This window comes from Rhinolophus ferrumequinum, chromosome 15 (genome assembly GCF_004115265.2).
Source record: "Rhinolophus ferrumequinum isolate MPI-CBG mRhiFer1 chromosome 15, mRhiFer1_v1.p, whole genome shotgun sequence".
NCBI classification, from domain to species: domain Eukaryota; kingdom Metazoa; phylum Chordata; class Mammalia; order Chiroptera; family Rhinolophidae; genus Rhinolophus; species Rhinolophus ferrumequinum.
Window position 1 is genome coordinate 48,782,159 of NC_046298.1, and position 133,634 is coordinate 48,915,792.

General features: G+C 40.7%; 4 protein-coding genes and 1 pseudogene across 4 annotated transcripts; 3 read left to right on the forward strand and 2 right to left on the reverse strand.

Moving 5' to 3' along the window:
* Positions 1-2,534: 2,534 nt before the first annotated feature.
* NLRP9 (NLR family pyrin domain containing 9) lies at positions 2,535-21,210 on the forward strand. The gene is made up of 9 exons (XM_033129458.1): positions 2,535-2,814; positions 5,362-6,922; positions 8,526-8,687; positions 12,603-12,770; positions 14,798-14,968; positions 17,429-17,599; positions 19,122-19,292; positions 19,771-19,941; positions 21,078-21,210. The coding sequence occupies exons 1-9, from the start codon at positions 2,535-2,537 to the stop codon at positions 21,208-21,210; spliced, it is 2,988 nt and encodes a 995-aa protein (XP_032985349.1).
* A 28,012-nt stretch (positions 21,211-49,222) lies between these two features.
* Positions 49,223-69,919, forward strand: NLRP4 (NLR family pyrin domain containing 4). Its single transcript, XM_033129297.1, has 9 exons — positions 49,223-49,502; positions 54,944-56,513; positions 57,464-57,625; positions 59,231-59,398; positions 60,400-60,567; positions 61,531-61,701; positions 65,739-65,909; positions 66,756-66,926; positions 69,829-69,919. The coding sequence occupies exons 1-9, from the start codon at positions 49,223-49,225 to the stop codon at positions 69,917-69,919; spliced, it is 2,952 nt and encodes a 983-aa protein (XP_032985188.1).
* Positions 69,920-77,742: 7,823 nt separating this feature from the next.
* NLRP13 (NLR family pyrin domain containing 13) lies at positions 77,743-110,155 on the reverse strand. Its single transcript, XM_033129298.1, has 11 exons — positions 109,855-110,155; positions 105,956-106,024; positions 99,678-101,265; positions 97,649-97,816; positions 94,321-94,488; positions 93,709-93,879; positions 92,224-92,394; positions 88,938-89,108; positions 85,658-85,828; positions 79,460-79,630; positions 77,743-78,055 (listed from the first exon to the last, which is right to left on the reverse strand). The coding sequence occupies exons 1-11, from the start codon at positions 110,153-110,155 to the stop codon at positions 77,932-77,934; spliced, it is 3,273 nt and encodes a 1,090-aa protein (XP_032985189.1). The 3' UTR covers positions 77,743-77,931.
* On the reverse strand, positions 81,547-83,041 carry LOC117034306 (RNA-binding motif protein, X chromosome-like; annotated as a pseudogene).
* Positions 94,816-95,906, forward strand: LOC117034307 (L-lactate dehydrogenase A chain-like). The gene has a single exon (XM_033127070.1). The coding sequence runs from the start codon at positions 94,885-94,887 to the stop codon at positions 95,881-95,883; it is 999 nt and encodes a 332-aa protein (XP_032982961.1). The 5' UTR covers positions 94,816-94,884; the 3' UTR covers positions 95,884-95,906.
* Positions 110,156-133,634: the final 23,479 nt, after the last annotated feature.

Sequence of the window (133,634 nt, forward strand, 5' to 3'; positions counted from 1 at the left end):
TCTATCTTTCTGGGATGAAAACTTTTAAGATCTACTCTCTTAGCACCTTAGTGAAGTGTTTTATAGTATGAATTTTATTATAGAATTTCTGGGGTTTTCTAGGTATACGCTTATGTCATCTGCAAAGTAAGATCATTTTACTTATTTTCCAAACTTTGTGCCTCCAACTGGGGTCTTGTCTAGTGGCTTCCTAACTTCACCGGTACACAAGGTCGACTAGTCCTAGAGGCAGTGATCATCCTTGCCATCTCACCTTGTTCTGCATCTTAGCAGAAATGCCCCTACTGTGTTCCCACCTTTTTGAATAATTTTTTGAACATTTTGAGTATATTCTCTTCTTATTCAGAGATGATCTCTGGATGGTAAGCCATGAATATCTTCATGTCTGAAATGGGTTACTTTTCTCTTGTGCTTGAATGGTGATATCACTTGGTATAGGAGCCTACGTCAATAACTGTTTGAATTGTTTGCAGACTTTTTCTTTGTACTGTTGACTTACTTTCAGTGTTGTCAGTAAGGATCCTCACAAATGGATTCTTCTCCTCTTGTCGTCAAAAAATGATTCTCAGTGCATTGTCTGGGAATGTGTGTTGCAGTTATTTAACGTAACAATATTGAATCACTTGACTATCACCCCTTCTGGTCAGTAAACATCATACATTTTTGGGAGTCTGGACCTGCACTGTCTAAAATGTGTCACATGTGGCAATTAGCACTTGGAATATATTCAGTGAGATGGAGGAACTGAATTTTTAATTTTAATTAATGCAAATTTTAATTTTAAAATTGATAATTCAGTTTTCAGGAGGCTTATATATATGTATGAAATACCTTGGGTATGAGAATTTCCTTTTCCCACTTGTATATTTTATGAAATTTAAATAGAGATCAAGTATTTCCAATGAAAATTTAGCATCTGAATTGAGATCGTCTTTAAGTATAAAATGCACAGTGAATTTTGAGGACAGTATTAAAAAAAACCAGGCAAAATATTTCATCGAATTAAGAAATATTGCTTACATGTTAACTTGATATTTTAGATATACTGGATTAAATAATATATTATTAGAGTTAGTTTCCACTGTTTGTGTAAATTCTTTAATATGGCTACTCAAAAGTTTAAAATTACGAACATGGGTCACATTTCATTGCAATTGTATAATACCCATAGAGACTGTAGACTTTTCTTCTTTATCTTTGAAATTATGGAAGTTAAATAAGATGTGATCTTTTATCTTTTAAATACCTTAACTCTTTTCTCCTGAAGATGCAGACAGAAAGCTTTCTTCAATGAATTATTTCTTTCCCTCTGTTCTTTTTTTTTAAACTTTAATGAGATGGATGTTGGAATTTCTGGAGCTATGAACACTACCTAAACTTTTCATCCTTTCTGCTTGTACTGCATGCTGACCTGCCATGCTGTTCGAGATGTACTCCCTTAATCCATCATGGAGATGGCAACTCAGAGCGCCTTCTTTCTGTCTAGAACCATAGACTATAAGCTGGAGTGCCCTTGGGTGACTCATTTTGAAATTTGGAACTTATTTTTCCAGTCACAGCTCTCTGTTTTCTACGTTTCAGCGATTCATCAAAACATTCGTGCACCAAAGATATATCTTTAGGTTTGATTCTTCTTTTAAAATTACATTTATTGGGATGACATTGGTTAATAAGATTATGTAAATTTCAAGTGTACAATTCTACAATACATCATCTGTATATTCCACTGTGTGCTCACCTCATAACGTATAGTCTCCTTCTTTCACCATTTATTTGACCCCCTCCTTTACCCTCTTTGTCCTGCCATACCCTTCCCTCTGGATCCCTCTTCTGGGTATCTACCCAAAACATTTGAAAACACTTATTTGTAAAGATATATGTACCCTATATTTATTGTAGCATTATTTGCAATAGCTAAGACATGCAAACAACCTAAGTGTCCTTTGACCGATGATTGGATAAAGAAGATTGGTACATATATATGAAGGTGTTTGATTCTTAAGTCTTCATCACTCAGTCAATCTAGATCAGAAACTGTTCTCCTTCAAGGAATGTTCAGTAAACATGGTCTTTTTGGACTTTAGACAAAAGCACCCATAATGTCAGAAGGTCAATATCCAATTTTTCTCAGAATTGTCTCCAGAGATACAGTGGAAGACACAAGGGCAGAACTATCCTAACTACCCACCCCCTTGGTCTCACTGATAAACCCCAAAGCTTTATTATGGTTTTAGTGGTTATAACTCTCCATGACATTTGGCTCAGCATAAATGACATTTTTAGTTGCTAGCACTGAATTCACATGCATGGTTGTGGTTGTGGAACGCTGAGGAAGGATTAAGTGACTTCCACAAATGAAGCTGGCCAGATATGTTTCAAGCAAGAAACTGGGCGACACCAGTAACCTGAAGCCACTTTTAACTGCTGCGATTTAACACTGTAATAACATCATTCTTCCCCAGGATTCACCTGTTTCTTGTTTTTGAAGAGTTTTTTCGCCCTGGAGAAGTTCGAGCTCACAATCCTGGGACAAGATGGCAGAATTTTTTTTTTCAGACTTTGGCTTGTTTTGCTACCTGAAGGAGCTCAGAAAAGAAGAGTTCTGGAAATTTAAAGAGCTCCTCAAGCAAGAACCTCTGAAATTCGAACTCAAGCCAATCCCATGGCCTGAGCTAAAGAAAGCATCAAGAGAAGATCTAGCAAAGTTGCTGGACAAGCATTACCCAGGAAAACAGGCATGGGAGGTGACACTGAGTCTGTTTCTACAGATCAATCGGAGTGACCTCTGGACCAAGGCTCGGGAAGAAATCAGCAGTAAGTATGGGATGCAGGAGCAGGGCCCATGGGGGAAAGTGGGTCTACTGGGAGCTTGTAATAATGAAGGTGATATTGTTATTGAATTAATGACCACCCTCCATCTGTTGAGAATGTGTTATAGGTCAACGGGAGCCTTGGAGGTGGTAGAAGAATTGCAAGTCAACTCTGCTCATATGTGGGCCAGTGATGGACTGTGGGTGGGTAGTGTCCTGACACAGACTGTCATCTAAGTGGTGTCCCCATTTTTCTGTCCCAAGATGAGTCCATGTTATTACAGGAGATGCCCTGGGACTTAGTGTCTGCATTATCAGGTCTGCTGAGATAGAATTCCATTGTGGTAGTTGTCCGTCCTGCTGACCAGAACTGCTCAAGGACTAGGCAGAGCCCTAACATTAGGAAATAATTATATACGGTTTATATCCCCAATATGCAGTAAGCACATTTTATGCATAATATCTTTTTGTTCTCACCATGACTCTGAGGTTTGCAAGTGGGAAGCCCGAACAGTGTCCCCTCATGTTGGATGACTTTTCCAAAAGGGACAGATCTGACTCCAAACCAGTTATTTTTGGCTCATTGAGGATTCACACCTTCCTCTGGAAGGATACTCCTTTCTTTCTCCTCAGAAAGTAAGATGAGTTAAGTTGTAAGTCCTGGAAAACAAAGAGACAAAATGTCAGAGAAGTCATTTTTTAAAATTACACCTTTAAGACAGTAATTGAGAGCTGCCAGGGTGCTTTGCCCCATTTTACATGTTATTGTGCATTGATTTTATCTATCTGTGGCAATAGGCTTTTCTATTCTGATAAGTAAACAGAGATTCAGATGGATTATAAGTCTCAGTGCAAAAGCAGTTCAACCAAGGTCTGTCTCCTGGTGGATGGATGCCTAGCCCGTGGTCAGGACTGTGATTCATCAGGCAGTTCCTAAGCAGCAAGCCACCATTGGGTCCGTTTACCACACTCCCCTCAACGGGTCTGTAAGACTATAATAAGCCCAAATGGATTTAGAACAGTTATTGCTCACTGCACAATAGGAAACTTGACATGTATGTCTACATCAATTCCTTGTCCTTGAGTCCCTTGGTGGCACTAAGGAGGTGGGCTCAGGTGGACACTGTGTCACGGTAGGTCTGTGTCATAGGTGAGGAACCCAAAGATCTGATCTTAGGTAGTGACTGCTGACAACTCTGCCCCTCCTCCCTTCCAGAGAGAGAGAGAGAGAAATCTTTAAATTGCTCCTGTTTTTATAAACAAATCTTTTTGTGCCCCAGAGCGCAAAAGACTGTCTCTCTATCTCAAAGCTGTTTGCTAGTCATATGTCCTTGAACAGAGCTACGAATGTCCTTTGCTCAGAAGTCATGCAGAAATACGTTGCCTGCCACAGCAGGCATCTCTTCAATGCAGGGTATGGTCCTTGTATACTTGTGGTTTTGTTTACCTCCCCTAATGTGTTGCCTTAAACATGGAAGGTACGTAGTCAGGGCAGGTTGAAAGAATAATGGTTCAAGGGTGCATTTCTCCAATTAACTGCAGTAACATGGCACGATAGAAATCACCTAGACCTTACGGTTTCAGGTCAGACAGATACAGGACAGACTCCTGGCCCTAATATTTATCCATTAGTTCAGATGAGGCCTGTAACTCTCTCAATAGTTTTTTTGTAAAGTGGGGGTAGAATGAACTCAATGGGTTTTTGAGGAGATGGAAGATACAGAAACAGTAGCAACATAGCAACACCCTCAGCCCCGATTCCTGGCAGACCAGGAATGGTAGCACCTATGGATTCTTTACATGGGAGAGACCACCCCACCCCCACGTGTGTAATGTAATTTCTAAGTATCTACACTTTGTGTAGCTAACTCTGAGATAGGTTTCTGGTTTGGGTCAGGTGCTTCCATGGATAGGATCCCAGATAGATTCCAGTCCTAGTGAAACTAAGTTAATTAGCCTGGTCATCCATAGATATACATTAGTCTTTGCCCATGTGTTCCAGTAAATCTGTAGGGTCATTCTGAGTATGAAAGAACGAGTGTATGTTTTTTTTTAAATTAAATGTATTGGGTAACATTGGTTAATAATATATAGATTTCAGGTGTATAACTTTATAATCCAACATCTGTGAATTCCACTGTGTGCTCACCTCCCAAAGTCTGGTTTCCTTCTGTCACCATGTATTTGACCCCTTTACCCTCTTCATCCTCACCCACCCTCTTCCCATCTAGAAACTACCACCCCGTTGTCTGTGTCTATGAGTTTGTTTGTTTGTATGTTTGTTTGTTTTATTCATTTTTTGCTCTGTTTTATATCCCACATATGAGTGAAATCATATGGTTTTGTTCTTTTCCATCTGACTTATTTTACTTAGCATAATACTTTCAAGATCCCATCCATTTTGTCACAAATGGCAATATCTCATCATTATTAATGGCTGTGCAGTATTCCAGTATATATATGTACTAATCTTTATCCACTTACTCCTTGTTTTGGCTATTGTGAATTAGCGCATTTTTAATTGTCTTGTGTTCAGTCCTAGCTAACTCAGATGAGCTTAACCCATATAAAAATCACATAAAGAAAAAATTTCGTCTCATATGGGAGAAGGAAACCTGCCTTCAAGTGTCTGACGATTTCTACACAGAAACCACAAAGAATGAATATGAAGAGCTGACTGCTGCGTACACTGCTGACCAGGCTGGACAGCCCATCCTCACTGTGGTTCTGCTAGGTTCTCAAGGAATTGGCAAAACAACCCTTTTGAGAAAAGTGATGTTGGAGTGGGCAGAGGGAAACTTATGGAAGGAAAGATTCACATTTATCTTCTTCTTCAATGGCTGTGAGATGAACAGTATCACAGAGACGAGCCTAGTGGAGCTCCTCTCCAGGGACTGGCCTGAATCTTCAGAGCCATTTGAAGACATCTTCTCCCAGCCAGAAAGAATCCTGTTCATCATGGATGGCTTCGAGAAGCTGAAATTTGACCTGGACCTTGACACCAACTCGTGCAATGATTGGCGGCAGCGATGTCCAACCCAGGTTATCCTGAGCAGTCTGCTGCGGAAAAAAATGCTTCCAGAGTCTTCTCTGCTGGTCGCACTGGGAGTGACAGGCATGCGGAAGAATTTTTACCTGTTGCATCATCCAAAATACATCACCCTCCCAGGACTCTCTGAACATAATCGGAAGCTGTATTTCTCCCACTTCTTCCGGGAGAAGAATAAAGCCTCCAGAGCCTTCAGTTTTGTGAAAGACAATACATCACTGTTTGTCTTATGCCAATATCCCCTTGCCTGCTGGTTGGTCTGTACATGCATGAAATGGCAGCTGGAGAGAAGAGAAGACCTTAGGATTGCCTGTGAAAGCACCACTTCTCTGTATGTTTCCTTTTTCACCAGTGTATTCAAATCGGGACTTCAGAATTGTCCGCCTAAGCAGAGCAGAGCCTGCCTCCAAAGCTTATGCACCGTGGCTGCAGAGGGCATCTGGACTGACATGTTTGTGTTCTCCCCTGGCGATCTCAGTAGGAACGGGGTGTCAGAGCCCGATGCCTCGATGTGGGAGAGCCTGCCACTTCTCCAAAGGAACGGCGACCGCTTCACCTTTGTCCACAGGTGTGTCCAAGAGTTTTGTGCCGCCATGTGGTACTTGCTCAGACAACCCCAGGACAACCCTAACCCAGCCATCGGAACTGTGTTTCAGCTCGTAACGGCAGTTGTGACTCAAGCCCCAACCTACTTGTTGCAGACCGGGGTCTTCCTGTTTGGGTTTTCAACAGAAAAAACAACCAACCTGCTGGAGACATCCTTTGGTTTTCCACTGTCCAAGGAGATAAGGCAGGAAATAACTAAAAGCCTTCAGAGTTTAAGTCAATATGACCCCCATCAAGTTGTGGTGAATTTTCGTGAATTGTTCAACAGTTTGTTTGAGACCCAGGAGAAAGAATTTATAACACAAGTGATGGATTTCTTTGAAGATGTTAACGTTTATATCAGTAACACAGATGATTTGGTCGTGTCTGCATTCTGCCTCAAACATAGCCAAAATCTGCAGAAGCTTCACCTATGTGTAGAAAATGTGTTTTCAGATGATTGTGGAAGCATCTTAAAGTAAGTCTATCTATCAATACCAACCCCCCCCATCCCCCCCCCACACACCATACCTACAGGTTGCTCCAGTCCCCATTGGGTATTTCATGGATCTTTAAACTTGTATTCTTAAAAAAACATGGCTGTTGTAATCAAATTTGCCAGCGTTGTGACCATGAACATGACTTCTGAAGTTTTGCCATCTGTACAAATAGAGATAAACATTTTACCTACTTCATGAGGCCAAGGGGAGGTTGAAAAGAAGGCAGTTTTTATTGTTGCCATGACTATGCTTCTCCCCCACCATGGCATTTTAGCATATCCTGGTATTTCCACTGGGAAGGGACTATTGGGAGCTTATGCCTGGTTTCTTCTGGATTTTTTTCTCTTTGCTGATTTTAACTTGTATCTTTTTGTCAGGCCTAGGCTACCAGCTCACACTTTATTTTTATTATTAAAATTTATTTTTCAATTATAATTGACATTTAGTATTATATTAGTTTCAGGTGTACAGCACAGTGGTTAGACATTTTTTTATTATTATTTAAAAAAAAATTTTTTTTTAAAGACCACTTGTATTTATTTAAGCGTGTTTTTCCAGGACCCGTCAGCTCCAAGTCAAGTAATTGTCTCAATCTAGCTGTGCAGGGCGTAGCTCATAGTAGCCCATGTGGGGATCGAACCGGCAACCCTGCCGTTAAAAGCACCATTCTCCAACCAACTGAGCCAACCGGCTGCCCCTAGACATTTTTATAATGTATGAAGTGATCCCCCCATAAGGCTAGTATCCACCTGACACCATACATAATCTTTACACTATTATTGACTATATTTCCTGTGCTGTACTTTACATCCCTATGACTGTTTTGTAACTACCAATTTGTACTTCTTAATCCCTTCCCCTTTTTTACCCTGCTCCCCACCCATCAGTACCAGCTCACACTTTAGTTCTCAAATACATTCCACCTTTTACATTCATGTCTTAACATTCTTTTATTCCACTGAGGTATAATTGACATGTAACATTAATTTCAGGTACACAATATAATGATTTGATATTTGTATATATTGCAAAATGATCACCACAATAAGTCTAGTTAAAACTCGTCGCCACACATAGGTACAGAATTTTTTTCATGTCATGAGAACTTTTAAGATCTACTTAGCAACTTTCAAATATACAATATAGGATTGTTATCTATGTGATGCCCTGCTGTACATCACATCCCCAGGAATTATTTATCTTATAACTGTGCGGTCATGATTTTGAATACAGTTCCTCAGCCACTGATGGGTCACCCAGTACCAACCTTTGTTCAGATAACAATCAAGTATTATCACCCTAAAGAGGAGGAAATGGAGGCAGAATAAGATTGAATAGCTTGCCCAGGTCACACAGCTAATAATTGGTTCAAATGAGGCTTGATCCCCTTGCCGTGGCCTCAGGATCTGCTCTCTCAAACATTATGCCATGTTGACTCAGTTTACCTGGCTGCACCTCTCCCTGTTCAGACCTGGGCGTCCATCAGCTTGCACGGGCTCTGGGTATGGTGTTCTGCCTGCTTTGAGAATATCCTGAGTTGACTTTAGCCACTGGAGAATCACGGTGTTTGTTGTCCCATAGTAACAACCAGAAACTCTCCTTCTGGCGGGACCTCTGCTCAGTGTTCACCACCAGCAGGAACATGCAAATTCTGGATTTGGACAACTGTAATTTTGATGAGGCCTCCCAGGCGGTCCTCTGTAGAGCGCTGGCTCAGCCCGTCTGCAGACTCCAAAAGCTCGCGTAAGTTGGATGGCATCCTGTTCTTCAGTAGCAGTTTCATTCTCTTTAGAAAATTAAGTATAGTTGGTACACGGGATATTGGTTATATTTGTGTCAGATATACAAAATAGTCTTTTGACGTTTTTATACCTTAAAACGTGATCACCCCACTAATTCTAGTAGTCATCTGTCGCCGTGCACACTTGTCACAGTATTATTGACGTTATTCCCCTTCACCTTTTCACACATTCCCCCAACCCTTCCCTCTGGTAACCATCCTTCTGTTGTCTGTTTCTATGAGTCTGTTTTTGTTTATTTCCTTTGTTTTTTTTTAATTTTTCATTTATTTATTATTATTATTTTTAACTTCCAGTCAGCTTTAATTATACTTATGCATTTTAAATTCAAACAGGTGGCTAAAAGTAAGACATTCATTCAGAATAATTTGAATACAAGGCTAGTTACCTGAAAAATCATTTCCATTATCAGCACTTAATTTCCTGTGCATTCCTAAAATTGATCTAGGAAGTCATCTGCTGGTCAACACATTGTGACTCTCTAGGGCAGTGTGACATGATTAAATAGAAATGTCTTCAATCTTATGGATACATTAATCTAGATTGATGTTGGTTCAGAATCTATGTGCAAAATTAAAATATAAATTATCCGTCTTGATCTTTCCATGTCCAGAAAATGAAGAGCTTTTCCTGATCACAAATTTTCCATACAACAGACAAATAAATCTTGTAGCGCTAGACAGAAATGCTTACGGCTTAGGCACATCACAGAAAACTGGCCTCTTTCAGTGGGCAGACAGTGACATGAAGCTGCTAATCAGTGACATCCATAGCTTATTATTATTATTTATTTTTATTTATTTTTATTTTTATTTTTTTAAATTTATTGGGGTGACAATTGTTAGTAAAGTTACATAGATTTCAGGTGTAGAGTTCTGTAATACATTATCTATATCTCACATTGTGTGTTCACCACCCGGAGTCAGTTCTCCTTCCATCACCATATGTTTGATCCCCTTTACCGTCATCTCCCACCCCCCACCCCCCTTCCCCTCTGGTAACCACTAAACTATTGTCTGTGTCTATGAGTTTTTGTTTCTTCACTTGTTTGTCTTGTTCTTTTGTTGTTTTCAGTTTTATATATCACAGTTTTATATATCACATTCAGAAATCATATGGTTCTCGACTTATTCTGTCTGACTTATTTTGCTTAGCATAATAATCTCAAGATCCATCCATGTTGTTGCAAATGGCACTATTTTATCTTTTCTTGTGGCAGAATAGTATCCTTACACCAGTTAGAATGGCTATCATCAACAAAACAAATAATAACAAGTATTGGAGAGGCTATGGAGACAAAGGAACCCTTGGTAGGAATGCAGACTGGTGCAGCTGCTATGGAAGGCAGTATGGAGGTTCCTCAAATAATTAAGAATAGAATTACCATATAACCCAGTAATCTCTGTCCTGGGTGTCTTCCTCAAAAATCTGAAAACATTTATCCGTGAAGACATATGTTCTCCAATGTTCATTCCAGCTTTATTTACGGTGGCCAAGACATTTGTTTCCTTCGATAAATGATTGGATAAAGAAGATGTGGTATATACATAGCTTCTTTAGTATTCATCAACCCCAGGATATTGGTAAGATTGTCAGCTTTTAAACCAAGTAATTTCTCAGCAAGTAATTTCCCCATGTTTTGGAATTTTCCTTTGCATCTCAGCATCTTCACGTAACAGCTCCATTACACTGAGAGCCATTGTTCCGTCCATCTGTCAACGACGCAAAAAGCTTGTTTTGTTCTTTAGATTCCACGTGTAAGTGAAACCACATGGCATTTGTCTTTCTGACTTATTTCCCACCAACACTTCCATCGTGGTTTGTCTTCTTTCTATGAGGTTGTCGATCCCCAGATGGGCGATGCCTCTTGATTATATGTTCACCCTGTGCTTGTCTTCCCACCATGTCCTCTGCCGACTCGGCGCACTCTGCCGGCCTGGAGTCTGAGTCCACCGCAGCTGCCTGGCCGGTGTGTCAGAATGTTTTCAGTGAGGAGGTGGCTGGAGGGCTGACCTTGCTGTCCTTCTGATGCCCCCATTTCTCACAGGCATCTCCAGCTATTAAGGGCGTCCCTTGTCTTTCTACGGTAACACTTCTCCCTGTTGGCAGGGCCGGCCTGTCTCATCCCGACTGTGACTGATCCTATCCCTCTATGCTCTAAGTCCCACCTCCTGTTCTCAGCTCCCTCCATCTCTGGGCTGGAAGTGCCTTGGATGTTGCTCAGATATTTAGGGAATTCCTCTGCCAGGAATAGCCACAATGCTTCCAGGCTGTAACGTACCTCTCCAGTCTGTTCTCCTTTGTCTTTTGTTTCGGCCCTATTCCTAATCTCCACTGTGGTGTTTGAACATGGCAGAACATTTACTTGTTATGCTTTCCATCATTTCTCAAAGTTGAGTGGGAGGGTAGAAGTCAGGGTGTGCTCAAGTCTGCTGTCACTATACCAGTAGTCACAGATTCTGTGGCATGTATTTATAAATCATATATAAATAATACAAAATATGTAAATAAAATATAAAAATAATAAAATATAAAAATTAAATATATAAATAGCATATATAAATATATAAAAACTACAAAACTGAAAGCAACAAACAAGACAAACAAATAAAAACTCATAGACACAGGCAACAGTTTAGGGGTTACCAGAGGGTAAGAGGGGTGAGGAGAAGAGGAAAAAAGGGGTCAAATATATGGTAATGGAAGGAGAACTGACTCAGGGTGGTGAACACACAATGCAATATACAGATGATGTATTATAGAAATGTACACTTGAAACCTATATAATTTTACTAACCAATGTCACTGCAATAAATTTAATAAAGATAAAAAATAAATATATAAAAAGTATATATAAACATATATAAGAAGTATACATAAATATATATGATTAAAATTTTGTTTTCTTAATCCCTTCACCTTTTGCACCCAGCCTCCAACCCCACTCTGATCTGGCGACCATCAGTTTGTTCTCTGTATCTATGAGTCTGTTTCTGTCTCGTTTGTTCATTTATTTTGTTCTTTAGATTCCACGTATAAGTGAGATCATATAACATTTGTCTTTCTCTGTCTGACTTATTTCACTCAGCATAATACCCCCTAGGTCCATCCATATTGTCACAAATGGTAAGATTTCCTTTTTCATGGTTGAGTAATATTCCGTTGTATATATGTACCACTTCTTCCTTATCCAATCATCTATCGATGGACACCTAGGTTGCTTCCATATCTTGGCTATTGTAAATAATGCTGCAGTGAACAGAGGGGTGCATGTATCATTCTAAATTAGTGTTTCGGATTTCTTTGGATAAATACCTGGAAGTGGAATTGCTGGGTCATAAGGCAGTTCTATTTTTAACATTTTGCGGAACCTCCATACTGTTTTCCATGGTGGCTGCACCAATTTGAAATCCCACTGACAGTGCACAAGGGTTCCCTTTCCTCCACGTGGATCCTCTTCTTGGGACACAGTCTTGCTTGGAGCACAGTTGTGCACTGTGTGCACAGTTGAATTAATGCTCTGAGGCCTAGGAATGCACAGAGGCATGGACATGGTGTGTCTTCCTCCTGGTGCTGAGAATTCAGTATGGGTGAGTTTGAGTCCCCTCCCTTATAGCGTGGATGGTGATATGTAGAAAAGGAGAGACTAGGAAGAAACAGGAGCGATGCAAGCCATGGAGTCTCTGTGCTTGTCTGGTGTCTGAAGATTCTAGAGAGAAATAATTTATAGGCAAGAGTAACCGGATATGTGCAAACAGTGCTGTGAGCCTCAGCAGGACAGCAGGAAGAATTCGGTAAGGGGTACATTGCTTTGTGCTTAGACTTCATTGCATGGGTTCCAATATCTCATCTTTTGTAGGTATAATTTTGCTTCCAGCCTTGGAAATGGTGTAGACTTCTTTAAGGCTGTTCTTCACAACCCTCACCTGAAATACCTGAACCTACATGGCACCAACCTCTCCCGTGGGGAAGTGGGGCAGCTATGTCAGACACTGAAACACCCCATGTGCAACATAGAGCAGCTGATGTAAGTCTCTGGGTCGTCCCTGATGAAGGATGTATTTTTTTCCAAAGTGGATGCAGCAGTTTGAATATGTCCATTTCCTTTCCTGCATCAGGCTTTGTCTATCATATTTTCCTAACTTCCGTCTCAGTATCTGCATACCTTTTGCTAAGGTGAGGATGGATTCTCACAGCAAGGCATCCTCTCAGAAGGGTTGTCCCATCCTTCCCTTCTCTGTTACTAGCCTGACTCACTTGACTCATTCACTTGGCTCACGGACACCTTACCTGATTCTTCTTGCTTCTCAGCCAATCATGCCAAAACCAGAACTCCAGATGTTTCCCCCTGAAGTTATTCCTAGAAATGTAAAACCAGAAAGCCTATTAATGGCCACAAGTATGATCATCTACTCTGGCCCATGACAACATTGAGTCCAGAGGGGAAGTGATTGGTTTGCCTAAAATCATTTCTTCCTCTTCAAAATCATCTGGATGCCTGTACCCTGGTTGGGTGATTTCTAGACAGGCTTAAGCCATTTTTCATTAGAGAGAACAAAGGGAAGTGACAGAGGTACCAATAAACAAAACCAGCTCATTAAACCCACCAGTACAATGTGTTTTTCTCTCTCCGGGTTCAGCGCCTCATCTTTGCAGTAACGATGGCAAGTATGATTGATGGATTAACATACCCTTGGTCAATTGCACCTGTCAAGACTCATCAGGAGAAGGAGGCAGGTTCCATGCATAAGATTTCTTTGAACATTTAGGCTTGCCATAGATCATATTCATCACTCAAGGCATTCCCATATCATAACAGTTCTTTTCTTCTATTCTAGCTCTCTTTATTCCAGGGGAACTTACAGAATTTTGCCCCATTTCATGTTATGCCATGTACACAGGGCTTTATATGTTTCACATTAGCCTAAGAATTACTGGGTAACAGATCTAGGAAACCAGGAGTCAGTTGTAGACATTTTAAAGCTGGAAACTGCCTATTTGGGGCAGACCCACTGTACTCTTGAGTTCATTTTAGTATTGGGGATGGGAAGTCCTCAAAATCTGGTTCTCTCTAGCCCAGTAGTTCTCAACAGAGGGCAGTTTTATCCCTTCGGAGATGTCAGTGTCTGAAGGTACTTCTGATGGTCACAATTGATGGGGAAGGTGTTATAGGTGTCTAGTGGGGGGAGGCTAGGGGTGCCACTTAACTTCCTGCAGCATCCAGTCCCAAATGTCAATAGTGCAGAGGGTGGGAAACCTGCTCTAGCCCATGAAATGCTCTTTTATGCTGCATTAGGGCTCAGGCTGGGTGTTTCTCAACCTCAGAACCATTGACAAATAATCAGATAACCAGATTGATTGAGCTCCAGATAATCCTTTCCTGTGTGGGGGGGCTGCCCACAACACTGTGGGATGTTGAACAACATCCCTGGCTTCCACCCACTAGATGGCAGTAGCACCCCTCTCCTCCCCTGTGACCACCACAAATGTCTCCAAACACCCATAATCTCCCCTCGAGGTCAACAGTCACCTATATTGAGAACCACTGGCTCAGACTTTTCTCTAACTTCAGTGGAAAGCAATCAAAGATTAATGAGAGTCATGCAATTACATTTGTCGTTTTAAAAAGTCTGGCATGTGGACATCGTATTGGTGGGTGCAAGATTAGGATCTAGGGTATGGTCCATGGCGAATTTTTAAAATTTTCCAATTACGGTTGACATACAATATGATATTAGTTTCAGGTGTACAGCATAGTGGTTAGACATTTATATAACTTATGAAGTGATCACCCTGATACGTCTAATACCCACCTGACACCATCCATAGTTATTACAATATTATTGACTATATTCTCTATGCTGTACTTTACAGCCTGTGACTGTTTTATAACTGGCAATTTGTACTTCTTAATCCCTTCCCCCTTTTCACCCAGCCCCTCCCATCTGGCGACCGTCAATCTGTTCTCAGTATCTATGCATCTGTTTCTGTTTGCCAACTTGGCATTAGCCTTCCAGTGCCCGTGCTCACATCCCTCATGTGTCTCACGTGTAGGTTGGGAAAGTGCGACATCACAGATGAAGCCTGCAAGGAGATTGCCTCTGTCCTGGTCTGCAACCAGAAGTTGAAACTTCTTTCCTTGATAGAAAACCCCGTGATGAATGAAGGCACGATGGTGCTGTGTGATGCCCTGAGGCACCCACACTGTGCCTTGGAGACACTGCTGTAAGTCGGTCTGGGGAAAGCCGTGATCATGGACCCCTCAGTTATCAAGGCAACAGAATGCTCACTGAGGGGGGCTGAGAAGATGGAGTCTGTAGTTAGACCCTAGTCACCTCTCCATGCCTCAGTCACCCAGTCTGTATAATGGAGTGAACACAAATGCTTGCTCCCTAGAGGTGCCATTAGGCTGAATTCAAGAGATGCGAGGCTGGCTCTGAGATGTCTGGCATCGAATGTGGAGCCCGGTAAATCTTGGTTATCATGAAGAAGGATGATGTGTCTGCAGGAATACTGGGTGCTGGGAAGGGCAGAATGAAATCAGGAAGAAACAGAAATTCACTTGACTCCTTTCAGGTTCAGGGCTTCTTCATACGTTCTGGGTTATTACTGGAGCCCTCCTGTGTCTTCATTTCTTTCTGGTCGCTAATGTATAAGGTGATCTGCTTCCTCTGTGGGGGGGCATTTGGCTCCGGCAGCCATAGAGTGGATGGTTGATTTGCCCAGTGAAGCCACATGAGAAATGTAGTGTTAAATCCAGCAAAGTACTGTGGCCTTCAATTGCGGGCAGGTGCAAGAATACCCAAGTCTATGGAAGCAGATCAATTGTCCAGAGCAAAACTTGCTTGTGTCTATGTGCACTCACAGGTGTGTGTGTGTGTGTGTCTGTAGACACATGCATCACACACACATACACAGAGTGACATTTCAAATGGAGCGGGGCGAGAATGCTGACTATTACTGAGCTGACTTCTAAACTGTAAGAGAAATTCAACAGTAAAATAAATTTCAGGAACATTAAATGTTAAAACCAAATGATTTTAAAAAGAAAGAAGAAACTCTGAATTATCATGATTAGCATGAAATATCTTCAAAGGTTCAAAAAAACCAACATTGGAAGATGAAAAGATTTGGCTATTGACAAATACAATTAAAGTGTACTAAATGACTGGTAATTAAAAAGGGCTATATTCATCTAAAGAGTTCTTTTAAAAACACCATTTAACATTTTGTTTTTATTTACTAAAGATACAAGAATGTCACTAGTAATTTTAAAAGCAAAAATGTTCAACAAAATAATACCCTTTCCAACAAGTGTGCAAAATTTTAAAATATACTTCACTGGCCAGAATTCTGCAAAATGGGCTAATTTCTACTATGATTGAAAGTATTTGTTGAGTTTTGTGCAAGGTAAGTTGGCAAATAAATCAAGAAACTGAAATGAAAAGTCTGTTAATAGTAAACTTCAGCCCTTCAAAAATTTTTTGCCACAAGATGGTACAATTTAAAATGGCAGAAGGTAAGAGAATGCATGTGGAGTTTTTCAGGGAGTGTGTAATTGTAGAGTAGCGAGCCATTGGAGATTATAGTATGCACTAACGTTAAAGCACTAACAAAGTTTTGAAATATTGGAAAATGGTTATTTCATTGAAAAAAGTGTGTATTAGGTGCCTATTGTCTGATCTAAAAAATTCGAAGACTAAAAGGGAAGACCTACTACAAGTGAGTAATGTTTGCTTATCAAGGATTTGTGCATTCTTCCTGCCAGAGGTCACATTCTCAGATGTCCCTGAGGGGGTAATGCACAGATAACAGGAGTGAGTGAGGGACGGGGTGGGGGATGACAGTGAGATAGACAGTGCCTGTCCCATCCAAGAGGGAGTTTCTGCTCCCTCTCACCATGTGACCATCTGCTGTGGAATTCCAGGTGTCTGGCTTATCTGTGGTAGCGGGAAAGTGTGGAATTCCATGTGAAATCTCTTGGTTGTTTAATGTTGACAGCTAATTTTTTTTTTAAAGTTAAACATGATGTCAACTAAACCAGCTACATCCCGGGTGTCATATTCATTTGTGAGCTACCAGTATTCTATCTTATACTTCCCCTTATTTTCCAAATTTATATAAGTATTATATATAAGTATAAGTATTCTATCTTATACTTCCCCTTATTTTCCAAATTTCCAAAAGTGAGCATACAAGAACTCATAACCACAAAATTAATTTTTTTCTTTTTTTAAGTTGGGCCTACCTCACAGTGGCCCATGCGGGGATCGAACCGGCAACCTTAGTGTTATTAGCACCACGCTCTAACCAACTGAGCTAACCAGCCACCCCCACAAAATTAATTTTTAAGAAATATTTTGGAAAGAAAAATCATGTTAAGTAGCATGTCATCCAGAACATTTCATTAAATAAATAAGCACACTGTGTCACAGAGAAGGTCATCCAACTGGTGGTGACCTGACTTGGAACTGAATCTGATATTCTATTCCCCACTTTGGGACACTATATTCCACCTTTCTTCTGTATTTCCATAGCTCTTACACATTTTAATTCCCTTATTTCTCTCAAGTGACCTCAGAGTATGAGGAATGACAAAGCTTTTGCATGTGGCTTCATGAAAATATTACCATACAGAGCTTAAGCAGGCTAACAAATTGAGTGTGTGTGTGTCTCGCTCTGCAGACTGACGTACTGTTGCCTCACATCTGTCGCCTGTGACTACATCTCCCAAGCCCTTTTGTGCAACAAACTCCTGTCCCTTCTTGATCTGGGGTCCAATTTCCTGGAAGACAATGGAGTGACGTCTCTCTGTGAGGCATTGAAGCAACCAAGCTGCAACTTACAGCAGTTGTGGTAGGTCTGGCTATGACTTGCTTGAATGTCAGGTTTCTTTCTTGAATATTGGCATCCTGTGAAGGAATTGGGAAGGGGCAAAAGCACGGGTCTGCTGAAAAAAAGCAAGGCTAAATGTTGGCCCTGACTGATACTTCTAGGCATGTCCAGTGGTGCGTTGATGTGTGTGTATGTCTTAATTAAAGGACTTTTCAGGACTTTTGGGACATGCTACTCTGTAGATGGGTCTCTGGCCTCAGGAAGATGGGAAATGGGGTCCTGAGTGCCCTAGACTAGCTGGGTAAACTTGTGAGGGTGCCTCACGTCTCCCCAAGTGCAACATGCAGATAATTATATTCCCACCTCAAAGAATTGAGGCAACGAGCAGGAATAATGCATATACAGAGCTATGATCAATGACTTGTCCATAACAAGCACTCAATAAATGACAGTAGAAGACATAGCATGAGGACCATTCCTTCCTCCTACCAGGCACTGGAAATTCTTCAGGGTAGATGAGATAAATTGGGAAGTTAAACACTTCATTTTATGGAGCGTCATATGCGCACATAGATACACATACACACACAGATGTACGCACACATGTATGAGTATGAGGCTGCAAGTGTGTGTGTCTATGTGTATATGTCATGGTTCTTAATCTCAGCACTATTGATGTTTTGGTCCAGATCATTCTTTGTTGTGGGGCAGGGGCTGTCCTGTGCACTGCAGGGTGTTTAAAAATCCTCCCTGGCCTCTGCCCACAAGATATTGGTAGCACTCTGTCTCCCACTGTGACAACCAAAAATGTCTCCAGGTATTGCCCAGTGTCCCCTGGGAGGGGGATGTACAAAAATCATTCCTGCTTGAGAACCACAGATACACATACACACACCATATACACGCATATATATCATATATATACACATATATATATATGCCTATAAGTGTGTGTCCGTATCCATACATGTAGACACATGTCAGACTTACATACATGTGTATGTATATATTCAGACACACACACGTTAGTGGGTGATAAGTACTGTGGGGAATCATGAGCTTAAATGCATGGGAGTAACTGGGGACACAATATTATGTGAAATATTCAGGGTTGTCCTCGCCAACAGATGACATTTTTGCAGAGATTTGAAGGAAGTGAGGGGTAGCCCGGCTGGTAGTTGGGCCAAGAGCATTCTAACCAGGGAGAACAGTAAGAGCAGACGCCCTGGGGCAGAGACCAGACAGGGCAGGAGAACTGCAAGGAGCCCAGAGTGTTGGGCTGAGAAGGAGGAACTGAGAAGTTGTTGGATCTTCACTGCCATCACCACCATCAGCATCATTACCACCACGACCTTCACCGCCACCATCACCACCATCTCCACCATCTCTACTATCATCGTTATCACACCAGCATCACAACCATCATCATCATTTCAGAAGTACTTGGGCATTTCATCTTTCTTATCAATAGATGAAATAAGCGAAGCCATTCAAGATTAGACCCGTGACTGTATCTATTTGTGTGTGTGTATTTTTTCCTCAGGTTGGTGGGCTGTTACCTCACTCCCATTTGCTGTAAGGACCTCTCTGCTGTTCTTATTAGCAATGAAAAACTAAAGACCCTGAAACTAGGGGACAATGATATACGAGATGCTGGTGTCAAACAATTATGTGAAGCTTTGAAGCATCCTAACTGTAAACTAGAGAATCTTGGGTGAGTGTCCACTAATTATCTTTAAGGGAAGGCTTCCCTGTTTCAAGAATAGGAAGAGATGGAGGATTAATGGGACTAAAGAGAAGCAGGTTTAAAAACAAGTGTGTCTGGAACAATTTGATAAGTAAAATGCTCTCCCGTGAAACCAGGGTTTCTCAGCCTCAGCATTATTGACATTTGGGACTGAATATAGTTCTTTGCTGTGATGGGGAGGGCAGACTGATCTGTGCATTTTAGGATGTTTAATTGCATCTTTGGCCTCTTTCTCCCCATGAGATTCCAGTAGCACTCCCCAGGTGTGTCAGATGTCTACAGATGTTGCCACATGTCCCCCCGGGGACACAATGACCCCAGTTGAGAACTATTGGTCTAGACTGTAAAGTCTCCTGCTCACAGGCATGAAATTGGCCTCTCACAATGGTGTGCCTTCCAGTCCACCCAAAGCTGGAGTGGTTTCTGGCGTGTTTCCCTCTTGCAGGTTGGAAATCTGTCAGCTCACCACTGCCTGTTGTGAGGACCTGGCCTCGGCTCTCACTGTCTGCAAATCACTGAGGGGCCTGAACCTGGACTGGAATAGCTTGGACCATAAGGGGGTGTTGGTGCTGTGTGAAGCCTTGAGCCGCCTGGACTGTGCCCTGCAACTGCTCGGGTAAGTGGATGTTCCTCCTTGGTGGCGAGTGACTGCAAAGTGAGGTTCGTCTACTGTAGGTAGGTCTGCCCAGTCTCAGTATGATTGATATGTGGGCTGCAGAGTTCTCTGCTGTGGGGAGCTGTCCTGTGCATTTCAGGATGTCAAGCAGTGTCCCTGGTCTCCACCTGCACGTTGCATACCTGTAGCACCTCCCTCTAGTCATGACGATCAAAAACGGAAACTTCAAAGTTGCTGAGACAAGATCTTAATTGTCCTCAACAGGAAAAAGAAACTATAATTATGTGACCTGATGGAGGTCATATAGCAAAATACAGGTGTATCAAGTGAACATGGTGTACACCTTAAACTTACACAGAGTTATATCAATCACACCTTAAACTTATATAATGTTATATGTCAATCACATCTCAAAAAACTTTATTTTGCCTATGGGAAATGTTTTCTTTCTATCTTCTTTATTTTTAACTACAGTTGACAGTCAATATTTTATGAGTTTCAGGTGTACAGCATAGTGATTAGACATTTATATAATTTATGAAGTGATCCCCTGATTCGTCTAATACTCACCTGGTACCACACATAGTTAGTACAGTACTATTGACTATATTCCCTATGCTGTACTTTAGGGAATATAGTCATGAGTTAATTAATTTTAAAAAGATGGCTATCACACCCATCCCCTGAACTTAAAAAAGAGTCTCCAGACATTTTTGAATGTCCCCTGAGAGGCAAAACTGTCTCAGGCGAGAACCCCTGCTTTACTAGAAACACCATCTTCTCTTACATTGACCATAAAGATGTAATCCCAGCTCAGAGATGGGAGGGATTCTATAAAGGATTGAGCAGAATCTTGATCCAGAAGTACATTCCTTGAAGAGTAGCAGTTAATTTGTTCTGAACATTATATTTGCGTTTAGAGTGTACATTTGACACCTGTAGATTCCAGACCCCTGGATGACATGCTGAGGAGTAACAAAATGGTTCATATTCCTATTTTTCACATTCCTATTCTATAGGAAAGATCTGTGCTTTCTCTTCAATTTCAATGCAATTCTTCCAGTCATTTCTAGGGAAGAATGAAGAGGAAAGTAAGCATTGGGATGGAGAGGGGCCAAATATGTCTATCTTCCCAGGCTGGACAAATCTGCTTTTGATGAGGAAACCCAGCTTCTGCTGACAGCTGTGGAAGAGAAAAATCCCCACCTGACTATTTTACATCAACCTTGGGACAATGATGAGTACAGGATCAAAGGTGTTCTTATTTGATGAGGGACACCCTGAAGTAATCTTCTCACAAAGGTTTCTCTTTGGTCACAATGGGTGTTTCTCCTCCAGGCACATCCTGTCCTGTAAATTGTCCACCATGGCAGTGGGGACTGTGATTCAATAGCCACTCTTTCACAGTGTTCTAGCAAAACAATGATTGTGGAATGTAGCCCACTGTGTATGTGCTGTCTGTGCCTAAGACCTCTATCCCCATCTCAAAAATTCTCACCCTACCTTGTAATATTTAGAAGAACAAATATATTAAAGGGATAAACACTTTGGAAAGCGTGACTTTATTGTCTTAATGGATGTCTTGGAGTGTTGGAACTTGAGTTTGAAGGAAACACAATTTTCTGACACTTTTGACTTAGAAGTGATGCCAGCATGTTTCTGTAGATTTTATTTTATTTTATTTTTATTTTTTTTATTTTTTAATTTATTGGGGTGACAATTGTTAGTAGAATTACATAGATTTCAGTTATGCAATTCTGAATCACATCATCCATAAATCACACTGTGTGTTCACCACCCAGAGTCAGCTCCCCTTCCATCACCGTACATTTGATCCCCCTCACCCTCATCCCCCACCCCCCAACCCCCTTACGCTCTGGTAACCACCAAATTACGTTCCCCAGATTAATTTTCAAACCCCGTGGCCATCCTGTGGTCACCGACTGCCCTCCAATCCCCTCACCCTCCTCCCCACCCCCACCCCCCCCCCGCCCATCTAGCAACCCTCAGTTTTTCCTCATTGTCTCCCAAACAGTTTCTGATTAGTTCATTCACTTATTCTTTTCTTTAGAATCCGCAAATAAGTGAGATCATATGGAACTTATCTTTCTCTGTCTGACTTATTTCACTTAACATAATGTTCTCTAGATCCATCCATGTTGTTGCAAATGGTAAGATTTCTTTCTTCCTTATGGCTGCATAATACTCCATTGTATAAATGTACCACAGTTTCTTAATCCAGTCATCTACCGATGGGCATTTTGTTTCTGTAGATTTTAGATTTTATTGCTATGACTACAGCTAATATTGACCCAAACTTTCTATTTTCAGTTTGTTCAAATTTAGATTTTTAAAAATTAAATTTATTGATGTAACATCAGTTAATAACATTACATAAATTTCAGATGTACAACATTATAACTTAATATCTGTATACTTTATTGTGTACTCAGCACCCAAAGTCTAGTTTCCTTCCATTACCATATATTTGACCCTCTTTAACAAATTTGCACTCCCTCTACACATCTTACCCTCTGGTAACCACCATTCTGTTGTCTGTATCTATGTCTGTATCTATGAGTTTGGTTTTGTTTATTTTGTCAGTTTGTTACTTTTTTGTTTCCTATTCCACATATGAATGAAATCATGTGGTTTTTGTCCTTTTCCATCTGACCTATTTCACTTAGCATAATACTTTCAAGATCCATTCATGTTGTCACAAATGGCAATATTTTATCTTTTTTATGTCTGAATGTGTGTGTGAATGTGTGTGTGCGTGTGTGTGTGTACATGTACACACCATGTCTTCTTTATTCATTCATCTGGTGTTGGACATTTAGGTTTCCATTTCTTGGCTATTGTAAATAATGCTGCAATGAACATAGGGGCATATATATATATATATATATATATATATATATATATATATATATATATATCTCTTTAAGAATTAGTGTTTTCATTTTTTTTATTATTTTATTTCCCCTAAAATATTTTATTTATTTATTATTATTATTATTTTTTTAATTTATTGGTTTGAGTTAATACCAAGAAGAGGAATTGTTGGATCATTTGGTAGTTCTATTTTAAATTTTTGAGGAAACTCCATGCTGTTTTCCATAGTGGCTGCACCAATTTACAGTTCCACCAACAGTGTACAAGGGTTCCCTTTCTCTGCATCCTTGCTAACACTTGTTAGTTGATTTTTTTGATGATAGACATTCTGACAGATGTCAGGTGGTATCTCATTGTGGTTTTGATCTGCATTTCCCTGATTATTAGTGATGTTGAGCATATTTTTATATATCTGTTGCCCATCTGTATGACCTCTTTGGAGAAATGTCTAGTCAGGTTCTCTGCCCATTTTTTAATTGGATTGTTTTTTGTTTTTGATGTTGAGTTGTATAAGTTTTAAAATATATTTTGGATATTAACCCCTCATTGGATATATCATTTGCAAATGTCTTCTCCCATTCAGTAGGTTGCCTTTTCATCTTGTTGATGGTTTCTTATACTGTGCAAAACTTTTTTAGTTTTATGTAGGTCCACTTGTTTTTTTTTGCTTTTGTTGTTTTCTCCCAAGGAGATGTATCCAAAAAAAAATACTACTAAGGCTGATGTCAAAGTGCTGACTGCCTATGTTTTCTTTTAGGAGTTTTATGGATTCAGGTCTTATATTTAAGCCTTTAATCCATTTTGAGTTTGTTTTTGTATATAGTGTAAGGCAATGGTCTAGTTTTATTATTTTTTTTGCATGTATCTGTCCAGTTTTCCCAACACCATTTATTGAAGAGATTGTCTTTACCCCACTGTATATTCTTGCATCCTTTATATTAATCGACCCTATAGGCATTAGTTTATTTCTGGGCTCTCTCTATTATGTTCCATTAATCTATGTCTGTTTTTGTGCCAGTGTCATGCTGTTTCGAGTACTATAGCTTTTTTATTTTTTTTTGAGAATTTTTATAAGAGTTTATTTGAGCCAAACTATGGTATATGCCTGTAGTTAGATCTCAAATGGTTCCTAGAATAACAGTTTTGCAGCTTCTTGATTACTACAGCTTTGTAGTGTAGTTTGGAATCAGGGACCATGATACGTCCAATTTTATTCTTCTTTCTCAAGATTACTTTAGCTATTTAGGGTTTTCTTGTGGTTCCATATAAATTTCAGGATTATTTGTTCTTTTTCTGTGAAAAATGCTATTGGTATTTTGATAGGGATTGTATTAAATCTGTAGATTGCTTTGGATAGTATGGACATTTCAGTGATATAAATTCTTCCAATCCATGAACACAGTATATTCTTCCATTTATTTGTGTCTTGTGAATTTCTTTCATCAATATCTTATAGCTTTCAGAATATAGATATTTTACCTTCTTGTTTAAATTTCTTCCTAGGTATTTTATTCTTTTTGATGCAATTGTAAATGGGATTGTTTTCTTAATTTCTCTTTATGATAGTTTGTTATTTGTGTATAAAAATGCAACAGACTTCTGAATATTAATTTGTAACCTGCAACACTATTGAATTCATATACTAGTTCTACAAGGCTTTTGTGTGTGTGTGTGTAATCTTTAGGGTTTTCTATATATGGTATTGCCATCTGCAAATAGTGAGATTTTTATTTCTTCCTATCCAATTTGGATACCTTTTATTACTCTTTCTTGTATGATTGCTGTGGCTAGGACTTCCAATTATATTGAGTAAGAGTGGTGAGAGTGAGCATCCTTGTCTTGTTTTCTGATCTTAGAGAAAAAGCTTCCAGCTTTTCACCGTTGAGTATGATGTTAGCTGTGGATTTTAGCTATAGTTACTTTTAATGCTCTGCCCTTAACCTTTGTGTTATAATTAAGTATTTAAAACCCTATTCTGAAATAGAGTTGCAATTTCCTGCTTCTGTCTGTCTGTCACCTTACTCAAAGTTTTGTATACTTTTGTCTTTTTGTTTCAGGTAAAAGAGTTCCTTTAAACATTTCTTGTAATGCAGGTGTTGTGGTGGTAAATTCCCTCAGCTTTTGTCTGGGAAAGCCTTTATTTCTCCTTCATATCTAAAGGATTATTTTGCTGGCTAGAGTATTTTAGCTGGTGGTTGTTTCTTTCAGTATTTTGAATATATCATTCCACTCTTTTGGCCTGTAGAATTTCTACTGAGAAATTTTATGATAATCTGATTGGGTTTCTTTTGTAGGTTGCTATCTTTTTTCACTAGCTGCCATGAGAATTCTTTCTTGATCATTAACTTTTTATATCCTTTTACTTTCAGTCTGTGTGTGTCTTTCAATCTGAAGTGAGTTTCTTGTAGACAGCTTGTGTATGGGTCTTATTTTCTTATTCATTTAGCTACTCTACGTCTTTTTTTTTTTTATAATTTTTTTTCTTTTACTGGAGAATATTGGGGAACAGTGTGTTTTTCCAAGGCCCATCAGCTCCAAGTCAAGTCATTGTCCTATCTAGTTGTGGAGGGGGCAGCTCAGTTCCGAGTCCAGTTGCCGTTTTCAATCTTAGTTGCAGGGGGTGCAGCCCACCATGCCATGTGGGAATTGAACATGCAACCTTGTTGTTAAGAACTCACACTCTAACCAACTGAGCCATCTGGCCGCCCCTCTGGAAGCTCAGCAGCAGCTCGTTGTCTTTAATCTAGTTGTGGAGGGTGCAGCTCACTGGCCCATGTGGGAATTGAACCGGCAACCCTGCTGTTCAGATCTTGCACTCTAACCAACTGAGCCATCCAGCTGCCCCTACCCCATGTCTTTTGATTGGAGCATTTAATACATTTACATTTAGTGATTATTGATAGGTACATAGTTATTGCCATTTTATTATTCATATTTGTGGTTCCCCCCTCTTCTTAAAGAAGTCCCTTTAACATTTATAATACTGGTTTGGTGGTGATGAACTCCTTTAGCTTTTTGTTATCTGGGATATTATTAACTTTGACAGTTTTAATATAATGCGTCTTGGAGAAGGACTTTTTTTTTAATTAAGATTTTTACTGGGGAAGGGGAACAGGACTTTATTGGGGAACAGTGTGTACTTCCAGGACTTTTTCCAAGTCAAGTTGTTGTCCTTTCAGTCTTAGTTGTGGAGGGTGCAGCTCAGCTCCAGGTCCAGTTGCCATTGCTAGTTGCAGGGGGTGCAGCCCACCATCCCTTGCGGGAGTGGAGGAGTTGAACTGGCAACCTTGTGGTTGAGAGCCTGCGCTCCAACCAACTGAGCCATCTGGGAGGCAGCTCAGCTCAAGGTGCCTGTTCAATGTTAGTTGCAGGGGGCGGAGTCCACTATCCCTTGCGGGACTCGAGGAGTTGAACCAGCAACCTTGTGGTTGAGAGCCCACTGGCCCATGTGGGAATCGAACCGGCAGCCTTCGGAGTTAGGAGCACGGAGCTCCAACCGCCTGAGCCACCAGGCCGGCCCAAGAAGGACTTTTGCGTTGAGATAATTAGGTGTTCTGTTAGCTTTTTGTACTCGAATGTCTAGTTACTTCCCTTGGTTTTGGAAGTTCTCATTATTTGTTTGAGTAGGCTCTCTGGTCCCGTCTCCCTGTCTTCTTCTGGAATACCGTTATCCTTATTTTGTTCTTTCTTATGGAGTCAGATAGTTCTCTTAGAGTTATTTATTTATTTATTTATTTATAACTCTTAGTTCTCTCTCTTCTTCCACCGGGGTCATTTCTAGATTTCTATCTTTGAGCTTGCTAATTCCCTCTTCCATCTGGTCTGCTCTACTTCCAATGCTTTCTAATATTTTCTTCATCTCATTTACTGAGTCCTTCAACTCCAGGATTTTTGTTTGGTTCTCTTTTATAGTTTTGAATCACTTTGATAAAGTACCTCTTCTGTTCATTAATTTTATTCCTGAGCTCAGCAAACTACCTTTCTGAGTTTTCTTGTATCTCACTGAGTTTCTTCATAACTACAATCTTGAATTCTCTGTCATTTAAATTACACTCTTCCATGACTTTGAGTTTGGTGTCATTTTCTTTTTCTGTTACCATGTTACCTTGGTTGTTCATGGTACTTGATAGATCGTTCCTCTTCTTACACATTTAAGGTAGTGAATTCTTTTTTTGTTAGTTGCTATTTTGATCTTAATTCAATAGGTTGATAAGTAGAGGATTTTCTTTTGTTTTCTAGTCGATGATGTTATAGCACAAGTTTTTGTTTTCTCTTATCTGCTCTACTTGCTCGTCTGGGGTTATGGTGGGGGAGGTTGTCATTGTGATTATGGAAATTGCTATCTGGGTGACGGGGATGATGTGTGTCCCACTGTGTCCATGTCACCTGAGTCTTGTGACATCACCATGGTGGGGGGATGTGGTAGGTGGGGAGGAGTCAGGTTGGTGAGCTTGCAGCACTGCTCCCTTATTCCTTATGGCCGCCGGCACTGCTGTGGGAGGCCTTATATACATTTCCACTCCTGCTGCTACTCGGTTCTGCCACAATGGGAGTTGGCGGGGGGGCAGGAGCCAGATTTTTGGGCACTGACATTGCTTCTGCCCCTCTTACCCTCCACTGGGCCATCGTGTAGGGTCTGCACCCTGACTCCTCCACTGCTACCACGTTAGGTAGGGCTGCAGTGACCACCGAAATGCATCTGAGGACACTGTCCCTCTTGTTTCCCCAACCTGCCTCCCTATGCATTCCAATACGCCCACCTTCAGATGTATCAATGGGTGGGTCTCTCAGGTGTGTTTATGTGTTGAGTAGAGGAATCTTTGTTGGATTATAGCTGTCTGATTTGTTGTAAATTTAAGGGGATATATAACAGGGTTTCCTTATTCTGCCATAATGCTGATGTCACCCTCCCAAATTTAGATTTGATTAATTTTCTGGTCTATAATGTTTTCTTTGTCATCACTACTAAGCACCATTAACTGAGGGTGTTTTATATTTGACAAGATATCTTCATCCTCTGAACTTAATACTCCACAAACAAAATAAATTTAAAATTCTAATAAATTTTAAAATTCTGCAGTCAAATCTGATATGACATCCACACTCGAATGAAAAATTTCAAATGAGATATCTTTTGCTCTTAAGCTCTTATTATGCTCCATGTTGTTCAGGGATTTCTCTAATTCTCAAACCGTACTAGAGTGATACCATGTTATAGAAATACCGTGTTATATGGGGGTTACCTGTATCACATATTTTGGGGGTGGCTGGTTAGCTCGGTTGGTTGGAGCATGGTGCTAATAACACCAAGGTTGCCAGTTCGATCCCTGCATGGGCCACTGTGAACTGCACCCTCCTTACAAAAAAAAAAAAAAAAAAGATCTAAGTAATAAAAAGTATGGACGCCAAAAAAAAACAACCCCAAAACGTGTATTTAAATATTTTCTATGTGAAGCATGACAAGTCCTACCAATTGTCACTTTTTACTCAGCACTGACTGGTCTAAGCATTCTACATATATTTTCAATATTCCAACAGAGAAGAGTATTCTTCTCTTTTTTTAGGTAGTTGAAGCTGGCAACACAATTTATCACCGTGTTGCATGCCCTGGAGCACCTCAACACAGAATTGTCCCCATCACCAAGGAAGATAGAGTCCATCTTACCCAACTGTCTGAAGTATACTGTGCAAGCCCTCGAGAAGTTGCACAATTCTTTCATCGCCCACTTTATTTCCAAGCAGATGGACTTTTTCAGAGTTTTGCTGCTGCTAAGAACTGAGGTGAGAGACACACAGCAGGTGCTGGCGACCATACACTCTTCTAGCCTGTAGTAAGGACATGCACAGGGGAGATAGGACCCGATCCTTGGGATGATATAATGGACAGAGCACATGGGTATGAACCAGTTTACCAAAGTTCTACACAAAAGAATTTGCCAAGCAACAGAGCAGCATTTCAAACATCACACCATCACATCTGAGAGTTTTCATTTCCCAATCCACTTCCTTTTATACTTATCCCTGTAGCTTTTCCAAATTCCAACAAGAAGCTTCCCCACCCTGCCCTGCCCCCCGCCCCAAGACCTACTAATGGTCTAACTTGCAGTTCAGATGTTTTAAAATGTTATGCAGCAGCTCCATTCTGCATCCCTCATATTATCGCTCCCAAGCTCTAGGCCCCTCAGGTTTGGATTATTAGTCACAGCTGAGGCAATATGTTGACAGACATCACTGGCAAGAAAGCAACCAGATAGCCTGCAAAAGAGAAATAGGAGCTTGAATCATGACCACCTGCCTCAAAAGTTTGATATCACGAAATGGTAAGAGTTCTTGGATCTCTCTCATGATGTCCCTGAAGAAGGGACTCATTATGGGGACAAAAGCGACATTGACGTTTATAGAACACTTATATCAGGCAGCATTTGAAACTCCTAATGCCTATTAACTCACACAGTGGTCACAGGGATCTTATCATCCTGATTTTACTAACAGGGAAATTGAGACCAGAACACTGAGCATTTTTGCCTGAAGAAGCAGATAATATTTCTAATCCATGCTTTTGTAACACTGAATTTGAGCTCCAGAGAGTTAATGTCAGGCAACCTCTTCTGTTTTTTTTCTACTTTTCCATGCTCATGTCAAAAACCAGCATCACTGAGAAGAACTGAATGCATTGTTTTTATAACAAGGAGAACTATACCACATGATCCTTCCTCTCTCTCAAAGGCAAGTCCTTACAGTTGCTCAGAAGCTCCCATGTGATCCGCCGCTTCATTTCACCTCTTCCACATTACCTACTACTGCAGTTCAGCTCACTGTCTCACCACGTTGGCCAACTTACTGTACCCTGGATAAAGCAGACCGTTCCCATGTTCACACCTTGACATTGGCTATTTATTTTGCTTGAAGGCGTCCTCTATTGATCTGTATGACTCAATCCCTTACCGCCTCCAAGTCTTTGCTCAATTTCCCCTTGACAATGAGGATTACCTTGACTGATCATGCTTCAGGTGGCCATACTCCTGATACCATTAGCACTCCTGATACCATATCTTGATTTACTTCAAAAAACAAACAAATGAAAATATTGCATAGCAATTTTTACTGTCTGATGCAGGAGTTGACAACCTTTTCCTATGAAGGGCCAGATAATATTTTATGCTTTATGGGCCACACAATCTGTGTCATGATAACTCAACTTTGCCATGGTAACACAAAAGCAGTCATTGACAACAGTAAGTAAATGGTTGTATTCTAATGTAACTTATTTAGAAATACTCACACTCAGATCTAGGTGCTTTAGAGTTTTGCTGAGCATGAGAGCCCTCCCAATAGAGCTGTGACAAGTTTTAGAGGGACAGCAGGAGAGTAACCTGAGTGGAATCACCCAGAAAAGACACCGAGTCAATAGCACAATTCAGCCATGTGAAGGAGGATCATATGTGACTCCCCATCCAAAACCTACACATCTCTGTGCCTTCTGCTGCCATATCCCCAGATCTCTGTCCACGACTTCCTTCCTGGGAAGATGAATTAAAAGACCGGAAATAGTTGGTCTTGGTTTCCTCATTGTTTGATATATTTTGTTACATTTAATCCTATAATTCTTTATAGTTTTTAAGTTGCATTATCCTAAAGGGGTTACTGTGCTGCTTACAATATAGGAACTATGGAAGATTTTGAAAATAAAGGCAAGGTAAACACAAAGCATTCTTGATGCTCTTTAGTCCTGGATTTGTAGACCCATCCTGTGGTATACACGGGTTAAGTTTTAATTTTTTGGCCAATATCCAGAAGCTTACTCATTTCCAACCTGGATTTCTAGCTTCTATTAAAAAAAACAAAAGCTGGAAAGGACCACCCTGGGTCTTTGTTCCAACCTGGGAAAAAGATAGGCTGGAGCTGGGGCTTGAAAAAGCAGCCTGGAGATCAAAGCCAGCTCTCTCCTTGTTTTTGTACAGCCATGAGCTAAGAATGATTTTTATGCTTTGAAATGATTGGGGAAAAGTCTAAAGAAAAATATTTCATACCTAAGTGTCCTTTGATGGATGACTGGATAAAGAACAGGTGGAATATATGTATATACAATGGAATATCACTCCATAGGATACAATACTGCCATTTGTGACAAGAGTGAATGGATCTTGAGAGTATCATGCTAAGCAAAGTAAATGAGAGAGAAAAAGTTGAGAACCATATGACTTCATTCATCATATGTGGGATATAAAACTGAAAGCAACAAATGAATAAACAAAACAAAAAAACTCATAGACACAGACAACAGTATGGCGGTTACCAAAGGGGAAAGGGAGTGGGCGAAGGACAAAGAGGGTAAAGGGGGTCAAATATGGTGAGAGACAGAGACTAGACTTTGGCTGATGAGCACAGAATGCAACATACAGATGATGTATTATAGAATTGTACACTTGAAACTTACATAATCTTATTAACCAATGTCATTCCAATAAACTTAATAAATGTGTAAAAAGGTATTTCTTACAGTGGTTGTGATCAATAAAGTTAGAAAGCCACTGAACTACCGTGTTTCCCTGAAAATAAGACTTAGCCAGACAATCAGCTCTAATCTGTCTTTTGGAGCAAAAATTAATATAAGACCCAGTATTATATTATATTATACTATATTATATAAGACCCACTCTTAAAATAAAATAAGACCGGGTATTATATTATTATATAGCACTCCTGATACCATATCTTGATTTACTTCAAAAAACAAACAAATGAAAATATTGCATAGCAATTTTTACTGTCTGATGCAGGAGTTGACAACCTTTTCCTATGAAGGGCCAGATAATATTATATTATATTATATTATATTATATTATATTATATTATATTAAGACCTGGTCTTATAGTAAAGTAAGACTGGGTCTTATATTAATTTATGCTCCAAAAGACGCATTATAGCTAATTGTCTGGCTAGGTCTTATTTTTGGGGAAACATGGTAGCTAGCCACTTTGATTTGGTATTTTGATTCTTACAGGGTCTTTTGCATTAAAAAGTGGTTGATGACATGTGAAAATTATGTAAAATTTAAATACTCAAAATTTTATTAGAATACAGCCATACCCATTCCTTTATGTATTATCTATGTCTGTCTTCTTGCTGCAACAGAGTTGACTAGTTACTACAGAGACTGAGACTGTCTATATAGCACATGAGCCGAAAATATTTACTGTCTTCTCCTCTACAGAAAGACATGGCCAACCCCTGGGCCAGTGTTAGCACAACTCTTCCTTTTAAACATGGTGTGTGCTATTCTATTTGCCTTTGGTTTCCACAAACTTTCATTATTCATTCATTTTTATACATACCTGGCCCCAGAATACACTTGTTTTTTCTATCATGTGACTGTAAAGAAATCTAAGTCACTACTGAATTCACTACTGTTACCATTTTTATGCATTGCTTTTGCCTTTTCTATGCATAGCTTTGATCAACCTAGAAAATCAGAATTGGTATATCTTTTAATTACTTTAAATACAGCAATACAGTTTTATAACATGTTATGAAACTATGAACACAAAGCAGCATCATGAATGTGCATTGAAATGAAGGTACAAGCACTTAATGATTCCAAGAAAATTGTCTAATTGCTTACATGTGAGAAAAGTGCAAGCCTTACATCATTCCACATACAAACTCCAGATAAATGAATTCATTGCATTTTTTAAAGGAAATGTGATTGGAACTTAATAAAAACATAGGAATATTTCACAATATTTTGAGAAAAAAATTTACACCTAGAAGCAATAAGCTAAGATAGACTACCAGAAAACCAAGGTTTAAAAAATATTAGCCTTTCAAGGAAGACATACAGATGGCCAATTGATACATCAAAAGATGCTTAATGTCACTAATCATCAGGGAAATGCAAATCAAAACCACAATGAGATATCACCTCACACCTGTTAGAATGGCCCATTATCAATAAATCAACAAACAACAAGGGTTGGCCAGGATGTGGAGAAAAGGGAACCCTTGTGCACTGTTGGTGGGATTGCAGATTGGTGTAGCCACTATAGAAGTATGGGGATTTCTCAAAAAATTAAGAGTAGAGCCACCATATGACCCAGCAATCTCACTTCTGAGTATTCACCTGAAAAATCTGAAAACACTTATTCATAAAGACATATGCACCCCTATGTTCATTGCAGCATTGTTCACGGTGGCCAAGACATGGAAACAACTGAAGTGTCCTTTGATAGGTGATTGGATAAAGAAAATGTGGTACATATATACAATGGAATATTACTCGGCCATAATAAAAGATGAAATACTGACATTTGCAACAACATGGATGGATCCTGAGATCATCATGCTAAGTGAAATAAGTCAGACAGAAAAAGCCAAGAAGCACATGGCGTCACTCATATGTGGGATATAAAACAAAAAGCAACAAATGAACAAACAAAATCAACCAACAAACTAATACACACAGACAACAGTATGGTGGTTATCAGAGGGCAAGGAGGGTAGGGCGGGGAATAGAAAAGGGTAGAGGGTCAAATATGTGGTGAAAGAAAGAGAATAGACTTTGGGTGGTAAGCACACAGTGCAATACACAGATGATGTATTGTAGAAATATACACTTGAAACTTATATAATCTTATTCACCAATGTCACTCCAGTTTAAATTTTTTACTTAAAAAAAATTAGCCTTAATCCAGGAGCTCTATTAATAATTGAGAAAATGCCAACAACCAATTATAGAAGTTGAAGAAATTGTAAATGGCTAAAACATGCATATTCAGACCAGTGCACCTTCTAGTTCAAAGAAAGGCAAATTCAAGTAACCTATTACAAAGCATTGCAACCTGGGACAACCAAGATGGCGCAGTAGGTAAACGCTGTGTTTACCTTCTCTCACAACCACATCAAAAATACAACTAATGTACAAAACAACCATCACTGAGAATCACCTAAAATCAAGCTGAACTGAAGCCTTTCAACTAAGGACGTGCAGAAAAAGCCACCTCCAGACTGGTAGGATGGTCAGAGACGCAGAATGGGCTGGTCCCACACCCATGTGTGACCATTAAAGATCGGGAGGGATATTTTGGCTGTGGGGGTCCCCCCATTCCCAAAAGGAGCAAGAGATACCAGCCCCACCCCAGCCCAGGTTTCCAGTGCTGGGGAGAGGTCCCCATAATTTTTGGTTGTGAAAAACAGTGGAGATTTTGACTGAGTGACAGTGCGGCTGCACCCACAGATGCTCCTCTTAAAGGGACTGCGTGCAGACTTACCCACCAGTGGAATCACTTGCCCTGAGCTCCAGCACTGGGGCACAGGTGGAAAGGCCGCAGGGACAAATGGTGGGGAATTGCGTTGTCTGGCTTGGGACGGTGGCTGGAGAGGTGGCTTTCTTCTGGATGGAGGAACTGGTGGAAGACATTGTTTCTTTGTTGAGCCCTCCCCCTTCCTGGTGCACAAACAAAGGCATCCGGCCATTTCTGAGTCTCTGCCGCTCGTTCTCCTGGCTCTGGCAATTTGAGACCTGGCTCTGCCCAACTTTCGGGCACACCCAAGTTGCTTTCAGTGGCTTTTTCATGCAGACCACTTACCTTGGCTCAAGCTGCACTTTCCTAGGGTCTCTCAAAGGTTCACAGAACCCAGACAAGAAGCATCTGGCTTGAGTATGTCCTGTACCTCTGGCACCAGTGCAGCCGGCCTTGGTTCATGGCTTGGTATCTCAAGGCGCTTCCAAGCACAGCACAGGTGGCAGACATCTGCAGATTTCTTTCTGGCTCCCGCTAGGTGGCCCCCGGTGGGGCACAGGCTGTGGCTGAAGTAGACCTACAACGGATCCCCTCCAAGATAGTCCTGGGGCTGGCGCCCCCAGTGGCCAGCTTCAAAATGAGCTGGAGCATCACCTAGCCATCTCCAAGTATGACAAACTCAAGAGGCGGATTGGGCAGGCACCAGAGTCCTACTGAGGCAGATCCTGCTCTGTAGGGTCAGCCTCTGCACAACAATTCTCACTGTAGTCAAGTCCAGTCCTCACTACCAGTGAGCCCAAAGGTCAGTTCCTCACATTGATGTGCAATTATCAACCAAGGCTCAACTACAAGAGGAGGGCACACACAGCCCACACAAAGGATGCCCCTGGAGTGCATGGCTCAGGTGACCAGAGAGACTGCACCACTGAACCCCTCAGCACACCTACTACATAAGGCCACTCTACTAAGACCAGAAGACATAGTAGCACTACCTAATACACAGAAATAAACACAGGAAGGCAGCCAAAATGGGGAGACAAAGAAACATGTCTCAAATGAAAGAACAGAACAAAGCTCTAGAAAAAGAACTAAGCGAAAAGGAGATAAACAATCTATCAGACGCAGAGTTCCAAACACTGGTTATAAGAATGCTCAATAATCTCATAAAAATGGAGATGGAAACCATAAAAAAGAACCAGTCAGAAATAAAAGATACAATAATGGAAACAAATAATGTATTACAGGGAATCAATAGTAGATTAGATGAAGCAGCAGAGTAGAAGATAAGGTAGCAGAAAACATCCAACCAGAACAGCAAAGAGAAAAAAATCCAAAAAAATGAAGAGAGTTTAAGGGGCCTCTGGGACAACATCAAGCGTGCCAACATTCACATTATAGGGGTACCAGAAGGAGAAGAGACAGAGCAAGGAATTGAAAACCTATTTGAAGAAATAATGGCAGAAAACTCCCCTAACCTGGTGAAGGAAATGGAGATACAAGCCCAGGAAGAACAGAGAGTCCCAAACAAGATGAACCCAAAGAGGCCAATACCAAGACACAACATAATTAAAATGCCAAAGGTTAAAGACAAAGAGAGAATCTTAAAATCAGCAAGAGAAAAGCAGTTAGTTACCTACAAGGGAGCCCCCATAAGACTGGCAGCTGATTTCTCAACAGAAACTTTTCAGGCAAGAAAAGAGTGGCAGGAAATATTCCAAGTGAAGAAAAGCAATGACATACAACCAAGACTGCTCTACCCAGCAAAGCTAGGTACCCAGCAAAGAATTGAAGGACAGGCAAGGAGATTCCCAGACAAGAAAAAGCTGAAGGAGTTCATCACCACCAAACCAGTATTATAAGGACTCTTAGAGGGACTTCTTTAAGATGGGAGGGGGGTTAAGGATCGGGGTGAAAGGGGAAGGGATTAAGAAGTACAAATTGGTTGTTACACAGTAGTCATGGGGATGTAGGTTATAGCATAAGGAATATAGTCAATAATATTGTAATAACTAGATATGGTGCCAGATAGGTACTAGATCTATCAGGGTGATGGATGGGAATGGGGTTGGGGGCAGGTGAAAAAGGTGAAGGCATTAAGAAATACAAATTGGTAGTTAATACAGTATGGGGAATATAATCAACAATGCTGTAAAGATCATGTAAGGTGCCAGATGGACACTGGACTTGTCAGGGGGATCACATCATAGACTGTGTAGATGCCTGACCAATGCGCTGTGCACCTGAAGGTGAAGTAGAATAATATTGAATGTCAACTATAACTAAATATATAGGTGTATATAGTCATGGGATGTGGAGTACAACATAAGGAAGGTAGTCGATGGTATTGTAACAGCTATATAAGACATCAGAGGGGTAGTAGCTTGGGGGGTGGGTTATCACTTTATGAGGGGTTTAAATGTCTAACTATTATGTTGCTTTGTACACCTGAAACTGAAAAAATCAAAACAACAACAACAACAAAACACAAAGGAAAAAAGCATTGCTGTTTGGCCAGATGGGTGTAAGAATGGTGGTGTAAAACAGTGGAATTCCTTTGGGACAGTAAATAGTAGTAAAAGCTTTTAATAAATTTAGACACATTGACTCAGTTTTCCCTCTTTTAAGGACCCATGTAGCAATACCAGTAGGTGTGAAGCTTACATAATCTAGTATTCTGTAAATCGTCCTAAATAACAGTATAATATCAGAAACTGACGACTGAGTTTGAGTAATACTTCTAGAGCATCAACACTGTGTATTATAAACCCACTTAAAGTCACAGTTTTGAAGGACACTTAAGACAGAGCTCATACCACATTTAGGGAAACATTAGTTGTTTAAGAGACTATAAGATCTCTCCAGTTTCTTAGACAGACATATCACCAGGAGGAATAAATCTGTTCATTGATGGCTCTATTTGTGTAGCACAGATAAGTGTTTGCTTCTTTTAAATCTTGGTTTCTAGTGATTTTCAACGAACATTGAAAATCTCAAGTTATTTCCCTCTTTTGCTTCTATTTCACACCATCATCTTTGCTTGAGCTTCGTCCTGGGGGCTCAGACTCATTTTAAGAGTGGAGATGGGGTCCAATGCGGACATATGGAAAAGCCGACACTGAAGCTCTGCAGTGTTCTGACTAAATGAGGGACATGGCTGATTAACTGATGACCAGCCAGCTGGTCACTCGGCACCTTTGACCCAAGCTTCTTGAGCTATGCTACACAAAGGAGTCACCTGGGGAGTTTTTACAAGCCCTCTTAAAGTTGAATGTAAAATTAAGTGCAAAATAGAGACCAGACTTGCAAGGGCCCTGAGAGGATGAAACCATTTGAGCCACATAAGCAGAACTAAATGTAGCTCATTTCAGGAACATAAGTGAACTTAGTTTTTGTAAATATCTCTGATAACCATAAAAGAAATTTAAGCCATCTTCCTTAAAAAAAAAAATGGCATAAGGTGGGGGTAAAGGGGAAGGTGAGGGGATTAGAAAACAATCAGTAACCACAAGATGGCCACGGGGTTTGAAAATTAATCTGGGGAACGTAATTTAGTGGTTACCAGAGGGTAAGGGGTTGGGGGGTGGGAGATGAGGGTAAGGGGGATCAAATATGTGGTGATGGAAGGAGAACTGACTCTGGATGGTGAACACATAATGTAATTTACAGATGATGTGATACAGAATTGCACACCTGAAATCTATGTAATTTTACTAACAATTGTCACCCCAATAAATTTAAAAAATGAATAAATTAATTAAAAAAAGGCATAAGATAATCACTTTTAACCAACTCCCCTGCCATCTGGAACCCCCATTGTAGTAAGCAATCATTGCAAAGGGTGAACCCCTTCCCCATCTTCACTCTATAAGCCACGCCGTATCACCCTGCCGCTGAGCTTCAGATCAGTTTTGAATTTGAAAGCTCCTGGCTTGTGAACTGTTCTTAGTTGCACAATAAACTCTTATTAAATATTATTTTACTAGTCTGTAGTTTAAATTTTGCTGTTTCTGTATTTTTTTTTTTGACAATTCCAACATTCAGAAATACCCACACCTGTTAAACTACAAACTTTGGAAGCTGGGCTCAGCAAAGTTTTTTTTTTTAATTTATTTTTTAATTACAGTTGACATTCAATATTATGTTAGTCTCAGGTGTACAGCATAGTGGTCAGACATTTATATACCTTATGAAGTGATCCCCCTGACTAGTCTGGTACCCACCTGGCACCATACATAGTTATTACAACATTATTGAGTATATGTTCTGTTTTTCATTTTAAGTTTTAATTAAAGTGTCACATACAAAAAACTCAAAGAAAGAAACAAAACAGAAACAGACTGATAGATACAGAGAACAAACTGATAGTCACCAGAAGGGAGGGTGTTGGGGGACAGGGTGAAAAAGGTGAAGGGAGTAAGAAGCACAAATTGGAAGTTACAAAGTAGTCACGTGGATGTGAAGTACAGCATAGAGAATATAGTTGATAATATGGTAATAACTAGGGATAGAGTCAGCTGGGTACTAGATTTATGGGGGGATCACTTCATAAGGTGTATAAATGTCTACTCACTATGCTGTACCTGACCATTTAAAACATCCCATCTTTCTCTAACATTTTACACACCAAATAGAGTGATGGCCGTGGTAAGGCCACAAGGATGAGTTTCTGGTTATGAAACACAGCATGAAAACAAACAAGCAAACAAAACAGAATTGGAGAACTTCAGTAACAATGTAAAGAAAAAGATTTTAGAATAATAATTTAAAAAAAGCCAATTGGCAAGAAAGGGAACTAACCAACGCTGACGCCGAGTGTCCTGGGCCAGTTCCTAAGGCTCACCAGCCAGGAGGGAGAAGCGATAAGCTCCACCCCCTCCAGCGTTCCTCATTGTTCATTGGCTAGGCTGGGATTTTGATGCCCAGGTTCACAGTAGAAGGGAGATGCTGATTCACCTGAGCTTCCGTGCTTCAACTACCTTTCTCCAGCTCAGCCTTCCTTCACGGGTTCTGCTGATTGATCACAAGATGGTCTACACCCAAGATGTGATGTGAGAGCTCTTGGGGCATCTGGCCGAGAACCCTCAAAACAATTGATTTGGGCAGTGCCAGAGGAAAAGAACTTGCTAATAATGTCAATTTCAGATAACTATCTATGTGAAAAGAACTAGCACCGCCTTAGGAAAGAACCTTGAAAAATGAACGTTTCTTAGTGAAGCCATTATTTTTCAGGACAGCATGGACAAGAAGTAACTTAATCTGGTTTGGGCAAAAATTCTGAATAAAAGCAACTTGTGAACAAAATAACTTTCTAAAAGGTTTGAAAATATGAAAAGTAGAAAATAGCAGATAGCTAAAGCTTAATTTTAAGTTATTAACCTTACAAATATGGTCATCTGCTTTCCACTTTGCTTTTTCACAATGCACCAAATAAGCAGAGGAACTGATGTTGACTGATGAACACAAGTGGTGGCCAGAAAAGGAGAAGAAACCATAACACCATTTCTCATATAAGGGCAAGCATATTACCATGTACCTGTGTCATCAAGAAAAGTAGTTATTTCTCTTAGGAAAATTATCAGAGTCCTTTTAGTATTATATTACAAAACAAGATACAAATTACCAAAGGAGTTTCCTTTAATCTTGACTGGTTATATTTGCACAGTAAACATCACTCTTAAAGTAAGTGTTCTTATAATTCATGGCATAGACAGTGAAGGTACACAGGAATTATAGAATATTAGAGCCAAGAGACAAAAAACCCTCATTATAATGATGAAGAAACTAAAGACTAGATAAATGAAATTAGCCATAAACTACTGAGAGGAATACTCTATTCAGCCGACATCAGGACCTCGCAAGGTGCCTTTCAAATATGGGGGACGCCATAAGCATTGTGGAATGGATGAGATCAGAGGTATATTTCACGGGTGATGGATATCGTGGAGGCACCCCCAGGCCCTAAATAAACCTACTGGTCGCCAGTGTGGCTGCCCAATTGGAATCACCTGGGACCTTTAGAGGTGCCTGGTCACTTGCTCACACCTGCAGGCAGGCATTTTGCTTCATAGTCAGTGCCTGGGTATAATTGAAAAATATAATCCCTCATCTTTAACAGATTAAAGAAGGAAAATATGATTATCTTGATATCTTAATAGTTGCAAAAAAAGGTAAATCTAGAAGATGTAACATCTGTTCGTGCTCTTAGTTGTCTTTTTTAAAAATTAGTAAAGAAAAGAATTTCTTTAAAGCAAGTGATTAAAAAAAATACCAAACACTCATAATTAATGGAAAAGTGATGAAAGAATGTCCTATAAGATACAAGACAGCCATGCCCGTAACCAATCCTATCTCAATTTAGTTCTGAAAGTATAGCCAATTCAGTGAATGAGAAAATGAATTTGAACGAAAGAGGCAAAATTATCGTTATTTGTGATAATTTGATATCTCTCTGCAAACTCCCACCCAATCTATAGAAACAGTTAGGATTAATACTGTATTATATACTTGAAAGTTGATAAGAGAGTAGATCTTAAATGATTTCACCACACACAAAAGAAAATGGTAATTGTATGACAATGGTGGAGGTTTTAGCTAATGCTATGGTGGTAATCTCTTTGCAATATATAAATGTATCAAATCATATAAATGTATCAAATGTATCACTATATAAATTTTGAACACCTTCAACTTAAACATTGCTTTATATCAATTATATTTCTATAAAGCTTTAAAAAATGATAAATGTTCTCAAGTTTAAAAAATCAGCTTTGATTTATACAAAATCATAAGAAAATTCATTTGTGTTTCTATAAATAAAGCTACTTTGAAATTTAAAAGGAAGCCATATGCAGTGAAAAGAATGTAAAGTAGCTAGAAATAAATCTAATAAAAGATTGTAAGCCTTATTGCATAAAATATAAATGTTTATTGTCAGTTGTACAGAAATGCAAAGAAATGAAGAATTACACTCAATTCTTGTATAGGAATGATCATTATTATAAAGATGTCAAATAGATCTCTATATTCAGTGAAATACTAATCAAAGACCAATAAAATTTTTTATGTCAAAATATAGCTCTCAAATGTCTGTGGAAGACAGAAGGGGTTAGTATAAAGCAAGATATTCCTGCAGCATGAAGAATGGGGGGCGGGTTGAATTGGACCCACTTTATAAAGATTTAACTAAAAAATTATGGTAATTAAGGCGTATTGCCACATGGATTGACAAAGGAATCAATGGAACAAAAGACAGAGCCCAGATACAAAAGCAATCAAATATGAAAAGTCCATTGATAACACATTGCTGAGTAGTAGGGAAGGTGAACTAATATCATTTATATTCAAATTGAAAAAAAATAGATTTCCCTTCTTACAGAAAAGCAATTGCAAGTGGATGAAGACTTCTGTGTGAGAAGCAAAACCCTGTCATATTTTAAAAAACAATATAAGACTGGTAGGACTTGGGGTAGGGAATGGTTGTTTTAAACAAGACCCCAGCTTTACCCATCACAGGTACCTTGATAAATTTGATTTCATTAAAAGTAAAAACTGTTCAGCAAATGACCTCTATGGAAAAAGAAAATACAAACCACAAAGTGAGATATAGGCATCACATATAACTGACCAGGTCTCAGTATCAAAATACAGAAAGCACTTCTACCTGCAAATAAAAATAGAAAATAACCAATAGAAATATGAGCAAAGCAATAAAAGGTATTTCACAAATGAAGCAACAAATGGCCCATAGACATGAGAACATGGTCAACTTCATTAGTAATCATGCAAAGGCAGAGAGAGGCACGCAATTAAACACTTTCTTTTATCTAGTATTTGGCAAGCAATTAAAACTCTGACATCATCAGGGGTTAGCAGTGATGTGTCAATGTGGGGACATTCATCTGTGCCCGATGGTAATATAATTTGGTAAAAACTTTAGAATAGCATAAGAAGTAGCCTGTGCACCCTCTATGACCCAAAAATTTCACTTCCAGAAAATTCAACAATCAGGCACTTGTGAAGGGGGTAGGTTCAAGAATGATCAAAACAGCTTTGCTCGCCTTAGCAAAAATCGAGAAACAAAAACTCACTGATTGAATGGACAAACTGGGATATATTCATACACTTAAATTCTGTAAGGCAGGGAAAAATCAACGAACTGCAGTGAAAGCGAATTTAACGTTGATAAATCTCAAGAGCATAACGGTAAGTGAAAGAAGCAAGTTTTAGAAGGATCTATTCACTAATTCAAAACCAGATGAATCTAAACACATCTCTTAGGGGAACATCTATCAGTGGGAAAAACAGAAAGTTGAGGGGATAATTAACACAAAATTCACTTCATTTGGCAACTATTGAGGGTGGAAGGGCTGGGCAGGCAGAGCCTGCAAAGGTCCTGTGGCTGAAAAAGGGGTCACATGCTGAACCTGATATGCTCAGGGAAGGCCAGCATGGTGGGCCCTACAAACCCAGAGACCGAAGGTAACCACACGAAAACTAAAAGTGGGTCATGGCGGAGTGGTTGCATCCTGGGCCTGTAGCTTCCTTGACAAAGGTCAATCTTTACTTTAAGTGAGCCTATTATCTTTGCTTCTAAAGAATGTCACAGTAATCTCTTTCTCCAGACCCCGCAGGGCACAACCGCCCACCGGAGTACAGACCACAGGATCCCTCCCTGTTATCTTGTTCCCCAAATACCATCTCTACGTGCGTAAATGTCAATTATTAACTGTCTTGTACTCACCAATGTGAAAGAAGTCTGTGTCTCTCCATTTTGCTTTTTATCCAACCCCAGAGACTTCCCCGCTCTGCTTTCTCCCGCCCCCTTAATCTACCACCAGTAGATACCATGTTACCCTTCTTAGATTCTAATATTTAAAATAAGCTGCAAAACTGCCATTTTCCGGAGCGTTTTCTCAATCTGTTGAGATTTTTGCTTCCTTGCAACTGTCATCAGTTTGGTTCAAATAAACTCATTAAAGTTCTCTGCAGGTTTGGACATTTCTTACGCCAAAAGAGACCAGAGATATTTGTGTTCTAATATCGGGTTATTCCTTAGGTTTTCCATTATGTTATCTACACTCCTTCACATGTCTATTTCACAAACCCTCTTAATAGTCTTTAATTCATAGGATTCTTGTAAAGAGGGAGCAGTGTTATAATTAAACAAGGATAGTTCCTGACACACTAAAGTTTTCAAAGAACTTTAGAGATGATTGTGGTGAGTACAGGGAACCCCAGGGCAGAGTGAAAGCCACGTTCAGCCATCGTGTATTGACCTCACGCCTGAAACACTTGACCCCTGTTCCATATACTCATAACTACATTAGCCAATAGTCACTGGTTTCCTCGCATGTGTGAGATGTGGTGGTGACAGAAAAATGATCACAGTACACTAACATTCCTCCATGAGTTTAGAATGTAAGAAGGAGTCAATCATTTAGATGAATTTCATAATCATTTCGATTAAGAAGAGACTCATCCATACTCCCTAAATTAGCCAGTTTAGAGAGATTGGAAGAGCTTTCACACAGCCAGAAGCTCTGAAAATCCTAAACCAGAATCTCAGTCTGAAATGTCTACCCTGGTAGGACAGCAGGGGCAAAGAGGTAGACCACACCCAAGGTGGGAAAATAAAGTTTAAAAAAAAATTTGTTTTACATAGTCTCTAGGTCGCGTCATCAAAAGCACCCCTGAGCCAATGGGAAGGGAGAAACACACTGGCCAATCACATGGCCCCATAGCCTACTTCTTCCCAAGTCCAGCCGCCGTTCATTAAGGACCCACCAGGAAGACCGGGAGCGGTGAGTCAGCACATCTTGTTGTTGCCTCCCTCTTTTATCCACTTGTTTCCTTTGTTACTTAAACCTTCGTTTTCTACCCCTTGTCCCGCCTCCTTTCTTGACCAGCCAAACAGGAGTCCTTGTGTCCCTGACTGTGGCCCCGAATTTTGACTCTTTAACACGTTAAATATCAGTTAAAAGACAACTGCAATGATGGTGTTCAAGGTCCCGGGTCTTGGGATACGCTATTAAAGTACCAAGGTCCAGTGCTGGTACAGCTAGGCTGCTCCTACTCTGCTTACCTAGCTTTACTCTAAACTGGTGGACCAGATAAACTGTGTGTGCTTGAAAGTTCCTTATCCCCTCAGCCTGAAACTTGTGACAAAGGTGGGGGTCTCAAATGTAAAGGGAGACATTAATGCACAAAAGGAGCCATTGGGGTGGAGGAACTTAGAGCTTAAGTGTGGGTATGTTTTTATTAGATGAATAATACCTGTTGAGACAAACAGGAAGCGGCAACTGGAGAACAAAGTGTCGTGGGCGAGACTTGGCTGTCAAACTAGCAGTCTCACAGACGTTTGTGTCTTTCCACAAGTCAGACTTTATTAAGATAAAGCCATGGACCCAGTCCTACTGACTCGGTTTACCACGGGCATTAGCCAAGCCTCCAGCCAGAGGATAGTCTCCAATAGTTGAAGTAGAGCGGCTTCACACAGGTTTGCAAGCAATAGGGTTAGGCAAGGCAAACAGTGATACAAAAGAGGGATGAGCGAGAGAGCCCGGTGTTCAGCGAGAGTGCGCAGCATCAGGCGTCAGGCCGGGCAGTGAGATGGTCAGGAGGCGAGGCTTCAAGCACTCCATTTGGGACGAGTGCAGATGCAGCTGTCAGCTCACCTTGAGGCCTGAGCAAAGAGCCATCAGAGACTCTGATTTTATGCTCAAGACGGTGCAGTCTGATAGAGCCATCCTGATGGTCACACTCCACCCTGTATGTGGAGTTTTCTGGTTAGGGCGTTCATTGGGTACGCCTTCCATGGGATGTCCTAGCATGACTGTCACTTTGCGACTGACTTAACTATCAGAATTATTAGAGTCCATTCTGTGTCCATAATTAATGCTCTATTCACAGAGACAGAGAGGAGGCCCGGAAGTATCATCCCACTGGCTATCAGGTCTAAGCCCCTTTGGCTACCTTGAGCTTGCTGTTGGACCTCAGGCAGAACGGTCTTTGATACTATAGTTCTAGGGTGTGGTCCATGAAAATTTTGCTTAGTTTTGTTAACACTTACTTGGACTATGGAGTAAATGTATGTAGAGAGAATGTCTCTCCCTATCTATCAATGAGTTTGTAATTAGGTAAGAAGGGGGCATGCTAGAGTAGGGTGGGCCCTGATCTGGTATCTGGTGTCCTTACAAGAAGACAGCCACGTGAAGGCAGGGATACATGGGAGAATGTCATGTGATGATGGAGCCAGAGATTGGATTTAGGAAGCTACAGGCCAAGGACGGCCAGCAAACCACTGATATGTGACAAGGCACAAGGGAGGATTCCCTTACACGATTAGAGACACCTTCACTTTTGGACTAATAGCCTCTAGAACTGCGAGACAATACATTTCTGTTGTTTTAAGCCACTCAACTTTGGTACTTCATTATGGCAGCCCGAAGAAACTAGTACCCTACTTTTCCCCTCTGTTTTAAAAAGACTGACTCAATTTCAGACTGAGAGAAGAGTTGCTAGAATATTGAAAAAATTATCCTATATCCATCACCCAGATTCCCCAAAGGTTAAAATTTTACCATATTTAGTTTGTCTCTCTCCACTTATATAGAAGGAGTTTTTTTCCTGATTTGTTCAAAGTAATTCATACATATTATGCAGATTACCCCTAATACTTTACTCTAAATACTTTTACCCCTAAATACTTCAGGGCTTATGTTCTGAAAATAAGATGTTATTTTGCATAACTACAGCACATCGAAATCAGGAAATTAATAGTAACAGATTATGATTTAATGTACAGACTCTATGTTTTGTTAAGGGTTTTTGTTTTGTTTTCTTTTTTCTATTTGTTGTCACAAGTGGATTGGAACCTTGAATAATTTCCTATACAAAACTTAGTTTTCAGTAACCAAGCTACGCCTCAAACATTTGGGAAGGTCCTTCTCCTCCCCCTGCCTTTTTCTCTGAAAGAGCTTCTGGAAAAATAAACTAAGTTTTATTTAAATCTTGACAAAATTTGCTGATGAAGCTGTTGGAACCTGCAGTCTTTTGGGGGAAGGATTTCTTTTTACTTTAACTTTCAAAATGTCACACACACTATAACAGAAAATAAAAGTTGTCATTTTGAAGAATTTATATATATTCTAATAGAATCGTCAATTTGATTAGCATAAAATTTGTAAGTCTGTTTTTAATGTCTACAGGATAGGCAGTGATATCCCATCTTTCATTTTTTTTTTTTTTTATACTTAGGAATTCTTCTTTTTTTTTAATTTATTGGCAATTGTTAGTAAAATTACATAGATTTCAGGTGTCCTTTCATTTTTGATAGCTGCTTTCATACCTTCTTTTTCTTCATCAGATTTGTTGGGGGGGTATCAAATTTGAGTCTTTTCAAAGAATATCCTTGGAGCCTTGTATTTATTTAATTGATTAGTCTCTTATTTCAGTCAATTTTCTTTTGGTGCATTTTGCTGTTCTTTAACTTAAAACATATACCTAGCTCATGAATGTTCCATCTTCCTTTCTTCTACCTTTAGAGTTTGTACATTTTTCTGAGTCCTGCTTTGGCTGCACCACTCACTTTGCTATGTAACATTACATATTCAGTTCAAAACTTTATTTCCAATATTTTCTCTTCGTCCATAGGTCACTAGTTATCTCTGTCTGAGCTGATTTTCACACATTGTGATAGTTTTCTAGGGCTGCTGTACCTGGGGGGCTTAAACCACAGGCATTTATTGTCTCCCAGTTCGGAAAGCTGCAATTCCAAGATCAAGGTTTTTGTCAGGTTTAATTTGTTCCGAGGGCTGTGAGGACCATTCCTCTCTTCTACTTTCTGCTAGCTTTACGTGTCCTTTGCCTCGTATAATGCATTCTCCCTGTGGCTTCACATTAGCTTCCCTCTAGGCCTGTCTGTGTCCCAGTTTCCCTTTTAATAAGGACACTGGACCTACTGGATTAGGGGCCCACCCTACTCTAGGATGATGCCATCTTACCTAACTACATCTACAACAACCGTACTTCCAAATAGGGTCACAGTCTGAGGTGCTGGGGGTTAGGATTTCAACATATGACTTAGGAGGGTAGGACCCAATTCAACTGATAACACATCTAAAATTGTTGCAGACCAGGTCATCTCTGCTGATTTTTGTGGTGGTGGGAAAGGAGTGTGTGTGTGTGTGTGTGTGTGTGTGTGTGTGTGTGTTGTGTATTTTGGGGGATATTTAAAATTTGACTCATAGCAGATCTGAATGCAATCAGTCCCCTCTCTATCAGAGGGTCTCTGCCCAGGAAAGGAGGGATCATTAAGATTTGAGCTGTGGGCAAGAGGGTGACCTCTGGTCTTTCTAATATTGTCTCCGCTCAACAGAAGTCCCCCCAGCTGCTTGCTTAGGTTCTTGCCCAGTGATAGCTATTTTGTAGACAGTGGTTCTCGGATGTGCTTGTGACTCAAGATTTGACCAAAAGCAGGCTTTTTAACACTGTGGGTAAAAGTCCCCTGGGGAAAAGCCAGTGAAGGTGCTTGACTGTCATCTTCTTTAATTGTATTCTCATTCTGTGTACCACTTAACAACTTATCCTAATTTTTAGATCTTTTATGCAATTAAGATTTATTTTACATTTTTATCCAAGTCACCATTGTATAATTTGAGCCTTTTATTGATTTTTATGACTGAGACCTAATTTTGTTGCATTGGGATGGAGAAGATGGCCTTCCTGCTATTGGCTTTTCCTTCTTCTATTAAGATTTGCTCCACAGCTCGGTGCATAATCAATGATTGTGGATGTTCTGTGTGTGCTTAAAAAGACTGTTCCCTCACTGTTGTGTGCAGGATTCTATAGATATGCATTTGCTAATTTTTATATTTCTATATCAGTAGTAACTATTTCCTAATGACAAATGATGAGAAGCATCTTTTCACATTATTTGCCATCTGTGTCTTCCTTGATGAGGTATCTGCTCAGATCTTTTACCCATTTTTTAATTGGGTTTTATTTTCTTGTTGAGTTTTAAGAGTTCTTTGTATATTTTGGATACAAGTCTTTTATCAGATATGTAATTTGTAAATACTTTTTCCCAGTCCGTAGCTTGTCTTTCCATTCTCTTAACAAGTGTCCTTCCCAGAGCAAGCGTCTTTAATTTTAATAAAGTCAAACTTATCATTTTTTTCTTCCATGAATTATGCTTTTTATATTATATCTAAAAACTCTGCTCTAAACTCAAGGTCATGTAGATTTTCTCCTGTTTTCTTCTAGAAGTTTCATAGTTTTGCATTCTCTATTTAGGTCTATAATCCATTTAGGCTTAATTTCTGTGTAAGATATATGTCTAGGTTCTTCTTCTTCTTCTCCTCCTCCTCCTTCTTCTTCCTTTATTTTTCATTTAAACTTCTAGCTGTTCCAGAACCATTTGTTGAAAAAAAATATCGTTTCTGCATTGTGCATTTGTCAAAAATGAATTGGCTACATTTGTGGGACACTGTTATCTATCCTCTATTATTTACCGAGAAAAATGTAATTTCCCACTATTTGTGGATAAGTCTGTATTTGCTTCTATACTGAGGATACTTATATATCAGGTGAACATAGGTTGAGATTTTTATATCTTCTGAATAACTGTTCCATTTGGTATGAGGGAAAAATCCTAATCTGTCATCAGGCCTTCGCCTTAGAGTTGAACACATCAGGCGCTATAGTTGTATAAGCCTTCATGTAGACAGTTTCGGCTTATCTGATTCATTTTTTCAGCTGGTCTACACCAGGTATTTATGTGCATATCTCCACCAGAGTGCTTACCTGGGTGCTAACATTGGATAATCTTTATTATATGTGTCTACCAGGCATCATCAGAGTTGGGTGCAGAAGTAATTCTTTGGCAGATTATTTCTTATTCATCCTGAATTTCATTTCAGGTGTTGATGTTTTCATGACCATTTCAATGAAAAGGTGAGAACACATGAATCTGGTGTAAAGAATGTTTTGCTCTCATTCTCATCCCCCCAAAACTAGTGAGGTACTTATCATGCAGGAACTTAATCAGTTTTTTAATAACTTGGGACTGTTATGAATTTTCTATAGGTTCCATCTATTTCTTGTTCCTAGTAATTCTCTGAAGATTGTCATCTCTGCCCTGGCCAAGATGGCATCATCTTTCTTTTCTGATTTTGGCCTGATGTGGTATCTGGAGGAGCTCAAAAAAGGCGAGTTCAAAAAATTTAAGGAACTCCTCAGGCAAGAGCCTTTGCAACTTGGACTCACGCAGATCCCCTGGGCTGATGTGAAGAAGGCGACACGGGAAGACCTTGCAAACTTATTGATGAAGCATTATGATGAACAAGGAGCCTGGAACGTGACCTTCAACATCTTTCACAAGATCAATCGGAAGGATCTCTGTGAGAAGGCCAAGAAAGAGATTACAGGTGAGGGGGTCTGAGATTGGGGGATGGGGACAAGGCTTCTCATAGTGAGTATCATGCCATAATTTTCATAAATGGTCTCTGCCTACAGCAGGACCAGAATGTACTGTGGGACAATGCTATCCTTGTAGACAGAAGACAGTGGTTATACGTGGTAAATATGAGTGGACACCGTATCTTAACTTGTATTGTACCTCTCTCTGGATTAATTTTGTCCTGGTATCCAAGGAACTATGGACTTGATGCTTTAACAAAATTAACAACACTTCTCGTACATGATGCACTGAACGGAGGTGAACTGGTGTACTGTGTATTTGTTCAAAACAGCCATGAATGCCATGTTTGATATGATTTCCAAATCATTGTCATATGTGTATATTTTAATATGTAACAAGCAAAAGTTCATGTCAGAGAAATTATGATCTATAAGCAATATAGTCTTAAGGGCCAATTTTTTGTTTGTTTTTTTGAGGAAACACTGTCTTTTGTTCAGAACTTTAAGAGTTGTTGAGCATTTTAAAACATGATATCTGAGTTGCCACTACAACCGTCTGAATTTGTACATATCATGTTCATGTACAATGTAAGTTCTTGGCAGCTTCATTATGTTTTTACAGTAGCCGTGGAATGCATACCACTTTACTATAATTGCAGTTAAGATATTATGTTTTTATTTAAGTATAGTTGATATTCAATACTATGTTAGTTTCAGGTGAATAATATAATGACTCAACATTAATACACCTTACAATGTGATCACCTCACTAAGTCTGGTAACCATCTGTCTGCAAGCACAGTTAGCTCACTATTATTGACTATATTCCCCTTTATCTTTTCCACCCATCCCCCACTCACATCCTCTCTGGCAACCATCAGTTTGTTCTCTGTATTATGAGTCTATTTTTGTCTTGTTTATTTATTTTGTTTCTTTAGATTCCATATATACATTAGATCATACGGTATTTGTCTTTCTCTGTCTGACTTATTTTACTTAGCATAGTACCCTCTAGGTCCATTCATGATGTCACAATAGCAAGATTTCATTCTTCTTTTATGGCCGAGTAATAGTCCATTGTGTGTGTGTGTGTGTGTGTGTGTGTGTGTGTGTGTGTGTGTGTGTCTTACCTCTTTTTTTCAAATAAATTTTATTGGGGAATATTGGGAAACAGTGTGTTTCTCCAGGGCCCATCAGCTCCAAGTAGTTTTCCTTCAACATGATTGTGGAGGGCACAGCTCAGCTCCAAGTCCAGTTGCCGTATTCAATCTTTAGTTGCAGGGGGCACACCCCACCATTCCATGCGGGAATTGAATCAGCAACCTTGTTGTTGAGAGCTTGCGCTCTAACCAACTGAGCTATCTGGCCACCCTTCTGGAAGCTCAGCAGCAGCTTGTAGTCTTCGATCTAGTTGTGGAAGGCACAGCTCACTGGCCAATGTGGGAATCGAACTGGCAACCCTGTTGTTCAGATCTTGTGCTCTAAGCAACTGAGCCATCTGGCCACCCTATCTTACCTCTTATTTATCCAATTGTCTATTGATGAACACTTATGTTGCATGCATATCTTGGCTATTGTACATAATGCTGCATTGAACATGAGCATATGTTGACTTTTTTGGTATGACATTTGTAGGAAAGTTATATGAGTCATGAATTTCATTTCAGATCACTAAAGCAGATGTGACAAAAGATCTCCTACTAAAAAAAGGCATTGAGTCTAATAAGACTGAAAACCACTTATTTAGATAATCTCTCGAGAGACAATGACTGTGATACAGATTTGGGCTAGACTCCAGGTGGCAATCCCACACTCAGAGTTCCCAGCAAACCATTTTAGAGAGGTATGGCAAAATCTATGGATTTAGTCCACATTTATTTCCACCTCTTTTTTGTATACTCCCTTATAACAGAGAAGCTGGAGTGCTAAAATCTGCATTTCCCAGACTCCCTAGGTATAGGATTTTGTCTGTGATTTAGGTTTTACCAATCTGATGCATTCTCACAGTTGCTGACTCAGAACTAAAGAGGGAATAGGGCACACACTATGGCAGATTCATCGTAGTTGTCTAGCCAGAAGCTTCCTGGATTATGATGAAGGCAGTGTGACTCAGGGAGAGGAAATTCTCCCCAGAAACTTAGTTTACAGCCTCTTCCTCTAGACACTCAAGCAATTTTTGTAGAACACCAATTCCTGATGATAAATCACTTTCTGGGGGTGGGAGACTGGGAGTTGGTACATCTAGTGATCAGAGGTCAAGGATGCAACTAAACATTAAACATCCTAGATGCTCAAGATGGTCCCTTGCCACAAAGAATTATCCAGCCCCAAATGTCAGTGGTCTGAAATTGAGCAACGTTGTACTAGAAGCATATAGGGTAATACTCTACTAAGGTAGCTACTAGCCACATGTGGCTATCAACATTTAAACTATTTTAAATTAAATGAAAACTTTTAGTTCCTCAGTTGCACTAGCCACATTACAATTACTGAAGCTACGTGTAGCTGGTGGCCACCATATTGGATAGCACAGTCTCTTCTTACAGAACGAAGACCTGAAAAGACATTTACCTCATTTTTCAGTAGGAGCCAAATGTATTAAAAATATACATTCATTATTAGTCATTTTTCAACTTGTGATCACATCATTATTCAACTTGTGATCTAAAAACTGTCTAAAATAAGTGTGTTTAGTAGCCTAAATCGCATACACTAAACTCAAGCTTTTGGTGGTGCTTTTGTTGTTGGTTAATGAAATTATAAATAGGTTTTCTGTTCTAACAATTTTCAAGCTTTCTTCTTCCATGATGTCCTCCTAAATATGGATTGTTTAACCTTTATTTTTTTATTTTTTTATTCTCGGAAGTAGTTTAGGGGCATTTCTCCTCTGTGTGTTTCTCTTCACTTTCCTTTTCTATTACAATTGTTTTTTTTGTAGAATGAAGGTTGAACATCAGACCTCACGAGAAATATGATCTTTCCTAGTCCACGTCAGCAAACATTATTGCTGGACATAGGGCATGTTGAAAGAATCATTCAAATATATTTTGTAGAATTGGCCTTCCAATAGGACTTGGCTGGATGTAGCAGATGGGGTGATAGGTTTTGAAGGTAGGTAATGATTGGCATCCTACTGAGCTGCTTCACAGGGCCCTGATAAATCCTCTCTCTTACATCTGTTTGTAAAAAGGGAACTTCCCGACCTCTTGCATCATGGGCATTAAGAATGCTATATAAACACCAGCTTCCTCAGAACCCTTTAGAGTATTAGGTTCATAAGACAGGACAGTGCTTACACATAGGTGGGGATGATTTAGCTGATAGCTCTCCTCCTTCTCAACCAGGGGCAATGCCATCATCAATTTCCAAACTGAAGTGTAAACAAACTGCTCACATTCTACACCCCAGCAACGTGTTGTGCTCCCACATGTTTATCTCCTATAGCTGGTGATCATAATAACATCCCTACATTAGGCAGCTCAGTCTTACCTTCATTTACAACTGAGAAACCTGAGGTTCAGGGAGATTCTTTCCTTCCCCAGAGCATGTGGCTCAGGGGAGTAGATACAGGCTTCAACACAGGTCATTGAACTTGAAATTCAAGGTCCTTTTTCTACAAAAGTCTCTCAAGTGTTCTAATATGCCAAGTTTTGTCACTGTTTTTCGCTTGCCAAAAGTAACTTACACGAAGAACATTCAGTGAACGTGGTAAACTCAATATAACAAAGAATGTTTCTAAAGTGAGCTGTAAGCAGGTTGGAAGATGAATCTTCCTATGGTCACGTACGCCTTTGTCTCCTCTCACAGTAAGGTTGAGGTTGTATACTCAATTTAATTCCCTTAGTGGGCAACCAAACATAAGCAGAACCTCCAGAACAGGTGAGAAGACTAGAAAAGTCTTCCAAAACCACTGGGTGGTGGGCAAAGAGCTTACCAAATTTAACACACTGGTGGGATCCTTATGAACATCAAGTGGCATTGTTAGCAGCTGGGAACTTCAGGGGACTGAAAGATTACGAGAATCCATTGTTCTCCATATGGGTTAATGCAGTGCTATGTTCTGATACACATAGCTGTCCGTAGGTGCTAGATTATATCTGTTACCTCCATTCAATCAAACCCAAAGACCATTAATTATTTAGGGGTGTAGTGAAAATTTCCTTCCTACAATAACCCCCAAGATCTCTGGTCCATCAGCCACCATTTATGTACAGAAAACCAAGAACACACTAGTCACTTAATGATTTTATAAGGGAGTTTGGTGTTTCCAGAACTTTTGAAAGAGCTGAAGGATCAGCGTCCAGGCTGGTGGTGTTTCCAGAAATGACTGAGAACTCTACTTCCCTGCTCTACTGCCAGGGGCGCGGCTCTGTTAGGAAGGTGAACAATGGGAGGGCCACCCTGAGACGTGGGACTTTAAAAATACATCACTATTTTCATGATAAGCTATGGTTCAGAGATCAGGAAGCTGACAGGTGCAGCTGCTACTTTAAATTCATGACTACAGCAGCTGGAGACTAGAATGGTATTGTAGAAAAGCCCAGTGTCTCCACATTCATGGTAACCGGCAGCAAAACTCTTCACGCAACAGAAGGTAGACTGTACTCCGCTCCACCTTCAGTCTCTTGAGAATGCATGTAAATTGCGGAAATTAACCTGTGCCTGGAATCTTAGCAGCAAAGCGTTCTGGGAAGTGTAGTTGTTTTTGTTTGTGTGTTTGCTTTTAGCATTGTTCCCTAAAGTGTACTCATCAGAATAAAGTCGGGACAAATACTAGGTGCCACTGTATAACCTCTTCTATATCTAGTTTCCTTCCTAGAGGTAACTGCCTGTGTCAGGTCCTTCAGATAAATTTCATACACAGGAAACCTCTATCTGCATCTAAATCTCTTATAGACATAAATGGGTACATACTATAGACATTGTCTTGGTTTTTTTTCACATGAAGATTATTCCTTACTTTTAATATCTGCATAATAGTCCATGGGTCCATAAATTATTTAACAGGTCTTCTATCGATGGTCGTACAGTTCTCCAGTGTTTGCTCTATTAGCGGCAATGAACAGCTCTGTGTGTGTGTGTGTGTGTGTGTGTGTGTGTGTGTGTGTGTGTCTAAAGCAGGGTTTGGCAGACTTTTTTTATAGAAGGCCATAGAATTTACAGTTTAGAGTTTGTGGGCCATATCGTCTCCATCACAACTACTCGACTCTGCCATTGGAGGGGTAAAGCAGCCGTAGACAACATGTAAGTGAAGACCATGACCGTGTTCCAGTGAGATCTTATTTACAGAACAGACTGCTAACCAGCTTTGGCCATTGGGCCACAGTTTGCAGATCCCCGAGAAGACACACTGAGAAGAAAAATTGCAGGGTCAAAATGTGTGTCTATATGAGTGTTTTAACTTGAGTATGATTTTTGTTGTCGTTGTTCTCTTGTGCTCCTGACTCAGGATACACAAAGACGTATCGAGCTCACGTAAAGGAGAAATTCAGCAAGATTTGGTTCAGAGAATCTGTCACCAGGATTTCTAATTACTTTGAGAAGGAACTCACCCAGAAAGAACGCAGCTACTTGGAATTTCTTTTTGTTCCCAAGAAAATCGGGAGACGGACGGTAGTTCTCAGAGGAATTCAAGGGATTGGGAAGACCACGATCCTGGTCAAGTTGATGTTGGCCTGGGCAGAGGGCACGCTCTACCGGGAGCAGTTTTTGTATGTTTTCTACTTTTGCTGCCGGGAATTGAAGCAGTTGACAATGACCAGCTTGGCTGCATTGATTTCTAGAGGCTGGTCTGACTCCCTCGTCCCGATAGCGGAGATCACATCCCAACCAGACAGACTCTTGTTCATCATCGATGGCTTTGAAGAACTGAACTACGCCTTGAACGAACCTGAGTCAGATCTGTGCAGCGACTGGATGGAGCAGCGGCCAGTCCAGGTGGTCTTGAGTAGCTTGCTGAGGAAGAAAATGCTCCCCGAGTCCTCACTGCTTATCGCGGCTGTGCCCATGTACCCGCGGGCAATTGAGCAGAGGCTGGAGCACCCAGAAATCAAAACACTTGCAGGGTTCAGTGAGAGTGAAAAGAAGATGTACTTTTGCTGCATATTTCAAGACACGAGGAAAGCCCTAGAAGCCTTTGGTTTCATGAAAGAGAACGAACAACTGTTTTGCATGTGCCAAATTCCCATCCTCTGCTGGGTCGTGTCTACCTGTCTGAAGCAGGAGATGGAAAAGGGGAGAGATCTGGCACTGACCTGCCAACGGGCCACCTCTCTTTATACCTCTTTCATCTTGAACTTGTTCACACCCAAAGGGGCGAATGGTCCAGATGAGCAAAGCCAAGGCCAGCTGAGGGGCCTGTGTTCCCTGGCTGTGGAGGGCATGTGGACCGACACATTCGTATTTAGTGAAGAGGATCTCAGGAGAAATGGATTAGTTGCTTCTGACATCCCTACATTGCTGGACATCCAGGCTCTTCAGAAGTGCAGGGAGACTGAGAACTCGTTCACCTTCATCCATGTGTCCATCCAGGAGTTCTGTGCTGCCATGTTCTACTTCATCAAGAGCCACACCAACCATCCCAACCCAGTTGTTGGATGTACCGAGGAACTGCTTTTTACCTATTTAAAGAAAGTAAAGGTCCATTGGATTTATTTGGGGTGTTTCATGTTTGGCCTTTTAAATGAAAAGGAGCAAAAGAAGCTGGAAGCATTTCGGGGCTCCCACCTGTGCCGAGAGGAGATACAGCAGAAATTTCAGCAGCACATACAGAGCATAGGTGAGAGTGAACACCTTTGGGGACAGATTGATTTCTTGGCATTATTTTACTGTCTGTTCGAGATGCAGAATGAAGCCTTTGTACGCTGGGCAGTGAACCTCTTCCAAGACGTTAACTTTTCTGTCACCGCCAAGTCGGACTTGTTGGTTTCTGCCTACTGTTTAAAACTCTGTTCTGGCCTGAGGAAACTTTGGTTTTCCGTCCAAAATGACTTTAAAGAGGAGAATGCAGACACCTCCATGTGAGTCCATTCAATGACTTTCTTTCTTTCGACTCTTTTTGGTGTCTGTCCATATTCCCAAGTGGGTTTTGCTAATGGAGTTTTTAATATAAGATCGGCGTTAGGCTCTCACCTTTTCTGTCAAATAGACCTCAGCTCACATCCTGGCTGGACTCTGTGAAATATGTCACCTTGTCTGTGGGTTTTTCTTTCTTTGGTGAAGTTGCTTCATTGCGAAAAGGGCAATAATGTTAACTGCTACATTATGAGACCTTGTGAAGCTTGAATGTGAGAATCCATGTGAAATGTGTTTCCCGCATTTCTCAAATATATCCTAGGGAGTCAAGATGTCAGAATAGATAAAAATTTATCCTAATGGTCTTAAAAAGTTTAACTCACTTTAACGCTCACAAAAACCGTAGGAGAGAGGTTCTATTATTATCATGTTATAAGGGAGGAAACTGGGGCAAAGAGGTTCATGCAAGCTGCTCAAGTTAGGACGTGGTGAAGGCTTGGTATGAACCTTGGCGATCTTGCTCGGGACTGACCTAATGGCTATGCTGTGCGGCCCAACAGTTCACCATAAAACCACCCGGATGTAAGAAAGTTCCTCAGCACCGGCACTATTGACATTTTGGGATGCATAGTTCTTTGTTGTGGGTGTGGGGGCTGTCCTGAGCTTTGTAGTATGTTTAGCAGCTTCCCTGATTTAACCCTCTCCCAAGCTGTAGCAACCAATAATGTCCCCAGATATTTCTCAATGTCCCCTGGGCAAAGGGGACAACATCGCCATGGTTGAGAATCACGAATATAAGATGAACTTACCTGACTGATCTTGTCCTCCCTGACTAAGGGTGGGTCTGAGTCAGATGTCTTGTGTTCAGGAAGATAATTCGTTATGCATATATGTTATGAATAGCTTGGGTTGGCTGTTTACCCATGGAAAGCATTTCCTTTCTCCTTCCTTATAGGTCAAGTTACCATTTAATCTGTTGGCATCACGTCTGCTCTGTGCTCACTACAAATGAAAACCTCACAGAACTTCAAGTGAGTGACAGTAGCCTCCGTCAGTCAGCCTTTGTGACTCTGTGTAGTCAGCTGAAACATCCCAGATGTCACCTTCAAAAGCTTCAGTAAGTTGGAGACCCATCTGGACTTGAGTCTGTTGTGGAGATAAATGAGCCTCACTTCTCACTTTTAGGTGAGGCCAACCTAGAGCAGAGTTTCACAGGCACATGTGTCTTGCTGTGTCGTCTTTTCCCATATTCACCATATTAAAGTGAGTTTCTCAAGGTCACAAAGCTATTACAGGGCAAAGCTGAGTTCTGAACTCAGAGCTGATCAGTTGCTGAGCTTCAGCTAGTGTCTACTGCACCTGCTTCTTCCTTAAATGCTTGAGGGGCATTATATCAACCAATATTTGAAGGCCAATTGCGTGTCAGGCTTTGTACTAAGTCCCCAGGATTAAATGGGACTTAGAGTTACGGTCCTGACCTCAAGGGAAATATGGTCAACTGAGGTTTGGTTGGTTTCTGTTTCCCCACCATAATATGTATAGACACTTCTCAGGGGAAGGTGGCTAGGGAAGAAATGAGAGAGAAGCTGAGATTGTCATCCTAGGATGTCTGGAAAGTCATCCTAGCCTAGGATTTTAAACTATCCTCTGATATGACCCGCAGCTTAAGGATTCCAGAGAGAGGGAGGGACATGCAAGAACAATATTACCCTGAGAATTGGTGCGGCAGAGATATGTAGGCGCCCCCTCTACATTAACATGTGCTCCCCCTGCCTTAGAGTGGCATTGTCTCCAGCCAAGGGCTCACGTCCAAGGCTCCCTGGCATCTGAATATGGGTATGTGGCTCTCTCTTGGCAATAAAATGTGAGAAGGGTCACTGTGCTACAGCCTTTAAGAAGAGACCTGGACCTCTACGTCACATGCATTTCCCATTTGCTAGTGGAATGACGAAGTCACAAGGCAGAGGAATCCGATGTGTAATAACATGGTGCATTGTTTCTCCCACTTTGATGCCATTAAAATGGAAATGGAATTTCATTAAAATGGGAGTAGGCCTGGGGGAGGACATACGGGTCTGCATGTCTAACAAGTGATGCTGACGTGGCTTGTCCAGGAACCATGCTTGGAGAAGCAGAACATAGAGCAGTGACTTCTTAATATTGCCTGCATGTTCAAACCATCCAAGGACCTTTAAAAAAGTTCTTTATGCCCAGATCAAGTCCTCAAACCAATTTATCAGAATATCCCCATTTGATTTCAATTTCAGTCAGGGTAGAGAACTCCTGTCTTAAAGAAACCCCCTTACATACACCCAAACAGTAACACTTTCATTGAAACGTGAGAAAAAAATACTTTGTGTTAATTCACTTAAATTTGGAAGTTTGTAACACTGGGTAGTGTTAGTCTCAGCACTATTGACGTTATGGGATGGATGACTTTTCATGACGGGGTCTGTCCTGTGCAGTGTAGGATGTTTAGCAGCATCTCTGACCTTGGTCCACTAGATGCCAGCAGCACACACTCCCAGTGTGACAACCAAAAGTGTCTCCAAACATTGGACGATTTTGCCCCCTTCGGGCCAGTAGGCAGACTGAGAACCACTGAGCTACATAACTGGTCATAGGAGTTAATTCCAGTTCACAGAGACAAAGTCGGGTGTTCAGGTCGTCTTCTTGGGTTTCGGTGAATGAAACCTATCCAAAACTTTCTTCATTTTTGCAGGATAAAAAATGTTTCCTTCTCTGGTGGCAATTGGCTTTTCTTCGAGGTGCTCACTCATAGCCCAGATTTGAAACACCTGGACCTCAGTGGCACAAGGCTCTCCCGTAACGACGTGGTGTTGCTCTGTAATGCCTTGAACAACCCAACGTGCAACATAGAAAAGTTACTGTAAGACTCCATGCTCACCAGGCTCACTGATTTGAGTCCAGAGAGGACCATACATGTTTTTTATCTGTCCACTTTCACCTTCTTTTCTATTATTCATATGCAAAGTTAACCTCCTGTGAGCTTGAGACTAGAATATGGGAGTTAAAGTTTCTAAATTGGTACAACCACTTTGGAAAACAATTTGCCTGTATTCAGCTTTCATAGGTTCTGGCATTTGGAATAACCTAGAAATTCCACTTTGAGGTGTACGTTCAACAGAGCTGCATGCATAGGTTTGCTGAAATATAAGTACAAAAACACTCATGGGAAATATTCATAATGCCTGAAAAACGGAAATACCTACTAACAGTAAGTTAGATAAGAGACCTGTGGTTAGAGTCTCATTTCCTGAGAATGAATGATTTACAATTATAGGCAACGATTTGGATGAATCTCACAGACCTAGTTGATGCAAAAGAGTCAAACTTAAGAGTACACATATCTTATGATTTTATTTATAAAAAGTTCAGAGATGGTCAAGACTGTGGTGTTAGAGGTGAGGGTAGTGACTGTGATGGACATGATCTGTTTTTGGACCTGGATACTGGTAACACAAGTGTGTCCAATTCGTGACAATTCAAGGTGACCAAGTACAAAAACTCTAAGTGGGACAGAGGAGTTGACGGGAAGGAGTTTGGGGAAAAGCAAACATGAATGAATACCTTGAATAATAACACCTGATACAGGTGAAACAACTGAAATTGGCCAGTGTGGCTGAGACACAAGGATTTAGGGAAAGACTGGAGGCTTGTAGCTCATGTGATGTATTTTGGGCTTTGCACTGGGGAAGTTTAAGCCATGCACGGACAATAACTTAGCCTGTTTGTGTCCCAAGTCTAAGGGTGATGGGGACCAGCGAGGTTCTCAGAAAACATGTGCTTCCTGACTCTTAAAGGATTAGCAAGAGGAATGAGTCAGGGACATAAACCCAATGGAATGTGACGTTTTCTCTTTTCCTACAGGCTGGCAAATTGTGGCCTCTCAGCTGATGATTGTGAAGGCTTCACCTGGGTCCTACACAACAGCACGAAGTTGAAGCTTCTTAATGTGTCATACAACTACTTGGATAAAGGGCTGCCTCTGTTGTGTGAAGCCTTGCGTCACCCAGCCTGTGCTCTGGAAGTTTTGGAGTAAGTGAATATTGGCAGGGTCCACTACAGAGAACCATGGAGGCTGTTAGTTTGACCTTTGGCCTGCTGGCTAAAATCTCTCTATTGATGGAGAGTGTGGGGACAGAGCCAGGAGTGCAGTTTCCAGGCTCTCTGCCTCATGTGGAAAGGTGCTGGCTCGGGTAGTAAACGACCATCAGCTGTGATTAGATGGTTGTCAGCTGTGCCTGGTTGGCCATCAGCTGTAACCGGTTGTCCAGTTGGCCACTGATATAACTGCTGTGAAGGCGTTGGTTGGTTGGCAGGCAGAAAAGTGGCCAGCGGGTTGCGGATCGTGTGGATCCTACTTCATGTGTCTTGCTCGGCCGCCAGTGAGAATATAGTGGTATGACTCCCCTATCTATGGCTCCGTGGGTCCCTTTTTGGCCTCACCATATCCTGTGTTCTTATGTGGGGAGCGGGAGCTGAGACCCCGCACGACACCCTGCATGACAAGGCAACATATCCATTGAGGAGGACATCACCAGCTTGCAACCTCTGCTTTGTTCTGTGCTGTACTTTACATTTTTTTCCAAAGTAAGTCACTTTCCCTCTGCAAGTCATGAACTTACTATGATTTTTAAAATAACAGAATTGAAAAAACTGAGGATTATACACGCCCAATACACGACACCAATCCATGAGGGAGCAGTGTCTTGGCCAAGGACAGTATCAGATGTAGAATTAGAACCAAAATTTTCCAAGTTCTAGAGAATCAGTTGTGCCATATTCTTTCTTCTGCATTACTTTGTCAGTTTTTTGTTCTGATCTCTCCATCATGGAAGAAGAAACAAAAGGGGATGTTTTCAGATAAGACACAAGTTCATGGCCTCACTGAGGATTTCGTGGATGTGAGATTATAGGGATACCACCTGTAATGTGGAGTCATACACGGCTCTCTGACATGGCCTTTGCTCCTTTTCTCCTATATGTTTGTCCCCACAGGTTAGGTTGCTGCTATATCAGTGAACATTTCTGGGGAAACCTCTATGAAGTTCTTCTGTGTAATAAGAGCTTAATCCATCTAGACCTCAGTGCAAACGTCCTGAAACGTGAAGATGTTCAACTTCTCTGTGAGGCCTTGAAACAGCCAAGCTGCCACCTCAAATCACTATGGTAAGTGTCTTTGAGGTTTGCGTGGAAGACCATGCCTCCTTCTCAGCGGCCTGCGTTGCTGAGGAGGCCCCTGGAACTGAGGAAAGCCATAGCATCTGTGCCTCAGAAGGTGTGGGGATGCTCAGGTGAACAAACCTGTACCTTGAGTCTTGTGCCGCAGATGTAATATGTTGTAAATGGTCCTTCAGCAGAAAGAGAGAGAGAGAAAGAATGATGACTGGGTGGGGCTGAGGGACAGAGGGACAGTTCTATGGTAAGATGTTTGCCATGTGTTCTGCAAGATGCATAAGTTTCATCAGGGGGAAAAGTAGAGCCGAAATTCCAGATAGAAGGATTAAACATGGGAATAGGAATAGGAGACCTGATAATACATGTGGGAATTAATATGGATAAAACCAGGGATACTGGAGGAAGGAATAAGGGCAATAAGAGAGTTATGGAAAAGTAGATAATAGAGACCTAATTTCATGCTATAAAATTGAGAAATATTTGGGATAGCATTTCATTATTAAATATCTCTTTCCCTGAGAAATCAAGACACTTGTGGAATTAGGCAGAATTACTTTTACCTAATCTCTCAAGAAATCTGAGTTTACCATGTGAATGTTAACCTAAAAGGAAGTTTATGTGCATATATCTTTTTGAATTAGTGTTTTGTTTTCTTCGAATAAATACCCAGAAGTGGGAATTGCTAGGTCATTGGTAGTTCTTTTTTTTAATTCTCTGAGGAAACTCCATGCTGTTTTCCATAGTGGTTGCACCAATCTGCAATCCCACCAACAGTGCACGAGGAATCCCTTTTTCCCACATCCTCACCAGTGCTTGTTGTTTGTTGCTTTATTGATGATAACCATTCTGACAGGTGTGAGGTGGTATCTCACTGGGGTTTTAATTTGCTTTTCCTGGATGATTAGTGACAGTGAGCATCTTTTCATCTGTCTATTATTGGCCATCTGTATATCCTCTTTGGAGACGTCTATTCAGATCCTCTGCCCATTTTTTGATCAGATTATTTATTTTTTTTGTTATTGAGTTGTATGATTTTCTTATATATTTTAGATATCAACCCCTTATGGGATATGTTATTTGTGAATATCTTCTCCTATTAGATAGGTTATCTTCTTATTTAGTTGATGGTTTCCTTCGCTGTGCAGAAGCTCTTTAGGTTGATGAAGTCCCATTTGTTTATTTTTGCCTTTGTTTCCTTTGCTTGAGGGGACATATCCAAAAAGATATTACTCACTAATGTCAGGTAGTTTACCACCTGTGTCTTCTTTTAGTTTTATGGTTTCAGGCCTTACATTTAAGTCTTTGATCCATTTTGAGTTTATTTTGGGGAATGGGTGAGAAGCGGAAGGGGAATATAGTCAATAATATTGTGATAAGTTTACACTGTGACAGATGATTAGAATTAGTGGGGTGATCACATTATAAGATATAAAAATGTCAAATCACTATATTGTACACCTGATACTAATATATATGATATAATGTTGTATACCAACTATACTTAAGTTAAAAAAAAATTTATGTGGCCACATTAAACAGAAAAAAATAGAATTTCAGGCAAAAAGTATTGATACACATATTATTTGGATCATGCTCTTTTTAAAATTATCATTCTACTCGACTGGAACTCTAATTCTTATGCGGTGAATGTAATTACTTCCCATACGTTATCCATCAATCAAAGAAATCATAATGGAAATCAGAAGATATACTGAAATGAAAAAGAATATATTTCATCACAAACTAAGCAGGTGTATATGTTAGAAAGATAGAGGCTGAACAGTAATGGCCTAAGTATCCATCTTAAGAAACTTCTTCAGTGGCAATATAAGCCCAGAGAAAGATGGAAGAAAATAAAAACAAGAGCAGAAATTAATGAAACAAAACAAGCACACCATAGAAAGGATCAGAGGGCTGGAAGTTGGTTCTTGACAAAGACTAACCAGTAAGTGTCTTGTAGGTAAGACTAATGCAAGCCACATATGTAATAGTAAACTTTCTAGCCATTTTAAATGTAGCCACATTTTAAAAAAACTGAAAATAAACAGGTGATATTAACTTTAAGAGTAAAATTTGCTTTTTTTTTTTCAATTACAGTTGACATTCACTATTATATTAGCTTCAGGTTCACCGCCTAGTGGTTAGACATTTATGTACCTTACAAAGTGCTCCCCAGATTAGTCTAGCACCCATCTACATATCACATCTCATCGCTTCAACATGTAATCAATATAAAAATTATTGATGAGACATTTTTGCACTCTTTAAAATCTGGTGTGAGGTACATGATAGCACATTTTGATTCAAATAAGCTTCATTTCAAGTCCCCAGTGGTTACATGTCGCTGGTAGCTACTGAATTGAACAGCACCGATCTCTATCAAGAATGGGAAAAGAAACATTATTACAGGTGCTACAGATATTAAAAAGAATATCATGAGCAACTTTATACAATAAATCTGAAAATTTAGATTTCCCCCCCCAAAACTCACTAAGCTTCTAGAATAATATGTCTTACCAAACTTAAGAAGAAAGAAAAATAAATAGCTCTAAACCGTTAAGGAAATTAAGTCAGTCAAATCTTTCCATAAAAAAAAAATCCAGGCACGGAAGTCTTCATTAAGAACTGCTACCAGATATTGAGGGGAGAAGTAATTCTAGTCTTAAACAAATCCTTCCAAGATTAGAAAGAGAAGAAACATTTCCCACCATCTTTTGAGGCTAGCATACTCTTGACAACAGAAACCAATAAGAAAAAGGAAAAGTATAGGCCAATATCACTCATGCAATGCAAAAGTACTAAATAATATGTTACCAAACAGAATCCTGAAATGTATTAAAAGAATAAATATAATGACCAAGTTGAATTTATCTTAAGAATGTAAAGTTGCTTTAGCATTAAAAAATTCAGTTAGGGTAGCTCACCATATTAATTGATTAAAAATAAAAATCACTATCATCTAAAACACAGAAAAGGCTTTGAATTAAAACACAATAACCATTTATTATAACTATTGGAATTAATAATTGGGAACTTCCTTGAACCAACAAAGTATATGTTAAAAAAAATCTAAAGCAAATATTTGTTTAATGATGAAAGCATAAAAGCTTTCTCTTTTATATCAAGAAAAAGCTAAGAATGCTGGTTATAATCACTTCTAATGTATATTGTCCTGTAAATAAGGCCAGAAAGATAAAATATAGAACCTGTAATCCTTAAATATAAAATATTAGAAAAGAAGAAACACCTAAGTCTCTGCAGATGATATAATAGTGTACATAGAAAATTTTTTAAATCTGTAGCTAAATTATCAAAATTAATGAGTCCAACAAGCTTCCTTTAAACAAACAGTACACAAAGAACATTTCCTATAGATCAACAAGAAGCAATAAACTAATAGGATTAAACAAAAGTACCATTTACAGCAGTATCAAAAAGTAATTGCCAAAATAGAAAGATTTTAAAAAGGAATTACCTAGGAATAAAGCTAACATAATGCCTGTGAGACACTGGTAGAGAATACCACCAAATGATAGTGCAATGTGGGAAAAGAGGAGAGATCCTTTTTAAAGTCAATTCTCTACAAACTGATTTCAGTTTTAATGAAATCCCAATCAAAATGTGATGGTTGGTTGTTGTTGTCTTGAACCTGAAACGTGGATTTTAAAATGTACATGGAATTTGCAAGGGCCAGGAATCCCTGAGAAACACCTGCAGAGTAATAAGTGGGAGGCCTTGCTCTAAAGATATGAAGATATTACGAAGTTTTAGGAGTTAAAAGCAGTGTAGAATCCACACAGGCATGAACACATAGATCTAAGACACAGAACAGGGGGTCCACAAACAGATCGTCCACGTGTGTTCACACGGTGCCCTGTGGACAATTGTATCAGAGGTGGTCAGGGATGCTGATTACCTGTCCATCCATCTGGATGAGAAAAGTGTCGTGCTTTGGCATCTTTCTTTTCCTGGCATCAGACAAAAACGTAGTCCCCCTGGCAAGTGGCCTCCTTTCTGTTCCCTTGCAGCATGATAAACTGCTTTATCACTGCCGAGGGCTGTCGGGACCTCGCCTCAGTCCTCACTGAAAACCCAAACCTCAGACATCTGCAAGTTGGGTGCAACGACATAGAAGACGTTGGCGTGAAGCTGCTGTGTGAAGCTCTAACACATCCCGACTGTCGCTTAGAGGATCTGGGGTGGGTATGCTCAATGTCATGGCTGCATCTCCATGGGTGGCCACAGACGGAGGATTGGTGGACAGTAAGAGAAAGAAAAGTGAAAACCCCATCGGAGCATATAGCAGTTAGCTGGCGGGGTATGATTAAGTACTCCAAAACGTAGAGGCTTACATTGATGGGCACTGACCATGGCAGGCTGGTTCCTCTGGTCTGGCCGGGCATAGCTAATCAGGAATCGGTGGTTGAGGCTTCTCTCCTTGGCATGTAGATGGCCATTTTCTCTCTGTGTCCTCACAGGGTCTCCTCTCTATTTGTGTCTGTTCTAATCTCTTCTTAAAAGGACACCAGTCATATTGGATTGGCGCCGAACCTAATAAACTCATTTTAACTTAATTGCCTCTATAAAGACCCCATCTCCAAATGCAGTCACATTTTGAGGTGCTGAGGGTTAGGGCTTCAACTTATAAATTTTTGGAAGGACATAGTCAGCATCTCAGGGGTTCAAGACAGCAAGAAATGTGCAAGAACCCACATAACCTTGCCTCCACTGTGTTTTATTGGCCAAAGCAAGGCCAAGGCCAAGGCCAGCCCAGGTGCAGGGGGTGGCAAACAGACCTTAACACCGAGTGTGATGAGGTGCAAAGTCACATTGCCACGGGCCTGTGTTCAGAGAGGAATGGATGATGTGGTCACTGGGACAGTACCCCAGGGCAGTGATCAGATGTCATTAACACGGACTGTGAGATGCTGTACTCCAAGGCTGGGGCAGAGTGCTGGCCACACATCCTGCTCACACGCCATCCATGTGCCCGCCCCCTCTCCCACCCCGAGGATGGGCCCCTTCTCACCCAGTGTCTGTTGCAGGCTGGGTGCATGCAAGTTAACTAGTACCTGCTGCAAGGACCTCGCTTTAGCTCTCACCAGCAGTAAAACTCTGAGAAGACTCAACCTGACTGGAAACTCCTTGGACCACGGTGGGGTGCTGGTGTTGTGTGAGGCCCTGAGACACCCCGAGTGCAGGCTGCAGGTTCTCTGGTAAGCTGTGCCTGGGCTTGTGCTGGGGACAGTCCTGGGGCTAAGGAGGGAGGACTGGGACCTCCGCTGTCGAATCTCACTGCTTTTAGAATGCAAATGATGTTTTTCTCTATGTCTCTGAGACTGTTTCTATTAGTTTGTTCATTTACTCTATTCTTTAGATTCCACATATAAGTGAGATCATATGGTAGTTGTCTTTCTCCATCTGACTTATTTCAATTAGCATAATGTTCTCTAGGTCCATCCATATCATTGCAAATGGTAAGATTTCATTCTTCTTTATGGCCAAGTAATACTCCGTTGTATAAATGTACCACAGTTTCTTAATCCAGTCATCAAACAATGAGGGTTGCTAGTTGGAGGGAGGTGGGGATGAGGGAAAAGGTGAAGGGATTAGAAAGCACAAATTTGTAACCACAAGATCGCCACGGGGATGCGAAAGACAATTTGGGGAATATAATCGATAATGTTATAAAGATTTTGTAGCGTGTCAGATAGGCACGTGTTTTATTAGGGAGACCACTTCAGGGACAGTGTAGATGCCTGAACACTGCGCTGTACACCTGAGGCTGAAGCTGAATAACAATGAATTTCAACTATAATTTAAAATATCTATGGTCACAGGATGTGGAGTAAGCGTAGGGAATAGAGTCAATGGAATTGTAACAGCTGTATACGATGTCACAGGGGTAGTAGGTTGGGGGAGAGGGGTTGTCACTTTGTGAGGGGTGTGGATATCTAACTATTGCATTGTTTTGTACACCTGAAACTAATAAAAAAAATGCAAATGATGTTGCCAGTCTCAGGGTTGTTGCAGGAGTGACAGATGGCTTACATCTCTTACTCAGCACAGTAACTGGTGACTGATGAGTGCCCAGGGAATGGTGGCGTTGGTACTATTATAATACAGATTATAATTATAACACAATCATAATTATAATGCATAACAATTAATAAAATAATACATAATATAAATATAATGATAATATAGTACATAAGTATGTATAAAGATAAATCATATTTAATATCTTATATTTATATGAGTTTACATATTATATATTAAAATAAAATGTTAATATAAATTATATTTATAATTATAGACTTTTAATATAATATATAATTATATATTTATTTAACAATATAAATATGATAGTTGTAGTGTATATTTAATAAAATAATATTTATCTAATAAAATATGTATAATTTGTGTTATAATACATTTATAAGTATAGACATATGATTTAATATGTTATATAAGGATAAAAGAATTATAATACAAATTATACACACATATAATACATGTAATTATGTAATGTTTAATTATACACATTATATAGTTTTATATTTATAAATATAATATCGTGTACTATGTTTATGTAATTATAATTATAATACAAATTACATTATTTTATCAGATAAATATTATTTTACTAGATAGCAATGTAATAAATTTTTAGTGTCTCTCTTTCTCATTCATTTTCCCCTACACTTTTAGAACCTAAGGAGATTGAGGAGTCATAGGTAATTATTAGACCATTCATTTCTGGAAAGGGAACTATAGGGAATTGGACTAAAACTGGTATACCTCCAACACTAAGAACATTACCTTCTTTTACGTCTTGTGAAGATATAGGTCCATGTCTTTAAAGTCCATCCTTGTCAATCTAGTTCTAGAAACGTCAGGTGTCTGCCATGATGCCACGCTAATTTTAAGGTGTGCTAAGATTCAGAGCACAGAGCGTCAGCGGTGGTATGTGAGGTTCTGGGAAGACTTGGATGGTCCGTTATTTTCTGAGTCCTGGATGTCAATGTTGGAACTCTAGGTCTTCTGTGTTTGGTCCTGTAGCCCCGGGGAAGGCACTTGTCCTCTCTGATTATCCGTCTCCTACCTGCAAAATAGGGGACATTATTTGACATGGTAATTATGAAAATATAAATTGCATAATATGATAAAAGTGAAGGAACTAATAAGAAGGTTTGCACTGCCTCTGTATCCCCCCCCATTTATGGACACCCTCACAAACTGTGTGTTAAGATGTACAGTTGCATGAAGAAGAAAGGTACTTCACTCCAACGGTAACATGAAGCTACATAGGGACCATTGCAAATAAACAGATACCAACAGAGACAAGAGACGGTTACACCCACAGGAGAACCAAGACACAATGATCCTGAGCCCTCCTGTTTAACTCAAAGCAACAACAGCATGCCATGTGCCTTATGCGAGGGCAGGGTCTCCAGGAGCAAATTCCTGTGATCTGTATCCTGACTCGACCACTTGATGGCAGGTGACCTTGGGCCTCTGTGTCTTCATCACAAATCAGGTCAATAATGGCATCTCATAGGTTGTTGTAAAATTTTAACGAGTCATGCTTGTAAAACCCTTAGCAGAAGGCCAGGACCAGGCACTCAGAGAATGCAAACTATTACTGTTTTGTCTTTATAAAAATAAAAATAACTTCATTCTTGCTCCCAAGCTTCCACTGAATTCCTGTTCCAAATTCTAATGTTTAGGTAAAATCTGGTGCTATCACACAGGACTTTTGGTCCAGTGATGTGTTGGAGCCAGCTCCCAGCACGTGGGAGAACCCTGAGTGTGCATCTCTTCCCAGTGTCGTGTTCAGTGATATCAAGTTGGCAGCTTGATATCAACTGTAGTTGGAGAATGCACAGCACAGAAACACCGTGCGTGCAGCACTACAAATCAGGGCTTGTGTGTGTGCGAGCCAGCTGTGCAACATTTATCGGCTCACTGCGGCCTGGTTGCTGTGTCTTTTCTCTTGGAGGCACCACAAGGTTCTCCTAGGCTTGCCCGGGGAAGAAGTGATGGAGGAAAATGAGATATGGAGAAGAAGAAACAAAAAGGTATGAATTCAATAGAGACCCTTTTATATTTTACCAGGCTGGAAAAAGCTGTCTTTGATGAGGAAACTCAGAGACTTCTAATGGCTGAGAAAGAGAGAAATCCCTACTTGACAATCATAGATAACTAATGGGACGGACACAGGACCAGACAGGGAGAAATCTACTCGCAAGCAAGCTGGACCCATTCTGACTTGAGCACCAACAGAGGATAAGACCTGAACTTGATCCTACTCTGGGCTCAAGAACTACAAATCACTGACCCTGGTGTTTTCTGGGACCCCATTCAGATGTGTTTTATATATTGTGCATTTATCTGGTTTTTATTTGCTTCATGGCTTTGGGCAAGCCATGGAGAGACCTTCAAGATAAACTTTCTATCCTGTCTTACAATGACATTTTAAACCCTCAATAAAGTTTTATATTTTAAAACATTTTGCAAAATCTTGAACCATGATTTGTTACTGGCAAGTGCCTGGAGCAAGTGTATAGATTAAAGAAACTGAGGTCCTATCTCCACGTGGGCTTGGAAAGATGCTGACCCTTCTGAGAACACTGGAAATGCAGATCTACCTTGATTGCTTTCTTTTCTGAGTCCTATCAGGGTTCTAACGCAGGCTCTTTCTTTTTGTGCCTCATGACGGTATTTTATTCTTTTAATAATTTTTATTTTTCAATTACAGTTGACATACAATATAATATTAGTTTCAGGTAGACATTTATATATATATATTAGTTTATTGGGATGACAATTGTTAGTAAAGTTACATAAATTTAGGTGTACAATTCTGTGTTACATTATCTATAAATCCCACCGTGTGTTCACCACCCAGAGTCAGTTCTCCTTCCATCACCATATATTTGATCCCCTTTACCCTCATCTACCACCCTCCCCAGACATTTATATATCTTATGAAGTGATCCCCCCAATAAGTCTAGGACCCATCTGGCACTGTCCATAATTATTACAATATTATTGACTATATTCCCTGTGCTGTACTTTACATCCTTGTGACTGTTTTTATAATTGGAAATTTATATGACAGTGTTTTAAAAGTACATTTTTTAAAACCAGAAAAGTACAGATCACAATTCCCTCTCCCTAAGAGTACAGATAAGGGTGAAGATCCTTTTGACCACCAGGCCTGTCTCATTCCCCTCTCCCTAAACCCACAAGTTCATGTATAGCCCTCTAATACCATTCCTATACTTCTATATACTTGAATATATCCATCAACGACGTAGCATTGAGGGGTTTTTTAATTACATATAATATACCAAACTAAATGCATGGTTCTGCAAGTTTTTTCATTCTGTTAGTCTAGCATATATATATCTATATATACACATATACATATGAAAAGGTTGCTATATACTATTATATGTATATATAAATCATATAGCTATGTGTATATCTATCTATCTGTATATCTATGTCTATCTGTATATTTAACTTTCTATCATCTATCCAAACCTTTTGTAACCTCACACATAGAATGGTACTACATATATATATATATGTAGTACCATTCTATATGTATATATATATACTTCATTTGAATTACCTATTCCTCTATTGACAGGCATTTAGCTGGTTTCTAATATTTGACATTATACAAATTGCTACAATGTACAACCTTGCAAATCCCTTCTGGTACTCCATGCAGTTACAAAGGCAACTGACAGAAGGATCAAAATATCTCCAATGGGAGGGAGGTGGGTGGAGTGAGGCATGCAGATGGAAGTGAGCTAAAAGGACACAGTGCAATACTAGCCCACAATGTGAAAAATCAGTGTGTCAGCAAGTTGAGCTACTGGTGTCGATGGACATGCAGGGGAAAGACTAAACCCCTAGCTGACCTAAAGATGGATTTGTCTTCACCAGTAAACCTTCACGGGGGAGTTTCCCTATTGATGTGAAGGCTGTGTGGGTCCCGAGAGAGCCAGCTTTTTTATTAAAATATAGCTAACATACAATATATTAGTTTCAGGTGTACATCATAGTTATTAAACAGTACTCATCTGGCACTATACCTAGTTATTACCATATTATTGGTTATATTCCCTATGCTAAAGAAGTGATCACCATGATAAGCCCAGCAACCATCTGACACCGTACCATGCTATCATGTATTATTGATTATACAGTAGTACCTCAGTTTATGAACATCTCCATTGATGAACATTTCGGTTTAAGAAAAAGCCGTAAACCCAGAAGTAAATGCTTCGGTTTTCGAACACGCCTCAGAAGTCAAACATGTCACATGGCTTCCGCTGAGTACAAGATCCTGAGGCCTAGCTGTCGGCTGTTTTCGAACTTTTCAGAACTTGAACAGTCATCCGGAACAGATTACATTCGAAAACCACAATAGTTTAGTGGTTACCAGAGGGTAAGGGGAGAGGGAGGTGGGAGATGAGGGTAAGGGGGATCAAATATATGGTGATGGAAGGAGAACTGACTCTGGGTGGTGAACACACAATGGGATTTATAGATGATGTAATACAGAATTGTATACCTGAAATCTATGTAATTTTACTAACAATTGTCACCCCAATAAATTAAAAAAAAAAAAAAAGGAAAACCAACGTACCACTGTATTTCCTATGCTGTTTGTTACATCCCCATGGCTTATTTGTTTTATATTGGGAAATTTGAATCTCTTATTGTGCATTTATCCCCATGGCTTATTTGTTTTATATCGGAAATTTGAATCTCTTATTGTGTTTTTCCAGGACCCTTTACCTTTCAGCCCCCTCTTTTTAATTTTTCAATTACGGTTGACATTAAGTATTGTTTTATATTAATTTCAGGTATACAGCATAGAGGTTAGACATTTAAATAACTTGAGAAGTGATCCCCTTGACTAGTCTGGTACCCGCCTGGCACTATACATATTTATTTCCATATTATTGATTATATTCCCTATGCTTTACTTTACATCCTTATGACTATTTTGTAACTACCAATTTGTATTTCTTAATCCCTTCACGTTTTTTACCCTGTCCCCAACCCCCGTCTCATCTATCACCCTAATAAATCTAGTACCATCTGACACCATACATAGTCATTACAATATTGACTATATTCCTTATGCTGTATCCTACATCCCCATGACTACTGTGTAACAACCAATTTGCATTTCTTAATCCCTTCCCCTTTTCACCCACCCCTAAACCGTCTCCCATCGGGCAATCCTCAAAACGTTCTCTGTATCTATGAGTTTGTTTCTGTTTTATTTGTTTACTTTGTTCTTTAGATTCCACTTATAAGTGAAATCATGTGACATTTGTTTTTCACTGTCTGACTTACTACACTCAATACAATACCCTCCAGGTCAACTCATGTTATCACAGATGGCAAGATTTCATTCTTTTTATGGCTGAGTAATGGAATCATTGTATGTATGTACCACCTATTCTTTATCTATTCATTCATTCTGGGATACCCAGGTTATCTTCATATCTTGGCTATTGTAAATAATGCTGCAACTAACATATGGATAAGCACGTCCCCTTGGAGTAGTGTTTTGGGTTTCTTTTGGATAAATACCCAGAAGCAGGATTACTAGATCCTTCTTTGTCTCTTGTTGTGGTGTTTCATTTAAAGTCTATTTTGTCTGGTTTAAGTATTACTACCCCAAGTATTTGTTTCCATTTTGATGGAATATATTTTTCTATCCTTTTTCAGTCCGTGTGTGTCTTTCTATCTGAAATGAGTCTCTTGTATGCAGCATATGTAAGGGTTTTGTTTTCTTATCCATTCAGTTCACCTATCTTTTGAATGGAGCTTTACATTGAAAGTAATTGTTGATAGATATGTAGGTATTGCCATTTTATTATTCATATTTTTTTTCATCTCGAAGAAGTCACTCTAAGATTCCTTGTAATACTGGTTTGGTGGTGATGAACTCCTTTAGCTTTTTCTTGTATGGGAAGCTTTTTATCTGGCCTTTGATCTAAGTGATAGCTTTGCTGGGTAGAGTAATCTTGGTTGTAGTTCTTTACTTTTCATCACTTTGAATATTTCCTGCCAATCCTTTCTGGCCTGCAAAGTTTCTGTTGAGAAATCAGCTGACAGTCTTATGGGAGCTCCCTTGTACGTAACTAACCTTTTTTCTCTTGCTGCCTTTAAGATTTTCTCTGTCTTTAAACTTTGGCATTTTAATTATGATGTGTCTTGGTGTGGGCCTCTTTGGGTTCATCTTGTTTGATACTCTCTGCACTTCCTGGACTTGTATATCTATTTCCTTTGCCAGGTTAGGGAAGTTTTCCATCATTATTTCTTCAAATAGGTTTTCAATTCCTTGCTCTCTCTCTTTTTCTGGTACTCCTATAATGCAAATTTTGGTACTTTTTTTTAAAAAAACTTTTATTTATTTTTAAGTGTGTTTTTCCAGGACCCATCAGCTCCAACTCAAGTAGTTGTTTCAATCTAGTTGTGGAAGGTGCAGTTCACAGTGACCAATGTAGGGATCGAACTGGCAATGTTGTTGTTAAGAGCACCACACCCCAACCAGCTGAGCTAACTGGCTGCCCCAAATGTTGTTACTCTTGATGTTGTCCCAGAAGCCCCTTAAACTTTCTTTCTTTTTTTTTTTTGATTCTTTTTTCTTTTTGCTGTTTTTCTTGGGTGTTTTCTGCTACCTTATCTTTTAAATTGCTGATTTGATCCTCTGCTTCATTTAATCCACTGTTGATTCCCTGTAATGTATTTTTTTAACTTGTTTATTATTTAAGTGTGTTTTTCTAGGACCCATCAGCTCCAAGTCACATAGTTGTTTCAATCTAGTTGTGGAGGGTGCAGCTCACAGTGGCCCATGTGGGGATTGAACCAGCAACCTTGTTGTTAAGAGCACTGCACTCTAACGAACTGAGCTAACTGACTGCCATCTTGTAATGTATTATTTATTTCCATTATTCTATTCTTTATTTCTGACTTGTTCTTTTTAATGTTTTCTATCTCCATTTTTATGTTTCCTGTCTTTTTGTTGAAGTTCTCCCTGAGATCACTGAGCATCCTTATAACCTTTGTTTGGAACTCTGAATCTGGTAGATTGCTTATCTCCATTTTGTTTAGTTCTTTTTCTGGAGCTTTGTTCTGTTCTTTTATTTGGGACATTTCTTTGTCTTCCCATTTGGGCTGCCTCTCTGTGTCTGTTTCTATGTATTAGGCAGGGCTGCTATGTCTCCAGCTTTTAGTAGAATGGCCATAAGTAGTAGGTGTGCTGTGGGGCTCAGTTTTTCTGGTCACCTGAGCCATGCACTCCAGATGTGTCCCTTGTGTGTGTCCTCCTGTTGTTCTTGAGCCTTGGTTACTGTTTGCACATCAATGGGAGAGATTGACCCTCAGGCTCATTGGTTTTGAGGACTGGTTATGACTACAGTGGAGGAGTTGTGGTACAGAGGCTGAACCTAAAGAGCAGGATCTGCCTCAATAGGGTTCTGGTGCCTGCCCAATCTGCTCCTTGGGTGTGTCATTCTTAGAGACAGCTGGGTGTTGCTCTAGCTCATTTCAAAGTTGGCCACTCTGTGTGCCAGCCCCAGGGCCACCTGGGAGGGAATCCACTGCAGGTCAAGTTCAGTCACAGCCTGTGCCCCTCCTGGGGCCACCTGGAAGGAGCCACAAAGCAATCGACAGATGGCTGCCACCTGCATTGTGCTTGGAAGTGCCTTGAGAGGTTTAGCCGTGAACCAAGGCTGGCTGTCACTAGTGCTGCACTTAGGGTTGCTCAGCCAGAGGTATGGGACATGCTCAAGCCATATGCTGCTTGTCTGTGTTCCATGAACCTTTGAGGGACCCTAGGAAATTATGCAGTATGAGCCAAGGCAGGCGGTTTGTATGAAAAAGCCACTGGAAGTGGCTTGGATGTGCCAGAAAGTTGGGTGGAGTGGGAGATCTCAGAATCACCAGGGCATGTCAAATGAATGGTGTCAGCCAGCTTGATGGAGACTCAGATATGGCGACCACTTGAGTCTGCTCTGGGAAGGGGGGCCTCAACAAAGAAACAATGACTTCTGACAGCTCCTCCATCTGGGGGAAAGCTGCCCCTCCAGCCCCTGTCCTGAAGCCAGACAATTCAGTTCCCCACCATACATCCCTGCCACCTCTTCAACTGCTGCCACAGCACTGGAGCTCAGCCGGTGATTCTGTCAGTAAGTCCATGCATGGTCCTTTTAAGAGGAGTACCTGGGACACTAGCCATCCTCTGCCTCATTCAGCCACAATCTCTGTTGGTTTTCACAACCAGAAGTTATGGGGACTTCTCTCCCTAGCATTGGAACCCTGAACTGGAACCCCTCACTCCTCTGGGGGGACCTCCACAGCTGCGATATCCCTCCCGATTTTTAATGGTCACACGCAGGTGTGGGATCAGCCTTTTCCACATCTCTGCTCCTCCTACCAGTCTCCAGGTGGCTTTTTCTGTATGTCTGTAGTTATAGGGCTTCGGTTCAGCAAGATTTTAGGTGATTCTCAATGATGGTTGTTCTGTAGTTTAGTTGTAATTTTGATGTGGTCATGAGAGAACGTAAGCAGTGTTTATCTACTCCACCATCTTGACCAGAACTCCCAAACAAGCCAGCTTTGAACTCCCATATTTGGCATTCCTGTTCCAGGTGGGGTGCATCTAGTATTAACCCCAAAGTCATACCAACTCAATTTGGCATTACTGTGAAGTGGCTTCGAAATCACCTTCAAGTATCCTAAAAATGTTGTTTTGAAGTACATTGATGTAACTGAAGTGATTCCAGGACAAATTCAGGAATTCTAGAATAATAGAAAGTTCCTAAAACATGATGAAAACAGTTACCCAGAACTTGTGGATCCAGCACTCACAGAAAAAATATTCCTGTGTTGTTTTTCAAAGAAATTTTGGATCATCTTAGATCTGGGGTTAACAAATGCATGGCTTGTCATATGATCCCATTTTAAAAACTAGTGACCTAATGTGATGAACTGATGACATGTTGATTATGGCAGATCTAAAGCTTTGATTTTTCAAAAGTCTCTACCTTGACACAGTTTTCTAAATTAGTTCATATACCTGTTCCCACTTTCATTCTATCCCAGCTTGCACCTACTATGAACAATGGAGATGCAGAATAAGGAAGGCAATGAGATACTTATTTCAAGGACCATGGGCTTCACATATGTTTTAAAATGTTTAATAGTGAGGGTACATGTCTGGATGGAAGGGCAACAGCATTCAACATATCAGAAGACCTCACTAGGTCTTGTAAGACATGTTCGCTCTTAACAAAAGAGTTGCATTCAAAGGCCAATTATTTGACCTACTATTTTTCTGATCTGTTGCAAAGCATTTTCTCTCAGCATGTTTTTAAACTAGGAAAGTAGGAGTTCCCTACCTCTAGGGGAGCTCTGATGAAGACTGAAGATAAAACATGAAGATGTTTTATCAGCTATGAAATGCAAAATAAAATGAATATCCAACTGTGCCCTAAGACTGCTCCTGATACCATAATCTTGGTGTTAGGGCAAGGGACAGAAAAATCACAATTTAATGAACTCCTGTTCCTCACATACAACCCCATGCATGACATCACCGAGTTCACATTGTATCCTGTGTGGGATCCATGCTCCTTGGTATTTTTCAGGTAGGTAAAATACATTTTAGATATAATACAGCCACAGGTCACTCAAAGGTAGACGCAAAAGCCAAAGTTGGGTGTACTGGCGTATTAGAAGGGGTTCTGGATGTCCATCAGGCTTATTTAATCACAGTGTAATAACTATGGTATTATAATCACATCTATTATCACCACTCAATCCATGGAAAATGAAGCTTTAGACTTCCTCAAGACATTTTCATATCCTTCACTTTATTGAATCTTTACAACACACCCCGGAATTAAAAACATTACACCAAGAAAGACCAAAACAAAAACAAAAACAAAAACAAAAAAAACCCCACCAACTTCAAGGTCAATGTAGGCTCTTCAGGTCAAAAATAGTATTAGATTAGAATTCTGGAGATTCGGTATTTAAATGCTGCCTACAACAAACTGGAAAAACAATGGAGGTAACAGCTCACTTGTCCTGACATCTGAGTGACACATAAGTCAGGACTTGCTGGTGTTTGTGCTCCAAGAACCTTCCAGGGAAAAGTGGTGGCCTCTCCTTGGGTCACCACCACCATTTGTCTTCAAGGTCATAAAAATCCCACTTACACACGATTCTCAGGTAAGATCCCTTCTCCTGTAATTCCTCCAACTCCTCTTTTACTATATTGTACAAGTCTTTTTCCAGCCTGCAAATATATAATTAGAGTGAGAAGAAGAGATGAGGGAATGAGATGATAAAATACAGAAGCTAACTTCTGTGTGCCCTCATAGAGGTATACCTCCCCCTCTAGCTTCACCCACAGAGACTGGACAGAAGATAGGATGGTACAAGGACCCCTTTCCATAAGGGAAAGGCACAACCAGAAAGGAAAGAGATGGAAAATCCTTGGGAAAGATGACAAAATAGACAATAGGGAAGAGTAATGTGGGTCACTGCTATGCGTGTGCATAAATCTGATTCCTCTCATTTGTGTTATTAGTCTAAGCTTAGCCGACTTTTGAAAATAAAGTCCTCACATTCCCTTCTTTGAGAAGGTTGAGAGTCTGGGTACCTGGCCAGAAATCCCCTCTACAACCTGAATTGCACACATACATAATGGGTAAGGGGAGACATGTCCATCTCTGGTGGTCACCAGCCCAGAATTCTTGTAAAAATGCATTACTTCCTGTGAAGTTGGTAACAAGCTTTCATGTACAGATTCTGACCAACTTCCAAGTAGGCAAAGTTCCTTGCTTTCTGACATGATTTCTGCTAAAATGTACCTAGTTTAATATTTTTCTGACATCATCTCCAGAATACTGATTGAGGTATAGAGTGTTCTAATTAAATACTCTCTGGACCTTTGTGCATGCCACTGCTGCATCCTTAGGACACTCTACGCTTCATCTCTTGTCACTTTCCATGTTCCCTTTCTGATACATGGACTCCTCCTAGTCTTGTGACTCAAGGTCAATGACATCACCTCAGACATGCCTTTCCTTACCACCCTGACCACCCTTGTTTTCTGCACCACAACCCAGAGTTTCCTTCATAGCATTTATGACAACTAACACTGCTTTCATAGGTCTCAGATTTGCCATCTCCCTGGGGAGAATACAACCCATGAGGACAAGGCTCACGTCCATTTATTTCCCACTGTCCACCATGCCATCGTGCTTGACCCACAGTCAGCACGGAAAAAGAAGTTGTTCAGTGAATGTCTGCTGAGTGAAATAAAGTAGGCACTAGAGAATGGGAAAGATGAAACGGCTTCTCAAATACCCTAATGCCTATAGGACTGTGCCATCCAATATGGTTGTTGCTAGCTGCTTGTGGCTATTCAAGTTAATTCAAACTAAAGAAAGCGAAAACTTCAGTCCCTCAGTTGCACTGTTCACATTGCAAGTGCCCAGTTACTGCCAGCAGCTAGTAGCTACTCTATTGGTCAATGCAGACAGAGATCATTTCCATCATTACTGAAGGTACTGTTGGCCAGCACTGTCCTAGGAAATGGAATTCAGGGTAAACTTGATGCTTGCTTTAAAACATTAGCCCATCCATCCCCAAATCTCAGCAGGTGCTTCCTCCTGTAAAAGTCAGTGGGGGTTACCCGAGTTTGCGTAGTTTGCACTTTGATTTTTTCAAGGACTTCCACAGCTTGTTGACTCCATCAGACCCCAAGTCATTTCCTAAAAGGTTCAGATTCACCAGGCTTTTACTGCTTCTGAGAACGGAGGCGAGATGCTGGCAGCAAGCAGACGTCAGATCGCATTTTTCCAACCTAGGGGGTGGGGTGGGAAGGAAGCATTAAAGATGGTTGACCAAGATTGAGAAATTAGAAGTAAAACTGAAACAAGGTCTAGGAGAAAAATATTACTAAAACAGACTGGTGAATAGCAGAGTGCTTAGCACACACTGGACTCATTTAATCCATACAAGGTGTGATCAAACAATACGGTGAGTGTTTAAATTAAAAATGTTTACAGTAAAAGACACATTGTCATTAATCCCCCTCACTTCGAACTCATTTATCCAATTGTTCTTGCCACTTTCTGAAGCAGTTCCGGAAGTCCTCTTTCGTATCTTTAGTTATGCTGTCATGGCTGCCTCTATGTCCTGAATCATTTCGACTTTGAGGAAGAGCCAGAAGTCACACAGTGCCAGATCCAGTGAATAAGGTGGATGAGGGCACTGTAATGTTTTTATTTGACAGAAATTGCCATATACCCCAAGCAATATGTGACACGGAGCATTGTCATAATGGAGGGTGATTTATGGCACACTTTAAAACACACCTTCTCTCAACCACAGCTCATACCTGACTGACTGCACTGAACAAGTTGAAACTTCTTGTCACAGAGTGTTACTAAGGTTTGATGTGCTGCTTTTAGTATTGAAGATCCCTGCCTTTCCATTGGATGGCACTTGGCAGCAGCATTCACAGTATTTTTTGATCACAATGAGAAAGGCTCCATGTCACACATCACTTCTGGTATGGCAATTTCTGTCAAATAAAAACATTACAGTGTGTTCTCATCCACCTTATTCACTAGATCTGGCACTGTGTGACTGCTTGCTCTTCCCCAAAGTCAAAATGACCATGAAAGATAAATGTTTTGAATGGATTCAAGACATTGAGGCAGCCACGACAGTGCAAATAAAGACACTCATGAAAGAGGACTTCCAGAACTGCTTTAGAAAGTGGCAATAATGATGGGATAAGTGTGCTCAAAGTGAGGGGGAGTATTTTGAGGGGGATTAATGACAATGTGTCTTTTACTATAATAAATTTTTTTATTTAAACATTCACCGTATCTTTTGATCTCACCTTGTACACAAATCCTATGAAAGCAGATGACACCTTACCCCCAATTTGACAGAGGGGGAAATATGATTCACCTGACCAAACACGAAAGAAACAATTTTAGTATAAAGTGGATGTGATTTATTTATAAGGCCGTTGAAAGGCCTAAAATATCATTACAACCCTTTCATTACACCTTTTCCATCTTCTTTTTTTTTTTCTTGCTTCATGGTTGGTTTTGGCCAAACTTTTTATTTAGTATTTTGTAACTGATTAACAAAATTTATTGGGGGAGAGGGAAAGGGACGTTCTTGTAGATTCCTAAGGAAATGTCAGCAAAATATGGCCAGAACTATCCCTTTGTTTTGGGCTTACTGGGTGGGTAACAGTTTCCTTACATCAGCACCCGACCTCAGGTTTTTCATACTGAAAATATTTGAGATTTCAGTTTGAAGACTGTGATACCCTAAGAGTAGTATACTCCCGACCACTCTCTAATAGCTAGCTTGTTTGCATAGGCAGAGGGATTCATCTCTCCATTTTAGATGGCTAGGTGCTTGTGGAAGATCTTAGGTTGGTTTGCCTCATTTACTGGGAAAAATCAGAAAGTGACCGTTAGGGACACTTGAAAAATTACAACATTAGTACACAAGTCAAATCTTAACACATGTAACATTCGCTTGTTCAAAACAATGTCATAAAAATCAAATAAGATTAAACATGTTTTATGCTTTTCCTCCCAAAAACATAAAAATTATGGAAGGGGAACTTAACAGGAAAATTTAAAAAGGTAACAATTATCTTTTAGTAGTTCTTTGGGTAGTTGGGTCGTTGTGACAGAATAGGTTCCTTTCTGTTTCTTTGAACAGGGATTTTGGTCCAAAGTTTTGTTTTTAATATGTACTTCTGCCTCCCCCTCTATCAGACTGGCTTCCTCCATGGCCACCACCCCTTGGTGCTTCATTGCTTGAAATGCTGTAGGAATCACATGGAGGAGGATACCCCCTTTCCATAGAAGGGGGAAACCTCTTTCTTGTCTGCCAACCTGATCATGACCACTTGAGTAGAGATCACTTTGGCTGCTTGAGTAACTGTCTCGACTTCCACCACATCCATCATGTGAGCTGCTATAACCATCACAGCAACTGCTTCTACCATGAGATGGTGGAGGCCCTTGTGTAGGTGGAGCACTATGTGCGTTACCATAACTGTTATGTGAATCCCCGTAGGAACCTCCATTTGGATGATCTGAATAGTCACAGTCACCACCATAGCCATCTCTATCACTGCAGCCTCTTGGTGGATAGTCATTGCGTGGACTGGAATGACCATAATCACGGTAGGTACAATCTCTTGGTGGTGGTGCCCAATCTCTTGTATCATGAGAACTGAGGTAATCTCTGCTTGAATAGCTATCTTTAGTAGAATATCTGTCATCTCTTGGGGACAAATGAACATCTCTACGAGAAGGCAAGTATCCCCTTCGAGGCGGGCCTCCACAGCTCTCTCTTCCACATGATACAGGAGCTCTTCCTCCCATTCCACTGCTGCTGCAAACTGGTCCTGAAGGAGATCTTTAAAGGGGAGGACCCCAACTTCGTGGTGGTGGACCTCTTTTTACTGGAAGTGGTCCCCAGAAGAATTCATGTTAAAATTCATGGAATAGCCACCATCATCTATACGCCCTCCATGTGAGGGAGGCTGCCTGGTTCCTCCATTTCCTCCTTTTCCACCTCTAAGGCCTCTTAGAGGGCCTCTGCTTCTTGCAGGTGGAGGTGGTCCACGTCTACCACTTTCAAATTATGGTTTAGTGGCTTGTTCTACCTTGATGGCTTTTCCATCTAAAGACTTTCCATTCATGCCTTGGCTGCATCCTTAGTATCTGCTGGGCTTTCAAAGGTGACAAAAGCAAATCTTGATTTGTTGGTTTCACGATCTTTCATTAAGAGTACTTCCGGGCCCGCCCGGTGGCTCGGGCGGTTGGGGCTCCATGCTCCTGACTCCGGGGGCTGCCGGTTCGGCTCCCGCAGGGGATGGTGGGCTGCGCCCCCTGCAGCTGGCAATGGCGACTGGACCTGGAGCTGAGCTGCGCCCTACACAACTAGGACTGAAAGGACGGCGGCTTGGGGCTGAACGGCACCCTCCACAACTAGGGTTGGGAGGACAACTTGACTTGGAGGACGGGCCTGGAGGTACACACTGTTCCCCGGTGAAGCCCTGTTCCCTTTCCCCAATGGAAAAAAAAAAAAAAGTCACTTTAAAAAAAAAAAAAAAGAGTACTTCCACTATTCGTCCATATTTGCCAAATACTCCTTCAAGGGCTTTCTCATTTGTTTCTGTATTGAGGCCACCAATGAAGAGCTTTCCTGGGCGATCTGCTTCAACCATTTTTCCCTCGGTGAGAATCAGAGGGGTGAAGACAGTTTCGAGCTCCTATGAGCTTGTGGGCAGAGGCTTTTAGCAGTTCAGCTGGAGGGAGGGCTGCCATCTTGAAAGACGGAAAAGAGAAGCCACTAACACTATTGCACAACCTCCATCTTATTTCTAAATTCAAGAACACACAATCTGAACATGTGGTTGGCTAGCTACTAGGAATACAAAGACGACAGTGAATGTATATTATGTCAGCTTAACATAGCGGGGATTTCCACCTGAATCTATAAAGAAATGTGACATGTGGCTGTACATGTAAAATAACGCATGACAAGTAGAGGGCAGGAATCTATTTCTTTAGGTTGGAAGGGGCTGGGTAGGACCCAGAGGACGCTTCCAGGTAAAGGTACCATTTAATGGACAGGAAGAGCATGGTATGAGAAAAACATGGGCTCCACTGTCAAACAGTTGTGTCCCAACATCTCAGGTCGAATGCCACCAGCTATAAAGTATATCGTTGACCTTGAACATGTACCTTTAAGAGTATTTCTTCGGTCTTCTAAACAAGTGTTGCTTAATCAGGAGTGGTTTTTCCCCACAGAGGAGATTTTGGGATGTGTGAGGACTGGGGAGGTGCTCCTGGCATCGAGTGGGCAGAGCCTGGGATGCTGCTCAACATCCTACAGTGGACAGGATGGTCCTCACAGCACAAAATTCAGCCCCAAATGTCAGTAGTGCCAAGACTGAGAACCCCTGGTCTAGGTGGTAAAGATGGAGCCCTGTGCATACAAGTGTGGATATGCAGGAACCTGCTTTCAGGCTACCACGCTGGAGAATGAGACTGGATGGAAGCAAACTGGAAATCAGGAAGGGATTCATGAGTAAAGACGATGCAATAACTGCTGCAAATGTTTTACTTGTTTCTGCCTCTGGGGAGAAGCACCTGGAGAGTGAGGGCTTAAAACCAGACCCTCACTCTTTTTAAGCATAAATATGACCATGGTTTGCTTGTATAAATCTGGTGGCCTCTTCCTTACCTACAGGATAAAGAATATTGCACCCGAAGATACTTCTTAAAGGTTAGGGAAGTGGCGAAGAGTATTGGCTTCCTATTTTACCACTTAGCACAATGCCCTCAAGGTCCATCCATGTCACTGTATATGGCAGGGATTCCACAGAGAAAGACAAGTACTGTATAATCTCACTTATATGTGGAATCTAAAAGCTCATAGAAACAGATTAGAGTGGTGGTTGCCAGGGGCCGGGAAATGGGAGATGATGGTCAAAGAGTACAAGCTTCCATTCATGAGATGAATAAAGTCCTGGGGATGTAATGTCCAGCATGGTGACTATACTTAACTCTGCATTATATACTCGACAATTGCCAAGAAAGTAGATCATAAATGTTCTCACCACAAAAAAAAGAAGTGGTAATTAGATGATGTGTATCAAATCAACCGTAAGGTGGCGATCGTATTGCAACACTTAAGTGTATCAGATCAACACATTGTACACCTAAAACTTACACAATGTTATGTGTCCATTATCTCTCAATAAAGCTTTGGTTGGGGCGGGGGGAGGGAGAATTGGCTTCTGAATCAGACTTGGATTGGGTCCCTGTTCCCATCATTATTTAGCTAAAGAACCTCCTTGCCTCAGTTTCCCCATCTATGAAATGGGTATAAAGTTCCTGCCCTCCTAGGGTCTCCCCGCTGGAGCATGAAGTGACAATTGTCATGGGTTTCCCATTTCCATGCACGTAGTAAACACTCAAACCATACAGGACTTTTCCCTGCATGGTGTCCTCCATCACTCTGTTCCACCTCTGGACCCTAGACCATGCCATCACTCTCTGCCAGGACTTGCTTCCCTCCCTTCCTTTTGGGGGCTGGGAGGGCGGTGGGGACAAAGACTCGTGTTTCGAGATTCATCTCAAAACCCAACGTCCTCAGCGCAGTCCTCCCCCAGCCCCTCAGCAGTTTGTGAGAACAATAAACCATTGTCTGTGTGAAGAGGGGCCACATTTGAGCCACATTAAACCCTAAACCCTACTACTTGGTGCTAAAGCATCCTAGTTTGCCGAGCAAACATATCACATTGTGGTTAAATTCACCTTCACTTACAAAGTGCTCCCCCATATGGCTAGTACCCACCTGGCACCATCCGTCGTTAATACAATATTACTGACTACATTCCCTGTGTCGTACTTTACATCCCTGTGACTATTTTATAAGTGCCAGGTTGAACATCTTAATATTGAATCACTATGTTGTACACCTGAAACTAATATTAATGTATGTCAATTATAACTAAAAAATAAATTTTAGAAAATAACCTAAAAAAAAAAAATAATAAAAAAATCCATCTCCCTGTTAGAGAGTGAAGATTCACAGGGCAGGGGGCATGTCACCTCCCCCAGCAACTTCTATCCAAAATGTACGCATTGAAAGAAAGAATATCTATCAGCAAAGAGATTTTTAAAAGTAAAACTTTGCTCCTCCCCATGTCTCCTCTTCTTGTCCTCAAAGTGACCACATATTACTCTGTCCCCACCCAGGAGTAGAGTAACAGGCCAGTGGTGGTGGTGGGGGGACGAGGGAGACTTCCTGCAAAAGGACAGCGTTGACTCACCCAAGTGTGTTCAGTGCACACTGCGAACGGTGGAGAACCTCACACAGTCTCCTCACTCCGTCATCCTGGACACGGTTTCTCCCAATATCCAAAACCTTCACATTCTGATTGTGTTTGAGGACGTCAGCCAGCCCCCCACAGCCCTCCGCTGTGACAAAACACTCTGACAAACTGCAAAATAGAGACAGAAAAGGAGGAGGGAAATCATCCTCGAGCCCTCTTTATAAGCTCCAGCCCACCTCACTTTCTTCCAAGGAAAAGAGACAGCAGAGCCCCAGAAAGAGGAAGAGCTGGTTAGGAGGTCCCCACACCTGGTCATCCAGGTCCCTGTGACACACAGAGAGGAGGGACCGCAAAGGCCTGTCCTGGGAAGAGCTGCTTCTCACCACAGGGGCCCGGGCTCCCCTCTGCTGTCACAGAACATGTGTCTCAGCCTCTGAGCTCAACACTTGAGCTGGAAAACATACCAAAATCTCACATAGGGCAGACCCCAACTTCCAAGAATGAGCTATGGTACCAAAAGGAGTTCAGGATGAGAAATTCAGGTGTTTGGAGAGATAATGAGAAGAGGGGAGGTGAGAGGGACACAGGGGAGAGGGGACAGAGAGAAAGGAGACAGAGAGACAGAAAGAGAGAGAGACAGAGAGGAGAGAGAGGGACAGAGGGAGAGGGGGGGGAGAGGGAGGGAGGAAGAGAGAGAGAGAGAGAGAGAGAGAGAGAGAGAGAGAGGGAGGGAGAAGAGGAGAGCACAACAGAGAGACAGAGACACAGAGAAGAGATAGAGACAGAAGGAGGAGGAAGGTGAAACAATGGAAGAGTGACACCTTAAGGTGGAGAAGGCAAATGAACATAAGGCAACACGCTTCAGCCATATAGGAATAGCTTGACTACTACATGAGAAATACCCACATGATTAAAACGGTCTAAGGGAACTGCTGACTTGATAAACATCTATGCACATCATACCCAGCATGGCTAACTTGCCTAGTGAAGGATGCTTACAGGTCATAGGGAAAAAAGTCAATAGGGAAAAAAATAGTCCTCAAGTTTTATCAACAGGTTTTTCATTTGGAAGTAAGTTCGCACAAATGACTTTCAACATTCCAAAAGTGCTCAACTCCATTCTTATTCACAGAGACAAAAATAAACAAGAACTCTGAGTTCACAAATAAGGAATATGACCTCTGGGACTGACCTCAAAATAATCTTGAGAGGAGAGTGTCATTGAGGGTTTAGACAAAAGCAGACTGACCATGAATCAACAATTGGTGAAGTGGGTAATGGAATACATTACATACTACTCTCTCTACTCTTGCACCAGTTTCAATATTTCCATGGAAAAATAAAAAGTAGACGGAGCTACCATTACTCTACCTCTCAAATTGATGGAGAACAAGGAGGTTTAGTGACACTGCGAGGGTGTGGATAACGCGAGCTCTTGGCAGATGGTGACGGTGTTAGTAGAGGACGATTAGGCAATGTGTGCTAAATTTTGATTGCAGATACCCTTTGACTCAGCCATTTTAGGTCCAGGAACTTATTCTACAAGCATATTTGCACGTCCAAAATGACACAGGCACAGAGATATATTGTATAATTTTTATACCTTTTTAAGAAGATTGGAAACAACCAAAGAGAGAGAGGTAGAGAGGAGACAGAGGACAGAGAGAGACAGAGACACACAGACACAGAGGAGAGGCAGAGATAAGAGAGGAGACAGAGAGAGGGAGAGGTGAGAGAGAGAGACATAACCTGTACACTGATTCAACAAGTCACTATGCCATCATAAAAGAGTTAAGGTTGTCATGTACTGCTATGCAACATTCTCAGATATGTTGTTTGGGGTGCATGTTTCATGGGAATGAAAGCTGAGGAAAAACACACTTATACATGCACAGAAGACCTCTGTGAGGATTAAAATAAAAAAGACACTGAAAACACTGGTGGCCCCGAAAGAGGGGAAGCAAGTGGCTGGAGGACATCAGTGGGACCTGGTTTTATCTGATCTTTGGTTCCCACTGAGTCAGCAACGTCCAATAGAAATTTCCATGGTGATGGTGGAAATAGTCTGTAGCTGCACTGTCCGCTAAGATAGCCACATGTGACCACCAAGCCTTTGAGATGTAGTTAGTGTAACTGAGGCATTGAATTTGTAACCAAATTTCGTCTTCATTAATTTTAATTTAAATGTAGGCACATGTGGGTGCCATGACCAATGCAAGAATATTCTACTGTACCTAATTATGGCTCAGCTACATGTTTGGCCATTAAAATATTTCCAATACTATTAAAGTTAATTAAAAAAATATAGACAAAGGTTTCCAAATCTCTTAGCACACTATTCTGTGATTATTTGGATAGCCTCCACTGCCATCTATATTTCCACTGAGGGGTCATGAGCCTTTTTGAGACAGATATGGTCTCTATGTTAAAAAACATCCACAGGCATAAATAATATACAAAATCATTTATATTATGACTGGCAAACTAGGGAGACCCAAAGATCATTTTGACTTCTTTATCAGACACGGAATAAAGAAGATCAGACATAGGCACAGTGTGCAGGAGAGCTGGCGGAGCTTGCCTGGCCACTGTCCTTAGAAAGGTCGGCTGACGAGGATGGCCTTTGGTTGGCATCTGGCAACGTGGATTCCAGGCGAGCTCCCCCGTTCCCTGATAAAAGTGACTCACTGCCTAAGCTGTGCAAACGTGGTTTATGCTGAGCCCCTGCTTTGCTCGTAGAGGTCTGGGATCGTGGGATGTGCTCGGTAGGTGTGCACAGGACTAGAGCCCAGGAGAAAATCTGGAGCACTGAGTGTGTAGGTCACACCTTCCGTGGTGGACATTTCACAGGTGTTGTCACAGCTCATTCCTGGGGGTATTAAAGTGGTCCTGGGTGACCGCTGGGAGCGAATTCCTGGGGGCTGGCACCTGGGTTCCTGCAGACTTTGCCTAAAGCACCTTCTCTTTCTGATGTTGCTTTGTCTCCTTTCACTGTAACAAGTCATAGCCACAAACGACTGCATGCAGAGTTCTCGGGGTCCTAGTGAATCATCAAACCCGAGGGTCATCTTGCGGACCCCAACACGCATTGTGGTTGGTCCTTAACAGTCTCCCCATTTTTCCCTCTACACACCGCCTCCCACAAACCTAAGCTCCTCTACGCCAAGAATCACGTCTGCACCCAGGACACACACCCCACCTGGGACTCAGGACTTTGCAGGTGCACTCACAGGGTGCTCCTGCCCCCCACTAAACGAGAGGGAGTCATGGTACTTACTCCAGGTTCTGCAGGCTGCAGTCTGGACGTCTCAGTGCTCCACACAGAAGCCTTATCCCCTCATCTCCCAGGTGGTTCTTCCTCAGATTCAGGTGCGTCAGACTCTTGTTCTGGAGGAGAGCATCTGACAAATACCTGCAACTGGGCACCCCAAGCTGGCAGAACCAGAGCCTGGGGAGCAGAGCCAGAGCCAGATGCTTGGGAAAGCAGCCCCAACCCAGGGCCCGAGCCACCAGCACCCACCGCACCAAGTTCACCACAGTGTCTCCTTGGGCCCTAGCCCGGGATGTGTTGAGCATCTGTGTTTGCTTACTTGTCCTGTCCAATTCCAGACTGGACAACAAGCATGGCAAGAATGTCCCCGTCTAGTTAGGGATGGGTTTCAAACAAAGATAAAGGAATGATGGTACAAAGTTCCGGTTGAGCAAGATAAGTTCTGGAGATCTACTACTATATGGCATGGTGCCTCCAGCTAGCAATGCTGTCTATATGCTTAAAATCCCCGAAAATAAGACCAGGTCTTACATTAAATTTTGCTCCAAAAGATGCCTTAGGGCTTATGTTCAGGGGATGTCATCCTGAAAAATCATGCTAGGGCTTCTTTTCCGGTTAGGTCTTATTTCCGGGGAAACATGGTAGATCCTATGTTAAGTGTTACCACCACCACCACAACTGTAATAATAATAATAAAGGGCAGGAAGAAACTGTGGGAGGTGATGGACACGCCCACAGCTTTGATGGTGGTGATGGCTTCACAGGTGTCACTTATTCCCAAACTCATTGAGTTGTACACAGGAAATACAGAGGGTGCCAAACAAATGTATACACATTTTAAGAAAGGAAAGCTATTAAAACTGTAATACTCAACATATACCGATAATAAAAGATGAATACAAGTCACATTGCAGTTCTGCAATTACAAGAGGTGCTCAAAGTGGTCACCTCAGTGTCCAGACACTTCTGATTATGGCGAACTACTGCTTGACCAAAGTGTCCACTTGTATACATTTTTTTGGCACCCCCGGTACGTACAGTTTTTTACATGTTGAAAAACTAAAGTTTAATGTGAGAATTTAAAAAAAATTAAGTAAAAATTAAAATTAATTGAGGAAAAACATTTTCAGTGGTACTGAGGCAGCTAGGGATGAGCCTCAGGCTCTGGAGCCAGTCCTGGGTTCAGATGCCACTCGGCTGCCACTAACTGCTGTTGGCAAGCTGTGTCCTCCTTCAGCTCTGCTGCTCCAAAGTGGAGACTATGATGGCTTGTCACAGGTGTGATGATTGCCAACGAGCCATGCATGCAAAGTGCTCGGGACAGTCCTTACAAGCGATAGGAGATACATAACATATAGAGATTTTATATACATAGTAGATCTATAGGTATTATATAACAGATACTACCTGTAATATATACTGTTGATATTGTGTAACAAATCTTACATGTTATATAAATTATATAGAATATTACATATAATATGTGAGCTCTTATAGATACATATATGATATATAGGTATATAATAACATTATGCATTATATACATATAACATTATATATTATATATAACATAATAAATCTTATATAAATGATACATATTACTTATATTACGTATAATATGGTTATATATTAAATTATTAAATATAATTTAAATTATATTCAATGTTATTATATGGAGAATACATTATGATTATAAGTATATTAATAAATATGCTGTTACTTATTGTTATTGATTAAATATTTTATATATCACATTAAATATGACATATCATAAATTATATATTAAAGTATATAATATAATTATAACATAGCTAATTATATTACATACTTTAGACTATATCATAAATATAACAAATAATTGTACATGTATAATATCAGTTCATGCTATATTTGCACTAACTTCTTATGAATATTCTGGTTCCTTGTGACCCAGCGCTAGGTGAGGGCCAACCTCTGGCTTCCAGGCTCAGACTTCATAGTCTTTTACCATAATCACCCCCAGATGGACCTCAGACCCTTGGCCTTCTCCATTCTTTTATACCCACCTGCACAATATCTGACCCCAGGAAAACCCAACTCTCCATCTATTTCATACTGCACCAGGAAGCAGACGTGGCTAACGAGGAAAAGATCTGCATAATCACACTGCAAATGGACCCTCATCCCTGCCCAGTGAAGCCCTGGAGCCCTGTCGACCCACCTGCACCTGCTCCCATGACACCTCCACGTGGCAGATGAACAGGCACTTCCTGCTCCCGAGTCCCAGTCTACACTCTGTACACCCAAAGCTGCTCTTCCTCCACTCCTCCGCATGTCAGCAAATGACACCACCCTTCCCCCAGCTGCCCAAGCCCATCACTTGCAGGCGTTCTGGGCTCCCTCCCCGCCTAAACCACCTCTCATCCAGTCCCACTGGCTCTACCTTCAAACACGCCCTGAAATCCTCATCAGGCTGACTCCCTCATACCGTCTCATCTGGTCTTCAGGGAATTGCTTCTGTTCCCCCTGTGCCCCCATTGGAGTCCATCCTTCAAGGGCAGCCTCAGTGACTTTTCAGAGATGTCACTGTCCAACTTCCAACCCCCAGAGGACTTTTCATCTCCCCCCAAACAAAACACAGATTCCTACCCTGCCCCAGCATATTCCAGATGCCTTCCTGCCCCTGCAACTTCATCTTCTTTCATTCCCCTGCCCCACTCACATTACTCCTGCCATACATGTCTTCTTGTTGTTCCTACCCCAACAGGCCAACCCTCCTGTTTCTTCTCTCTGTGTGTGGCTTCCTGTCTTTTTCGCAAGTCTGCAAGCATCACCTCCTCAGATAAGATGGTGAGAGGAGACCTTACTGGGAAACCAACCCCAACACTCGGTCTACTCATTCTTTGTTCTTCTTCGTATCTGCACTACTGTTGGCTTTTCTTTGGTATCTCACTCATGAAACTACATCCTCTACACAGGCAGGAAGGATGTCTGTCTTATCCCCCACCCCGACCTTGGTGCCAGCTCTGTGTCTGGAGATGGGAGCTCAGGTCTGGGTTGACTACAGCAACCATAATTTCCCGGTGTCCTTGCTAAAACTGAATTCCTTAGCACAACCCCCAGTAATTGATTCAACAAACCTAGGGTGCTACTCAATCTGTGTTTTACAACGATGCCTAGCACGTGGAATAACTGCTCAATACATGCTAGTTTTCAAGGATATAAGTGGGTCCCCAATGAAAGAACCATCACTCTCCCCAGTGCTGAACCTCCCACAGGCTCATTTATAGAACTGGAACCAAGAGGAACTTACACCAATCTCTCTAAGGCACACTCAGGTTGTGTCAGGAGAGTGCACAGCCACCTTACACCATCATCTTGGAGCTGATTAAACCCCAGGCACAGCCGAGTTGTTCTCTCGGTGCTGGTGAGAAGCAACGCCAGCCCCTCAGAGCTGGCCACCGACAGGTTGCATTTCTCCAGGCTGTGGAAGGTGCAGATTCAAGGTGAGCCTCAGCTATACCCATCCTCCTTTCTCTTTCTTTTTCAAACCCTCAGCTGGGCCACAGTCTGGGACCCCAACATCATGGCAAGATTCAATCAGGAAAAAAACAAAAGCTTCAAGAAGGAGGAAAATGTAGGTCAAGGTACAGTTTCTCAGTCTCAGCCCTACTGAGCTTTGGGCCAGTCATTCTGGTTGTGGGGGGTCCTCCAGGGCCAGGTCACGCTGGTTGTGGGGGGTCCTCCAGGGCCAGGTCACTCTGGTAGTGGGGGGTCCTCCAGGGCCAGGTCACTCTGGTTGTGGGGGGTCTCCCAGTGCATGGTAGGATATTGGTTATACCTGGTCTTTATACACTAGCTGCCAGAAACATCCCCTCCCAACTGTGGAAACAAAGTATGTGTTCAGCCATTGTCAAATGTCCTCTGAGGGACAAAATTGCCCCAGTTGAAAACCACTGGGTTTAAGGGAGGCTGGCAGAAGTCTAAGGGGTTAAACCAAAGAGGCCAGCAAGCAAGAGGCCCACAGTCTGGGTGAGTGCAAAACTGGCCGAGACTGAAGCCTCGGGAGAAAGGTGTGTAAGGGATAGAATATATGAAGGTCTGCCTGGGAACATTTAGGGACGTAAACTTTCACAGTGACTTGGATACATGCTTGGCCTTGGGAGGATTGGCTACCCTCCCAAGGACCAAGAAAAGTACAGGATGGGGAGTCTGGCCTTCGCAGGCTCCGGCACATCTAATCTGGTACCAAGGACTGGCCCCGGCTCCTAGCCAGATCCGGGACCAGTTTCTTGTGTTGCTGACATGTATGCTTATTGGCTCCTTGCCACTGTTGTTGGTGAAGTCCTTAAAACCCCAGAAGAACAAAGGCAGGCACGGTTGTTCCCCGGGCTGCCTCTGCTGCTGCAAGATGTTTCGCCCGTGCTGATGAAGGGCCGGTGCTGTTTCTACAACTCTAATTGACTGGGCCCTAGTAGTATAATAAGTTGCCTCCTTGCTTGTTAGTAGTATAATATATTCCCCTAATCTCTATCTTTTCTTATTTACTTTTGCTTTATAATAAAACTCTTTAACTCCTCCATCCTGGCTTATAGTGGTATATCTTGTATATCGAGCCTTGAAATTAAGTCTGTGCACAGCAATTGATAATAATTATTGATACAAGGTGGGAAGGATGAAGATGAAAAGAAGTGTATCAACAGGATAGGTAAATACAATAGGGGGATCCCCAAGGCTCCCCAGAACATACTCCCGCTGCTGCTGCCCTGGCTCTGCCCCTCAAAGCAGGAAGAGTTACCACAGCTCCTTCAGGGCAGACTTTGACATGTCAAAAGACTTCTGCGGTCCTTTCTCCTGGATATCAGAGAGGTCATTGTCCCCCAGGCTGAGGAAATGCAGGCTGGAGTTCTTGCTGAGCTCCAGAAAGAGACACCGACAAACCAGAGAGGTGAGGCCACACGACTCCAACCTGGCAAAGAGGTCCCCAGACAGGCAGTTAGTCCTGGGCAGAGTAGTTTTCTGTTAGAGGCCGCCTTGCTCTATGAACAAAAGCTGATTTCTCCCCATTCCTTGTCCCTTCCAGAGGCAGGACGGCCTCCAAGTTAATGCTACTCCAAGTGTGGTCCAAGTCCAGCATCGCCTCCAGGCCTACTACAAATGCTGATTATCAGGCCCCGCAGTGGACCTGCTGTAGCTCAGGGGTGAGTTCCAGGAATCCGTGTGTTAACACACCCCCTGGGTGGTTCTGATCTACATTAAAATTTGAGAACCACTGCTCCACACCCATGTACCTTTTCCCTTTGCTAATCTTTCTCTGTATCTTTCACTGCCATGCTCACTCCTGTTCTCCCCAAGAGTCATCAAACCTAGGGGTAACCTTGGAGACAGATCTGGAAAACCAAAGACTTACCACAGATACTTGAGGTTGCAGGCTGAGTGTCTCAAGGTTCTAAAGATCATCATGGATACTGTAATTCCCAAGTTGTTAGAGCTCAAGTTCAGATGGGTCAGCCTGCTGTTACCATAAAGTACCAGGACCAGCTCCTTCAGAACCCTCACAGGGGTTACAGATTTGCACCTGAGGAAGAGAAGCAGTGAGAAAGCTTAGCTTGGAATGTGTGTAGGGGAGACTGTGTCTTCATCTTGCCTTTCTACCATTAAAAACATACACAGAGACCCTCAAGGATGTAGAAGATATAAGAGGAACCCAAAATTTGATTTTTGAGTCATAGTATACTCCCCAAAGATACAATTAGTTATAATTAGTATACAATTAGTTGGCCAAGACTCTCAGTTGGATATATGAAGTCAGGAGTCTCTCAAGCTGGGCTCTTCCCCCCCCACTCCAACTTGCCATTAAGAAGTCCTAGGGCACTAGGAGTTGTGGGACTCGGAAGGTTTAGCAGCAGGGGGAAAAGCAGTGTCAACTGTTGGACATCACTCGATTTGGATTCCTTTTGGGCCTAAATTCACTATGGCAACTCTCAAGGATCAGCTGACTGTGAATCTTCTGAAGGAAGAACAAAGCCCCCAGAATAAGATTACAGTCGTTGGGGTTGGTGCTGTTGGCATGGCCTGTGCCATCAGTATCCTATCGAAGGACTTGGCAGATGAGCTTGCTCTTGCTGATGTCACGGAAGACAAATTGAAGGGAGAGACGATGGCTCTCCAACATGGCAGCCTTGTCCTTAGAACACCAAAGATTGTCTCTGGCAAAGATTGTCATGTGACTGCAAACTCCACGCTGGTGATTATCACAGCTGGGCCACGTCAGCAAGAGGGAGAAAGCCGTCTTCATTTGGTCCAGCGTCACGTGAACTTCTTTACATTCATCATTCCTAATGTCGTCAAATACAGCCCCAACTGCAAAGTGCTTATTGTTTCCAATCCAGTGGACATCTTGACCTATGTGGCTTGGAAGATTAGCGGCTTTCCCAAAAACCGTGTTATTGGAAGTGGTTGCCATCTGGATTCAGCCCGGTTCCGTTATCTCATGGGGGAAAGGCTGGGAGTTCACCCATCAAGCTGTCAGGGGTGGGTCCTTGGGGAGCATGGAGACTCGAGTGTGTCTGTATGGAGTGAAGTGAATGTTGCTGGTGTCTCCCTGAAGTCTCTGCACCCTAATTTAGGCACTGATGCTGATAAGGAACAGTGGAAAGAAGTTCACAAACAGATGGTTGACAGTGCTTATGAGGTGATCGAACTGAAAGGCTACAGATCCTGGGCCATTGGACTATCCGTGGCAGATTTGGCAGAAAGTATGATGAAGAATCTTAGGCGGGTGCATCCAATTTCCACCATGATTAAGGGTCCCTATGGAATAAAAGATGACGTCTTCCTTAGTGTTCCTTGCATCTTGGGACAGAATGGAATCTCAGATGTTGTGAAGGTGACTCTGACACCAGAGGAAGAGGCCCGTTTGAAGAAGAGTACAGATACACGTTGGGGGATCCAAAAAGAGCTGCAGTTTTAAAGTCTTCTAATGTCGTGCCATTTCACTGTCTAGGGTACAAAAGGATTTTAGTTGGAGGTTGTGCATATTGTCCTTTTTATCTGATCTGTACTAAAGCAGTAATATTGTTAAGACAGCCTAGGGAAAACATCAATTTCCTCAAGTTAGCAATAGGAATGGTTCATAAAACCCTGCGGCTACATCCTGATGCTGGATGGCACTTATCTCGTCCTACACTGGTTAGTGTGGAATAGTTCCACCTGCTCAGAGGCACCACCACTGCCAATGGTGCACACGATGCTTCAGTTGCCCTTCAATCTAGATGTATGTTTACTGTGTGTTATATAACTCAGGTTCCTTTACCCTATATGCCTAGTCCAACTTTTTTTTCTCCAGTCCCAAAGCTGGGGATCCAATGTATAAACCAAAATTGTATGTTCTAAGGGATCTTATTTTATGTACTATATCAGCGTATACTGGAGACTAATGTAAAATGAAAAGTCTACATATTAATAATGCAGCCAACTATTGAAATGTCATACCAACAAAAACACCAAATAAACCTTGAACAGTGAAAAAAAAGAAGTCCTAGGGTACAGCATAGGGAATAGAGTCAATGGAACTGTAACAGCTATATATAATGTCAGAAGCATAGCATATTGGGGGAGGGGAGTTGTTGCTTTGTAAGGGGTATAGATGTATGGCTATTGCATTGTTTTGTGCACCTAAAACTAATAAATAAATAAATAAATAAATAAAGTCCTGGGGCCACCTAATCTTCTAGGAGGGTGACCCCCACTATACCAACCCAGAGAGGTCTGGTGAGAAAACGCCTCTTGTTTTTCCTTGAGCTTGTTTCTCCTTATCTTGAGGATTAAGTGACAAAACCAAAATGGGGTGGGGGGAAAACAAAAAAAGATGAAAAAGACAACTGTTTAAGCCTGCCTCAACACATTGAAGTTGAGAACAGTCATTATTGCCGAATCTTCTGCTCTTAACTCATTGAATCAGCACGTATCTGAATTTTTAGACCTCAAGGTATGATGGAATTGTGGATGAAGAGCAGGATACAATTAGTTGGCCAAGACTCTCCAGCATCCAACCAAATGCCATCTCAAATTCCACTTGAAGAATTACTCACTCTGTCCTCTATCAGTATTTCTTCCTGGCTTCTCCCACAAGGTCCACCTCCATCTGCTCATTCTTCGCCATCTTCAAACCAGATTTGAGACCCCATAATGTCTACTGACATCATGCTGGAGAACGAATAAACTCAATTCAAAAAACTATGTTTCAGCTCCAATGAGTAGGCCCTTCTTAAGGAACTGATTTCCTTCTGCTTTGGGAGGTGTCACCATCTCATATACTATTCTGACCATTATGTGAGTTTCTTTGACATAATGTGAGCTCTATGAAGGCAGAAATTCATCTGCTCTGTTCTCTGTTCACAACCCCAGAACTGAGACAGAGATGCCCCTATAACATCTTAGAAGCTCTCCACTCCTTCACATCCAGCTCAAAATAGCAGCCTCACTCAGAGGTCTTAAGGAAAAATTTGTTGCTTTACATGTACCTCTAGGGCAAGATCACTCATGACTGCCATTTTTTTTTATAAATTTCAATCATCTTTGCCTAAGTAGCAACTTCACTAATACCGGCACAATTATTTAATTCTTCTGAGCACCTAGCTTACTTTCTGGCAAATACATATTGCAGTAAATAGAAGGGAAAAAAAGAGGGTTAGTCTCCTCTGGTATTCATCAAACAGTGAGAATATCACACTTACGTTAGTTTTTGAAGTTTGCACCTTGGATTTCTCAGCTCATAACAGAGTTTCTTCATAGATGTAGCATTTAGCTTGCTGTTACTCAGGTCCAGCTCATTCAGGTTCCCATTGTGGAACACAGAACAAATATCCTCCCACTGATGTATCTTGGAATTGACAAGACTCATTCTTTATGAGGGAGAGAGAGAAGGCTGATGAGTAAATGAAGCTCAACCAACAACCAGAGGAGGCAAAAAGAGACCTTAACAAATGGTGTGGAGATTCTGTAGCATTCTGGATATGGAGATCTGTAACCCGAAAAGCATAGATCTCAAAACACCGGATGTGTAATTCCTGCAATCCTCAACAATTGTTTTTGGAGGAAAGCAACCACATAAGTGACGTGAGGTGGACTACAGGTATAATCCTTTAAAGTTCAGACTGTAAGTGAATCAGACCTGAAATGAATTCAGAACTCTTTTCCCTGCTAGTAATATTTCATCTCTGTGCTCCAATTTTCTAGCTCTAAAAGTACATAATAAAACTTACTCTCATAGGATTTTGTGATGATTAGATTCATGTAAATATTTAGAATTATTAGCATTCTATTTATTTAGAATTTCCCCAATACAGTAGGCTTTCAATGTTAATAAGAGCAAAAGAGCATTATAGTAATACTTTTTTTAACCTCAGATGAGATGAGGGAAGTCGAACAAAGAACATTCCTAAAGTACCTGAAGGATATAAATTTCCTGATCTACATCTACTCCGTGAGCCCAGAACGTAGCATTGGTTAGCGTAATTGTTTCCAATCTTAAGTGTGTATGCTTTATGTGTTTAACATCCCAGTTCATTCTAATATGCAGTTAAAAACCTCTGAGGAAAAACAGTAAGAAGCTGTGCTGTAGAGAAATAGGAAATGACCTTAACATCAGAAGATCTATTATGACCTTTGGAGAAGGCATGAAGTCTCAAAGAAATCATGTGTCAAGGGAGAAATGATGTTGATGGTGGATTGATCCTCAAATAAATGGGATGATCCTTGGGAAAACACTTTGTAGTAAGAGCACTTACTGATGACCCAACAGGGGTCCCTCCCTAAATAAAGTCCTTTATTTAGGTTTTAGGCATTCCAAGACAGGGTAAATGATAGCCAGTACATATTGAACATTTATTACTCCAGACACATCACCTTACTAATATTCCAATCTGGGTGAACACAAAGAAATTAGTCTTCTTGAAATTTCAGTATGTTCAACCAAAATTGAAATGGTACTTTTTGCAGGTTTGAGGGCTAAACAAGGGTTTGAGAACGCATGTAGCAGGCTCTACTTACAAGACAAGTTCAGAAAACATCTCTGGGACCTGAAATAATTAGCAGAACAGTCAGGTTTCCTTATTTCCTAAACTAGAAGTCATTAGTGTCAGTGATGGCACAAGGTCATAGGATAAGAAGCCAAAGGAGGTGAAGTATTTCCAGGATACTTCTTCCAGGAGACAAAGGGACAAACTCATCAGAACAAACATTAGGATTTACTTGACACCACTTGCCCTGCTCCCACCCCAGCTCACTCTCAAATAAGCAGCATCCAACATTTTGATTAAGATGTAGAACTCCAAGAGGGAGAGAGCCGGGCACACTGATCCAGGCTGAGGACTCAACAGCCACATGGACATAAGCCAGTTGGGTTCCCATCTTTCGGTTTCCTCATCGGTGAGTGGCAACAACAGTTCCCCCTCCATTCAGTTATGGGCATTAATTTGATGCCAGAAGATGTCTCATCACAATGCCTGGCACAGAAACTTTCGATAGGCTGCGTCTGAGATAGAAGATCTACTTTAAGTCGGCCAGTTAAAGAAGCCAGGGAACCCACAATGATAACTAAAGGAAAATATTCTCACAGGTTGGGGCTGATCTACGATGTTTGGTCAGTCACACCCATTGATAACACAGCAGCAGCAGCAGAGCCCCCGTTTTTCATGGTAGAACTCGGGCAGAGCATGTGAAGATGAGAGAATGTGGGTAAAGAAATGGTGTAGCATTACTCACCCCAGAGTTTGCCAGTTGAAAGTCGACTCCTTTTGAGGGTTGAGACAGCTGACAGAAAGCCTTAGCTTACCTAACCTTTGACAGTGCTTTAGGCAAAATGAAATAACTCGGAGTTGTAGGTCCCCAAAAATGTCCAGGTCAGCTTCAGGGAGGTAATCCAAAATCTGCTTTACAAAGTTCTCCTCGTGTGTTTCATATAAGCACTGAAAAAACATGAGGAATTCAAAATGGAAGGAGACTATGTCATACTTCGATAAATCTTCTGCCCATTCTAACAATTCATCCATTATCCTGGGAGACAGCCTACAATGCAGAGTATCTTCCAGTTCTCTTGCAAGGTCTCTTTTTAAGAGACCAAAGAAAAAAAGAGCCATTTGATGCCAGTAGACGTTTGTGTCAGTGAAGACATCATTCAGTAGTACCCTCATCTCTTGATGAGTTGAGAGACCCCTGGTGGATCCCTCTGTTCCCCTGAGTACATAGAACATAGCCCCCAAAAACACCTGGAGACTTTGGTGAGTGAAGGTAATACAATCCTCACAGTCACTGACCTTCTGAAGAATATTCATCCTGAAGAGAAAATCAATGAGTGGTGCCTGCAGGTGCCAATGTTCTATGTCCTCTTTTGCAAATGTGAAGTTTGAAGACCACATCCCATCTGCAGCAAGAGAGCAGAGGGCCCTCCATTGCTCTGGCCAACTCTGCCCTGACCAATTGAAGTCTGCTGTTGCAAATGAGCTGGAGAAGAAATAGGCATACAGACTGGTGGTGTTCAGGGCGCTCAGCTGGAAATGAGGATATCTTGTCATCTGTCGCTTCAGGCAGGAACACACAATCCAGCACACCAGGGGGGCGGAGCAAGAATGAAATAGAGTTTTGTTATTTCTTATCCAACGCAAGATTTTCCTGGCTTTGTCTTGGTCCCCAAAGTACCTGAAGAAATACTCCTCCTGGTCTCCTTCTGTGAACCCTGAGATTAGTACAAATCGGGGGTTTAGTAACAACTTTTTAAGATCTTCACTCCTACCGTCCCTGGTCGTGATCAGTAAGGTAGCCATGGGGGCCAGTTCTTTCTTCAACAAGTAGAATAGGATTCTGGCCACTGGGAGCTGCTGGTACCAGTCTGTACATGGCAGACTGTCAGCCAAGTTGGAAGGCATGGTCATTTCCTCAAAGCCATCAATGATAAACAGAAGCTTCTCGGGGTGACTCATGAATTCTTCAATGGGGGCCTGTGAGTTGGGCCAGTCCTGGGAAAGCAGGTCAGCAAAGGTGGTGTCCCTCATCTTTCTCACTTGATGGCAGCTGATGTAGAAAACATAGGAGAACTTATGGTGAAAGAGAAAGCCCTCTGCCCAATGCAGCATGACCTTCACCACCAGCGTAGTCTTCCCAACCCCTGCCATCCCCTCCAAGACTATAGTCTGGGGCTGGGCTCCGGTCCTGTTAGGATACACCAGGCTCTTCAGCGCTTCATGCTCGTTCTCTGTCACATCGCGGAGGTATATATGGTCTTCCGGCCAAGGGATGTTGTCCCACATCACCAGCATTTTAGCCTTCATCCTCTCTCTGTATGTTTTTCTGTGGACTAAACAGAGAACTATGGCAAAACACAACAGTGATCAGAAAGAATATCAGCATTAGGAATTATTCAATAGTGAAGTCACCTTGAACAAAACAGACAATCTCTGCTTTCAAGGGTCTAACTTTTGGGAGGTGGGTGGGTGTGGTGGTGGCAAGTCACAAAATGTAGCAAAATTTAAATAGTGTGATGATATACACACATAAAAACCCTAGGATGACACAAGAGAGATGGAAGATGCCTTCTGAAAGGGGAAAGGGATCAGCAGATTTCTGCATGAGAGTTAACACCTTAATCATGAGAAGAAGCCAGTCCAAGATGTAGAAAGAGATGCTTTCAGGCACGGGAACTATGAGTGCAAATGCCCTGAGATGGGAATGAGAACATTCTAGAGCACAGTGACGGAAGGGCCTGGTAGGGGGATAACTGAGCAGTGGGGAGGGACTAGGTCATGACCATCTTCATTCTAAAGGTCTAGAACTGAAAAGCCATAATTTACATGCATAAAAGTTTGCTGTTCTTTGAAGAAGGGACTGTGGTCCAAGAAAGGAGGCAAGAAGACCAGGTGAGAAAGCTACATCTGTATCTAAGTGAAAGCTGGTCTGTTTGGTCAAACATGGCCATGGGTAACACAACAACCACAGATCCCCAGTTCTTTTGTGGAAGAACGTAGAGCCTCGGAAGGATTAGATCACAGAATTAGAAATAAAAGAAATAGATGTAGGGTCTATATTGAAAATGGAACCAATAGGACTTCTACTGATTTATGACAAGGGGGTGAGGAATGCTAAGGAAAATGGAGTTGTGCACACATTCTAGGATTTTGGCTTAAATATCGGGGTGGGTGATGATTCCACATGCCAACAACAAAAAAATATATATATATATACACACACACACATACATATGTGTGTATATATAAATATATATACACTTATAGATATAAATTAAATATAGTTTATGTAAAAATCTAAATATATACATAAAATATATTTTAAACATATTATATATTACATTTAAATATACAAATTATATATTTTACATAAATATATAAATTATATATAAATTAAATATAAATATATAACATTTAAATATATTTTTATGTAAATATCTAAATATACATATAATATTTTTATATTTTAATATATAAATAAAATGTATATTTTACATAAACATATAAATATAAAATATATAACGTTTTTAAATATATAAAGATATAAAGTTTCTAGTAGAGAAAGCATTAGAGTAGGAATATCAAGAACTACCCTCACATTTTCTTCAAGATTTAGAACTGATACTTATGGCTCTGAAGCTTTGTGGACACTTCTAGAATCTCGGTTCCCTTGACCAAATAAAATCCAAATAACAAGGAAAGAATGCAGAAGCACTTTTTTTTGCCTATGAAGAGGCATCTTCTGGAGATGGGATTTGGGGCAACATTCCATTGGATTATCAAGCATCTTGGAAGATTGCGTTTCTCAAATGTCCAAACTTCCAGAGCTTTACCCACCTCCAGAAAAGAACTATTGTTCTGGATTGAGCAAATTCCAAGACTTGATCAATCAGCCTTCAAGAAATGGATCTTATGGACTAAAGGGTGATTCTTCTAGGACGTGCTCCCTCAGCATGAGTCAAGCCATCTCCCTCTGTTTGCCTTAGTTTCTCTTCTATGCAACTTGAGTTTAGTGAAATCTAAAACTATCAGATCAAAATCTCAGGTGGCTATCACAGCAGAGGCACCCTTTAACCTAACCGATTTGGGGATGAGTCTTGCCATCCAGACGCTGTAAAGCTGAACATGAAAGCACCACACAAACTCAAGAGAGGAAAACTGCATGAGGGAGAAGATTTACCATCTATGTGACAAACCAAGAGGCCATCCTCAACATGTGACGTGCTCTGACAAGTCAATGAGAAGAAAATGAGCATCCACCAGAAAAGTGAGAAGGGGGGCAGAATTGTCATTTTGCAAGAAATAAAAAGGCTAATATGCAATTCTGGTTTTCAACTCACTAATAGAATGAATACATACCAAATATTAAATCACGACTACTCTGATCAAGTTGGCAATTTTTTGAAGGAATTTTGTGTTGCTAGCAGGACAGAATAGACACGGCATCATTGGGGATGGCCTTTTAAACAGATTTTCAGGGGATCAACTTGCCACATCAAAGTTTATATTACATACATGCTTTAATGTAGGACTTCTAGTTTAGGAGTGTCTTCTACAGAAATAACTTGCAGACAGACAATGTCATGAATATCTATCTAAGTAGTGTTAATTACTAAAAAAAAAAAACCTGGCAGCCTGTCAACAGGATGTTAGATATAGACCAAAATATATCCATACAATCGCATATTCATTAAAGAATGTGGCTGATGTGTTTATATAAAGATATGATCAATTGAGAAAAGCAGTGTAGACCTATCATCTAATTTATGTATTGAAGCTGGGAGAACAAACATTCTTAAAGTGATTATCTTTGTAAAATTAATTGCTTACATATAAAAAGGAAGACTTTAAAATATTGAATACATTACAAATTAATATTAATATTAAACACATTTACATTGTTTAATCTCTTTACTCTGACCAGAGAACAGATAACTTGGGAAACCAAAAACTGCCCCGAAAGTTATGAAAAATATTTAAGGAGATATCACATCTATTGAAAAAGGGTACTATTAACAGGAAATTGATTTAATAGTTTTGATGTAAAATATACTTTTGATGGAATGTTTCATGACAGGTGTGATAGAAAGTTGAAATAATCTTTCAAATTATAACCAAAAAAAAGATGGAAGCATATGGAGGCTGGTGGGAAGGTATGAAAATTAAATGTTAATCCCAGGAAACACAACATCTAATTGGAATTTCAGGGGGGGAAAAAAACAAAACAAGAACAGAGAAGGAATGATCACTGTCAAAGAAATAAATAAGTTTGAGAATAGGACACATGTTTTTAAATGTAAAGGCCCCGTGTAAAGTACAGCATAGAGAATAGAGTCAATAATGTTGTAACAACTATGTATAGTGCAAGGTGGGTACTAGGCTTATGGGGGGATCACTGTATAAATGATATAAATGTCGAACCATATGCTATACACCTGAAACTAACATAAATAATATTGAATGTCAACTGTAATTGACAAATAAATATAAATAAATAAATAAATAATTAATTAAATGTAAAGTCCCACTTTGTAGGCAATCCAATGAGTAGGGCCAGGCCCAGATCCTAGTCTCACGAGGACATTTCAGAACACGGGGGGAGGACTCCAACAGCTTTCACAGTGTGAAAGACAGGTCACATACAACATAAAAATTCAAAGTGGCATCAGATTTATCACCACTGGGCACTGGAGGACATTGGACACCAGAAATATCAAGGGAAGATGTCTCTTGACTTGGAATATGACACTTAAATTATTCATCAAAAAGTGCACTAGAGGAATTTTCAATCAGGCAAGCTCTGGAAAACCCTCTTGTATTGACAGTTCTCAATAAGTTACTATAAAATGGGTCCACTGGGACAGTGGTGAGACAGACAGATGGACGTGGAATCCACAGGAACAAGACGGAGGCAACATTCCAGAGCAGAAAACAGAATTTGAGATTAAATGAGGTCACAGGGTGGGGGCTACATGGCAACCGATACAGACTGGAGAAGAACATGGGGCTTCAGGAAACCATCTAGAAGGAATGACAAGGGAGCTGATGGGCTCCTTCATCTGTTTGATTGCGTTATGCTTCCCAAATAACTCTGCAGTAATGTAATAATAATTACGAAGAAAGGCAATGCAGCCACCAGAAGCTGAAAAAGCAAGGACCAATTCATCTCTCAAACCTCTGGAGGAAGCACAGCTCTGCTGACTTTTGACCTTGACTTTGGATGTCTAGTCTTCAGAACCATGAGAGTAAACCTATTGTTTAAGCCACCGGTTTTTGCTAATTTATTACATCAGCTCTAGAAAACAAATATAGGATGTAATCCTAATTTATTACATAGCTCAGCATTGATTTATGTGTATATCCACAGGACACACTGAATACCTTCTCCTCATACACACACACACACACACACACACACACACACACACTCATATAACTTTATTGGAGGGTAGAAGAAAGATACCTACCATGAAAAGAAGTCAGTAGCTAATTGATTGAAAAACTCAGAAACAGCAGTACATGTTAATTACTTATGAGCCAAGAAATGGAGAGCAAAGACGGCAGCTGAGAGTGGCATGTGGCTGCTTCTGTAGATCAGGATTCAAGGGTTAGGCCAAGAACTGACGCCTTTCATTATACGCTTTGCATTTTTGTGATTCTTTTTGTATTATACACAAGTACATCTATTTCCTGAATGAAATTAACTTGTTCTATAACTGCATGTATTACTTTGTCAATGTGAAAATCTCCATGGGACCATGGGTACAAAAAAAAATACAGCTACCTATTAAGTCAACACAAAGTCCACAGACAGACACTGGCATCGAAGAACTTAGTGGAATCAGAGAGAATGTCTGGCACAGTAACTTATTGAATAAGCAGTGTTAGAAGAAAGGTTGAGAAGGGGATCACTTCTGGAATTCTATAAATAGGATAAAGTTTCAGGGGAAATGACAAATGCAGATCTGGTAAAATGCCCAATCAAGCAATTTGCCTGTGATCATCATAAAACAGTGTACAAACCTGATTCTTCTCCTGGCATCTCTGGTTCCTCTTGGTTGGAGTTTTGGGGTCCCTGCATCTGGGCCATCTCTGAAATAAACAGTGATGGTGGGATCTGAGATTCCCTAGGCTGGAAATGAGGAGGCAATGTTTAGTGCTCTCCCTAGAGCCAACTGTTTCTCTGACAAGCTTGGGATGGAAGAGATGGAAGGAGTCACATCCTCCAGCTAGAAGGGGACACACAGGGCTAGTCTCCACTCACTGATTTGTCCCAAGTGTGTAGAACAGTTGGAAGACACTACATACAATTCATAGAAGACACTCTAATATTTTCGGAATAAAATACCATAGGAAGAAAAGCACTAAGAATTGGGTTGTAACCCCAGCTCATCAATGTGTTTCACATAACCGCTCTGAATCCCCCTTTCACCATGAACCAAAGGACCCCTTCTGTGACTCACTCACACAGCAGCAATCTAAATTCCATGGCCCAGTACTAAGCACATGGCTAGTACTTATGAGCCAGTGCCCATAAGAAATTTGAAGAACAGGAATCCATTATTCTCCACCCACATTTGCCCAATTCTGTGGAGCCCCACAGGCCCCAGAGGCAGTCAGTCCAGGGTTAGGCTATCTCACCTAGCACCAGGGAACCACAATGACAATCTTTTCCCAGGCACAGCCCAGTAAAGCTAAGATGGTCCCTTGTCGCTGACTCCATTTGTCTGTAAGCCAACTACATGACATGTTGCATTGCTGTGTTGCAAGTGGTCCCAATATGAACCTTCCATGGTATGGCTTTATTGTTGAGTATCAGGTGCCACGACTTGCATCTTGACACATTAAATTGAAGACTCTATATCTAGCTGGGGCCACCCGTGTAAAGAGCCGTGCTGTTCCAGATGAACAGTCAGGAATTTAAGTCTAATTCCAAGAAAGAGAGGGAAAGGAAGGAAGAAAGAAAGGGAGGAAGGAAGGAAGGAAAAGAAAGGAAAGGAAAGGAAAGGAAAGGAAAGGAAAGGAAAGGAAGAAAGGAAGAAAGGAAGAAAGGAAGAAAGGAAGAAAGGAAGAAAGGAAGAAAGGAAGAAAGGAAGAAAGGAAGAAAGGAAGAAAGGAAGAAAGGAAAGATTTGCAATTCTGACTTTGGCTCTCGGAGGAAGCCTGTTGAACCACAGCCTCACCTCCCCAAATCTGTTGAAATTGTGTTGGGTAGGGTGAGATGGCAAACTAGCCTCTAGAAACCACCAGAAAAGGTGATGCTATTGGAAACTAAAACATCCCAAAGATGAACAAATGAGTGAGGACCTACTCCCCATACCCTCTAAGCATTTCATCCTGGAAACTCAGAGGTGGGTACGCTGTTAGCCCAACTTTCAAAAAAAAAAAAAAAAGAATAGGGGTCCAGTGGTTAGTCATTTGCCTGAGAGTACATTTGGGTAGGTGGAACCAGCCTTTGAATCAGGCAGTTGGACGCTAGAATCTGAGCTCTTAAACCCATAGTTGCCTGAAGACAGCATGTGTGTGCCTGTAAACACACGCACACTCACAAACTTACTCACAGATACATATTCCACAGCTCTGTTCAAGCACAGACATACTCAGCATGCTGTGTGTCCTAGGAGATGGAGCTAATGGGGCAGCATAAGTGACCCTGACCTTTTGATCACCGCCCATTTTGCTTCTGAGATGGATGTGGGCTAGGGCTGCCTCCTGCGTAGCAGGTTGCCTTCTAAAGCCCCATCCCTTTAGAAGGCCAAGTGGGAACTGGATAAGGACCACCAAGAGGGGTTCCTGTGGGTCCCCATCCTGTCCTCCTGCCCACCAGATGATACACAAAGCCTGAATTTCCATGACTCAGCCTCCAACACCCAGAGCTCTGATAAGGAAGACTATGTTGCCGACTCAGAAGTCATGCCCTCATTTTGCGGGCACAGGAGCAGCATATGGTCGAGCACAGAGCCCCTGGAACCCCACGACCTGGTTAAGTCCCAGCTCACGACCTTGAGCCCTTCACTTGAGCTCTGGGTCACAGTTTCCCTGGCTGTAAGACATGAACAGCAGGACCTTCTTCTTATGAGTGTCATGAAAAGTAGCAGTACACAGAAAGCACTGGGATCAAGGCCTAGATTGTAACCAGTAGCAGCAAAGTTATGATTTTTTTTTCTCCAGGTCTCAGAGGCAGTCAGTTCTGCCACAACGTGACACAATGCTGTAGTAGGTAAGGTTGCATGATACAGACCACATGGGTTTTTATTATCTAGGAAAATGGAATCAGTGACACATTAAACAAAAATGCTACACCTGAAACTAATATAAAATATTGAACATCAACTGTAATTTAAAAAATTTTTTAAAAATACAAGCTGAAAAAAATGGTAGAACAATTTTACACTTACTGATTATGAAACATTACCACTACAATTAATCAGTAAATATGACACTACAATAAATACTACAATGCTACAGTAAAAATACTACAATGCTGCCATAAATAAATACTACAGCCAAATGCAGTTTTGTTTTTTGTTTGGTTTTGGGGTTGTTTTTTTTTTTTGCATTTACCTAGTGTTTCCTTTGGGGAAAATATCAAGCGACATGGAACCCCCGCTATGCTCAAAGCATCTCCTCATACAATGTTGCATTGGGACAAATGTGCCTTTTTGAGATACCACTTCACTCCGGTTAGAATGGCTATCATCAATAAATCAACAAACAACAAGTGCTGGCGCGGATGTGGAGAAAAGGGAACCCTTGTGCACTGTTGGTGGATTGCAGATTGGTGTAGCCACTATGGAAATAGTACAGGAGTATCTCAAAAAACTGGAAGTGGAACTACCTTATGACCCAGAAATTTCACTCTTAGGTATCTATCCAGAGATATCCAAGATGCTAATTTGAAAAAAATATATGCATCCCTATATTTATTGCAGTGCTATTCACAATAGCCAACACATGGAAACAACCGAAACGTCCATTGGTAGATGACTGGATTAAGAAACTGTGGTACGTTTATACAATGGAATATTGCTCGGTCATGAAGAAGAGTGAAATCTTACCATTTACAATGATGTGAATGGGCCTAGAGAACATTATGTTAAGTGAAATAAGTTGGATGGAGAAAGACAACTACCATATAATCTCACTTATATGTGGAATCTAAAGAACAGAATAAATGAGCAAAGTAATCAGAAACAGTCTCAGAGACATGGAGAAAACACTGAGGGTTGCCAGATGGCAGGGGGGTGGGGATAAGGGGGAAGGTGAGGGGATTAAAAAGCACAATAGGTAACCACAATATGGCCATGGGGATACGAAGGACGGTTTGGGGAATATAATCAATAACGTTGGAAAGATTTGTAGGGTATCAGATGGGCACATGTCTTATTAGGGAGACCACTTCATGGATGGTGTAGATGCCTGACCACTGCAGTGTACACCTGAAGCTGAAGCTGAATAATACTGAATGCCAGCTATAATTTAATATATACATATAGTCACAGGATGTGGAGTACAGCATGGGGAATAGAGTCAGTGGAATTGTAACAGCTATATACTATGTCAGAGGGGTAGTAGATTAGGGGAGGGGGATTATCACTTTGTGAGGGGTGTAAATGTCTAACTATTACATTGTTTTGTACAACTGAAAAAAAAGCCCTGTAACAGAATGAATGTGCCTCTTTCAATTCCCTCCCACATTAGAGCTCCCAATCTTTACAGCTTTTAGACCTTTAAGCTTTAAACCTTCATAGCCCATTAGGGAGATTCTTTCTTAGGGGTAGACTAGCAACTTGGAAATCCAGCAACAACCTCCTTGCTCCCCTGAGGGTAGCTGTCTTCTCTGTCCCCCTCCTCTCTCTGTGTCCTGTCACCCAGACCTCCCTCCGTCCCTGAACCCCCATCCCCACATCAGACACACTCACCATCCATTTCTGCTCTAACTTCTTCACACAGTGAAGTCAGATTCATGTTCTCAAAGATTCTGAGTGTCATTTCCCACATCTGCCTTTCCGGGAAGTATTCACTCAACAGACACAGCAGGTTAGTGGGATCAGCGACCTTCAAGTTGGCCCAGGGGATCTGCCGGAAGTTCTCAGGCAGCAGCTGTGGGGACTGGAGGCCAAGTTTGAATTCCTCCAGCTGGTGCTGATCCAGGCCCCTCAGGTGAGACAGGAGCTTATCACAGGTACAGTCGTCCACCACGAGGTTAGCAGAGGAGCTCATCCTGCCGACACACGATTCCGAGCTTCACCCAAGACCTGTCACATCCACAAACAAACAGAACCTTAGAAAAGAGAATTGAAACCATAAGCTGAGACTTTCACATCCTCCAAAACTGTCTGCTCTGTACCCTCGCTATTTATTTCCCCCTCTTAGCACTTCCTGCTACGCGTGTTTGTACAGATTTCTCTCTCTCTTCCACAAGGATGTCAGCTCCTTTTCAATGGAGACGTTGCCTGTTCTCGGCTGTGTCACCAGGGCCTGGTGTACACAAGGCCCTCGGTGACAGAGAGAAGGAACAAATGGTACTATGCCCCACCATGAATTCTTACCCACCTTTCATTCTCTAAACAACCAGTCATACATGGGGACACTTAGGGTCTCTAGCTTATAAAAGTGACAATGACATGACATCTCCAGAAGTTGTACAGAATCAACCCCACAAAACCCTGCTTACCCGGATTTCTGTGTTCAGTGAAAATGTCCATTAAAAATTAAGGCAAAATAAATAAGTTTTCAATAAAAATCTGAGTTGCCAGGGGCTGGAGGAAATGGGGAGAGGTTGGTCAAAGGGTACAGACTTCCGGTTAGGAGATGAAATGTTTCTGGACATCTAATGTACAGCACGGTGGCTACAGTTAACAGTACTGTACTGTATACTTGAAAATTGCTAAATATGAGAGTAGACATGAAATGTTCTCACCACACACACAGACGCGGGGTGACAGGTGACGGGATGTTAACGTGACTGAGTTGATCATTTCATGACGTGTATGTATATCAAACCATCATCTTGTACACCTTTAAAAATCATGTCATCCAACTGAAATATGTACAATTTTTATTTGCCAATCTTACTTCATTAAAGCTGGAAATTTTTGAAAAAATTTTCTAAGGTGAGAAAATTCATCGTGAGCAGGCATATATACCACCAAAACGATCCAAAAATGTATGGCTCTATGTAAAGGAACAAAGAGCAGAGAAATGGCTGATATATGGGTAAATGTGGAAGAGTATTGGCCCTCGACAATATAGCATCTTCTGGGACTTATAATCTACACCATCAAATAGGAAACAGTAACAAAAAAGAGGGAAGTACATGATGCTCAGATGTTTCACGGTTCTTGTGTTAATCAGAAAGCCATGGTGTAATCTCAGGAGAACTGCTAGTAAAGGTGAATACTGAACTCGAGTGTAAAAACTTTAATAATAATAAGAGGATAGATAACTAAGTCAGAGAAAAAATTGAAATGACAAGAAATGAAGAATAAAAGAACAGAAAAACAGATGCTGGAAAACAAATAGCAAGATAATATACTAAAACCCAAATGTGTCAGCAATTATATTAGGTTGGTGCAAAAGTAATTGTGGTTCATGCAATTATTTTTTAACCTTTTAAACTACAATTACTTTTGCACCAACCTAATATAGGTGGGTTAAACACTAACTAAGGAAGACTATCAAATTGGATTAAAAATAAAAGGCATACTTCAAGTCTCGCAGCATAAAATATTTAAATTAATGGGGGGAAAATGCAGCATGCACATCCTAACCAGAAGAAAACAAGTGTAGCTATGTTGTTATCAAAGTAGGTTCTAAGGCAAAATTACTACTGAATACAAAGGGCTTTTTATAATGGGATCAGTCCAGCAGGAAGGTATAGCAAGCCCTAACAGAAAAGCTTCAAAATATATAAAGCAAAAATAGAACTAAAATGATGATTAATTGGAGATTTAAACACACATTTCAATAACTAAGGGAACAGCAGAAAAAAATGTAAGGATATATAAGGATATAGAATATTTGAACTACATGATTAACCAACTTGACCTCATTTGATGTGTATATGTAAAACACTATATATATCATATATATATATATATATATATATATATATATGATATATATATATCTAAAACACTACACCCTACAACGGCAATAAAACATCCTAATTTTACTAAAAGGTCAGAACACTTCCATACATTTGAAAAGAATTCCCTCATCTAGTTAGTTAATCCACCCATCACATCACAAAATACAAAGTCAGACAATTAAGCTCCCAAACTTTCTACCCCGTAAGTGCTCGGTGTTATCAACTACAGTCACATGAGATCCTCAGACCTTATTCATCTTATAGCTGAAACTACGTACCCTTTCACCAACCTGTCCTATTTGTCCCCTCCTCAGCCCCGGCAGCATGGATAAACATGGACATTTCATGAAGTGAAATAAGCAGACACAGAAAGACAAGTATGTGCTGCCTGGTGTCACTTATACAGTCACGTGCTATGTAACACTATTTTGGTCAATGACAGAGCCATGTACTTGGTGTTCCCATGAGATGACAGAGCTGAGTTCCTATGGCCTGGTGACGTCTTAGCCATCCTAACATCCCAGCCGAGAGCATTACCGTTTTGTGCCTCTCAGTCCATCCACAATGATGCTATCGGCTACAGGTACCTGGGAGCCCTCTCTTGTTCCCGGTGAGCTTTCCACGGACATCTCCCTTTTCCTAAACCAATTGACAACTAGACCAAGCCTGGTAGGATTCTTATTAGGATTGCAAACCACCCGACAGTAATAACCACCGGGGAACTTCGAAGGAAAAAAGAGCTTGCTGCTTATAGGCCTGGGAGCAAAGAAGGCCAGCCAGAGGCACACCACAAGGTCACAAGCCCACTGGACCTGGGGTTCTGCTTTTATTGGGGTCAAGGGTGGAGTCTAGGGTTTCACGCTCAGTCTTAATTGGTATTAATTGAATGTATAACTTATAAGCAAGAATTTAAATAGTGGGAAGAGAAATAAAAAACAAAACAAAGGCGCCTCCGTGGGGGGAGCTGACCTGGCTCCTTATCTAGCCTTCCCCCCACCCCCCCCACTCTCCCCCTTACCCCCTCAGCCCCCCTATTCTACCTTCCCCCCTAAGGCTGGTGAGGTGTTTCTTTCAGAGGCCTCTGCACTCAAGGCTTCAGGTACTTGCATTACAAAAAGAAAAAGCCATTTGTCCCGGCTCACACTGGTGCTGGTATCAACAAGCCCACTGTGCTGCCCTTCCTAGAAAAACAGCACACGCAATTACTGCAGTGGGCTGTGCCATCCAGGTATGTGTAAGACACTCCAGGGTGTTCACACAACGACCGTGTTGCCTGATGATGCAGTTCCCAGAATGCATCGCCTTATGTGGAATCTTGAAAATAGTCAAAATCCTCAGAGAGTGAAAAAGGGGCAGCCCCGGTTGTTTCTCAGAGCATTTCCGTCAGCAAACCCGGAATTGCACATTCTTTCCCTGCCCTTTTGGAGATGGATGCAAATCCTTGAAAAGTCTCAATAAGCCTCTTGCCAGTGTAATCGTCTCTTTGAGATGTGGAGGGACTTCTTAGTGGCTCTGTGTTTCCTTCTGGGGTGATGAAAACGTTTCAGAAGTAAAGGAGATGGTTGTACATCTGAACGTGCTGAATGCCACTGAAATGTATGAATTAAATGGGTGAATTGTATGTTGTATGAATCTGACGTCAATTTTAAACAGCTATGAAAAAAGTATGAGAGAGGGGGAAAAGCATCTCAGGTGAAATATTTCAGATATTAATGGGGCATTAGCAGAAGAAGTGGGAGTGAAAGGAGCAAGGAGGAGTGAGGGTTGTTCTTTCTTTCTCAGGTGAAAGAAACACCCCCAAAGTAAGAGCTTGCCCATAAAGGGCATGCAAATCCTACTTGGACTTAAATGAAAGACTCTGCATTTTTAAAACAATGGTTCTCAACCCTGCATATATATGAGAATCACATGAAGAGCTTTTTTTTTTTACATGAAGAGCTTTAAAGCAACAGTATTTATATCGGCTGTGCTTCCCACCTCCACAGCAGTGCTGCTATAATTGGTCTGGGGCGAGCCCTACTAATAATATATTTTCTAGACATTCCCCAAGTCACTTTAGAATGATGCCAGAGTGGACAGACCACTGGCTCTTTATTGTGGTTCAAGTACCTGCTCCCTCAACAGAAAGGAGCTGGAAGCAAATAGTACACCAGAAATGGAGAAGTCTCTGGGTCTACCCCAAACCTTTATCATCAGTGGTTCACTCCCTAGATGAAAAAGGCGACTGTCGAGGAGAATTCTGAGCCCATCTCCATCCTGTCATAGACTCTCAAGCCAAAGACACTTTGGTTCTGATCAAAGTTTGCCTTCTGTCCCCTCAACTAGAGGGAACCTCCTGAGATGTGTAATTGTCCCAAGATCCAGTGAGGCTCTTCTCAGTGATTAGGAAGAAGGCAAGGGCAAAAGAAGTGTATAAACACATATATCCTGTCGTTGAAGAAGCAGGCAACTATTTCTAGAAGAAAAGCAGTTATATGTTGAAGATAATAGGTCATCTGCCTACTGATAAGCCAAGGACCAAAGGATCGTGCTGAGCATAGCTCTCAACTTCTCGTTCACAACCCTGGGGACACAAAGATGAGAGAGAGATAGTGACAGTAGATACTAGACTAGTGTTGCCAGATTCAGCAAATGAAAATACAGGATGCCCAGGTCTGGATGTGAATTCAAATGAATTTGAATTCCAGATAAACAACAGATGATACTTGGGATATATTTATATGGAAAAAAAATTGTTTATCTCAAACGTAATTCCAGATGGTGCCAATTCCAGGCGAACTTCAGATAAAAAAATATTTAGGACATACATACAGTAAAAAAAAAAAAATTATTTGTATTTATCTGAAATTTAATTCCAGATGGCACTGATTCTGGTTAAATTTGAATTTCAGAAAAAAATGATGAATGCTATTTGGTATATATATGAAAGAATTTCAGATAAACACCAAATAATTCTAATTTAACTGGACATCCTGTATTTTATCTGGCAATCTTATCTACACTCAAGATCACTGCCTCCACCCTTTCCCACAAATAAGGACATCACACCACCTGATTTGTTCCCCTTATGAAAATAGTGGCTCCTGTCTTAGCAAACCTACAGATTCAAGACTGGACTTAACTCACATTCAAGGAATTAACCGTAAATGTGAATAAAAAAGAACACTGAAGTGCATTAGTCACATCAAAGACATTTGAGAGATGGGTGAGGGGAGGGAAAATAAACAGAAAAAAGGAGTAAAGGAGAGAGGAAATTTAAAATCATCACTGAGTTATGTCCATCCTGGTGTGGGCCACCGACCAGTCCACGGAACTAAGGTCTGCTGCATAACTCACAATAGCCAAGACATGGAAACACTCTAAATGTCTGTTGACAAATGGATTAAGAAAATGTGATATATATACACACACACAGGAATATTATTCAGCCTTTAAAAAGAAGGAAATCCTGCCATTTGTGACAACATGGAAGAACCTGGAGGATATTAAGCTAAGTGAAATGAGTCAGACACCAGAGGACAAATACTGTATGATCTCACTTATGTATCTAAAATAGTCTGATTCGCAGAAGAGAGAATAGTGGCTGCCAAGGCCAGGGAGGAAACGGTGAGGAGGTGACGGTCACTGGGCACAAACCTCCCACTATGAGATGAACAAGTTCTGGAGATCTTTACAGCACATTGCTTATAGCGAGAAATGCTGTACTGTACTTAAAACATGCTAAGAGGACAGAGCTTACGTTAAATGTTCTTACCACACACAAAAATATAATAACAAAGGGCAGGAGGAAGCTTTGCGAGGTGATGGCCTTGATGTGGTGATACTTCACGGGTATAACTTATGCCTAAACTCACCGAGTTGTATACATTAAGTACGTACAGCTTCACACTTGTTGAAAAAAGGGCGAGATATGAAGCATTGATCACAAATTCCAGTAAAAATTTAAAAATGAGGTAGCAAAGGAAAAAAAAGAATGCCTGCTTAGAAATATCTCTAGTTTAGTTTTGTCAGTCTTACAAAGTAAGCCAAAAAGATCTCAAAGCTGATACAAATGAATGCTTATGACAAAAAAAAGAAAAAGAGAAAGATCTGCCATTCCCCCTTGGAGCTTGGCACATGGGACACTGGTCATCTCAGGGAGCGTTCATTGAAGGCAACATGGAAGACAGGACACAAAGCTGTGCTTGAGGCCGCTGGTTAGTAGCCTTACCTTTCCAGTAATGAGATCCTCGGAAGGCATCCGTTAAAACCCATCCCAGCAGCCCAAACTCAGAAGAAGTGCTGGCAGTGGTTGGAAACAGGAGGGGGAGGGGCACCAGAGAAGAGTTTGTAGATCATGGGGAAAAGGTTTTCGAGGTATGAACAGCGAAGAGGAAGACTAGGGGGAAAGTTTATTAGAGATTCAAATAGCATTAAGATACCATCACACGCCTACCAGCAGCCAGGCAATGCGCTACACTAGGAACGGGTGACACAGCCTTGAATGAGCAGGTCTCATGAGCTAACAGACTAGCTATGAAGGTGCATGGTTAGGAAGTCCTTGCCTGTCCTGTTCAATCCTCCACTCCCAGGTACAGCGTGGGGCACACATGAGGTGCTCATTAAATGTGTGCCATTTGCAGTTATATTTTGTACAACTAGTCAACTCTATGGCAACTACATACAACTAGTCAACTCCACATGCAACAAAATACAACTCTTCAACCAAATATACAGTTATATACAACTATTAAAACAAATATACGGTTGCTATATACAACTATTCAACTATATATACACCTATATACAACCATTCAACTAAGTATATGGCAGCTATATACAACTACTTATCTACATATACAGCTATATACAAGTTTTCAACTACACATATAGCTATACAACTATGAAACTAAATGTACAACATTTAAATACAAATATTAAATGCTATGTACAATTTTATATATTTAATCATATATACAATAAACTATTCAACTACATATGCAGTTACACTCAACTGTTCAAGTATATATACAGCTATATTCAATTGTTACACTACATATATAATAGTTTTAGATATAACCATTTAATTGTGTATAAAAACTATCTAAAACTTTTCAACCATAATTACAGCTATATACAATATTCAACCTTATATACAGCTACATACAACTTAGCTGTATATAAGGTTGTATATTCAGCTTACTATGCAGCAGCTATATACAACTATGAATGTATATATATATATAACTCTTTAAACAAATGTACAGATATTTATAACTATTCAACAGCATGTACAGCTATACACAACTATTCAACTATATATGCAACTATGCACAACTATTCAACCACATGCACAGCTATATATCTGTTCAACTATATATTTATATGTATTCATATATATTCATATATATGCATATACGAGTACAGAGTGAGGGTGTGAGACAGACAAAACAGACGTACATATATATACATGCACAAAGACAATTTTTTCCTTCAAATATCTTTGTAGTATCCTGGAGTTATTTCACAATAATTCAAGGAAGACCTAATGCTACCCTAAGAGATAACTGTTTCCTGGATAAGTTTCAGATCCCAAGCACCTGACATCATATGAAAAGCGTCATCTTAATTTCATATCCTGGGGTTTTCCCAGTGAGAAGGCAGACCCCTTTCTATGCTCCATCTGTTGCTACAGTGATTATGCTTTGCTTCCATGTAGCCTATGCTACCATATCCATCATCTTCCTACCTCTTTGTCCTGTTCAATTTACTTGCTTCTTCAATTGCTCTTGTTTTTGGAGACTGAGAAGGAGAACAGAGAAAGGGCGAAAAAAAAAAAACAGCTTCTTCCATTCCTCAACATTTTACCCATTTGACTTAACTGATTTTGACCCCTTCTCAGTGATGTTTGGCCAGTGTCCTTCAGGCAGCATGTTTCCCACCAGGAGACAGAAGCCTTGAGTGTTTACTCAGCATTGCTGTTTCCTTCCTGAGTGATTTTCATCTGTACCATGGTGTGATGGAGCCTGCCCAGACTGTGAGTTCGCACGAGGAATGGTGGCTGTGGCAGTATAAAGCCCACTGCAAATAAAATGCTGCTTTTAGAAGTGAGCATACTACCCCTGCAATTTGGTATCGGTGACAGGCCTTTACGAGTGTAAGTACAGTGCATTCTCGCTATGCACAACAGTCACGTTCTACAAAGTCACCTGGAACCTGAAACTAATATAATACTGAATGTCAACTGTAACTGAAAAATAAACTAAAATTTTTAAAAAAGTCACTAGGAACAAATTAGTGAATACCGAACCATGGCAGGAAATACAGGATTACATTCTTGTGAGCTTCTAGTCACAATCTTTTTGTTAACTCATCAATACATCACCTTATTGTATGTGTGTCTGTGTTTAAAGACACCTATTTAATATATATTTTTGACCACTGAACTCACGACCAACAGCGCTGTAACCCACGCCTGGAGGAAGACTGCCTAATACACGGATTTCTCCATAAGCCACATCACAGCCTTTGTGTGCTGAGGACACCACACAGCACTTCAGCCCCACATTTGAGGTCACGTGAAACAGTGATGTCACCAAAAAGCAGCACAAAAGTGCAAAACAACGGCACAAAATAGACCCACAAAAAAGGATGTGTGTACAGAAGATGAGAGCTGAAAAACTAGGCAAGCTCTGCTGGAAACATGAGTCAGGTGACTTCGAGTTTTCACCACTCTTTGTGCATCCGAGATTTACCAGAGAAAGCACTTTAAGTGTTGATCTCGGGGTTACAAATAAACTTTAGCGAAGTGAATTTACAAACACAGACTCCGTGAATAATGAGAATCGGTTGTAATTAGTTTTATATGTGTTGAGTACGAGACAGGATTCTACAGGATGCCACGAGATTACACCTTGAGTAGAACAAGCCAGACTACGAAAGAATTATGCCCATAAGACTTGACGGGTGTATGGGGCTGAGCCAAGGAGGGTAGGAAGAGGGCAAGGGGGCCATGGCCAATGAAAACAACATGTGCAAAAGCCCCAAGGGTGAAAATACAAGAATGGTAAAATTCAGCTGGAAGTCTTTTAAAAACTGTGGAATCCCCTGGGTGGAGAAAGCCGAAAGCTTCCAATAAAATGAGGACAGACATACAACAAAGTCCCAGGGCAGATGAAGCAAACGCCAGCAGGCACAGCTTTCCACGTCCCCCTGGCCCCAGCTCCTGGAAACCACCCTTCATTTCTCTGCGTCTGTAAGTTTGACTGTTTTAGGTGCCTCCCACAGGTGGCATCGTGCAGTGTTTGTCCTTCTGGGACTTGCTGACTTCACTTAGCATAATGTCCTGCAGGTTCAAGTGACAGAATGTCCTTTGTTTTTAAGGCTGGATAAAATTCCACTGAATGCATATTTCAGGGTATAAAGTTTCGGTTATGCAAAATTAATTAATTCTAGAGAACTGCTGTGTGTGTAGTATAGTGCTCATGGTCAATAAACTGTATTGTCACTTAAAATTGTGTTCAGAGAGTAGCTCTCCTATTATGTGTTCTTAACACACACACACACACAAGATACAAACTTTTGGAGGTTAATGTCTATTATCTTGATTGTAGTGATGGTTTCACAGGTTGTGTGCCTGGGTTCAAACTCACCAAATTGTATACATTAAATATGTACCGTTTTTGTACATCTATAAAGATGTTTTTTAAAAAGAAAGAAAAGACACCAGCAGGATCCAAGAAGGGGAGGAACGCCAGGTTTGGATAAGGTTTGGAGTGTAAAGGAAAGGAGACATCACTTACCAGTCAGACTGCTAATCTCGTACAAGTGGTACAAGGGTCCAGATGTCCTAATTAAGGGGACCTCGGAAAAGTAATGAACTCCACGCCCTACACAGCCTGTGACTGGCCCGCAGGTCGATCTCAACCTCCTCTCAGGTTTGTCTCTGGGCGTCCTGGTTTATGGCTCTCTTCCCACCCCCTCCTGATAGCTTGAGAAGCCACCAAGACCCAGCTGTTGCAAGTAACCTCTGAGCCCTTCCCTTCAGGTGCAAATCACAGCTAGCTGGGAAGGGAGGGGCAGAAATGGGTTTCTCATTAAACACCACGCTGTGCTGATGTAAATGAGTCTTCCACTCCAGCAAAATGGAGGTGAGTACCTCTCCTAGCATCTGAGAGACCTCATAGAACAATGACAGATGAGAAGAAGAAAGACTTGATGAGGCTGTAAAATCACAGAGGTGACCGTATATAGTGACCATGTGTTCTCCCAACTCCAGGAACCCCACCTGTGAAAGCATTCCATAATAAACATGAAGACTTTTCCACTGAAGTCATGAACAAGACAGGATAGTCTTAACACCACAATTTGACATTGCATTGGAGGTATTAGCCAATGAAATTAGCAATTTTAAATTAGCTATTAGGAAGCCATTAGAGAAAGGTGTAAGAATTAAAAAGAATGGGTGAAAAGGGGGAAAGGGATTAAGAAGTACAAATTGGTAGTTACAAAATATTCACAGGATGTAAAGTACAGCACAGGAAATATAGTCAATAATATTGTAGTAACTATTGATGGTGTCAGGTGGGTACCAGACCTATGGGGTGATCTCTTTGTAAGTTATATAAAAGTCTAACCACTATGTTGTACACCTGAGACTAATATAATATTGCATGTCAACTGTAATTAATTAAGTTGCTGTTGTACGTACAGTCCATGCTCATTATTCACGGTAGTTATATTCTATGAAGTCACCAGGAATACTGAATTAGTGAATACTGAACCATTGCGTCTCTGAGAAATGCAAGATTAGGTTCCTTCTATTAGTTAATTAATAAAAGAATTGGGAAGGAACAGGTAAAGCTGTATGTGCAGATGACTTATTTGCATATCACGGAACCCAAAGAAACAGTGGGAAACTACCACCACTGTGCGTGCCTGTGTGCGCCTGTGTCTCCTACATGTTTGTCTCTTGTCTCCCTTTGACAGCTCTTGTTGCTTTGGCCCCCAAATTCAGTTTTGGCAATCCTGAGGCCCTCATTTTGTTCAGTAAAATTACACTCTGAGTAGAGGATATGGACAGGTGAACAAGATCATTCAATGAATTGTTGCAGATGTTTCTAAATGGGAAGCAGGAGTCTGGAAAGCTCCCCAGACCCACTATTTTCTAAAATCACCTGTTCTTCTGAATCTAAGAGGCAGGGGACACGTCCCTTCATAAACAAGAAGCACCTGTGGGAACAGCCTTGCAGCCCATCATCACCTCGGAGCCTCAATGCTGAATGCTTTCCAACCTGGGCAAAGCAGAAGAATGACAACGTGCCGCCACAGCCAATGGGAAGGGAGGATATTAGTTGCCTGGATCCCAAGAGCCAATATTTTAGGGTTGGGGGGTAAGGCAGGCCAAGTGTTTTTTCTTTCTGCTTTGGCAGATGTCTTTGACAGGAAGGAGCTAGGAAGCCTAATTCCCTTCAGGGGTGAGTGTTTTGGCTTTTGTTTTTTTCTATTTTCTACCTCCTATTTTCCTTATCATCTCACTTTCTTTGCAGTTAGAATGACAGATACTTAAATTCACTGAGTCCAATTGTCCATATCAAAAATACAAAGCAAAGGCTAGAAATTCCCCTTTGAGACGGACCAGCTCTGTTCCATTGATAAAATCCTTACCAATCACTTTCCTGGAAGTGAAGTTCTAAATTCCAACATTTTTCTTCCAAATCTCAGAGTATGATGGCCAAAACACTGTCAGAACTAGCGAAATCTTAAGACCTGAAAGATGTCACAGGGTCTCCAGGTGTTCAGAGGTACAAAGTAGCCATTATCAGATAAGATTTTTTTTTATTGGGGTGACAATTGTTAGTAAAGTTACATAGATTTCAGGTGTACAATTCTGTATTACATCATTTATAAATCCCATTGTGTGTTCACCACCCAGAGTCAGTTCTGCTTCCATCACCATATATTTGATCCCCTTTACCCTCATCTACCACCACCCCCCTTACCCTCTGGTAAGCACTAAACTATTGTCTGTGTCTATGAGTTTTTTGTTTCTCATTTGTTTGTCTTGTTCTTTTGATGTTTTTGGTTTATATACCACATCAGTGAATCATGTGATTCTTTGCTTTTTCTGACTTATTTCGCTTAGCATTATAATCTCAAGATCCATCGATGTTGTCACAAATGATCCTATTTCATCTTTTCTTACCACCGAATAGTATTCCATTGTGTATATATACCACATCTTCTTTATTTATTAATTTATCGAAGGACATTTTGGTTGTTTCCATGTCTTGGCCACCGTAAATAAAGCTGCAATGAACATTGGAACACACGTGTCTTTATAAATAAATGTTTTCAGATTTTTTGGGTATATACCCAGGAGAGGGATTGCTGGGTCATATGGTAATTCTTTTCATAATTTTTTGAGGATAAAATCCTTACCAATCACTTTCCTGGAAGTGAAGCTCTAAATTCCAACTTTTTTTCTTCCAGATCTCAGAGTATGAGGGCCAAAACACTGTCAGAACTAGCGAAATCTTAAGACCTGAAAGATGTCATAGGTTCTCCAGGTGTCACCCTCCACACTGCCTTCCATAACGGCTGCACCAGTCTGCATTCCCACCAACAGTGTATGAGGGTTCCTTTCTCTCCACACCCTCTCCAACACTTATTACTATTTGTCTTGTTGATGATAGCCATTCTAACTGGGGTGAGGTGATATCTCATTGTGGATTTTTTGCATTTCTCTGATGATTAGTGATGTTGAGCATTTTTTCATATGTCTATTTGCCATTTGTATGTCCTCTTTGGAGAAATGTCTCTTCAGGTCCCCTGCCCATTTTTCAATTGGGTTGTTTGTTTTTTTCGTTGTTGAGTTACATGAGTTCCTTCTATATTTTTGATATTAGCCCCTATCGGAGGCGCTGTTTGCAAAAATCTTCTCCCATTCAGTTGGTTGCCTCTTTATTTGGTTGATGGTTTCTTTTGCTGTGCAGAAGCTTTTAAATTTGATATAGTCCCATTCATTTATTTTAGCTTTTACTTCCCTTGCCTTTGGAGTCAAATTCGTAAAATGCTCTTTGAACCCAAGGTCCATAAGTTTAGTACCTATGTTTTCTTCTATGCAGTTTATTGTTTCAGGTCTTATGCTTAAGTCTTTGATCCATTTTGAATGAATTTTGGTACATGGTGACAGATAGCAGTCCAGTTTCATTCTTTTGCACGTGGCTTTCCAATTCTCCCAGCACCATTTATTGAACAGGCTGTCTTTTCTCTATTGTATGTTTTTTTGCTTCTTTGTCAAAAATTATCTGTTCATATTAATGTGGTTTTATTTCTGGGTTCTCAATTCTATTCCATTGGTCTATGTGTCTGTTTTTCTGCCAATAGCATGCTGTTTTGATTACTGTAGCCCTGTAGTACAAGCTAAAGTCAGGGAGTGTGATACCTCCAGTATTGTTCTTTTTTCTTAAGATTGCTTTGACTATTCGGGGTCGTTTGAGGTTCTAAACAAATCTGATGATTTTTGTTCTATTTCTTTAAAAAATGCCATTGGGATTTTGATGGGAATTGCATTAAATCTGTATATTGCTTTGGGTAATATGGCCATTTTAATTATGTTGATTCTTCCAATCCATGAACACGGAATGTCTTTCCACTTATTTGTGTCTTCTTCAGTTTCTTTTAAAAATGTCTTATAGTTTTCAGGATATAGGTCTTTCACATCCTTGGTTAAGTTTATTCCTAGGTATTTTATTCTTTTTGCTGCAATTTCAAAAGGAATTGTTTTTTATTTCTTTTTCTGAGATTTCATTGTTAGTATATAGGAATGCAATGCAATGGACTTTTGTACGTTGATTTTGTAGCCGGCAACTTTACTGTATTCGTTGATTGTTTCTAATAGCTTTTTGGCGGAGTCTTTAGGGTTTTCTATATATAGCATCATGTCATCTGCAAAGAGTGACAATTTAACTTCTTCATTCCAAATTTGAATGCCTTTTATTTCTTTCTCTTGCCTGATTGCTCTGGCCAGGACTTCCAACACTATGTTGAAAAGCAGAGGTGATAGGGGACAGCCCTGTCGTGTTCCTGAACATAGAGCAAAGGGCTTCAGTTTTTCACCATTAATTATGAGATTAGCTGAGGGCTTCTCATATATGGCCTTTATTATGTTAAGGTATTTTCCTTCTAGACCTATTTTATTAAGTGTTTTAATCATAAATGGATGTTGTATCTTGTCAAATGCTTTTTCTGCCTCAATTGATATAATCATATGATTTTTGTCCTTTATTTTGTTTATGTGATGTATCACATTGATGGATTTGCGGATGTTGAACTATCCTTGTGCCCCTGGGATGAACCCCACTGGGTCGTGATGAATAATCTTTTTAATGCATTGTTGCATTTGATTTGCTAAAATTTTGTCAAGGATTTTTGCATCTGTATTCATCAGAGATATTGGTCTGTAGTTCTCTTTTTTTGTGTTGTCCTTACCAGGTTTTGGTATCAGGGTAATGTTGGCCTCATAAAATGAGTTAGGGAATACTGTCTCTTCTTCAATTTTTTGGAAGAGTTCGAGAAGGATTGGTATTAGATCCTCTTTGAAGGTTTGGTAAAATTCACTAGTGAAGCCATCTGGTCCCAGACTTTTGCTTTTAGGAAGGTTTTGGGTGACTGATTCAATTTCCTTACTGGTGATCGGTCTGTTTAGATTTTCCAGTTCTTCATGGTTCAGCCTAGGAAGGCTATATGTTTCTAAGAATTTGTCCATTTCTTCTAGGTTATTGAATTTGGTGGCATATAGTCCTTCATAGTATTCTTGCATGATCCTTTGTATTTCTGTGGCATCTGTGATAACTTCCCCTCTTTCATTTCTATTTTATTAGTGTCTTTTCTCTTTTTATCTTAGTGAGTCTAGCCAAGGGCTTGTCAATTTTGTTAATCTTTTCAAAGAAGCATCTCTTTGTCACATTAAGTTTTTCTATTGTCTTTTTGTTCTCTGTTTCATTTAGTTCTGGTCTGATTTTTATTATTTCCTTTCTTCTGCTGACCTTGGGTTTCATTTGTTCTTCTTTTTTAGTTCTTTAAAGTGTAACGTGAGGTTATTTATTTGGGATTTTTCTTGTTTCTTGAGATAGGCCTGTAATGATATAAATTTCCCTCTTGAAACTGCTTTTGCTGCATCCAAAAAATTTTGGTCGGATGTATTTTTATTCTCATTCGTTTCTATGTATCCTTTTTTTTTTTTTTAAGATTTTATTGGGAAGGGGAACAGGACTTTATTGGGGAACAGTGTGTACTTCCAGGACTTTTTTTCCAAGTCAAGTTGTTGTCCTTTCAGTCTTAGTTGTGGAGGGTGCTGTTCAGCTTCAAGTTTTTGTCCTTTCAGTCTTAGTTGTCGAGGGTGCAGCTCAGCTCCAGGTCCAGTTGCCATTGCTAGTTGCAGGGGGCGCTGCCCACCATCCCTTGCGAGGGCAACTGTGTGGTTGAGAGCCCACTGGCGCATGTGGGAGTTGAACCGGCAGCCTTCGGAGTTAGGAGCACAGAACTCCAACTGCCTGAGCCACCAGGCCCGCCCTCTAATGCATCTTTTACAGCAAAAAGCAGTATAAGACCCGCTTTTATTTTACTATAAGACCGGGTATAATATAATATAATATAACATAATATAATATTGTTTCTATGTATCTTTTGACCTCTCCTCTAATTTCTTCTTTGAACTGATTATTCTTTGAAAGTATGTTGTTTAATCTCCATGTATTTGTGGTTTTTCCTGCTTTCTTTTTGCAGTTGATATCCAATTTCAAAGCCTTGTGATCAGAAAATATGCTTGGTATGATTTCAATCTTCTTAAATTTGCTGAGGCTTGTTTTATGTCCCAATATGTGGTCTATCCTTGAGAATGTTCCATGTGCACTAGAAAAAATGTATAGTCTGATGTTTTAGGATGAAGTGCTCTATAAGTGTCAGTTATGTGCATTTCATCTAATGTATCATTTAAGGTTGCTATTGCCTTATTTATTTCCTGTTTGGATGATCTATCCATAGCTGTCAATGATGTATTTAGGTCCCCTAACATAATTGTGTTTTGGTCAATTCCTCCCTTTAGTTCTGTTAGTAGTTGCTTGGTATATTTCGGTGCTCCCTGATTGGGGGCATAAATATTGATGACTGTTATGTCTTCTTGTTGTAAAGTCCCCTTTACCATTATGAAATGTCCATTTTTGTCTCTTGTTATCTTTTTCACCCTAAAGTTAGTTTCATCTGATATCAGTATGACTACACCTGATTTTCTCTGGATACCATTTACTTGGAGTGTCAATTTTCACCCCTTCATTTTGAGTCTATCCTTGTCCTTGTAGCTGAGATGTGTCTCTTGGAGACAGCATATGGTTGGGTTTAGTTTTTTGATCCCATCTGCTACTCTGTGCCTTTTTATTGGTGAGTTCAGTCCATTTACATTTAGGATGATTATTGATATGTGAGGATTTCCTGTCATTCTATTTTTAGTTTTCTGGTAAGATTGTGTCTCCATTGTTTCTTTGCCTTTCTGTTGTTGTCTATTATTTCTGTGTGGTGGTATTCTATGATTTTCCCTCTGTGTCTTCTTTTATTACAGTATTTCAGTTCTGGATTTTTTTTTTTAGTTGTTACCCTTAAGTTTAAGTAAAAGAAAGTTTGATATTTAGAGTATTCCATTTTATTCAGCATGCTTACTTTCTCCATTCTCATGTTCCGGTTCAGGCCTTTATTCTCCCCCTTTTTATGTTTTGGTTGCCACGAATTGTCCCTGTTAATGGTGGTCGAATAGCCTCCTTTAGTATTTCTTCTAGTGCAGGTCGTGTATTAGAAAATTCCCTCAGCTTCTGTATGTCTGGAAAGGTCTTTATTCCTCCTTCATATCTAAAGGATATCTTTGCTGGGTATATTATTCTTAGCTCTTAATTTCTCTCTTTCAGTAGTTTGAATATTTGGTTCCACTCCTTCTTGGCTTGTAGAGTTTCTGCTGAAAAAGCTGATGATAATCTAATGGGTTTTCCTTTGTAGGTTACCATCTTCTTTTCCCTGGCTTCCTTGAGGATTCTTTCTTTGTCATTGATTTTTGACAGCTTCAATACAATGTGCCTTGGAGAAGGCCTGTTGGGGTTGAGATAATTAGGTGTTCTATTTGCTTCTTGGATTTGAGGATCCAATTCTTTCCACAAGTTTGGGAAGTTCTCATCAACTATTTGTTTGAATATACTCTCTGTTCCCTTCTCTCTTTCTTCTCCTTCTGGTATGCCCATTATTCTTATATTGCTCTTTCTTATGGAGTCAAATTTCTTGTAGAGTTCTTTCATTTCTTTTAAGTCTCAAGTCTCTTTCTTCTTCCATCCGTGTCATTTCCAGGTTTCTATCTTTGATGTTACTGATTCTTTCCTCCATTTGTTCAGCTCTACTTCCTAAGGTGGCTATTTCATTCTTCATTTCTTCTATTGAGTTCTTAATCTCCAGAAATTCTATTTGGTTCTTTTTTTAAATTTCAATCTCTTTGATAAAATGTTCATGTTGTTCTTTGATTGTGTTTCTGAGTTCATTAAACTGCCTTTCTGTGTTTTCTTGCAATTCATTGAGTTTTTTTCAGAACTGTAATCTTGAATTCTCTGTCATTTAAATCACATACTTCCATATTTTTAAGTTCATTTTCTGGAGACTTTTCACTTTCTTTCTGAGCTGTCTTGTTGCTTTGGTTATTCATGGCAATTAATGACTTATTATTTCTCTTCCTAGACATCTACAGGAGAGGGTTCTGCAACAGGTTGATAGGAAGAGGTCTTTCTTTTGTTTTCCAGTACGTGTTTGTAGAATGTTTTATTTTCTCTCTGACTGCAGCCTTTTTTTCTCTCTCACACTGTAGTGTTATGTTTTCTCTGCATTCTTTCAGCTTCTCACACAATGGGGGTATTCCCTGGAAGGCGGGCTTCTGCCCTGTTAAAAGTTTGTGTGGGTCATCGGGCTCTGCGTCCGTGTCAGGATGTAAAGAGCTTTTGAAGTTCCAAAGCTCTTCCTGCACCAGATTCAGAGCCCGTATGTTTTAGCAGTTCTGTTTACTCCTGCAGGGATCCACCCAGATGGGTGGGGACAGGGCGGGGTGAGTTGTGAGAGGTGGCCCAGAACAAAGGCAGCGACCACCACCAGCGCCAGTCCTGCTTCCACAGCTCCCTCCCCTTTGCCAGAACTAGTTGGGCTGCAAATCTGTGTTTGCGGACCACAGTTCTCAGAACTGTAAATATTTTGTTCTTTTGATCTGACACTGCTACTGTTCTGCTTCTAGCACTGGGCAGGTGGGGGCAGGACAAGCTCTGGGAGGGTAGGAAGGGTCGGCTAGTCTCAGTGCCTAAGGCTTCTGTTCTCTGCGGCAGTCAGGGCTTAAACCACTGTTTTCAGCCTTCTTCTCTCAGTATCTGCCGTGAGCATTGGGTTCAGCTGTGTTATATGCTGTCCCCTCAGCCCTGTGGACCATAAACGGAGCCCTAGCAGTCCGAGTTCTTTCCTCTCCCACAGCTGCAGTAGTTCTGGGATGCAGCGAGCTTGGAGCACTGAGCTAGGTCTGCGTCCTACGCCCACGCGGCTCCGTCTCCGCACTTCTCCCTTCCCTCCTCCCCTGCTCACGCAATTTTCCCACCTTCAGGTGAATTCAGTAGTGGGCCTCTTCGTCTTGTCTCTCTGCTGTACAGGTTGTCCTTTGTGGAGTTATAGTTGTTCAATTTGTTGTAAATTCTAGGGGAGATTTCCAGCGGCTCACCTCATGCCACCATTTTGGTGATGTCTCTCAGATTATTTTAAAAAAATGAAGATAGATGTAGTCACAGAGGAGAATTGTGAGACAGCTAGGATTCAGAAATGCTGGCTTTGGCAACCCTTCCCTCAAAGTATTCCTACACAATGAATATAATTATCAGTTCAGCTGCATGGCTCAGCTTATGGGTTTGGGCATCAGAAATGGCTCCAGCTGTTTGTTTCTGGCACTCAGTTTTGGCTGAATTTATTTAACTTACATAAACCTCATTTTTCTCCCTTATAAAATGGAGGGGAAAGAATCAATGTGATAGAATTCTCATAAAAATTTGAAGTTACATGGACCCTGAGGTGCTCCAGATTCTACCACTGGACAGATGGGATTACAGCTTTTTACCTTTTTAAAAATGTTTACCCATTAGGATGGGAGTGGGGGAGGTTTAGTGGAAAATAACTAGTGTTGGTAAAGATGTGGAGAAATTGGAATTCCACCACTGGCGGAAATGTAAAATGGGCTGCTTCTATGGAAAGCAGAACAGGAGTGCCTCAAAAAGTTAAGTGTAAAATCACCACGTGATCCAGCTATTCCACTCCTAGGTCTAGACCCAAAAGGCCTGAGAAAGGGACTGAAATAGATATTTGCACCCCAGTGTTCACAGCAGCCAAAAGCTTGAAACCATCCAAATGTCCAATGACAGACGAATGTGTAAATGAATGGGGTCCATCCGTATAATGGCTCATTATTTAGCCTTTAAAAGCAAGGACATTCTGACATACACGGCAACATGGATGAACCTTGAGGACGTTATGATAAGTGGAATAAACCAGTCACAAAGGGACAACTCCAGTGTGATTCCATGTAGAGAAGGCACCCAGAGAGGTCAAATTCATAGAGACAGACAGTAGAAGAGGTAACATAGCCTAGGGGGAGTGGGCGATGGGAATCGGGAGGTAGTGTTTAATGGATGTAGTTCTGTCAGGGACCATGAAAAAGTTATCAAATGGTTAGTGGTGGCAACTGAATTGTAGTTATAAATGGTTAAAATGGTCAATTTTATGTCACGTATCTATTAGGTTGATCCAAAAGTAATTGCGGTTTTTGCAATTATTTTTAACCTTTTAAACCACAATTACTTTTGCTCCAACCTAATATAACATAATATTTAAAATAGAATAATTTAAAATTGTGTAATTTATTATATTTATAGATTTATGTATTGTGTTGATTATATTTATACATTAAATATAAATTTAAATTTTTAAAAATTTAAATAATTTTTCCATCTTTACAGAGGCATGATTGACAAATAAAAATGACATATATTTAGGTTGAACATCATGATATTTTTAGGTATACAAAGTGATGATTTAATATGTGTATACATTGTACAATCATTACTACAAGCAAGCTAATTAACACAGTCATTACCTCAGATAATTACCTTTTTTCCTTGTGTTGAGAACACTTATGATCTTTCCTCTTAGCAAATTTCAAGTACACAATACAATATTATAAACTATAACTACCATGCTGTACATGAGATCCCTGGAACTTATTCATCTTATAACTGGAAGTTTGTACCTTGACCAATATCTCCCATTTTCCCCAATCCCAGCCCTTGGCAACCACCATTCTACTCTGTGGTTTTATGAGTTCAACATTTTAATTTTAATTTTTTTTAGTTTTCAATTACAATTGAGTCTAAAGAAAAGAGTGAGTGAATGAACTAATCAGAAATAGTTTTGGAGACAAAGAGGAAAAACTGAGGGTTGCTAGATGGGCGGGGGTGGGGGGTGGGGGTGCGGGGGAGGGTGAGGGGATTGGAGGGCAGTCGGTGACCACAGGATGGCCACAGGGTTTGAAAATTAATCTGGGGAACGTAATTTAGTGGTTACCAGAGGGTAAGTGGGTTGGGGGGTGGGAGATGAGGGTAAGGGGGATCAAATATATGGTGATGGAAGGAGAACTGACTCGGGGTGGTGAACACACAATGTAATTTATAGATGATGTAATACAGAATTGTACACCTGAAATCTATGTAATTTTACTAACAATTGTCACCCCAATAAATTAAAAAAAATACAATTGACATTCAATATTATATTAACTTCAGGTGTACAACATAGTGGTTAGACAGTTATATAACTTATGATCTCTTCAATAAGTCTAGTACGATGCTGAAACCATATATAGTTATTACAATATTATTTACTATATTTCTTATGCTGTACTTTACATGAGTTCAACATTTTTAAATTCCACATATAAGTTAAATCACAGTTATTGTCTTTCTATTCCTGGCTGATTTTACTTGGCATAATGTCCTCTAGATTCATCCATATTGGTGCAAATGGCAGGACTTTCCTTCTTTTTAATGGCTGTATAATATTCCACTGTATATATATCACATGTTCTTCATCCATTTATCCATCGATAGACACTTTAATTATTTCTGTATTTAGCAATCGTTAATGCTGCACTGAACATGGGGATGCAGATATCTCTCTGAGATCCTGATTACATTTCCTTTGGATATATACCCAAAAGTGGAATTGCTAGATCATACAGTAATTTTATTTTTAATTTCTTGAGGAACCTCCATACTGTTTTTCATAGTGGCTGCACCAATTTATGTTCTCACCAACAGTGCACCAACAGGTTTTGTCAAGGAAAATCACCTGACCTGGGCTTTTTTTTGATGTGAAGTTTTTTTTTTTTTTTTTTTTTTTTTTTTTTTTTTATTGGGGAAGGGGAACAGGACTTTATTGAGCAACAGTGTGTACTTCCAGGCCTTTTTTTCCAAGTCAAGTTGTTGTCCTTTCAATCTTAGTTGTGGAGGGTGCTGTTCAGCTTCAAGTTGTTGTCCTTTCAGTCTTAGTTGTGTCGGGTGCAGCTCAGCTCCAGGTCCAGTTGCCGTTGCTAGTTGCAGGGGGCACAGCCCACCATCCCTTGCGGGAGTTGAACCGGCAACCTTGTGGTTGAGAGGATGCACTCCAACCAGCTGAGCTATCCGAGAGCTCAGCGGCAGCTCAGCTTTAGGTGCTGTGTTCAATCTTAGTTGCAGGGGGAAGAGCCCACCATCCCTTGAGGGAGTCGAGGAATCAAACTGGCAACCTTGTGGTTGAGAGCCCGTGTTCCAACCAACTGAGCCATCCGGGAGGCAGCTCAGCTCAAGGTGCCATGTTCAATCTTAGTTGCAGGGGGCGGAGCCCACCATCCCTTGCGGGACTTGAGGAATTGAACTGGCAACCTTGTGGTTGAGAGCCCACTGGCCCATGTGGGAATCGAACCGGCAGCCTTCGGAGTTAGGAGCATGGAGCTCCAACCGCCTGAGCCACCGGGCCGGCCCTGATGTGAAGTTTTTGATTACTGCTTCAATCTCCTTATTTGTTAATATAATCGGTTCAGATTTTCTATTTCTTCATGATTCAGTCTTAGTAGGTTGTATGTTTCTAGGAATTTATCCATTTCTTCTCGATTATCCAATTTGTTGGTGTATAATTGTTGATAATAGTCTCTCCTTTGTATTTCTGTGGTATTAGTTGTAATGTCTCTTCTTTTATTTCTGATTTTATTTGAGTCCTCTCTTTCATGGTTAGTCTTGTTAAAGTTTTGTCAGTTTTGCTTATCTTTTAAAAAATCAGCTCTTAATTTCATTGAACTTTTCTATTGTCTTTCTGGTCTTTGTTTTATTTATTTTTTCTCTAATCTGTATTATTTCCTTCCTTCTGCTAACTTTGGACTTAGTTTGTTCTTCTTTTTTTAGTTCCTTCAGGCATAAAGTTAGGTTGTTTATTTGATATCTTTCTTTTTTCTTCATGTGGGCCTTTTACTTTCTTTTTTTCCCCTCACAAAGCAGAAATGACAGAATTCAAGAGAGGACATAAGGTTGAGTGCTTACTTAAAGAGTAGTCATCATCCACAGGGAGCTGGCAATTATCCCAAACTATTGTAGTCAACTGAAGAAGATAAAGCTTTGAGCCAGTGCCCAATATGTGATGACGTAAGGGGAGTATCCAGGAAGTTCTCAGATGGTGGGGATGAGAATTAAAAGATAATCATAAAAGATAACTCAGAGAAGCAATAGTATACGAGTAGCAAGTAAACCAAGAAGAAAGTCTGTCTCCTGCTAGTGACTTCGTTCTTTTGTCACTTCTTCTCCATCTACCACTTCTTGTCCACAATCAACTTGGTAGAAGAAGACAAAAGGAAGGTGGGACATTGGAGGGGATGGATAGAAGGGAAATAATATACCTTTGACTCCAGGCATGTTTTATAAATTCCTGTTGAATCTTTAAAATAACCACAGAATAAAAGTAACCTCTGAATGATTTTTAGCTACAGCAGGCCAAGAACTATCTTAAATGTACTTGTGGATTTATTTCTGAGAAACTTCACAATCCCACCAGTGGATATGACATGATCAAAGATGAGAAAAGAGGCACCGGGAGGTTCAGTAATTTAATAATGGAGGGACGTTACGTTGCTAATAAGTGGCATAGAGAATAAAAACTACAAAGTGGAGTTGAGTCTAAACACTGAACCCAAATGCTGGGTGAGCCACCAGGTTTTCCCACAGGAGAGAGAATCTTTGAGAGAAGGAGGTAAATAGAGTACCTGGCACATGGTAGGATGCCCAAAATATGGATTAAATAAATCCGTCCTCTTGGGTAGTGTTTTCATTTTCTTATAATTTCATGTCTCCATAGGTCTCGTCCATTCTCTCTTCTGATGAGTCGCTTTTATCACTGGTGCTGAGGTTCTCGGTGTTGAGAGAAGATGAGTGATGTGAATCTGAATTCTGGTTCCTCCTCCTCTTTCTTTTCCTCCTCTTTCTTCTCCTCTTCCTCTCC

What these genes read in the sequence shown, in the direction of transcription:
- NLRP9 (XM_033129458.1), top strand. Translation starts at nt 2,535, where the DNA reads ATGGCAGAATTTTTTTTTTCAGACTTTGGCTTGTTTTGCTACCTGAAG. An exon ending in GGCTCGGGAAGAAATCAGCA is followed by an intron (nt 2,815 to 5,361) that starts GTAAGTATGGGA and finishes TAGCTAACTCAG; the next exon opens with ATGAGCTTAACCCATATAAA. An exon ending in TGCAACTTACAGCAGTTGTG is followed by an intron (nt 17,600 to 19,121) that starts GTAGGTCTGGCT and finishes TTTTTTCCTCAG; the next exon opens with GTTGGTGGGCTGTTACCTCA.
- NLRP4 (XM_033129297.1), top strand. Translation starts at nt 49,223, where the DNA reads ATGGCATCATCTTTCTTTTCTGATTTTGGCCTGATGTGGTATCTGGAG. An exon ending in GAGAATGCAGACACCTCCAT is followed by an intron (nt 56,514 to 57,463) that starts GTGAGTCCATTC and finishes CCTTCCTTATAG; the next exon opens with GTCAAGTTACCATTTAATCT. An exon ending in TGTGCTCTGGAAGTTTTGGA is followed by an intron (nt 60,568 to 61,530) that starts GTAAGTGAATAT and finishes TTGTCCCCACAG; the next exon opens with GTTAGGTTGCTGCTATATCA.
- LOC117034307 (XM_033127070.1), top strand. Translation starts at nt 94,885, where the DNA reads ATGGCAACTCTCAAGGATCAGCTGACTGTGAATCTTCTGAAGGAAGAA.
- NLRP13 (XM_033129298.1), bottom strand. Translation starts at nt 110,155, where the DNA reads ATGAGCTCCTCTGCTAACCTCGTGGTGGACGACTGTACCTGTGATAAG. An exon ending in GATGCCAGGAGAAGAATCAG is followed by an intron (nt 101,266 to 105,955) that starts GTTTGTACACTG and finishes TTCTCTGTTTAG; the next exon opens with TCCACAGAAAAACATACAGA. An exon ending in TGCAGCCTGCAGAACCTGGA is followed by an intron (nt 85,829 to 88,937) that starts GTAAGTACCATG and finishes TCTATTTTGCAG; the next exon opens with TTTGTCAGAGTGTTTTGTCA.